The sequence below is a fragment of the Cynocephalus volans genome, chromosome 16 (assembly GCF_027409185.1).
Source record: "Cynocephalus volans isolate mCynVol1 chromosome 16, mCynVol1.pri, whole genome shotgun sequence".
In the NCBI taxonomy this organism is placed as follows: domain Eukaryota; kingdom Metazoa; phylum Chordata; class Mammalia; order Dermoptera; family Cynocephalidae; genus Cynocephalus; species Cynocephalus volans.
The window spans coordinates 41663588-41785483 of NC_084475.1; the positions used below are offsets into that span (position 1 = coordinate 41663588).

Here is a 121896-nt window from a genome sequence, read left to right on the forward strand (position 1 = left end):
GGTTTTTAGTTTAAAGTCTATTTTGTCAGATATAAGAATAGCCACTCCAGCTCGTTTTTCTTTTCTGTTTGCATGGTAAATCTTTTTCCATCCTTTCACTCTTAGTCTGTGTGAATCTTTATGGGTGAGGTGGGTCTCTTGTAGGCAGCATATAGTTGGGTCCTGCTTTTTGATCCAGTCAGCCAGTCTGTGTCTTTTAATTGGGGAATTTAAGCCTTTAACATTAAGAGTTGTTATTGAAAGGTGTTGATTTATTCCTAGCATTTTATTGGTTGTTTGGTTGTCTTAGGTGTCTTTTGTTCCTTGCTTTCTGATTTACTGTTTGGTTTCTTTGTTTGTTGGTTCCTTAGGTTGTAGATAGTGTTTTTGTTAGCTTGTTTTCTCTTCATGAATGCCATTTTTATTGTACTAGCGGGTTTAGATTTTTCTTGGGTTTTTATGGCAGTGGTAGTTATTTTTCAGGAACCAAACCCAGTACTCCCTTGAGGATTTCTTGTAAGGGTGGTCTTGTGGTAGTGAACTCCCGCAGTTTTTGTTTGTCTGAGAAATATACTATTTGCCCCTCATTTCGGAAGGATAGCCTTGCGGGGTAGAGTATTCTTGGCTGGCAATCTTTGTCTTTTAGTATTTTGAAAATATCATCCCATTCCTTTCTAGCTTTTAGGGTTTGTGATGAAAAGTCTGATGTTAACCTGATTGGGGCTCCCTTATAGGTGATTTGACGCTTCTCTCTTGCAGCTTTTAAGATTCTCTCTTTGTCTCTGAGTTTTGCCAATTTGACTATGACATGTCTTGGAGAAGGCCTTTTTGGGTTGAATACATTTGGAGATCGTTGAGCTTCCTGGATCTGAAGATCTGTGATTTTTCCTATACCTGGGAAGTTTTCTGCCACTATTTTGTTGAATATGTTTTCAATGGAATCTCCATTTTCCTCCCCTTCTGGAATACCCATGACTCGGATATTTGAGCGCTTGAGGTTGTCTGATATCTCTCTCAGATTTTCTTCCATGTCCTTGATTCTTTTTTCTTTCTTTTTGTCTGCTTGTGTTATTTCAAACAGCCCATCTTCAAGTTCAGAGGTTCTCTCTTCAACTTCGACAAGCCTGCTGGTTAAACTCTCCGTTGTGTTTTTTATTTCGCTGAATAACTTCTTCAGTTCAGCAAGTTCTGCTACATTTTTTTTCAGGACATTGATTTCCTTGTATATTTCCTCTTTCAGATCCTGTATACTTTTCCTCATTTCATCATGATGTCTAGCTGAGTTTTCTTGTATCTCATTCAGTTTCCTTAGAATTATCACTCGAAATTCCTTGTCAGTTATTTCAAGGGCTTCTTGTTCTATAGGATCTAGAGTATGAGATTTATTAACTTTTGGTGGTGTACTTTCTTGATTTTTTGTATTTCTGGTGTCTTTTTTTTGGTGTTTATTCATTGTGGCAGGGGGTTTCACAGTCCACCGGTTTGAGACTAATGACTAACTAGGATGTTGCTGTGGTTGCCAATTTGGTATGGCTCCCGCCGTGACTGCTCAGTTGGCCTCTAGTGTCTTGTGTGTGTGGTTGCCTCGGGTCTTGGGCTTCTCCGGGGATCCACCTTTCTGGTCAGCTTGTACTCTGCTGGGCTGGTGGATCACGCACCACAGGGTGTGTGATCTCTGTTGAGCTTTCACTTTCTGTACAGGACTTCTCCCCGTTCCGTGTGCTCTGGCCCAGGCTGTTAGATCGTGCAGTGGCGACCCCACCGGGTTTGTGGTTTCTGTCGAGTCTCCGCCTCCCTGGCCGCACGTCTCCCCCCTCTGTGCACACTGTGCTGGGCTGGGGTGTGTCTTCTGCACCCCTCGTCTATCAGCTGGGCCTTCAAGACCCTGCTCAGCACCGCCTCGCCCAGGAAGTCTACCAGGTTTCTGCTAGGCACAGACGACCGGTCTCTCTGGGTGCCTTTGTAGCACTGTGTAGATCTTTCTCGGGTCTTGTTCACCTTTGTATCCCCCCAGTATAAACCGAGTCTAGTGCCCGCCTGCAGCCTGCTCTCCGGCAGGTTCTAGCGGACCTGGGAACTCTCCTACCACACTATTCCCAACCAGAAATTCATTAGGCTTTTTTCCAAACTGGTGGTCGCAAAGATGGTATCTGCCTCCCAGTAACAGGAAGTTTACCCGGCCGGAGTCCAGGGTGTGGTGGAGTGACAGTCGGCCCGCCCGTATTTCCTAGCCCTCCCAACACTGGTCGGGACGCCCCACACCCCCAGCCCTGCCAGAGAACCGCGGAGGGAGTGGGAGAGGAGGCCGGCCCGCAGGGTCCGGAAAGCCCCGCGTCAGGCCAAGCAAATGGGCTCAGTGATGGCCGATCAGGGCGGAGCTGCCCGCACCTGGGAAAATGGAGGCAGCACTGGGGCAGTGAGTGGCCTGGTGGTGCAGGCGGGAGCCGGGTGGGCAGGGATCACTCACAGAGCTGTGCCAGGGATCACTCACAGTGCTGTGCCAGGTCGGGCGCTCGCTCTGTCTCTGGTTTGTTGCCTTCCGTGTTCTCGGCGCTGCCGCCTCGGGCTGTTCAGTCGCGGCGCCGCTCGGGCGCTCCCAGGAATCTTCTTTAATGCCGGCCTGAAACCTCGAATCCTGAATAGGGCAGCTGGCCGCCTTCAGTGCGGCCCCAGCCTCCGGGATCCTGGCTGCATCCACAGCAGCCCTGGCGCCGTGTTCCCTGTTTCAAGACTCGCTTTTGCAGCTAAGAATCAGTTCTTTTCCTGCTCCACACTTCAAAGCTGTTGCCGGTAAATGAGGCAGCCTCTCCTGCCGGGGGCAAAGTGGCGTTGAGCCCCCACGACCGGCCAGCATCAGCAGTCCTCCCTTAAGAGATGGCCAGAGGAAGGTCCACAAGTTTCCCGGCTGCCTGAGGCCCAGCGGCCACCTTTTCCACCTCAGCTACTCCGCGCCAGCCGCCGCAGCCGCCGCCATCTTGAAACCCTCTCGAAATTAAACAACATTCTACTTAATGACATGTGGGTCCAAGAGGAAATTAAACAGGAAATCAAAAAAAATATTGAAACTAATGTAAATAATGATACATAGTACCAAAACCTATGGAATACTGCAAAAGCAGTACTAAGGGGGAAATTTATCACATTAAATGCTTACTTCCAAAGAATGGAAAGATGGCAAGCAAACAACCTAACACTTCACCTTAAAGGACTAGAAAAACAAGAACAATCCAAACCCAAAGATAGCAGATGGAAAGAAATAATTAAGATCAGAGTAGAACTTAATGAAATAGAAGCCCCCAAAATGATACAAAAGATCAATGAATCAAAAAGTTGGTTTTTTGAAAAGATAAATAAAATTGACAAACCATTAATTAGCAAGACTAACTAAAAAAAGAAGAGAGAAGACCCAAATAAAAAAAAATTAGAAATGAAAAAAGTGATATTACAACTGATACCTCAGAAATACAAGAAATCATTAGAGACTACTATAAACAGCTATATGCCAACAAATTTGAAAATCTGGAGGAAATGCATAAATTTCTGGACACATACAAGCTACCAAAACTGAGCCAAGAAGACATAGAAAATCTGAACAGACCAATAACAATAAAAGAGAATGGAACTGTTATTAGAAGTCTCCCAACAAAGAAAAGCCCAGGAATGGATGGATTCACCACAGAATTCTACCAAACTCAAAGAGGAATTGATACCAATTCTCTACAAGCTATTCCAAAACATTGAAGCAGAGGCCATTCTCCCAAACTCATTCTGTGATGCAAACATCACCCTGATACCAAAACCAAACAAAGATACATCAGAAAAAGAAAACTACAGGCCAATATCTTTGATGAATATAGATGCAAAAATCCTCAATAAAATACTAGCTAACAGAATACAGCAACACATACACAAAATTATACACCATGATCAAGTGGGATTCATCCCAGGGATGCAAGGTTGATTCAACATATGCAAATCAATAAATGTGATACACCACATCAATAAAATCAAACTCAAAGACCATATGATTGTCTCTATAGATGCTGAAAAAGCATTTGACAAAATTCAACATTCATTCATGATAAAGACTCTCTACAATTTAGGTATAGACAGAAAGTATCTCAACATAATTAAAGCCATATATGATAAGCCCACTGCCAAGAACAGGAACTAGACAAGGATGCCCACTCTCAACACTCCTATCAACATAGTGGTGGAATTACTAGCCAGAGCAATCAGAGAAGGGAAGGAAATAAAGGGCATCCAGATCAGAAAAGATGAAGTCAAATTGTCCCTGTTTGCAGATGACATGATCCTTATATTGAACTGCCTGATGCCTCTACAAAAAAACTCTTAGAGTTGATAAATGATTTCCACAAAGTTGCAGGATACAAAATCAACCCACAAAAATCTGTAGGATTTCTCTACTCCAACAGTGAACAAGCAGAAAAAGAAATCAAGAAAGCTAGCCCATTTACAATAGCCACCAAAAAAAAAAAATACTTAGGAATAAAGTTAACCAAGGATGTGAAAAATCTCTACAATGAGAACTACAAATCACTGTTGAGAGAAATGAAAGAGGACACAAGATGGAAGGATATCCCATGCTCTTGGATTGGAAGAATTAACATTGTGAAAATGTCTGTGTTACCCAAAGTGATCTACAGATTCAATGCAATCCCCATCAAAATTCCAGTGACATTTTTCTCTGAAATGGAAAAAACTATCCTAACATTTATATGGAGACCACAAATAGCCAAAGCAATTCTGACCAAAAAAAATAAAATAAAGCTGGAGGCATAACACTACCTGACTTTATACTACAAAGCTATAATAACCAAAACAGCATGGTATTGGCATAAAAATAGACACACAGATCAATGGAATAGAATAGAGAACCCAGAAATCAACCCATATGCCTGCAGCCATCTGATCTTTGACAAAGGCACCAAGTCTGCACACTGGGGAAGAGACTGCCTCTTTGGCAAATGTTGCTGGGAAAACTGGATATCCATATGCAGGAGAATGAAAGTAGACCCATACCTCTCACCATATACCAAAATCAACTTAAAATGGATTAAAGAATTAAATATACATCCTGAAACAATAAAACTCCTTAAAGAAAACATAGGGGAAACACTCCAGAAGTAGGACTGGGTACAGACTTCATGAATACGACCCCAAAAGCACAGGCAACCAAAGGAAAAATAAACAAATGGGATTATATCAAACTAAGAAGCTTCCCCACAGCAAAAGAAACAATTAACAGAGTAAAAAGACAACCAACAGAGTGGGAGAAAATATTTGCAAAATATACATCTGACAAAGGATTAATATCCAGAATATACAAGGAACTCAAACAACTTTACAGCAAAAAGCAAGTAACCAATTAAGAAATGGGCAAAGGAGCTGAATAGGCATTTCTCAAAGGAAGATATACAAATGGCCAACAGACACATGAAAAAATGCTCAACATCACTCAGCATTCAGGAAATGCAAATCAAAACCACACTGAGATACCATCTCACCCCAGTTAGGATGGCTAATATCCAAAAGACTGAGAATGATGAATGATGGCGAGGTTGCAGAAAAAAGGGAACTCTCATACACTGTTAGTGAGACTGCAAAATGGTGCAGCCTTTATGGAAAATAGCATGAAGGTTCCTCAAACAATTAGAGATAGATCTACCATATGATCCAGCCATTCTACTGCTGGGAATATACCCAGAGGAATGGAAATCATCATGCCAAAGGGATACCTGTACTCCCATGTTTACTGCAGCACTATTCACAATAGCCAAGAATTGGAACCAGCCCAAATGTCCATCATCAGATGAGCGTATAAGGAAACTGGTACATCTACACAATGGAGTACTACTCTGCTATGAGAAAGAATGAAATATTACTATTCATAGCAACATGGATGGATTTGGAAAAAATAATATTAAGTGAAATAAGTCAGACACAGAAAGAGAAATACCACATGTTCTCACTTATTTGTGGGAGCTAAAAATAAATTATGTGAAAAAAGTTTACCATGTTAAAGAATTCGTGGGGAGACATTTTTGTTTTATTAATAAGACATTTGAAAATAAAATAAATATGTATATATGTTACACACATATATAAATATAAATAGCTATTTTTAAAGGGTAAAAGTGTTTGAATATCATGAATTTCATGTTTGAATATCACCAATTTCATGTTACCCAATAAAACAAAGTTTGGAACAAAGTGTTATAACTGGAGTCAGGGGAAAGGAAATACCGCTGAACAGGAATGCAGCGTCACACAGATGTTGTTTCTAAATTGTTGTGCTGAGTTGCAGAAACTCCTGATTCACAGCCAGATCTCAGGCCTCTGTGGGCAGAAAGCTAAGGAAACTGAGCATCTTCTTCCCTTTGCACAGGTCTCCTGGCAGAGGCAGCCCTCCAGGTGTAACGTGTATGTGTCACCAGAGACCCAGGCTGTGCAGCTTGGGAATCATCAGGGCTGCTGAGGTTCTTCAGCAAGAATGCCATTTTGCAGGGTAAGACTTTAATCCTAGCTATTTAGTTGATTCATTTAGAGTACTGCAGCAATAAATACTTAGGACTGAGACTGGAATTTAAAGATACCAAGCTCTATACTGTGGCAATGTAAAATCAAAGTCTTAAGATGTTCAGAGCCAACTATTCTGTACCATAAATTTTATCCTTAAAAAAATAAGATTGATGTACCAGGATGTTCTCTGTAAATTATTTATACCTTCTCTGCCCCGAAACAAGGGAACTGCCATAGAAAGAAAATAGTTAAATAAATCATAAAACCTATAACACAGTGAAATATTATGCAGCCACCAAAAGTCAAATCTTTGAAGATAAGTGACATGACAAAAAGCCGTGCAGGCAGCCAACATCTTGAGCATCTACTGCTTGTCACATTCTGTGCTAAGTGTTTAGGAGAGAAATCATAGCTCCAACCTGGAGGAACTTTCAGTCTAGCAGAAGAGAGAGAGAAATGAACAGGTGAGCAAAATGTGGTAAATGCTCAGATGGAGGTGTGTACTGGGGGCTCTGGGACCCCCAAAGAGGGACATCTAAGCCAGACAAGGGGTCCCAGAAAGATTGCAAGAGGATGGATACTTGAACTGGGTGGGCATGAGTTGGCACCAGTAGAGGTAGAGGGGCTTTCTAGAAAGAGAACAATACACACAAAGGCAGTGGAAGCTGCAGAGGAGGAGTGGGTGGGGGTGGGGTGTGTGGTGTTTGGTTGACTTCCTATGATTCCTCTGGCTGGAGCTTCAGGTGACAGGTGGGGGAAGGAGGGTGAGGGAGAGATAACCATAGCAGCATCCTTCTCTGCGTGCCCTCGGTGTGCAGGAGTTCTACATCCAGTGTTCCATTTTGTTTCATTTCATGACCATGCTACTTTGTAGAAGTGGCAAAGCAGGATTCTGACCAGAATGTCCCAACCTGCTGCCTGTGCCCTTAGCTCTGCCCTGGTTGGAGCAGTCGGCAGAGGTCAGATCATTGGTGGCCTTGTTTTCCATGTTTATAAAGCAATTTGGATAGGGAGATGGAGACATTCAAAGCATGAGTTATAATAGCCAAAAATAGGAAATAGCCTGCATTTCTCCATAAAAGAGAAGTAAAAAAATTATGTCTATTTAATGGAATATTGTGCGATCATTAAAATGACAGTTATCAACACGGGGAATATGGAAAATTTTTAATGTGATATTTAGAACTTTTTCTATTGTACAGTCATAAATGTTCATTATAGAAACTATGAAAATTTCAGAAAAACAATAATAAAAAAAAGGAATTCTACCATTCAAAACCACTGTTAATATTTTGGTACATTTCTTTTTATCTACATGTGAATGTATGTGTGTGTGTGTATATATATATACAAACAATCAAAAGTTAGGGTCATATGTCATATAGTTTTGTATCTTGTATTTATTATGTAACATTATATTGAAAGCATTTTCCCATGCATGCTATTAAATATTCTCAGTAAACATACATTTAAATGCCTGTATAATATTCCGTGCTACACACAAATAATTATTTAAATAGATAAAAGGACAAGGGTAAAAAATTATATGGACTTTATGAATACAGCTGTGCAGAAGTGGCATATGAAACAGATTAATAATGCTAAGGGTTGGGGTGATTTCTTTTTATTTCCTTTAATGTGGTTATTTTCATAATTTAGACTTTTTAAAGATTTTTCAACCGTTGACATTCATTCCTTCAACAAATAACATTTTCCCCCATCATTTTAAAGTTCACAGAGTCACCAATTAATAATAAAAGTCATGCTTCTGTTTGACATCCCATCCGCGTTTTGGGTTTGGAAAAAATGAACGTTGGGAGAAAAGAAGAGAGGGAGGTGAAGGAATCTTCAACAATGCCTTTCAGTGCCACTGCTTTCGAAAGCACAGTGGAACTATGACAGAGTGTCCACAAAACAGTGGGGAATTGGGAAGAATGTGTGCTCTGTGCTTTCAAGCAGAAAGGCCAGCGTGCTGCCAGGGGATGGCCTTACAGTGTCCGCTTCCATCTGAGAGTTGGAGAATTACTTTGTTAATGTAATAAGTAATGAAAACCAGGAGAGACTTGTTTTATTAGGCTGATATTGTTCTTGTTGATTTATTAACTCTATTGTTTTTCTTCAGAACATAGTCACAAAGAAACCAAGAGGGAAAATTGAGATGCTAATCAGAGACTTTGGCAATCAATGGCTGTAGAAGTGAAATGTCATTTAATTTGTAGCCTGCTCATGTTCGTATGTGGCACCTACAATGTTATGTGAGGGGAGAGATACAGAGTCTAGCCTGCAACAGTGAACATATAATTCGTGAGCTGGGTGAGACGTAGCACAAAAAGTGGAAGGAACACCACTCTGTCAAAGCATCTCCAAAAGTCCCTTGAAAGAGCAACAAACTGGTTGGAAGGTAGGTTTTTTCTATTACAAAAGAAATTCCTTAGTCTACTTTTAAGGAACCATTCTCTCATATCCGTTTATAAATCTCTAAATATCAGAAAATGAGAGATGCTTAAAGGGGACCAAGCTATCTTTGGGGAGTCAGGTTGGATTTAAGATAAAGGATCAACTCTAGTATTAGAAGCTTTTCCCAAAATAATCCTACATGACAATGACAAAACCTGACTTTATACTATCAAAACTGCGTTTGTTTGCGAGTCCCAGCCCCTTTTTCCAGCAGCATCTCTCAGGGCGTCTCAGCCACTCACACCAGCGCAGTCTTCCAGCTCCAGAAATCCAGAATTGCGCCTCCTGAGCATGCCCTGCCATTACAGACCTCAGTGCATTTGCACAGCATCCCTCTCGCGACAAAAAGCCTGGAAAATGTTTCTTCATCCTTCAAAACCCAAGTGAAACATCCCCTTTTCCAGGATGGCTTCCTTATCTCCCTGGCTTATGGCATCTCTGTATTCTCTCTGCAGTCCTTTGCACATCGGGCTGTCGCTATTGAACACCACACTGCCATTCTTCTGTGCATCTGTCCATCCCGAGCCACTGCAGGACAGGGGTCGTGTCTCACTCTCATTTGTGTCCTCACTGCCTGGCACATAGTAGGTACTCAATACAGTTTGTGTTAAAGTAAATGCTTCCATTGCATAAAGCAAGTGACTCTTATTAAAATGTGTTAAGTAGACTTTAGGTCTTAAAACCTGGGCAGGTTCCCATTGGTCTGAATGATGCCTGCACCGACCCTTTTGCTAGAAGGAGAGGCAATAAGTTAAGTGCCTTCTCCAGTTTCTCAGATCCCAAATTAATATTCCCAGATTTTCTATGCTAGAATAGAGTGAAACCTCTCCCTCAATTCTGACCAACCTGGTCAGGGAACAAGAATGTGCAATGTCATTCACTCACAATGAAGACTGCATGGCTGGCAATTTGATTTAATTATTCCTGGAGCTTGTTCAGCCTGTTCTTATCTGCCTAGGAAGAAAAAGGACTCTAGTAAAGTTTTTTGGCCACTTTCGAATAGTCCTATCCCAGAAGAAAGCAAAGAATCTTTTTCCCTCCCCATTTTAAGCCTGGCAATCACCCCTACAGAAGAGTTTTATTTCACAAGAAGAATGTTAAGTCTTGTAGACAAAGTTTTTTGTTTCTTCGTGTTAGTAGAAATTTCTAGTGTTGCCTCAGTCACCCTCAATGATATGCATAATAGCAATAGATTCTTTTTTTACAGGGTTTCTCGACCTCGGCACTATTGGCATTTGGGGCTGGATAATTCTTTGTGTGAGGCTGCCCCATGCATTGTAGGATGTTTAGCAGCATCCCTGGCCTCTACCCTCGGTGCCAGTAGCACCTGTCCACACACACACACACACACTGTGACAATCAAAAATGTCTCTAGACATGGGCAAATATTGTTGGGGGGACGGTGCAAAATAATCCCCAGTCGAGAACCACTGAAACACATGATAATACATGGAAATAAATACCTACAACACACATTGTCACACACTCACCTATATGGCCTTGGCAAATTCTGCTTGGTTTTCGTTTATTATATGAAATCACTGTTTTAGAAGTACTTTTCCAGTTTAGGAGTGTGATGTGGTGCGGTATGGTGCCACGGTGCATGTATGTGTGAAGCCACACCTGAATGAAAAACACAGCCTCCCTGGAAAGGTGACCATGCAGACTTTCCTTTTCAGGGAGGAAGCACCACCAGAGACCAGTCAGGAGCCCCGTAGGTCCCCTGCTCCATAGCTACATGAGCTGGCAGTAAGGGAATGATTCGGTATTTGCTCTTTCCTGTTTCACCTGTTTTGGCTTTGAGCATCCTTTTCCATTACCAAATTTGGGGACACATCAGATGGGAGAGATTGAGCCTCCTGGAATGTGAAGCACTTACATGCTGCCTCATATATAGCTAACATGCTTACCTGGAAGAAACAGAGCTACTGTTTTTGATTGCTCAGTGCATGCCAGACACTATCCTAAACATTTACCCACATCATTCCTTTTGGTCCTTATCCTAATTCTACCATGTAGCTACCATTCCTGTCACAGTTTGACACATGAGGAATGAGGTACAGGACATTGAGCACACACAGTTGTTAGATGGCAGTGTTCACTCTTAACCACTCTGCTGTGTCACCTTCCAAAGAACATGTGAATTTGTTTATCATGACCCACAAATGACTACATTATGAACTATTGATATGACTTTTACATTTTTTATATCCACTGCTGGTTGAAGTCAACAGGGGCTGGAGGAGGCGAGGATGTACTTAAAGTTCTTGTAGAGGCAACCAGAAACACGGTTGGCATGTATGTGACATACGCATGCTTTCTGGCTGTATTTCTGTAGTAATTAAATAGAAGTAATTAGTTTTCTTCTATTTCGAATAACAGATTAGGCCTTAAAATGTTGTGTGCCTGGCTAGATTATTTCTCCCCAAGTTTAAATTTTCAAAGGAGAGAGTGATTCATCCTAAGGCTAAGAGAAGGCTCTGGATCGTTCATGAATTACTCCCCCTACCCCCACCCCCACTGTTGTTGAAGTGTGATCACAGGCCAACTCTGATTAGAAGCTTTGAGAAATGAGACATTTCACAGAGGGTGTGTGGGACATTCTCAGGAAGTCCCAGTGGTTTTCCATTGCTCTTCCCTAAGTGAAAAATGTTCCTGGGTTTCCCACCCACACAGTTTGGTAGCCTGTACCACATGAGAGTGTAGACCCATCCTGTCACCTGTCATTTCTCTTACTTAGTGTGGTTGTTAAGTATTTTTGGCAAAAGGCACAACTCTACTTTTGGGGGTCTGCGAGAGGAGGTTTCTGGAGAGGAGAGGGAGGCTGCCCTTCCAGGATTCTCAGCACACGCCCGAGGCTCTGCACATTTCCCTGGCCTCCTCAGACCCGTGGGCTGCAGCACTGTCCCCTGCTCCGGGGCACAGCTCAGGGGGCAGAGATGCTCGAGGCGGAGAGTGGACAGTGAGGGGAGGGGAGTCCCACACACAGGATGTCCGGGCACCTCGTCCTCATGTTGCTTGAAGAAACCCTGCAGCTCTTGTGACAGGCCTGTGCTCTGGTTGGAATCACCGCATTAGCCAGACTGACATGAGAGGATGGGGTCCAAGCCTGGGGCTCTCAGTGAATGAGGAATGTAGAAAACTCAAAGATTAGGAATTCCAGTATGTGAACACTGTGTATTGGGTGGTGGTGGGGGTGGCAGAAGTTTCCTTGGTGTTTGGACAGCCTTCCACATCCCAGCCCTCCCCTTCAGAGGGCAGTTTTCTCTGTGGGGAGCAGCCTTCTGTGTCTGGCGGATTTGTCTGCTCAGCATTCAGGAGCCCAGGCAGCACTGTCTCTTCTTTGTGGATATGGTTGATCCCTCCTCGGTTCTCTTCAGAATTTAGCAAACACTTTTTGGGTGAATGGATAATTCCATACTAGGATCAATACTTTTTTATTATAACAAATGATCATAGTAAGAAAAATCAGACATTACTGAAGTGCATAAGCCATTCAGTTTTGAGTATTTATCCATCCTTCATTCTTTCGACAGATATCAGTCGCACACCTACTTGGTGCTGGCGATTGTTCCAGCAGCCGAGAATACAGGAGAGAACAGCATGGACAGAGCTTCAGTCCTCACAAACCTGACGTTCAAGTAGGGCAAGGCAGATGTAAACAAACAGCAAAAGTATTGTGAGATAATAATGCACCATGAAGAGATATAAAGCAGGGCAGGAGGGTTGTGCATGATGGGGGGTGGGGTGGGCTATTTGAGCCAGGCTTGGCAGGGAACATCTGAGTAGAGGCCTGAGTGTGGCGGGGGTGCCAGCCATAGAGATGCCTGGGGGAAGTGGGCAAGTGCAAAGGCCCTGGAGTGAGAATGAGCTTGGTGTGTTTGAGAAATGGAAAGGACAGTTTTAGGAAATGAAGCCAGACAGGTAGCCAGGAGCCAAATCATGCGAAGTTTGATTGGCTGTGAAAAAGACTTTGAATTTTATTCTAAGTGAGATGTGAAGCCATTGAGCAGAAAAGTGACATGGTGAGATCTATATTTGTAAGAGTCACTCTCAGAGCATTTTCGTCATCCTTTATTCAACCAGCATTCATCAAGCACCAATTAGTGCTAGGCACTGCCCTAGATACTGATGCATGGCAGATAGAAGGACACAGTACATGCCTTCAAGAACCTTGCAGTCTGGTGTGCAAACCACTAGGCAAATGGAGAACTACAGAGCTCTGGGTTAGTGTCGTGGTGGTCAGCATGGTGGAGGGCTGCCGAGCCAGGATCAAGGGACCCAGGACAAGGGCACAGGAGATTTTCCAGATAAGGCCATTGTTGATGATGTTTCTAATCTGTGTTACAAAATCAGGGGTGTACAGTGCTATGGGAATATGCAACAGAGAGACCTACCTCAGTCTGGGGGAGTTGAGGGAAAGATCTTTGAGGAAAGGATTTTTAGATTTTTAGGCTGAGTTTTGAAGAATGAGCAGTAGCTGGGCAGGCAAAGAGGTGGGGTAGAATTCAAGTGAGGACCCAGCATTGGCATAGGCCTGGGGCAGGGAGCTTGAGAGCCCAGCTGGGAGAGACGGCATGAGAGATGGAGCTGGGTTGGTTGGTAGAGCCTGAGTGTGCAGGCCTTGAGGCCATGGTCAGGGCTTGAGTCATTGCTCTGAGAGCAGTGAAAGTCACCAAAGCATTTGAAACAGAGGAGGGACATGATTAGATTTGCATTTTAGAAAGATCAGTCTGCAGAGTGGAGAATGTTTTGCAAGAGAGCAAAGACAGGGGAGAGAGAACAGTTAGGAGCTCTGCCAAAGCCTAGATAAGAGTGGACTTTGAGGGGATGGGGCAGAGTGGTGGATCTGAGCCATGTGTAGGAGGAGGGAAAAGAAGAGTGGACAAACGATGGGACATGGAGGGTTGGGGAGAAAGATGAACCGTTGACAGCTGCCATGGGGCTGTTTTGGAAATGATGGTGTCAGGGCTGTTGATTGGGATAAGTAATATAAGGTGGAAGAAGAAATGTCATGGCAGTGAAAGTTGATGAGTTCATTTGGGGCCACTTTAAGACAGCTGCGAGGACATGGCCAGCAGGCAGTGGGATATCTGGGTAGGAGACTCCAAGAGAGGTGTGAAGTAGGGACAACCCCTTGGGAGCACTAGTGGGTAGGTAAACAAGGTCATGGGAATGGATGGGATTGCCGGAGACCACCAGTATTTAAGGACCACCTAAGGACTCTGAGCAGCTGCTCTCGTCTGGGCATTGGCTGTGGGTATGCGGAGACTGCTGGAGCAGGGCAGGCACCTGCTGGCAGGAGGGCCTTGGATGGGTGGCCTCCAACATGATAAATGAACTTAGGGCTGTGCCTGACAAGTACTTCCAATCCCCTTTACATGTTAGTTGTTTGGAGGCTTTTGCAGGTGGATAATCAGTATTGTCTTCCGTTTGTTACTTCAGGATTAGAATGAGTATTTGAGAATGTTCTATTCTCTTGCTTTATGCCCATGCTATACGAGGAGCGACAAAAGAAGATGTGCCTTATTTTTCTTTCATACATGAGCTGCAGCTTTTCCACAAATTCACATTAGAAAAATTTCATGTGGCTTTAACAGGCTTACTGTACTCTTACTTAATATAGGTTTATTTTCCCATTTGGGTTGTTTGTACTTTTTGGCTATTATGAATAATGGTATTCTGAGTATTGGCATACAAATATCTGTTGAGTCCCTGCTTTCAATTCTTTTAGGTATATACCTAGAAGTGTAATTGCTGGACCACATGGTGATTCTACGTTTAATTTTTTGAGAACAGCCATCCTGTTTTCCACAGAGGCCGCACCCTTTACATTCCCACCAGCAATGCATGAGGCTTCCAATTTCTCCCCAGCCTTGCCAGCACTTGCTGTTTTCTGGTAGATAATAGCCATCCTAATGGATGTGAAGTGATTTTTCCTACTTGTTTACTTCCAAAAATTCTGGCCCTCTTCTGAGCACATATTGGGTAGTTATCTACTTGTATTTATTTAAAAATTGACAGGTTGAAAGCATGAGGTTCACTTTTGTTCACTGAGGAAGAGCATAAAAGGTCACTTTGTGACCTCCCACCCCAGTAGCAAAAATGATGCCAAGCCCTCCTTATTGAAATGCACATCCATAACCTGTGAAAATGATGGGAAAATAGGCCTTTTTACAAGTCAGAGATGTTGCAATCAAAAGTGAAGGCATACTCTTTGTTTTTAAATATTGTTCTGTGATCACTGTATTAATACTCATATAACTCTTGAAAGGATATTGTCATTTGGTATTAAAGCCATTACTGTTGTCACTGGGTTTCAAAGCATTGCTGCAGAGATTAAATTGCTCGTGTTCTTCCGATGCTCTTCAGATTAACTGCATTCAGGTATGAGTTCCATCATTCATCTGCACGCCTGTGCTGCTGAAACCCAGAGGTGGATGTTAGAAGTACAGAAGTCAGGAGAGAAAGCTATGAAAGGAGCTTCTGGAATTCAGAGTTTGCGGAGTTGCATTTTACATGCACTTTGTGGAGATATTGTCACTGGGTTTAGAATACCACCACCAGAAAACGGTCTCTTGCTGTCAAATGAATGCCACCAAACAATTTATTGAGACTTGACATTGAGGAGAGGCCGCACTGTTTTCAAAGTGGGTAGCTTATGTTTCTTGACATTTTATCCCAGTGACTTTTACTTTAACAAAAGTCAGTGGGTGCTATGGGAATAAATCAGTCTTTGGCAAAGATAAAAACCTCCTATTCTCTCCTACATCTTGGAGAAAGCTCTCCGTCCAAGTGTCAGGAACCACAGGATCCAAAGCAGTTGAGCCAAAAGGGGTTGATTTCTTTAGCGTGATCTGAATCTTGATGGACAGACAAGTGTCTCTAGCAAATTTTTTTTAAAAAAACTTAAAAACCAATTAATCAGTAAATTGGGAATGATGTGAGCCAATATATCCTCTACCAGTATGAGTCAGGTGAGGCAGAAAAGGTTAATATCTGGATTTATGGGTACCCTGATTTGGTAGCTATGCAGCCCCTACACTAATCCATATAGTAACATTTTCTGCTTTTGAATTCAAAGGACTGTTTTTATTTCAGAGAATTGAAAGTAGACCTAAATTGGATCTTGATGAAAATGTGCTAATATGGGGACGTCTTTTAAGTTGTCATTTTAGAAGAGGAGTTTTGATGATATCTTCTTTGCTGGTGTGAATAGAAGAGAAATTTAGTAGCAAAATCTCTTTAATTTCAAAATCTATTTTGTGTGGATGGGGAAAACAGCCATTTTTAACTGAAAAATGACAAGTTGGTTGGGGATATGCATTTTTCTTAAACTTTAAAAAAATTTATTAAGAATGGTTAAACCAAAAATATAAGATTATCTAATTCAGATTTTAAGGATCTTGCCAAATTTAGGCCACATTATGTTTATAGGATAAGATAGACTTGAGACTTGTTTGTGGAAAGGATTCAGTTTACAAATGGACTGGCCCTATGGGCTGCCAAAGCCCAGAGAAAAGCTTAACTGAAGGCTTTTAAGTATAGTGACATGACTTTAAATTCTGTTCAACATTTACAAAACAGTCATTTCCAAAGAGTCAAGCTAAATTTTATAAACCATACCCTTGGAATTGATAGTGATAGTGAATGTTAAAATAATTGCTTTCTATCATGTTCAAGTCTAGTAATACTGTTTTATCAAATTAATTGTTTTTAACTTCATAAATTTTTTAATCAGTATTTTAAAAGAGCATTATATTGTATTTTTAAGTTCAGAAATAAAATTTTCTATTTGGGAAGATCTAGCTAGTTCTCTTTGCAGCAAGCTAAGCACACACAATATGTTGGGGTTTTTTGTAGTCCTTAAATGAATCTTTGAAAGTTTGACTGAAGCACAGATGCAAATAGAATCAATAAAATCTGGGATATTTTGAAAGTGCCAGTAATATTTACACTAGAAGGTATAATTCTCTTGCTGCAAATTAAATCTAATATTTGATTTGGCCTTACAGTAGCAAACTAATTCCTTTTGAATGTACATGGAAAATATCATTAGATCTACTTTGGGAGTACACCAATTCAGACCAGGTGCTGCTTCTTTGGGAAAATAATGAAAAGACTAGTTGAGAAAAATTATCACCTTTTCCCCACCAAAAAACTCTTAGATGTCAAATAGCAGACATGAATATTGTGGTAATCACAGGCACCTTAAAGATCCCTTAGACCCACAAGTGAATGATATATTGTAGGATTGGCAGATCCATCTGTACTCCTAAATCAAATACCGTCAAGACTCCAGTGGACCTCTGGACTCTATAGCAAATGTTCATTGGTTTATATTGAACCTTCTTTGATTATGTAGCATTACTAATTTTGTTCTCCACCTGAGGTTACTGCTTAACTCAGGCCCCGAGCATCCAGGGCACTTTCCTTCCTATATAACAGTGATATCACTTTTAGGATAGTGCTGGAATGTCCCTAAAGCAGTACACTTAAAGTGTGATCCTTACACTCATTCAGTGAGCTGTTTGCTCCTGGTCTGCAATGAGTTAAGGATCTTGCACTATCATATAAACACACTGTTAGGTCATTTTTTTATCACAGCAACTTTCTCGATGAAGGAAGCAAGTGCATTGATTTACATTCTGGGGCAAGCCCCTTATCTCGTTATGCACTGGCACTTCTCTCTTAATGTTCTCTCTCTGACTTGCAAGGATTTTCTCTAAACCTTAGAAAATTATGAGAACATGAGATTTTTGTAGGGTAGTATTTGTAAAGAGCAACCCTATATATCCCATACTTACAGATTCTGTATTATTGTATTTAGTTATTATTCAGTATACTTCCTTTTCATGAAAGATATTTTTCTATTTCTATGTGGCATTGACTTGTACACAAATCTGATTTCTAGGTAAGCAAATTATTAAATTGAGTAATATTGTTGTGCAATGTTTACTAATATTAATTGTTATTGATGAGTGTTTACAGAGGTACTGTGCCAAGTGCTTTACATGTATTAACATACTTTATCTTCACAACAATGCTTTGAGGTAAGAATTTTTATCATCTTCTTTTTGAGATGAGAAAACTGAGGTTAAATAACCTGCCCAGGGTCAAACAGCTAGTCAGCAGTAAAGCAGTGATTTATTTATTTTTTATTAATAGCATTTTATTTTTTTAGTTTATATTAAACTTTTAAAAAAATTATCAGTATACAATGTAATTGATTTTCATGTCCCTTTACCAATTCCTCTTTTTCCTCCCTTCCTACCCCCCCATCAACATCATATCTGTTCACTTGTCTTAACAAATGCAAGGAATTGTGGTGATTGTTGTGTCTTCTCCCCCCCCCCCCATTTATTTGTTTGTGTATTTATTTATTTGTAAAGCAGTGATTTAAATCCAGGTCTCTCTAGCTTCAAGGCCCTTGCTCTTAATCACTCAAAAGCCCATACCAGTCAGGCAAATAAACAGTGAAACAGATTCAGATTCTGGCAACATGGTGGGCACAGCCTATGCAGAGTCTCCTTTAACTACAAATACAAAAATTAGTTAAACTATATTTTCAATAAATGTCATCGTATTTGAGATCAAAAAAAAGAAAAGGAAATCACCAGGTGGAGAAAGGAAGTGGAAGCTCATCAGAAAGCTTAAGAAAGTTAGGAAAGCTGCACTGTGGCTCTGGGAGCTACTGGATCTGGAAAGAGACCCTTGTATTAACTCCCAGGCATGCAGGAAGTAGATGTGGCTGGACCTGCTCAAGTAGGAAGCTAAACCTTAATCCCTATGTGGAGCTGAGCTCTTCAAGGGCCTGTCTCAAGAAGGGGACTTGAAACCCCATCCAACAAACTTTTCATGCACTGATATACTGGTATGGGGTCCAAATCTACCCTAGGGATGCAGACATCTGGGGAGATTCCCTAACAGAAGAGTCCTAAGCCTTTAGATGGATGAAGCACATTGACTTCTGTCAACTCTTTTGGCATTACCAAGAACAAATTCACACCATGATATAACATATGGAAATTTTAGAACAAAGATGAAGAAAGCATTTTAAACATAACCAGAAGGGGGGAAAGTAAACAACCAGAGGAAAGGTGATGTTGCCATCCTCTCCTTTGAAAATCAGCTCAGCTGGCAGCACACTCCTTTTTGGCAACAATGAAGACTAAAAGACATTGGAACAACATCTTCAAAAGATGAGAAAAAAAATCAACCCATAATTTAACCCCTGTTAAACCATCATTTAAGAGTGTTAGTGATATGGAATACACAGTGAGAGAAAAAGAAAAACACTAATAAAAAACAGTAATCTCAGAAACATTATATTGAATGAAAGAAGCCTGATGCAAACAAATATCTACTGTAAGATTCCATTTATGTGAAATTCAAGAAGTAGGCTAAATTAATAGATGGTGATAGGTATCTGAAGAGTGGGAGTGAGGATGAACAGAGAAGGGGCATGAGAGAACCCTCTGATGTGACGGAAGTGTCATAAATCTTAATCTGGGTGGTATTTGCATGGGTGAATACATGTGCAAAATTCATTGAGCCAAACACTTTGGATGCATGCACATTACATACCTCACTATATGTATTTTAAACCCCTTCCCCCAAAAGAATTTTTTTTTAAAAAAGAGGGAAGCTTTAATAAAGATATTTTAAGTTTGCTTTTTATAACTACTCACTAAAGAATTGCTGAAAATGTATTTCCATAAGAATCAGATAGAGCCCAAGGTTTGGAGTGCGTTTTAATAATGAACAGTGAGAAAAGAAAGTGTTAAATAAGTAGTTTCTTTAAACAAACATTTCTTTAAACAAACATTGACTAATAACAATAATAATGATGTTTGGGGATGGGGGTTAAAAGCAAGATAGAATTCAAACCCTAGATAACAATCATGGAAGGTGGTAGGAGGTAATTGGAGTTAAAGCATTTGAAGATCCTTGTTTTATTCTGGATGAGGGTAGACATGTTGATTAATTTTAACTCTGAGTCAATCTTAAAAATTTAAGTTGGTCACAAAAGCACTAGAAACAGATCAACTTTCATATCAATTGATTAGAAAACAAGACTAAGTTATTCAATGTAAAGTAAGCACGAAAGGAGAAAAACAGAAGATAGAAAAGATATGGTAAATAGCAAAAATAATGGAATAGGTCCAATTAAATTATAATTACATTACATTTATATTATGATTATCTATCTGTATTAGTAGATAAATGTTTAACTTCTGTTAGAAGACAGAGATTCCACCATGCTACTTTATTCACTTTTTTTTCCTTTTGGTGGCTGGCCAGTGTGGGTATCCGAACTTGTGACCTTGGTTTTATAAGGCTGCACTCTAACCAACTGGGCTAACCAGCCAGACAAATTCTTTTTTGGAGGGGGGCGGTGTGCGGTGTCGAGGGAGGCAGCTGGTCAGTGCAGGGATCTGAACCTGTGACCTTGGTATTAGAAGTCTGTGCTCTAACCAACTGAGCTAACCAGTTGTAAATACCACCATGGCATTTATAAGAGATTCCCAAAACCAAATTACACAAAGCAAAGGAGTATAAAAGGATAAATGAGGAAGATACTTTAAAAAACAAGAGCTGATATAACTACATTAATATGCAAAATAGACTTTAATGAAAAAACAATTTTTAGAAAAAATTCACCAGGAAGATATAAAAATCCTGAGCCTGAACCCTCAAAATAAATAAAGCAAAAGTTAATAGAATGACAAGGAGAAATAGACAAATCGATAATTACAATGGGAGATTTTAACACATCCCTCAGAAAATGATACCTTAAGCAGACAAAAATGACCAAAGTTGTGGAAAATTTGAACAATGCTATTAATGAACTTGACCTTTGACTATAAAAAGACCCCTGCCCCAACAGTTAGGTAATATACATTTCAACCACAGCAGCACTTACAAAAATTGAATATGTATCAGGCCACAAAAGAAGTATCAGTAAAGGCCAAGCCAGGCAGAGTAAAAGACAACCAGGAGCCTTTATGCTTGAGAAAAACGGGGAAGAATGCACCTTCTTAGGGCAAAACCGAAATAAAACAAAAATGCTCTGCAGCCTACAGCCTCTGGTTTGAAACTTTTGAGTGACCGCCCTATGGAAACCATCCAAGCCAAGCATCTGCTGTGGCCTTTCTATCTCGTTGCCCACTCACTCTCTGGCATTTTGATCACTCACAGAAAGCTATGTTCAAAGAAGGGAAAGGCATTATCAGCAGATATGGCCCCCCATCAGTCATCTTTGGAGGTATAAACATTTGTCATTTGGGGCGACAGGGCAGCAGAGGGCAGGGGCAGAGCAGGAGAAAGAGCCTATTTTCTAAAATTAAGTTTATGGATTCTGTGATGAATTTGGGGTTATTTGTCACACTGGTCCTCGGAAGTTCACCTCTAGGAGAGGGTTATGAGGTCTTTCTCTGAAGAGGTTGAAGAATTGATCAAATAATAGTCTTTCTGGATGCCGTGAAGTCTTTATTTATGTATCGATCACATTTAATAAGTGCCTGTACTTTGTCGTAGCTGAAGGAGCTAATGATCCTGAGAAGACTTGAACATAGATTCTCTTGGTGGAGTTAGGGAAGTGCTGGATTCATCGAGAAGGTTATAGGTATTTTACTTAGACATCAACTTGTCTCACCTTTTTCCATGGTTTATGAGTAATATTGTTCATTATCATGGTTACAATATTCTAGATTTGGTGTATATCCTTCAAACTTGTTAATCTATAGCATTTTTAATCCCTTGTAAATGGTTCATGTTAACCTCTCATTTTGTTAGATTTTAGAGTCTCTTCTGTATCTTTTGCTGACCTAGAAATTCTACAGGCAGCTCCATTTTTAGGCTGATGAAACGCAGCGATCCCTGAAGCGATCTGACAATCTCCCACAGGTAACCTCCTTCAAGCTTGAAATGATTCCATTTATTACCATGAATCCCTGCCCTTGAGAACGTTTTAGCTGAATGCTTGCTAATTTCTTTCTCTGCTCTGCCTTTGCACAGTGGATATCAGTCCACCTCCTAAAATCTTTCTTAACTTTCCAAAGTTAAGGCTTTGATCACCAAATTATGTATCCCAGGGGTTTTTTTTTGTTGTTGACACAAAAGGAATAAAACAACCTGTCACGGTTAATCTTCCAGTATAATTGAACAGCTAAAGCAACTACTGAGGGTGAGCATCATCACTGTCTCTAAGGAATAAATAATTCACAGGTCTGTGTTCTTCTAGAAGTGCTAACTATTGGTCCCTTTACAAAGAGTAATAAACTGCAGCTATACTTGGTCATAAATTCACTCTGGGCATCAGGACTCTTAGCACAGCGAAAGCTGTCTTAGGCTGCACGTGTGTAAACTTTGACAGGCTGTCCACCCACAGACTGGTGTCTGTACCTAGCATCTGTCTGGCTTCCTAATCTGCCCCTAAGACTTCAGTCTTCAGTGTGTGGACTGAACAAGCATGTGAAGGCTGTGGCTTGTTCTTGCTGACCAAAGGAAACTTGGTTTTGTTTCAGATTTAGGTATATTTGAACTGATTGGATATTTCCCACTTAAAGTGGGGAGACATGTCATCATGATAGTGACAGATTTCTCTTTGTTATGTTTGTATAATTGCTGTGCTTTAAGCATTCCTATGAAAGACTTCGTTCATTGCACGTGAGTCCCTAGTTGGAGAATTGGCTAAATGCTTTTCTGATTTAGGCTTAAGTAGCAATTCATATTGAGCTGTAAATATGAAAGTGTTTTTTTTTTCTTTGTTTTTTCTACTTAACTGCTTTCTCATTTTGGGTTCATCAGTTTAGGGCTTAGATTAAAACAGACACCTGAATTGTAAACAAAATTTGACAGATAAATGGATAGAATCCTCTTTACATAACTAGCTTATATAATTCTTATGAATAACACTTAAACTACAATAGATAAATGAGCAGAGGACATGACAATTCCCTAAAGAGAAAATCAGATAGCCAGTATGTCTCTAAAAACCATTCAACTCATTACTAGTCACAGAAATGTTAATTGAAACAACCACAAAGGATTGTTTCTCATCTTTAAAATTCTACTTTAGTAAGTTACTTATTTCTAGAAATTTTAATTTTGATGTATCTTGTTAAATTGATCAATTCTGATATGTATTGCCAAAGTGTTAGCTACATTGTTGTACCAGTTATATTCCCAAGTATGCCAATGTGTAAGAAGGGATGCCTGTCTCTCCGCACCCTTGTCTACATTGAGGTGATCCACTTTTAAATGTTGCCAATGATTGAGCACATTACTGCCCAACTATATGATATAATACTTTCAGGCATTAAGTGTATATTTATGGAGATTTTATATAACACAGAAAAGCTGTTTATGAAAAGGACAAATGACATTTTACATAGCCCCAACTCCACAGCTCACATAGTCAAGACGGGCATAAGGGAGAGTGAAGGGTGTGTGGTATCCAGCACCACCAGGGTGGTAATCCATTCCTTTTATCCCCTCTTCATATGGTCTAAGGAATGTTTAAAATCTGGGTGAAATGGCCCAGTGATATAGCTTGTTTCCTCTGATGAATTGGGAAATAGTTGCACAAATATTATTAAAACGTATTTCCGTGGTTAAATTGTCCACTACTGTTGGGAAGAAATCTGGGCTGTCTCTAAGCAAAATGACTCTCCAGTGGTCAAATGTTCTTGTCTGCAGTGACTCACTTGGTTTTGAATACTTAAGTTATGGGAATGTTGTCTTCTCAGGACACATGCAAGACATCAAAGTCATCTGTTTATATCTGTGATCAATTCTTAAGAAACTGTCTTGTGAAGACAGCTACTCTTTCTGCAGGTAGCCTTAATACTGAATCAAAGTGAATAGAAAAAGCTCTCAAAGAAAGACTTATCTTTGGAGTCTGAGGACATCACTATAAGTGTGTTTTTTAACCTAAAAATATCTGCCATTCTTTGCTATTTTTAAAGTGTGTGCCTTATTTGAGAGGCAGTAGCAAAATCTCACAATCAAAATAATTTTATTTTTAAGGTAGAAAAAAATTAGAAATGATGAAATGTTTTGACTGGTGCAGCACTGGAGCACTGATGAAGGCTGTTATGAGCACATCAGATAAGCCTGTGCTGTATAATATTCAAGCTCCCTGCAAGTGCTGGGCGCTGATGGAAACTTCTGGAGTCTTTCTGTGTGATGATCCTTTTGGAATGGAGATATTAGAGATTTAGAGTCCTCATCATCAAAAACCATGGATTTGATCACGAGTGAGCCAGTTGTACCTCTAGCTTCAAGTATGGAATATAGGGTGCCCAGTAACTGTATAAAGATGTTTTAGTGTAAAGAGAATGGTTGGGCTTTGGAATGTGATGCCCTAGGATCAAGTTTTGACTCTGATACTATGTACATGACCTTAATTTACTTAATGCCCCTGAATCTGTTTCCTCATCTGAAATGTGGGAAGAAAAACACTCATTTGTCAGAGTTATGAGGATTAAAGATAATATTTGTAATATACAGGAATAAACATATGTTAGTTACCATTAATATGTCCATAGCATTTTTATTAACATTGTATAGTATAGGTATTTGAATAAGTTGCCTTTTGAATGACTTTACAATTCATCCAAATTGAATACGATGTACTTTGAATTAAATTTCTAGTCCAGATGAAGAGTTTTTCCAGGTGACACACTCTTTCCACCACCTTTGTGCTCAATAGCATGCACTGGTGAGACAACTCAGGGGGTTCCTGTTGTTTTCTGAGACCTGTGAAGGGAGCCCTTTTCACCAGAAAAACCAACAAACCTACATAGGATTCAGTCCACACTTGTGTATTCATTAGCAGCATGCTAAACCAAATATACTTAATTGGATGCTTAATAATTCTGATTCAGACACTTTATAGGGAGTGAGAAATATATATTCTATTTCTGCCAGGAACTTGCAATATGAAGTATCCAGAACAATCTAAAAAATATCTGTGCTCATAACTTGGTCATTTCTCAGGTCATTTCTTATGCTCATCTAGCCTAGTCTTAAACTCTGTGAAGATCTGTCAAAAACAGTGTCCACACTGTTGGAAACAACCCTAATGTCCATCAGTAAGAGAAAGGATGAATATATGAAAGTATATTCATATGATGCTATAGTACTCAACAATAAAAAATTCTCCATTACCAATAGATGCACCAACATGGGTGAATCTTAAAAACATTATGTTGAGCCAATAAAGCCAGACACAAGAGAATATACTGCAAGATTATATTTTATGTTTTTATGTTCAAGAACAGAGGTAAATCTAATCTATGATGACAGATGTGAGGAACACCAGTTACCTATGGAGGTGAAGGGTGGGTATTGTCTGGGGTGGGGCAAAAATGAATTTTCCAGGGTGATGGAGATGTCATATATCTTACCGATACAAGGTTGTGTATACAAACACACACACACACCTTCATCAAATTGTACACTGAAGATTTGTGCATATGTACTATGTAAGTTATACCTCCATTTAAAAAAAAAAAAAAGGTGTCCAAGAGAGGGCACAATTTTGTTTGCAGAGAATAAGGTGAGGTTAGAAAGAGATTAACTCCTAAAAAATAAATCATTCTAGGATTTACATTTTTATAAGCTCTTTCTATAAAAATGAATTCTGATTTTAAAACTAAATAAAACCTGTCATGCTAGGTCCCAGTACATGAATGAATTGGATCCCAATTTTTTAAAGTAAAATTTTTGCTCTGAAACAGAATAAACAGTATAAACAATACTGACTATAACAGTGAGTTCTAGCCCTGACATGCTAGAAGGTGTATCTGTTCTGAATTTAGAAGTGACATTGATTTTAAATGTGTCTTTGGATGCATCAATATTTCGGTTTCAGAAAAGAATAAGTTGTGCTGTAAATTTATCTTCCCAGCTTGGACTTGTTAAACTCCTCTGTGTGAGACGCAGAAGGATAAATTACTTAGAGCTGAATGTGAGCGTGTGTTTGAACTCAGGTAAATTGATTTTCATGCAGGACATTGTCATTTTATGCTGAAAGAATGAGCCATTAGCTGATTACTCTGTTTGCTCTGTGGTGTGCGTTTTCTAAGACTGGACAGGAAGATCACAGTGAATCAAGCAAGGTAAGGACACATCTAGGTTCAGCCTAAATATAATAACCACCCAACTTGTGAAGATCATCTGGAAGGCAAACACTGACGCTACCATTTCACTTTTTCCTTTAAAAACCTTCATGGTAGTTGAAAAATTTGTAGTTGTTATATCTTCTGCCCCCCCCCCCCCGTTTGTGTGTGTGTGTGTGTGTGTGTGTGTGAATTTATATGTTAATTTTTAGCTCCCTCCAATAAGTGAGAACAAACAACCACAATTATTTGAAGTTGATACGACAAGCAAACAGAAAGGACATTGTTGGGGGGGAGCGGGGGAGGGAGAAGGGAGGGAGGTTTTGGTGATGGGGAGCAATAATCAGCTACAATGTATATCGACAAAATAAAATTAAAAGAAAAAATAAAAAAAATAAATAAATAAATAAAAATTTGTAAACAACCTCTTCTGTTGTAGTCTTCAAAGCCATTCATGATACTTTTTTCTCAGTCTTTCTAGCATATTCTTCACTCTTCTACAGGGGTTCCACCCCCAAGTTTCTATCCACACTGAACTAGGTGATTTTTTTTTTTAAACCGAGCAATTTCATCTTGGTCTCTCAGTACAAGTCACCTTCCCCTCTGACATGTCCCTCCCCATCTTTCTCCTTTAGCCACAAACCCCATGCCTTATGCAGAAGAGGCATTAGGAGTTTACAGAATTAAGGGAAGCAGAGAAAGAGCCTCAACAGGCTGTATAGCGAAGATTAGAAGAAAAAAGGAAATGATTCAGATTTACCATTTCATGGTACACAGGTTCTACGCTAATAAAGATTTCACAGAACCTTTCAACAGTCTTGTTTCTCCCTGCCTTCAAAACTTCATAATACCGAGTAATTAGGATTTTCGTTCCAGCAATAAAAAAGGTCACTCAGACTTCTCTTTGTAACAAAATAATTTAACAGTTGCAGAAAAAATATAGAAGTCAACAGCAAAAGATTGATTCTGAAATTCTATGAGCTAAAATTTAAAAGTAAACACATGATATTTAGTTATTTTATTTTCTAAAATACTGATGTTGAGTTGTGAAGTCCCACATGCTGCTCTGAGCGGCAGTGTGTGGCGGCAGTGACCTCATCCCCGGAAATCTGTCACCAAAGCCCGATATCTGGATGGAGATCCAAAAGGATCTCTAATTACTTTTCCAAACATTATTTTCTGTCATAAAAAATAGATGTTTTTAGTAAGTCAGGATATGTCAACACTTTTTTCTCATAGCTAAAATTTTAATGTTATTTATGATAAGATTTTAAGATATTCATACAATATATGTATTTTATATAGTTATTTATATATTTATACATATAATACCTGTATTATATATATATTTGTGCATATATATGTATACACATTGATAGGGTATACCCACAAATCCCTGAGGTGTCCAATAAATTATTTGCACATGGTAGGGGACAGTATAATGTTCCCCTTTGCTCCTTTGAACTTGCTGTTCACTCTGTCTGGAATGCTTTTCTGCAGAAAACTACGTGCTCATTCTCCCATCTCCTGTATCTTCACCTTTGTTTGTTCCCTTTACGGCCCTTCTCAGAACTCACAGTATGAATTTGATTATTCCTATTGTAAACTCCACAGCATGAGATCCACGAGGGCAAGGACCTTGTCTGTTTTATTCACTTTATATCCCTAGTGCTTATCACAATGCCATGCATATAATAGGAGCTCAACACATGCTTACAAAATGAATGGATGAATGAATGACTTAAAGGTCATTTGATCCAACCCTCTACCATACACATGAATTCTCTTTGTGTCAATCCCAGTAAGAACCTACATTCATGAATTAATTAACAGGCACTTATAAAACAAAATGGAAACAAACCAAATTCAGAAAAGGTAAAAAGTAAAATATAAAATAAAATAAAAAAAGGAATGACTCGGAAAAAGAGGAAAATTTCAGAGAGCATTTAAAAGGAAGAGGGGAAGAAAAAATCAATTTGACCCATGTTTATATTATGGAAAGATGTCTGGTGGATAGAAACTGCATTATTTACTATAGATTTTATTATTTTAATTCCTGAATTCCTGAAAAATTAATATCTGTGTAGCACTTTATGGCTACAAGTACAGTTTGTAACATTATTTAAAAATAAGTAAATGGCTAAACAAGTGAAAGGCTATGTGAGGACAGATGATGAGAGTCTATCATGAACCAAAGATTATGAGGTCCAATATAGAAAGCATGGTATGTATCTCACCTAAGGTAGGCCTCATAGCAACCATGGAAGTTCAGTGGGACAGGTATTATTGTTCCCATTTTTGAGATGTGGAGACTGAGTCTGAGATTTTAAACGATGTGCTCCAAGTTCATACGTCTTATACATACCAGACTACAGATCTGATGCCAGATCTTTCAAATATAAAGCCTGTAATAAATATATCACAGGAAAACTCAGTTCTGATTTTTGCAGCAATCCTGGGAAGTAATTTACAAAAAAGAAATTAGAAAATTGTATCTCCTCTGTCCTGATGTAAGCCTCCTTTTCATGTTGCTATCCACCTCAAAGTATTTTTTTTACTGCAAACTTATTTTAAAAGTTCTCTACTCTCACTTTCTCTTTTTCCGCAGAAATTTTATAACTATTGGTTGAATTGAAGTGAATGTAATTGTTGCAGTTACACTCGTTCACCACGAGAGGTCACTTAGAGGCCGGTGAGGCTGAGACCACCCAGGGGTTTAAGAGAAGTAGAAGAATTCGGGGATTAAAATTTGTAGACCATGTCATGACTCCTGACAGGGTATGAAGAGTTGATGACTTATTGGATCAAGGCGGCAGGAAGTGAAATATCTGTGGGTTCTGAGACAACCGCGGATGAAAGGGTGCAGAAGGCAAGAAGACAGTAAGAGCAGAGGCCTCAGCTGGCTGCGTTAGTCTTAACCGAACACTGTTCTAAGCACCTACAGTGTCCCAGGCTCCGCACTGAGTGTTTGGAGAATGAAAGGAAGGGTGCAGCCCCTCTCCCCACAATCTGCATCTGGCGGGGTGCCTGACAGCCTGCTTCCACTCTTACTCTCTTTCCTTCGCTTGGAGGATGACATTGCAAACTGGGAGCCTGGAGCAGCCTGCAGCTGGGATGTGTTCGGTGTTGGTGCTCATGTCATTCTGTAACTTTATTGCTTTCTCCTTTCCTGGCTTGCTCATTTACATTACCTGCTTGGCCCCCCAGACATTTGAGCTCTGTCCCTGTGATGTCCCCGCATGCTGTCTTTCTCCTGGCCCATCATGAGGACAAGCCCTGTCTATTTCTTGGCTCTTCCTTGGAGAGGTTTGTTCCCACGGCCCTGGGCATTTCAGGGCTTCAGCTGTCCTGCTGTTCAGCAGCTGCCTCTGTCACAGAGGAGGTGTCAGCTACTTCTACTCCACATGAGATCTGAAGTCAAATGACCTTGTTTGCCTCAAAGAGAAAAACCAAGGGCTTCGTGGGGCAGAGGAGAACCAACCAATTAGCAGGATGTTCTCCCTAGAGCATCTCTGGCAAGGCTGGTCCTGAGGGCGCTTATGGCCAAATGTCATTGGTTCCAGGAAGCCTCCAACAGCATACAGCTCTATCCTTTCTCTTCCAGAGGTTCATTTCTTCCCCATCATTTCCTTTTTCTTTCTTACATCTCACCTTCTCCTTTATTTCATCCACTTTCCATGTTTACTCCTTTCTTCCCATGTGATCTTCTCATTGCTTTCTGCTCCCTCTGGTGGCCCTAGCAGAAACTGATGGTGATCCAGGGACTTGATTTGGCCTAGATGGGCCCTGTTTGGCTGGTGCCATGTTTTAATTCAAATCGCATTCAAACATCTTTGGGTATGGCAGGCGCTGTCCAGCTAGCTGATGCCATAGTCCCCACCACATGAATAGTCACATACCTACAGCTGCATTCACTGAATTTACCTACCTGGCCCCAGCTCTGACTCCACCTGACTAACCCAAGGCTAGTTATCTAAATGAAAGAATGCGTGCAATGCTGGTATTATTTTTAAGACGTGGCTCTTCTAATACCTGAGAGCTCAGGTGTCATGACCACCCTACTCCCTTTCACCTTTTAATAGCCTTCACCCCATTAATTTGTCAGAAGCTGTACCTGTGCAGGTAAGGAGACATTGCATTTATCAACTTGCTTAAAAATACGCAGAACATTTCAGAAGAACTTGCAGCCTCAGTCAGTCCACTTGTATAAGTTTCCTTTTGCTGCTGTAACAAAATTACCACAAATTTAGGAACTTAAAACAACAAAAACTTATTATCTTAAGGTTCTGTAGATTAGAAGCTGACACAGGTCTCATGGTTCTAAAATCAAGGTGTCAGCAGGGCTCCATTCCTTTCTGTATGCTCTAGAGGAGGATCTGTTTCTCTCTTCATTCAGGTTTTTTGCAGAAATCAGTTTCTTGAGGTTGTGAGACTAAGTTCTCTATTTCCATGCTGGCTGCCAGCCAAGGGGTGTTCCCAGCTGCTTGCTTTGCTAGCCTTCCCCCATCCTCAAAGTCAGCAATGGGGGAGGGGAGGTCGAGTCCTCCCCATGCTTCAAATCTCTCCTCTTTCATTGGTCTCATGTTTCTAACACAGCTGGAAAAGATTCTCTGCTTTTAAGGACTGTGATTAGTTGGGCCCACCCAGATAATCCAGGATAATCTCCCCATCTCAAAATTCATCTCCTTAATCACATCTACAAAATCCCTTCATAATGTAAGTTAACATCTGCACGAGTTCCAGGGATTAGATCATGGACATCTTTGGGGGCTATTATTCTGCTGACCACACCAGTGAACCCTGCTGTTGGGTTGGTAGGAACCCCACATGCTGGTTGTATTGTAAACCAGACATGGGGAGGTCAGCTGAGTAAAGCCATTGTCTGGGATGGGAAAAGTCACGACCCTGGCCAAGGCTGTGGAGCTTTGTTTCTGTTAGGATATTACCAAGACGTCCAGCTTGAAACTGTCTTAGAAATTGAAAATTAATAAAGTTGGTTAACATTCTAGTAATCAGCATTTTCAATTACTGGTATAAGAAAGAGATCTATTCAGTATCCATTCTTCTCTTCTTAATTTTTAAGAGAATCCAGGTTTTATTTGGGGTAGTGAGGTGTCCAGTCAAAAAGCAACAACAAAATCTCCCTTTCTAAGCTTTCCTTGCAGCTAGGGGTGGTTGGCGTGGCACATTTTTGGTTGAGGAAATGTAAATTGAAAGCACTGGATGGGGATTCTAGAAAAGCTCTTTTAAAGGAGCTGGCTGAACTGGTACACACCCTTCCTTGCATGTGCCGCGCCCGTCCGCCTGCCTGGAGTACAGACATGTGGCGGACACTCAGGCTGCCATCTTGAAAACATGAGTCAAGCCCGAAGGATGACAGATTGGAAAGCTGGAAAGAGCCAAGGTCCTGACAATATTGTGCAATACCAATATCAGCCCGACTGCCCACCTCTGGTCTGCTTTTATTTGAGAAAAATATGCAGGAAGGGCAGAGGGAGGAAGGGTTGCTCCGTTCCTAAGCAGCTGAATTTAATTCCTCTCTGGTCTCTGTGCACTGACAATTGATTCTCACTCTAAGGGCTTTTGCAAGATTCAGAGGTGTCTTCCAGCAGTAGGAAATAAGCTGTGAAAAATAACCTTTCCTTAATAATAAATTTAATCATTATCAAATGATTTCAAAACAGACATAGCTATAAATGTATGCCTATCACTTTGAACACACAGCTTTTTCACTGACTTTATCTCATTTTATCATCAGAGTAATTCCAGGAAGGAGGGTCAGACATCGGCAGCCTTCTTACAGACCCCAGGTCCTTATGTATGTCCTGTGACTCTAAGCCATTTGCTCTCTCCTGCTCCTCTTCTCAAGGCTGTTCCTTAATGTTATACTTTAAAAGAATCACTGATTTATGATGTGTACAAAGTGTAAAAATTTTTTTCTTTTGCTTTACATGTGTATTTAACATGGAAAAACTATAAGATCATTCTTCTCAAGGCTTCCCTCCCTCCAGCAGTGGGCAACTTCCTCGAGCTAATTCTAGTTTAGGAAGAATCGGTCATACCCATAGAGAGACCTCTCAGAAGTGAGGATGGCCAGGCCCTGGAAAGGGATCTGTGACTCTGGAAGCCATTAGGGAGCAGCGTCCTCTGGGTTCTCTGACTCCCTCCAGGTGTCTTGGTCTCCTTCCCTATTTAAAGCATGACAGCCTAGGCAGAGTCCCTAGGTGGGCACAATTGCCAGAGAAATAGAATGTGGATGGGAAAGGCAAACCACAGTGTGTCCCTGGCAGTTATATTACAGCACCAAAGTACACTGACCTCTGAATAACAACTCGCTGTATCAGTCTGTTTCTGTTGTTTATAACAGATTACCTAAAAATGGGTAATTTATAAAGAAATAGAATTTATTTCTTACAGTTTTGGAGGCTAGGAAGTCCAAAGTCCAGGGAACACGTCTGGTGAGGGCCTTCTTTGGTGGTGACTCTCTAGAGTGACACAGGATATCATGTGGCAAGAATGGGTGGAGCAAGAGAGCTAACCTGCTCACTTGCTCTCTTTATAAAGCCATCATAACCACACTCATGACCACCCATTAAACCATCAATGGATTAATCCATTCATGAGAGCACAGTCCTCATGATCTAATCACCTCTTAAGATGCCCCTCCTTTCAAATACCATAATTGGATTTCCTACCCTCTTAATACTGTTACAATGGGTATTAAGTTTGTAACACATGAACTTTTGGGGGACACATTTGACCCATAGCACTTGCTTTACTACTGTTGTGAATGGTCTGGCCAGAAAGTTTTCAGATTTTCTGTCTCATGGATTAACTTGAAGGGCAAAATGCTGATTATGATGATGACAAAAATGGAATCTAAGCCAAAAAGTACAAATGACACCCCCAAATACAAATGACACCCTCATTTTTAGATTGCTTCCTCTGTCTGCAATTGAAGAATTCTCAGTCCAAATTGTGAATGTTTATAAGTAAATTTGTCTTGTATACTTTAAAAATTTATAATTCTTTATAAAATTTATAAACTGGAGAGGAATAAAGAAGAGAATGTTCCCTGTAGCCAAAGCAGAGGTAGCGCTTCAAATGTCCCTTTGTCTTTGAAGAGGTGACTGCCACCTGGGTCTTCCATGACATTTAAAAATGCCTATGTTGAAGGTCATTCATTGGTAAGTTAATTGCTTAAATATCCTGTTTTCAAATTCTCTTTAGCTTAGCATCTAAAATAACTTCACATCTGGGCCAAAATGACAAGATTCAGAACATGGTAAAACCATCATCATGAATGCAAGTTTACAGAGGACTTTCTACATATGTATGTAATAAAAGTCACCCTGAGGTTTACAAATTATAGCAGAGGCTTGGTCTCTGCCATCAGTGTATTTAGAACCCATAGGGAAAGACAGAATACTTGATAAATAATATAACAGAAAGATGCAATGCTTTATGACTATTTGCAGCCATCTTCTGTTAGCAGATGTCTCCCTGCCCAACATGATTCTGTGTTCTTGTTTATATTGGCCAGAATTATTGGTTGCAAGTAACAGAAACCAATTTAAGCCAGCTCAGGGAGGGAAGAAAGTATGGAGAAGATGTATTTAAAGGATATGTAAGTGTCTTATGGATCCTAGGAGACAGAGGTGTGGCCTGGCCAAAGGAGGGAATAGAAAGCTAGCAAGAAACTAGGTAGGTTTGTTTTAGTTTTTGGGTTTTGGGTTTTGGTTTTGGTTTTGGTTTTGGTTTTTTTGCCCCAGTCTCACTCATCTGCTCTTTCTTTCTGTTTCACCTTCTCTATGCCAGTTAGCATGTCTTCTACCAAGTCTGTTTGTCTAATCTGGCTACGTTAAAGGTCCTCAGGTGGCTTTATTCCTCCCTTCTTGAAACCAGCCCAGATGAGAATTGAAATTGCTTAGTCCCATTTCTAAATTTCTGCAAAAAGAACCATGACCTATCATGGGTAAGAGGCCCACCCCCAGTCAGGTGGTCAAGGCCAGGTGGAAAAAACAAGGCTAACAAAGGCCAACTCCTAGGATCAGGTGGATAGTGGGGAAACAGGTCTAGAGAAGGCAGAACTGTGATGAGCTGCAGTGAGACCCCAAAGGTGACTTCTGGTCTCACTGAGGAAGCTCACGTTGGTTTCTAACCTGTAGGCCCAGGCCCTGGGTGGAGAATGGTGGGTGAGAGGGTGGAGACCCATACTTATTGATGGGGTCCTTCCTTGAAGCCACTTACACAGAAAACAAGCAGTCTCTATGGACTGAATAAATAGTATATCCTGAGCATATGGGTGAACATGTTTTCTGAATGTATGCAGATGCTCTTAAAATTTATGCAGTTTAAATCTCTTTCTATTTGTTACTGAATTAATTACATCTTTTAGTCATCATATATTTTTCCATCACTGGACACTGATAGTAAAGCAGTTCTTAGGTGGGAATCCCCATTATGCAGAAGGAAATAAAGACTGCTGTGTATAAGATTAGTTACGGACCGAGAGTCTGTGAGCAGCCGTGAGTGTTGACTAGATGTTCAGCAAGAAATTCTACTCATGAATTTTATCAGGCCCCCTTTTCTCGTATTTCATGAACTTGTCTAAAGACACCTTACTGCATGGAAGTATGTTACATGCATATACGAGGGTGCTTCAAAAAATTCATGGAAAGATTTGTATTATCTTTTAATTCTACTTTTTCATGAACTTTTAGAAGTGTTCTTGTATATAATAAATTGGAAGAAAGCCTGTTCTGAATGATAGAGAGTAAAAGGTCCTTTTCAATGTGCCATAAAGAATACTTAAGCATGACTTGTACTTTGCATGGTGATTGTTGAAATGTGAGCAAATGCTTTGGAAGTATTTTTTAAATATGCCTTAAAGGTACCTTAAATACTGAAAGTACTGTCTGCGCTATTTTATAGACTCTTTTCATAGATATTGCAAAAGGAAAGTCCTATTTTAGCCTAAAAATAAGAATAACAATTAAGTAGTAGTAGTAGAAGCTAGTATTAATGCTCATGTCTTGATACAAGGACTCAATACTTTATAAACATCTTTTATTTTATTCTTGCCTGGATACTATAACCATTCCTGTTTTATCCAGAAGGAAATTGAGTTTGAGAGACCTGCAATTTATGTCACATTATTTGGATCCAAATTAATGTTCATTTACTGTTCGTAAAATACTCCCTTGGATGGAAGCTATGGATGGCAGGGAGATACAATTAACCCATTAGGTTAACTAGGAAAAATTCAGACATTGTTGGCACATTGGAGAGATGCCTAGCTTCATTAAGACCAGGTTCTGGAACAAGTTCAAATCTCAGCCCCACTGCTCACCTGCTTTGTGACCCTGGGAAAGTTACTCAACCTATCTGTTCCTTGGTTTGGTCATCTTTAAATTGAATATGGACAACAACCACTTAATAGAGTTGTTATAAGGATTAATGTTTAAGTTCATCGATCAGTCCTGGAGCATAGGAAATGCTATCCAAGTGCTTTTGTTTGGCTTGACCTTTGCAGTCTGGAGCACTTGGTCTGTTAGCACAGCTGAGGAGCTCCTGCCATTGGCACTTCTTTAAGTATGATGGGTGAGGCAGACTGGAAAGGTAGCAGGGTACAAAATCAGGTCCTTCCTTAACCTGCTAATCCTCCATTTTCAAATGGTTTCCAGACTTCTTTGCTCTGCCCATGAGTGGGGAAGCAACACAGCAATCAGAGCCCCAGGTGTAGTGCAGGCTGTGGAGGACAGGCCAGATGGGGACATCCCAGCACAGCAGTCAGTAGAGGCAGAGGGCCAGCAGCCAGCAGACAGCCGCCCATAGCCCAGGCTCAGAGAACCATCAGGGGTTCCCTCCAGTTAGCCACCACGGCCCCTCCCAGGACTGCCACAGTCTGTTTTAAATCCATCCATCGAGTGCCATTCTTAGAAAATAAGGAACCCTAACTAATTGGGCAGTAAAAGAAGATTTTGGTCTTGAGAGTGTGGTGCATTAAGTGCAGTCTGAAGAGATTTAGACTGCACTCCCGCTCTGCAGCTGGCTGGCTGGGGCCTGCAGAAGCCTCTTACCCTCCGTGTGCTGATTTCTCCTGCAAGGAAAATGAGAACCACTTCGCTTGCCCTCTGTCTCCTCCCCAGTAGTCCTCAGAAGTGTAATTGCTATTTGCAATTCATTCTGATTTGGTTCAAAGAAATACAACTACGGAAATACTAGGGTGAAATATGAGTACTGTCTTCCTGTAATTCAGGAGAAATTATCTGTCTTAAGTACAGTGACCATTTAATTTATCACACAAACTTGGACTCTTTTGAGAATAAAAGAAGGCACTAAACATAATTGAACTTATATGATTTTACTCGGAAGATGTTTTGGCAGTTTCTTAACGAAACTAAAAATACTCTTACCATACACACGATCCAGCAATCACACTCCTTGGTATTTACTCAAGTGAGTTGAAAACTATGTCCACATGAAATGTGCACACAGTGTTTATAGCAGCTTTATTCGTAATTGCCCAAACTTGGAAGCAATCAAGATGTCCTTTAATAGGTGAAAGGGTAAATAAACTGTAGTGCATCCGTACAATGAAATATTATTCAGCGCTAAAAAGAAATGAGCTATCAAGACAAAAAGCCATGGAGGAACTTTAAATGCGTATTACTAAGTGATAAGACGTCAATCTGAAAAGGTTACGTATTGTATGATTCCAACTATATGACACTCTAGAAAAGACAAAACTATTGAGACAGATAAAAAATTAGTGATTGCCAGGGGTTGGGGGGGATGAACAGGAGGAGCACAGGCAGTTTTTAGGGCAGTGAAACTATTCTGTATAACACTGTAATAGGAGACACATGCATTATATGTTTGTCCAAACCCATAGAATATGCACCAAGAGTGAAGAACCCTAATGTGAACTATGGACTTGTTTGACAATGATGTGTCACTGTTGGTTCCTCAGTTGTAACAAATGTACCGCTCTGATGGGAGATGTTAACGGTGGGGGAAGGGAGGGGGTTTTGTGGGAATTCTCTATTTTTCCTTCAGTTTTGCTGTGAACCTGAAACTGCTCTAAACATAGTAATTAATATTTTAAAATTATATAATTTTGGACATATTTGTTTTATTATAATTATATTTTAAAACAATTTTCAAAAATAAAATATTTTTAGGAAAATATATATATATTTTTTAAATGGTATAAGGGATGTATGTCACCTTAGTCCCAAGCAACATACTTTGAATTGAAGCTAAAAAGAATATAAAAGGTAGCATTTTATTAATTCAAGGGGAAATAAATTGCTTTTCTATAGCGTACTTAGCCTTTCTGTTGGGAATATATGCCATACTTTTCTCCCTTTTTTTCCTAGGTTTTTCTGGCTAATTTTTTGAGTAACTCAGTGTACCAATGCTCTGTTAAGTGCTTTACATCCATTAATTTAGTTCTTACTAAATGGAGACTTGTTCACTCATTCACACAAAAGTATTTGTTGACCTACAACTAGATAGCAAGAAAACAAACAAAAAGCAAAAAAATGGGCAAAGGACTTGAATAGACATATCTCCAAAGAAGATATACAAATGGCCAACACATGTATGAAAAGATGCTCGACATCACTAATCATCAGGAAAATGCAAATCAAAACTATGGTGATAGCGCTTCACACCTGTTAGGATGGCCACTATCAGAAGGAAAAAAAAAAAACCCTAAGCAAACAACAACCATAATAACAAGTTCTGGCAAGGATGTACGGTGAGAATGTAAAATGGTGCAGCGGCTATGGAAACAATATGAACATTTTTTAAAATAGCACTACCATATGATCTAGCAGTCTCCCTTCTGAATATTTATCTGAAAGAACTGAAATCAGGATCTTGAAGAAATGTTTGCACTCCCATGTTCACTGCAGCATTATTCACCAGGATGTGGAAACCACCTAAATGCCTGTTGATGGATGAATGGATAAAGTAAGACTGATATACACATAGAATGGAATATTATTCAGCCTTAAGAAGGAAATCCTGCAATTTGTGACAAATGGAAGAAACTTGGGGACATTATGCTAAGTGAAATAAGTTAGTCACAGAAGGACAAATACTACATGATTCCACTTATATGAAGAATTGAAAATAGTCAAATATATATAAGCAGAGAGTAGAATGGTGGTTGCCAGGGGCTAGTGGGAGAGAGGAGATGGGGAGTTAGTCTCTAACAGGTATACAGTTTTCCTAATGGAAGATGAGAAGATTCTAGAGATCTGTTATACAACATTGTGCCTGTAGTTAACAATACTGTATGTACAGTTAAAAATGTTTTAATATCTCATGTCAGGTGTTCTTACCACAGTTAATAAAAATTATTGAGCACTTGTTGGGTATCACACAGTATTCCAGACACTGGGGACCCAGCCATGGTGGGGGAGGGAGACATGCAATAGACAAATACGCGATAGGTCAGATGGAACATGCTACAAGCAGTAATAAAGTAGACAGATAGTGATGGAGACTGCTATTTTAGATAAGTTATTGGAGAGCTTCTCTTATAAGGTAACATTTGTGCAGAGACATGAAGAAATGACAGGGAGAAGGCTGTGACTTATCTGGGGGAAGCTCAGTTTAGGCAGAGAGGACAGGCAGCACGAGGAGGCGTAGTCATTTCCTGGAAGAGCAAGCTGACCAGTGTGGCTCAGCAAACATGGGCCAAGAGGAGCGTAGAAGTGAGGTCAGGGGTCCAAGGGAGAGTGAGATGGGAACTCATTAGAGGAGATGCATGATCTAACTCACACTTCGGCAGGGTCATGGAAGCCTGCAGACAAATTAGGATTCTGTTGAAATGGTCCCATTAAGAGATAGTGGTGGTTGCAGAGGAGGGAATAAGCAGCATTTCACTGCTCAGTTCCTGGAGCAGAAAAGGGAAAGGAGACAGGGGACAAGCGGGGGAAGTTGCTTAACCTGGCTGTGCTGATGTTAAGCTAGCTATGAGGCCGAACAGAAATGACGAGATTTGCTGACAGATATGATAGGGGAGAAAGGATTTCAGGATGATACCAAAGTTTTGCCTGAGCAACTGGAAGAAAGGCAATGAGGAAGAGATGGAAGGAACACGTGTAGAAGGAGAAGCAGAATCTGCTCTTACACCTGATAATTTCAGGTGCCTGTGAGATCTCCATGGTAGGGGTGAAGGAAGCACAGTGTCTAGAGGAGTTCATGAGAGTGGTTTGAGCTGGCACCATACACTTGAGAATTGTCCTTGTATAGATGTTACATCCCATCATGATAACCCATAAGCCTATGTGAGATCACCTGGGGGATAGTGTAGATGGTGAAGAGAAAGGGGAGTCAGCCAATGAGATGGGGAAGGAGCAGCCAGGGAGGGGAAGCTGGAGAAACTAGTGTCCTGGAAGCCAGGAGAGAAGAGTGCTTTCAGAAAAGGGTGTGATCGCCAGCAGCACCACAGGGCCCACCCGGGTCCTGAGGTACAGAGCAGGGACCAGACCCTCATCCCACAACCAGGCATAACACCAGCACCACTGGGCCCACTCGGCATCCTGAGGTACAGAACTTGGGTCCAGACCACCTCCTGCAACCAGGCACAACACCATTGCCACCACCAACTAGGAAAGGAGCATGCCAAAAGCATCACCTCCATATGGGTTGCCCACCACAGCAACCACAATAACCACAGCTGCCGCAAAAGCAGCAAAATGCTACAACCACTACGCAGATGGTCTGCCAGACACTGGAGTGCACTGACACAAGGAGAGTCACCAGCAGAGATAAAGAGAAGAAAAGGATGTCTCTGTCCACAAAGCCCATTCCAGAGTGACAGAAGAAGCATCTTCTCTATGAGAATATTGGGGGACCTGATCACACCTCTCAGCATTGGACAGATCATCTAGGCAACAAATCAACAGAGTAACCATTATTCTTTCAGAAGGAGAGAAGAAATCTGGGATAATTGGTGGGGAGTGACAGGGAGAGATTGGACAAGGGCATAAAGAATAATTATGATTTGTAACAATATATATGCTAGTAATATTGATTTGATCAACATATGTCGATGTTGAACCCCCAAAATATGTATAATCAATTATGATTCAATAAAAAAGGAAAGAAAAGAAAAGGGTGTGATTGGGTGCCTCATGTGCTGCCCATAGTGAAGTACAGTGACTACCAGATTTTGCAATATGGAACTCACTGGTGACCCAGACAAAAGCTGATTTAGTGGAGTGGTAGGGATGAGAGCCCAATTGGGATGGGCTTAAGACAGAACAGAAGGAAGAGGAGAAACCAAGAGACAGTCCAGAAGGATTAATAACTTGCTGCTGAGAATACCTCTAATAAGTGGCAGAGCTAGAATTCTAACTCGAATCTTTCTTACTACAAAGTCTGGGCAGTTTATAGCAGGTTAGAATCCTTTACCATGAATCAGGCAGCTTTGACACTTACTAGCTACGTGACCTTGAGTAAGTCACCACTCAACAAACTTCTTTGAGTTCCTATTATGTGCTATTGTAATACGGGAGCCCCAAATCTGAGAGAGCACTTGTGTAGTGTTTACCTATTCCAAAGAAAATCACCTAAAGGTCCAGCAGGTAGGGACAATGGTTTATTAGACTTATAAGAGGCACTGATGACAGCCAGTAGGTAAGAAGTCCGCACTGCCATGGAGAGCACACAGCAGTTATATAGTTAACAGATCAAAGTAAGAATGTAAATCATTTTCACAAGCAGGCTCACGTGACTCAGGGTGTGCCCAGGATATGATTAGGTAAACAAGTTCGTCTACCAGCTCATCTCCTGGCATCAGAGAGCTTGCTCATGTACTTAGGGTCCTGCTTCTTCCAGCACCCTATTTATCTAGAGGGGATGTGCCTTTCCTTGGGTAACTGCCTTGGCCAGGGGCAGCCCCCCAGAGAGGAGGGAGGGGAACTCTGCTATGCAAGGGAGTGGGGAACAGGGCTATGTCCAGCATCTACCCTATAGCCATGAATAACACAGACCCCTGATTCAGACTAGTGGGTAGGAAAGGAAGTTAGGGGTGGCTCCTGGAGACGTGGCACAGCCATTTCAGTTCCATTCTCCTCATCTCTTATACCACTGGAGGGTTGGGACCAGTAAAGCTCTAAGAGCCTTTCTTATCTGTAAGTTCCATTGATTTGAGATATGAATAAATCCTTTCACTTACAGAGGAGGAAGGGAAAATCAGCACAGATTTCCCACCCCCTCTGGGGTATTTTAAAGATACCAACTTCTAATTAAAATTGTAAATTGGGAGAAATGTGTGCAGGCACTTTAGGAACAATTAGTGCTATAGATTAAAATCATTTTGAAGTGACTTCATTCACTTCCCAACTGTTCAAATTGATTTTATGATTTTCTGCCCCTGTAAGTAGCCAGAAGACATATGGATAACTGGTGAACTGCTAGTAGATTATACTGAGGCTATTTTTGTCAATGAAGAGAAAAAGGTAAGAACTATTATAGTATGTCTTTTTACTGCATTAATTTTTTAAAAGGCTCCAGCCTTTTTCAATGGGCTTTTACAGCATTTTCATGAAACCTGGGGTGCCCAAGGCTCTGTTGTGTTTCATCACAACAAAGCAGTCCTCATCTTTGCTTGAGCGACATTACTAAACAAAACTTTTAAGTTTCTCTGTGGGAAGAAAAACTATAAAGTCTGTCAAAAGGCAAATGATATATTAGGAGAAAATGTTTGCAACAGTGTGACACATAAAAAGTTAATATCCCTAATAATAAAAAAGCTTCCTGCAAGTGCATGAGAAAAAGAAAACTCAATAGCAAATCAGGCAGTTCACAGAAATGGAAATGCAACGGCCAAGAAGCCTGTGAAAAAGAGGCCACCTTCTTAGTTGTCAGGGAAACTCAAGTTAAAATGTCACCTACCACATTGACAAAAGTTAAATATATCGATAACATCTCTTGGGGGAACTCATCCACTTTCCTGCCTCCTCATTCATTGTGGAGTAACACTGCTGGCCTCTCTTCCTGCTCTTAATTCCCTCCTCTCCAGAAAAGGAGGAGTGTTAGTGAATTTGAGAAAGGAAGCTGAGTGTGCTGGATTGGTGCCATCTGGGTCCTCTTTTCTGCTCTGCTTGCCTGCAGCGAGGATGCATTCCCATGTGCTCCTAACCACGCAGGAAGCTCACCCTTGGCTGGCTCTGCACCTGTGAGGCACACCTGTGGTTGACAGATGTCCCAGTGATGAGGTGGGACCATCTGTCTAATGCAGAGTTGAAGTAATGGTAAGACAATTTGACTGCAAATCTAAAAACACATCATCCAGTCCAGTTTTTCAGATGATATTTTTAAATCACCGTTGGTGTGGCTCCTATATGTTTCTATGTTGGTTCAGAACTTGAGAATGGGAGAGAGGAACTTTTATTGTTTCTGGCCCTTTTCCCACTCAGAAGAAAGAAAGAAAGAAAAATATATCCATGGCTACATGCAGAGAAATAGAAATTCTTTGGAGTTAGGAGGGATTTGCTAAGATTTCGAGGAAGACATCTGGCAATACTTATTAAATTTAAATGTGTAGTTCATAGTGGTGATGGTTGCACAACAATGAATGTTCTTAATGCCACTGGATTGTACACTTAAAAATGGTCAAAGTGGTAAATTTTATGTTACATATATCTTACCACAATAAAGAAAAGTGTATTAGTTCATATGAAATTATTATATTTCTGGCCTTTGCTTCAACATAATCCAAGAGGATGGAGCACATGGGAAAGGATATGAATGAATGAAGACTGGTGTTCATCATGGTTTCAGTCCTTTCAATCAAATTAAGAAAATAATTACACTATTCTTTCTAATTTTCCTTATGCTTGAAATTTTCCGTAATAAAAATCTTTTTTTAAATGTGTACTTCTTCAACCAGAAATCTCACTTTTATAAATTTATTTCATAGAAATAACTGTATCTGCCCATAAGGATATGTATCTATGAGGACGTTAATTGAAACACTTCGTATAGAAAATATGTAAATAACCTAATAAGCATTAATGAAGGAATGGTTATGTAAACAATAGTGTATTATGACGTTATTAAACAGAATAAATTAGGGGAAACAGTCTTACCTATACAACATCAAGGAAAACTCACACCACCTACCTAATCCTTTATTCTTAAGTATAAACAGCTAAGAATCACCAAATATGTGGGGAAAAATAGCAACATGAAAAAGAAAGTCCAAGATAAACAGGAAAACTGACCCAGAGGAAGCAAAGACAACCGGGAAGCCTCAACAAACAAGAGCTCTCGGGAGTATGCTCAGAGAGCTCCAAGAACTCATCCTAACCATAAAGAAGTGATATGAAAACAGATCACAGAAAAAGAAAGAGCTCTTAGAGAGTAAACACAGGCTTGCCAAAAATTCAGTAGAAGGGCTTGGGGAAGGAACAAGATGAAGAAATCTAACAGAACACAGAGCAAAAAGAGAAAGAGAAGGAAACAAAGAAAAGAGAAGAGAAGTAGAGAACAAATCCAGAAGCCCTGACATCTGACCGATGGCAGTCTCAAAATAAAACCAGAGAAAATGGAAAGGGCAAGAGGAAGGAGATTATCAAAGAAACAATAGCGCATTCCCCAAAGCTGAAGAAAGACGCAGCTCTACAGACAGAAATGGTCTACCAAGCGCAGAGGACAATAATTAACACTTAGACTCATCCTCCTAAAATTTCCAAACACTGAGAATAAGAAAAAACAGGCTGAAAGATACCAGAGAGAAAAAACTACATGGATGTGAATCAGGCTGGTACCAGACTTCTGGTCAGCACCACTGAATGCTGGCTCTTTATTGCTTTCCAGTATTTCAAGTTAACCTATAGACAGTGTATACAAGATTTGATTGTGGTTGCAGATTATAAAATAAGTGTTATATTGATGCACATAAAAAGTAAAATGGTGGTTGAGAGCAGGTGGGGAGTAGAAGGGAAAAGCTAAAGTAGAAAGACAGGATGATGAGTCATTTACAGAAAAATAAGTCGATATACTAATTATAAAGATGGCATTTTAAATTACAAACGTAACCAATAAAAATATAGTTATTCAACATTGAAAGGCAGAATGAAAAGGAGAGATGAAGTGAGCTGAATTCTCATCTTTCACAGTTGGAAGTCTATAGATATTGCCTAAATTAAGTCAATAAATTGTGACATATTGTGTAGAGTTATGGTGGCAGCCTCTAGAAGAACTAGAATAAGCCCTGGAAGACAAACAGAGAAAAGACGTTATTTTTCTCATGATACTTGTGGCTCTTTTATAAAGCTGAGAACTAATGACTTGTTTCCAGTCCCCACTGAAATGTCCCTGTGCGTTGATTCATTAGAATAACATAAACAAACTCCAAGACTGTATTGGAGTAATACATTAAAAGTTAATTTGCTAACAGTGACAATCAAATGCAGGTCATTTCTGGTCAGTAGGCAGTTTTCCTCCATGTGGCTGATTCAGGGATTCACTTCCTTCTCGTGATTCTGATATCCCTGAGGTCTGAGAGTCTTCTGCATTTAGCCAGTGGATAGGGAAGGAGGGCATGGAAAAGGCAAACTCCCTGCTTAAATGACCTGGCCCAGAAGTGACATCCTCTCTCTCAATCCTTTGAAGAGAACTAGTCGTGGCCCCATCTAGATGTAAGAAGAGCTTGTAAATGTTGTTCCTGGTGACAGTTCTACATTATGGAGAGTGAGAACAAATTTTTGGTGGGCAAGAAACCATTTCTGTCACACTCGGTTTCCAAAATAGCTATATGTAAACAGTATGTACCCCTGGCCCTCTCCTCACAAAGGGCATGTGTATGCTGGACTCATAGCTATTTTTTTACACATAGCTATTTTGGAAACTGAGTGTGACAGAAATGGTATGTAGAAAGGACAGTGGATCAGTAAGATTTGCTTTGTGTTGTTTGCATATTTTTAATTCCTTTCCCTTGCTCTGGTATCATTTAACTAAGCATCTTCTTGTAATTATTCTCTTTTATTTAGTAGATCTCCTATAATTGGATGGCAAGGCCTCTTTGTAAATGCATACACTGATATTATGGTGGAACAGTGGAAGGAGGTATGGGAAGAGACCCTGCAACAAACCCTCTAGTGCTAGCACCGTTAACACATGAATGACTTCGGACAAGCAATGTAACCCCGTGGTTTCCTTATCTGTACAATAAGGGACTTGGCTTTGCCAACTTCTAAATTTCTGTTTCTTTATAGTGATATCCATCAGTAAACTGATAATATTGAGTTTCTGTTGTGCAGATTTGAATGACCACGGCCTGGACTAGAAGTTCCCACCAAGGAACTCTTTGCCTGCAACCAGTCAGCAGAGACATCACTCTTGAACAGTGAGGCTTAAAGAAAAGCAGAGGCTGAGTACCAGCGTGGCAGAAAGAAACCTGACATGTGGTGAGAAATTTCCTTTAGCAACAGAACAGAAAGGTTTTATCAGGCCTACTTCAAAGTCCTCCCTCAACAAGAGTGTAGGATCAGTTTTCCCAGGCACTTTACAGTTTATAAAGCAATAACTATCTTTACAAAGTAGGCAGAACAGGTTATTATTTTCATTATGTATATATGTTTTTTAATGGGTTTATGGTTCAAATATCAAAAAGTACAAAACGGCATAGAGTGAAAAGCCTCTATCCCACCCCCCGTCCCTGAGATCTGACAAGTACTCATTCCTCCCCCCAGAAGAAGTGGCCACTGGTATTAGTTTCTTATTTGTCATTTCAGAGATTTTCCTACATACAAGTATACATTCTTTTCTCTCCTCTCCTACATATATGGCAATATTCCTTAGACAATGTTCTGACCTTGCCTTCATTTAATGAATCAAGGGAGTTCTTTCTATATCTGTCATAAAGATCACCCTCTTTATGTTTTATAGAATTTTATCCATAATTAACATACCATAATTTATTTTACCAATTTCATAATGGTGGATATTTTAGTTGTTTCCAGTCGTTTGTGAACACCAGCTATACTTAATAATTGAAATAGCCTATGTTTAAGTCATTTTGCACACTTATGTGTGAATATATATGTAAATTCCTCTGAATGGTAATTTTGATAAATACTTTCAAATTACTCTTTTTTGACCCATTTTATACATGAGTAAAGGCTGTAGGAATAGTGGTTGCAAATCAAGGGCTGTAAACAGCTTGCCCGTTCAGAGGTATGATTTTCCTGAGTTGGACGTGGATGGGTGTGAGTAACACAAGGTCGAAGAAGTTTGGTTTTGCAAAATGATGCAGGCTGCTGTGAAGTGGGCAATCAGAACAACTCGACAGCTCACTGGAGCACAGCTGAAATAATGAGGCTTGGTTGCAGCGTGCTGGGAAGTCACAGAGGCAGATGTGAATTGAGCACTGCTGATGGATGAGCAGACACTTTGTGAGCCAGAAGCCCTGAGTGTGGGGACCAGCTTGGCAGCAGGCTCCAGAAATAGCATTTACACACGCACATATCACAGAGCATCTTAGAGCCAGGTGGTGGGAAGAGACCCTTGTGTGATCCAGGTACCTGCCACCCACTCCTGAATTCATCGGGTCTTAGAATTGGGACAGTGATAGGACAGTGGCACAGTTGTGGCCAACCCACATGTCACATTAGCTTCAGTGGGGGGGAGTTTTGTTAAAGTGGAGCAGCCTTGCTTGTATAGTTTAAATAATGGGATATACACACACACACACACACATATACATGAGGGTACTTCAAAAAGTTCATGGAAGATAGAATTAAAAGATAATACAACTCTTTCCATGAACTTTTTGAAGTACCCTCATATACCACATACAAACACACAACCTCTCACACTATCAACAGCCCATACCAAGGTGGTACATTTGTTACAGTCAACGAACTACTTAGTTGCTACATCATTATCACCCAGAATCCATAGTTTACATTAGAGTTCACTCTGGGTATTGTACATTCTATGGGTTTTTTTATTCTTGCTTTTAGTGCTACATTAACTCATTTGATCCTCACAGTAACCCTATGAGGCAGGTCTATTATTACCCCCATTTAGAGAAGAGGAAACTGAGGCAGAGTAAGGTTAATTGACTTGCCCAAGGTCAAATAGCTAGTGAACACTGGAACTGAGATTTGAACCTAGGCAGTCTGGCTCAGTGGGCGTTCTTAACCCCTAGGCCCTTGACTTCATTCCCCAGTCCCTGGGGTTCTCTTTCCCCTTCCCACCTCTCCTCCAGGCAAAAGAAAATGCTTCCCTCTCTTCTTACTTCCCCTGGCTTCCCCCGAGTCTCACTGCCTATTTGAGGAATCTTCAAGCACCTTCTCCAGCTGTTTTCTGCAGCAGGGGCCCTGGGTGCTGAAGGGCAGGATCTGTGGGTTAGCTGTGGCCATGCACCTGAGGATTATCTGTGAGGGGCACAGAGAGGAGAGGGAAGTGGAAATGATGGAGATGGGAAAGGAGCAGGTGCAGCCACAGTGGCCTCAGGGGTCCGAAGAGATCTGAGATCACAGGACAGTGGTGAGGATCGGGAGAGGGAGGAATACAGAACCAGCCCCCTTGGGAGGCTGATGACCAGGCAGTTAGGACTTGGTTCAGGGTCACAGGGACAACCACTTTTCATCCACTCATTGTTAGTCATAATCTCCTGTTATTTAGGAGGGAAAATTCTGATGATTGGGGTCTTTTATTTGTTGAACAGGGTGATGGAGGAGGGTGACGGTATACACCTGGGAAAGAGCTAGAAAACAGCTCTTATTCTTGCAGAAATTATTCAGCAAAAGAAAAGGAGAGAGTTTGGGAGGCCCAGAAGGAAGACTAAGAACTGTCCAATATGGTAGCCACTAGGCACATGTGGTTATCAAACACTTGAAATGTGGCTGATTGCAATTGAGATGTGCAATAAGTATAAAATACACATTGGATTTTGATGACTTAGTAGGAAAAAATGAATATAAACTTTCTCAGTAATAATTTTTATATTGATCATATGTTGAAATGATATTTTGGATATATTAGGTATAATAGATTATATTATTAAAATTTATTTTTTTTATCTTTTTAAAATGTGACTACTAAAAAATGTTTAATTACATATGTAGCTTGCATTATATATCTCCTGGACTGTGATGATCCAGACGGAAGGGACATGAACCATGAAGACTCAGGACTGTGTAGGGGAAGGTTCATGAGAGAGGGGGACCTGTGGCTGGTGACTGAGAAGAGAGACCATTGGGAAAAATTTAATCAATGAAGATTTTTTTTGAAGGGTAAGGATGTGATGTGCAATATAATCTCTCACCTTAGTCCTCACTATGAAATCTCCAGTAAAATCTACACTGTTTTTTAATACAGCAAATTTAAAAGAATTTCCTTTGGAAGCTCGTGTCTTCCTTGAGTCAGATGAAAGACTGTAGAGTCCTAAAAACCAAGTTTGAATTTCCCTGGTCTTCCCTTATTTGGGGTCATTTACACTGCAGAGTGTAGTTGCAGATACCCTGCCTCTTTACATTGTAATCAACATGGCCAGTGAACTCTTACATATTTCCAGACAATCCGAGTCAATTTTGAGGGAAAGCAGTTTTTGCCTTCCCCAACATTATGTTTCTTTCCCTGTTAACTTTTTGCTAACATGATTGAACTGAGAGAGTTGATTGTCTTGGGAGGGTTTGAATCAATATGGGATTGCTGGCTCCTCAAACTCAAATTCAAGTTGTCTTCATTGTTGCTACCTAATAGTTGCTTAATGGATTTTGTTCTTTGGGAGTTGTGAAGTTGAACTGTCAGAGCAAACCTTCTGGGATACACCTGTTTTTAATCATTTAGTCGAGCTCTTTCTTGGCAGATTTGAGGCATAACTGAAAAAATGTTTGAGCACTATGGCCAGCATACCCTATGCTGTTTCCTGACCTGTGGGGGGAAAAAAAAAACAAGCTTGGAAACAAGAGTTTAATATGAACCTTCGTAATTAGGATTGTAGCTGACATTCTGGAGTACATTTGGGGAAGGAAGATGCTAGACGAAGCTACAGGAAACTTGAGGGAATAGAGAGTACCAAGTTAACTGACTTTCTAATGAGCCAAAGAATTTGTAAGAGTAACAATAGCAGTAAATTTGAGGTGGTGTGGTCTCAAAGGAAAGACAATATTTTAATAAGTTACCGTTAAATTAGTCCTTAGCCTGATATTCCCCTGTTTCTATCTTCTTTTGCACTATGAATTAATGAGGCTCTGAAACCTAACATAGCTGAACTGATTTTAGAGACTTACTGTCCTTAACACTGTAGTGCTATGTGTGTGTAGCTTTCTGTAAAATAGGAATATCAGGAAAATGGTCCAGACTGATTATAATTGGTGACTTATTACCTCGAACTGAGTGTCATGGAGCAAAAAAGATAATAAATGTAGTGGGGGTTGGAAAGGAGGTTGTTGGGGGGCGTAAAAGAGGGATTGCAACAGAAAAGAAGCACTGAGTTTGTGTAGCCCTCAATAATTTATGGATTATGTAGATATGTTTGATTTTATGCCAGGGGCAAATTCAGATAGATTTTTAATCGGCTTTGATTTCAAGAGAATATCCCTTTTCTATGAAATTTGTGAGATTTCCCCTTGAGTTTCCATGATTGCCTTAAGCTTATTTCATATATTTTATTGGAATCAGAATGATAAATGAATGATTTGATTGTTAAAGTGCCAAAGAGCTAGACAATAAGAAAGTCTGCATAAATTCACAATTTTCTCTTTAATCAAAGGCTGGGTTGTGATCAGAGCTCTGTGGCTGACACTACTGAATTAATCCAAGTGAATGAATTAATTTTCCTGCCTGGTTAGCATTAGCCACAATTATATAGATTTCAAGGTGGGATGAATGTAATGAACCTGATTTTGCAGTCATCACACAAGGATGTATTCATCTAATTGGCCTCTGTCCTTCTGTTTCCTCTTTGAGGATAGAGGATTATGTTAAAGATATGGCTGTTGACCAGAACAATTTTTAAAGCCATGTTTTGTAATTAACTTCAGAGCTTGAACCAGAGTCTTTTTAATAATCTTGGCTGTTCCACATCTTCATCTTTTAAAGATAGATTTGATATTTGGAAAACATTGAAAAGCATTCATAGCCAAATCTTGTAAACAAGGCAGATGATAAATCTGGGATGATGCACTTTGAGGTCAAAAATCAGATATAACTAAATATGACTACAGAATATCGAAAACGATTCGCTGGTAGCTTCAAAGCCCTTAGATTAACTTTGAAATCAATTCTGATACAGGAGTGGCCAAAGCGTTTGGAGTAAAGGCAGTGCCCTTGGATCATGTAAGTATAGAGTCTGCCAAGGTGACTATTCTAAAAGGGATTACATCAATTTAGATGTTTGTTTAAAAAAAAATCAATTGTATCACTTTATGGCTCAGTGTCATGTAATAGGAAGAACATGAACCGTGAGAGCCAGGCAGATCTGCCTCTGCCCCTCAGCTCGCAGTGACCTTGGGCAAGTTGCTTAGGCTGTCTGAGCTTCTGCTTCATAATCAGCAAATGGAGATGATAATTCCCATGGGTACTATGCGAGGGTTAGAAATAAAAGATATAAAGCACCACATGTATAGGCCCGTGCATAGTTCAGCATTTGTGATTATTATTTGATGGATTTATTTTCACCCAGCCTTATTTCAAAAAGGATTAAAAGTAGCTTAACTTCATGGTTTCTACCCCTCTATAGCCTTACTTAGGAAATGGTGATATTAATAAATGTACCATGTGCTCGTCATTTATATTCATGTTATTCATTCTAATTTTTTTTCTTTTTAAAAATTAGGTATTGATCTGTTAAATACTGATTATGATATATGCAGAAAATGCACTAATAAATGTTAACTAGTACTTGAAATGTATCATTACTATGTATCATCTTTACAATAACCCTGTGCTGTAGCTACTCTTATTATCTGTTTTAGGAATGATAAAATTGGAGCATTTCCTGTAAGTTATCCAAAGCCAAAGAGCTAGTATGTGATAAAACCAGGATTAAACTCAGGCATTTTGTCTCCCAAGTCTGTCATTTTAACAACTACAATGCCTCATTAAGTGGGGTGGATGACGGGATGATCCTTTAGGGATAAACTTAATATTTGAAGAATATCAAGCACCATCATGGCCAACTCTTGCAAATAAGGTGATGATAAATCCTTTGAGGGAAAATATCAAATATGACTAAACATTACAGTCGAATATTGAGAACAATTTACTGGTAACTTCAAATCCCATAAATTAATTTTGAAAGCTGTTCCAACAAGGAGCAGCCAAAGTCTTTCAGCAAAGGCAGTGTGCCCTTGAGACATGTAAGTATAAAGTCTACCAAGGCTTACTGAGAGGAACCAGAGCCCACCCACCGAAGTTCGGCCAGCAGGCAGTCCACCATCTCCAGTGGGATGGCAGTCATCATCGAGTGGCCCCCTAGACAAGCCACTGACATTCTTGATCCAGAAAATAGAGTATCAAAGGCGATGAGGCAGCCAGCATTGGAGTTGTCTGTCCACAGGGAAAAAAACCCAAATCACTGGGTGGAAGATCAGGAGCCAGATCGTAACCCTAGCGTGAGGGGCAAACCTAGGACTAAAATTATGATTGGCTGGAAATGGGGAACAGGCTGAGCCTGCAAATTGATGGAGTAGGCAGTGGGAGAGGAGGGATGTAGCAGCTGGAACCCAGGCAGGCAGCCAGCCCTTTTATGCCCATTAAGCTTCCTGCATGGATGTCCTGTGTCTATTCCTTCAGTGTCATGTGTCTCTGGAGAGGTAATTTGCGGTGGAGCCAGGAAGGCACAGCAGAGCCTGGTGCAGGATTTCCCATTAGGATGTCACCTTCACCATTTTTATTATAGTTGTACTATGTATTGTTTTACATTTGTCCTTACATGGACTAGTTATTATTTTTTGTCACCTACCAATATGAGCATCACATCTTTTGTATCACTTAGGGTCCCAGTAGGAAATAGATGGGGCACTCAAATTTAATATGCAGAGAAGCAAAGCGTTTAATAGAGGATCTATTTACAAAAGGTTGCCTCTGTGGGACCCCACCACCCTTACCATATGTAAACCTGAAGAGAAGGGAGAGCCATCATATGAAGTCATCTGGCTGTGCCCTTCGGGTGAGGGATGTTGTCAGCCCCAGATGACCTTGTAGGGAGAGAACTGGAAGAATAAAAAATCCAACTTCAGTTCTCTCCCTCTTTTAGACATCTCACCAGAGCTCCGCATTGACCAAACCCAAACAGAAGCCAGAGGACCAGAGAGCTTTTGATGCAGGTCTAAGAGGCCAGCCTGGCAAGGCACAGAACAGGGGGAGGGGGTACAGAGTGGATCCGAAGGGGAAACTGAGGGTGGGCAAGGTCATCTAAGCTGGACAAAGTCAAGGAGCTAGCCCCGAGGACCAACCACAAGAGATGTCACTCTTATTGATGTCTAGCCGTTCAGCAGCACTCCTTGGGTTCAGGTATTCCACTCTCCCTGAACTCATTAACAGTGCTGTCTGCCAAGCCATGCTTCACAATTTCAGGCACAGGAATATTTCAAGATGTTCTGCATCAGGAGGGTTTTTCTCACCACGTGAGTCCATCTAAACTGGAAATGATTTTAGGAAGGAGAAAATGTGTGTTTTGTATCCATCTTGGCTCCCATTATCATTAAATTTAATTTCCAAATGAATCAAAGGAAATTAAGCTTTAATGAACTCTAGTCTTTTTATATTTCTGTCTTCTATATGTTACTCTGATAAATAGATGCATTATGTTTAAAAGAGCTGATGATTCAAATGGGGTTCTTGATGTCTTTTGGATTCCCTAGTAGCTGTTCCACAACTGATCTAACTCATGGAATGAAAACATTTTTACAGGGTAGGAAGATAGATAAGAATATCTGAGTATTCTTCTCTCATCTTTTTTTTTTTCTTTTTTTTAATGAGAACCATTAATCTCCCAATCTGTGCAGGCTGTGTGTGTGTCTGTGTGTGTGTGCTGCATTCAGGGCATAAATCTGCTTGGCAACCACAACTGTTTATTGCTATCGACATGAATATATTGCCACAGTTTTAGGGTCATAGGCTGCCCCTCCAATGGCCAATGGCTTGGTGGCAGATGTCATATTGACTGGTGCAGTATGTGTGCAGGTGGGTTAGGACAGGCTGCAGTCCCAAGAAATTGGACTTTACTTCCTACTCCAGCAGGGGAAGACGAGCAACACTTATGAAGTCCAGGGGAGGTAATTGTACTTAAATATACACAAAAGTATGAAAACTTTTACATAAATGGAATCCTATTGCTCATTCCACTTTTTTCAGAGGAGAGGATGACTAGTACCTTGTTTTTTCTTTTCCCATTTCTCCTCCCCCATCCGCCTTCCTGTGTTTTCCCTACACCTGCATGACTAACACATTGCTGACACACACACACATACTACCATCTGTGCTAATAACCTGGTATGATTCCTTTTGTTCCATTTTACACTGCATTTTGTCTTCAGTCAGACCCTTCTTCTAAAATTACTTCTGAATGTGTTAAAAGGAATGGTCTATTGGAAATTCTCATCCATGACTATTTAAGGAAAAATCAGCCAAAGGAATTTACAGCCTCCCCCTTATCGATCCCAAATCAACATGAGCCTCAGCTAATATTATAAGATACGTGGACTCAACCATTGAATCATGAAATGTTCTATTTCTACATGTTGGACTGCAGCAGAGTTCTGTCCCTTTGTTCACCTTTTCCAGCCAGGCCGTGGAATATTCCAGAACTAGAGACCAGAAAGCTGCCCTTGCTTCACTGCTGGCAGCCTGGAGGCCCTCACTCTTGCAGCTGGGATGCCATTGCACCCCTTCTTCTTGTTGTGTGGGTGCTCCAGAGGAGGGGGTTGTCTTGCCCACATCTTCCAGGTCATACAGCCTTTTTGTAGAGGAGGGAGGGGGTTCTTCAGCTGTTCTTCCTCCCTTTGTCCCAGACTCCAGAGGCACAGGGGTCAGAATCATGGACATTCATTGGGTGATGACACTTCTCTCCCAGGCCTTAGTTCCCAGGATGCTTACAAGCTCATGAAATCCGGAACCTATAAGAACAGCAGCACTTGACGTGAATCACAAGGTGATGCAGCTGGTGTCATGCTAACTCTAGACTCCTTTTGTATCTTGAAGCTACTTCTACTTTGCACTTATTACCAGGTGTTATAACTATCAAAGCTGTCTGCCCCGAGGGCTGGGATGATGGTTTAGCAATGTTTGCATTTTCTTTGCCCTGGACAGTGCCTGGTACATGTCCAATAAATGCCAATTGGATCAACACACTCAAATGTAGGAGAACGTTGAATCACGAGTGTTCTTTGGGCACTTGAAGCAGAAGAAGGTGAAGGAGGTTGCACAGGTGGATGCAGGTAGCAAACATTCAAGATGGAAAGAAGAAATTAGTTCTTCTCCAAAGGCCAATGGTGCCGATGTCTGGAAGGCCCCGGCTATTGGGAGTGGGGTGGGGTGGTGAAGATTTTTTTCTTTTTTAATCACTAAAAATTCCTTGACTATATATACCCTCTGTGCTTGGCACTGGGGAATCAAAGATAAATGACAAGACCTATTTTCCCAAGGACTTCATATTGATAAAGAGTTGTTCCTCAGAATGACAAGAGCTATAATAAATTACATATATATATAATAGTGGTGTGGATAGCTAGATGGATGGAAAGATAGCACAGCAGAGACAAAAGGAGGGTTAATCCGGCCTCATCAATCCCCTGCTTAACCTGCCCAGGAGTAGCCACTGCACTTGAAATAGAATCCACACCCTTTTCCACGATGTACCAGATCCTGCCTGACTCAGTCCTTCCCATCTCTCCATCCTCGTCTCCCACCACGCTGTCCTTTACTCACCCCACACCTGCCCACGAACATTATTTCTGTCCTTGAACACAGCAAGTCCTTTCTCACCTCAAGGCCCTTGCCCTTTACAAGGCTGCCTCTGTCTTGGTTGGTCATTCAGACCTCAGCTCAAATATCACCTCCTCTGGCCAATATCTCTTTAATGCCCTCTCCTCAGTCACGGTCTATGCCACTACCCTGTTGTATTTTCTTCATAGAAATGTTTCACTATGAAGTTATCTTGTTTGCTTCTTGACATAATTATTGTCTGCTGCCCCCTCCGTTCCCTCCGCCCCTCCCCCACACTCTGCCCAGTGCCTAGAACGTAGCTGGAGGCTGGCACGTTGCAGACATTCATCAAGTGTGACTTTGCTCTGGGGAAGACAAGAAAGACTCGCCAAAGGAAAGCTATAGGTAACTATATCCCAAGAATAGGGAAGGCAGTGAGGGCCAGTGCCAGGACTTGGGCTGTTAGAGCACAGAGGGCAGCAGGAAGTGTGCCGATGAGGCCAGAAGAGGGCAGCAGCCCTTGTTGTCAGGAATGGGACTCAAGAGCCCAGACCCTAGTTCTGGAGAGCAGGAGTCAAACGCCAGTGCCATCCCTTACCAGGTGTGCGACCTGCGGCAATTACCTAACCTCTCTGTGCAAAAGAGCCAGTGATGACAGTGCTCTCTTCCCAGGGTAGTGTTGTGTGGAAAAGGCCTCACAGAGCCTGGAGCATAGTCAGCTAAGCATTTGTTCTATGCACTAGAGGGGAATCACTTGAGTTTGAGGAGCAGGATTATGGGATTCAGGTTTGTATTTTAGAAAGGTCATAGGCTGCTAGTGGAGAGGATGGGTCGGAGGGGTTTGAAATCAGAGTCAAGGAAACAACTGCGTAGGCAAGACAGACCAAGACAAGGTCATGGTGGTGAGGGTGATCCAAGAGTGATTAGGGCCGTGGACTTGGTCCTCCTTGGTCTCCATTGGAGAAGGAGGTGAGGGAAAGAGATGATCCAGTGGGAGGCTGGTGGTGCCATTGGCCTGTACAAAAAGTACAGCTGTGGCCAGTTGAGCTGCAATGCTGTGGGACCTGCAGGTGCAGCTGCCCAGCGAGAAAACCCCTACATCTTTCTGGCTCACAATACGACACTAACATGCTTTGCACTGTACCTACACGTACTTAATAAGTGTTAGTGTTTATAATTTTTGCTTTTGAAGCAAAATACCATGAGAAACAGTTTTTTCAGATCTGAATTTTTCCCTTTACATTTCTATAAATAAAATTACTGGGGCAAAAGTTATGTTACTTTTCGAAGACTAATTTATCTTGCCAAATTGCTTTTCGGAAAGGTTGTACCAATATATATTCTCACAATAACCTGGGATTTTTTAAAAACAGCCTCAACATTTTTTATCAACCCCAAAGTTGCCAGGGCATGGAAAATAGTCCTCTCGTGTGCAAGTGATAGACCTGACCACCAACACCAGCCCCTTCCTTAAAAGTTGCCAGTTGCCTTTGTCCTACGGAAATCCCTTAAATCGATGTCTGCTATTCAATAACACATTGCAATACCACAACCTAAACTGTATTCTTGAAACAATGATGATGAGTGAAATACAAACACTGTATGCATAAATGCTCGCCTGAGGTTTAGACAGGGGGGTATGAGGAGAAAGCACTTAAGTGAACTGAAAGCTCCACTGTACCAAAACTACATTATTTCAACAGTATCTTCCCCCAAAGAACTTTCTTTACCATGCTTTAGTGTATGTACATGCATAGAAATTCCATTTACTTTGAATCAATAAGTGATTTATGAGAGGTCACAATCTACTGGCCAGATCCTATTTTAACCCAGAATAAACTAAAATTTCTTTTTAATACATATGTCAATATATTCTCATCAAATTAAAGCTATTTTCACTGAAGATGTTGTTTTGGTCAGTTCCACAGATGATTGTTATGAATTGTTGACCATTTAGCTGCTTTGTTTCGTTTTTGTTGTTGTGCTTCTAGCTCTCACCACACACAATTGAGACACCTCAGAGTAACAATGTCCAGGGAAGCGTATCGTGTGTTTGCTGTCTCTCTCTGTGAATGCTTGCTTTGCGTTCATAAACACCAATTTGGTGTACATTAACACCAGTGTATCTTTGTGGAAGTTTTTATCTGTCATCTTTTCTAGAGACTCTTTACAAAAGAAACTTGGGTCCACTGTTCTTGCCCAAGTATTTTACAGAACTGAATATCTGTTTTGTATTTTCCGTTATCCACTGTTGGCCCTTGGCTCCAACACTTGCTTCTTCTGTTCTGAGCATTAACCATCCAACAAGGTCTGAAGGGATACAAGTACTTGCTTTCAGAAACTTTCTTATACGTAGTCCAGACACAGTTCTCAGGGGTTAATGAGAGGAGGCCACAATTTTTCAAAAGAGGCTAGGTCTAATTTGTATGAAGTGAGACTGTCGTCAAGTAGGGAAGCAATAATGATTATTCATCTCTAGTAAACTATGACTGTTTTCTTCTAGTCAGTGCCAATCGGGTGCATCTATCAAAGAACGGGGGAAACATACTTCTGCTTGAAGGTGGACTTGGTAGCCACAGTATGGCCTTCTGGACAGACCACTGGGACTGTGATAAGTGCTTGAAGGAAATGCTGTGGTTGTGGTGGGGAGCTGAATAGAATATAATGCATCCCAATATTAGAGTTACTCAGATGTCCCTGGTCCCCCTGGAGCTGTCTGCTATATACATTTAAGAGTTCACTTCCCATCCATTTTGTCCATCTGTAGGAAGGGCTCTCCAAAAGAACACAATGAGAAAAGCTTACACATATTGTTGTACCCGTTTACTGCAGATGTGTTGAAAAAAACAGGCATCCTGCCTGTTTTTTTTGTTCTTTACATTCTTTATGTCTGTTTCTATACACTGTGTCAGATTATGCTATAAAGCTATTTTCTGATAAGAATTGAGAGATTGAAATCAGACCTATCTTCCTAGCTACACGTTTCTCTGGAAATAGGTAAAGAGACCTACCCATATTTTAAAATAATTAGCCATGTTATCCAGTTCCAGTTATAATGGTAATTCATAGAATTTTAGATCCAGGGCATATGGGGGAAGAATTAGAAACCAGCTATCAGTGTTTCTTTAAGTGTATTTATCAGAACACTGCCCTCTAGGGGAAAACCGTTTCCTGGTGAAACAAGTTAGGGAAACACTGTATCCTGTATCTTCCTCCCCTCCAATATTCACAATGAAAAATCAACTGTAACTCAGCATTGCCCAAACATATTTGACTAGGGAGTCGTTTTTACCCTGTATAGTAGCTGTTAACATCCTCCACGTAGGAAATGAGTCCGGTCTCATCGTCGAGGTGCAGGAAATCAAGCCACTCGCCAGGGTAACAGAGCCAGTAATGACAGAGCCAGGGCAAAAACCCATTGATGGTTGACAGTCTCCCTCAGAATGGCTGCACACGTGTACCGACAGCAATGGCTTCAAAAAGATTAAGATTTTTTTCCCTTGAAATTTATTTAAAGAATTGTTCGAAAGTATCTAGGATCCTAATTTAAATTAGAAAGATTTATCCGTTAGCAGATGGAAAATGTGTCAATTGGCCCATTCAATTTAGTCGTACTCTTTAGTCATACGCATCAGAAATGGCACGTGAATGGCATGCGCGGTGGAGAACAAATCGCTCACAAGGCGCTCAGTCGGAGGGGTCGGGAGGGGATAACGCCAGTAAGCAATTGAACAAGTAGATATGTAATTACGAATTACGATGCGTGCTATGAAAAAAACGAACTACGTGTTATCGGATTGACCTTAAGTTTGCAATCATTGTTTAACTGACCCAGAATCAGAAGGGATCGATAGCAGCTGTTCCTACGGTTATCTTGGCACTCGGCTCAGAACTGCAGTTTGAGCTACATAACAGCCTTTCCCCTTGTTTTTCCAGCCCAGTGGCGCAAAATGAGAGCGCAGTGAGCCGGCCCAGCCTCTCCCCCAGCGGTCCCCGACGCCCACCATGAACCACTTGGAGGGGTCCGCGGAGGTGGAGGTGACCGACGAGGCGGCAGGCGGGGAGGTGAACGAGTCGGTGGAGGCCGACCTGGAGCACCCCGAGGTGGAGCAGGAGCAGCAGCGGCAGCCACAGCAGCAGCAGCAGCATGCGGGCGGCCCCCCGCGCGGGCGCGCCGTCGAGGACCTCCGTGCCCAGCTCGGGCAGCAGCAGGAGGAGGAGGAGCGCGGCGAGTGCCTGGCGCGCTCGGCCAGCACGGAGAGCGGCTTCCACAACCACACGGACACGGCCGAGGGCGACGTGATCGCCGCGGCGCGCGACGGCGACGGCGACGACGCGGAGCGCGCGCAGGAGCCAGAGGACGAGAGCGCGTACGCCGTGCAGTACCGGCCCGAGGCCGAGGAGTACACGGAGCAGGCGGAGGCCGAGCACGCCGAGGCCACGCACCGCCGCGCGCTGCCCACCCACCTGCACTTCCACTCGCTGGAGCACGAGGAGGCCATGAACGCGGCCTACTCGGGCTACGTCTACACGCACCGGCTCTTCCACCGCGGCGAGGACGAGCCCTACGCCGAGCCCTATGCCGACTACGGCGGCCTGCAGGAGCACGTGTACGAGGAGATCGGGGACGCGCCCGAGCTGGACGCGCGCGACGGCCTGCGGCTCTACGGGCAGGAGCGCGACGAGGCGGCCGCCTACCGCCAGGAGGCCCTGGGCGCGCGGCTGCACCACTACGACGAGCGCTCCGACGGCGAGTCCGACAGCCCCGAGAAGGAGGCCGAGTTCGCGCCCTACCCGCGTATGGACAGCTACGAGCAGGAGGAGGACATCGACCAGATCGTGGCCGAGGTCAAGCAGAGCATGAGCTCGCACAGCCTCGACAAGGCGGCCGAGGACATGCCCGAGGCCGAGCAGGACCTGGAGCGCGCCCCCAGCCCGGGCGGGGGCCGCCCCGACAGCCCCGGGCTGCAGGCGCTGGGGGGGCAGCAGCGGGCGGCGGAGCCCGCGGGTGGCGGCGAGGCGGGGCAGCGGTACAGCAAGGAGAAGAGGGATGCCATCTCGCTGGCCATCAAGGACATCAAGGAGGCCATCGAGGAAGTGAAAACCAGGACCATCCGTTCGCCTTACACTCCCGACGAGCCCAAAGAGCCCATCTGGGTCATGCGCCAGGACATTAGCCCCACCAGGGACTGTGAGGACCAGAGGCCGGTGGACGGAGATGTAAGTCTGTGCGGGGTCGGGCTTGCTCAGCTCCACTTGCGGCCGGGAGGGCACACGGGCTCTCTGTGGCCTGTGTGTCGTTGGGAAATGACTTTATGGGATAAATGGTCTGTGGGGGCGCGAAGAACCTTTCCACGCTAAGCTTCAGGAAAGAGCTTACACCTAAGTTTCCACTGAGTGAAACACCAGCTGGAGAGAGTTGAGTGTTGAATGCACTTAGACTCTTAGCGGGACCCTGTGAATTGCTGGTTCCCAGACCGTACCTGGAGGACGGCTGAGAAATGGTTCCTGGGCTCACTGTCTGTCCTTCTCTCCCCACCCCCCGCCACCGTTTTCTGGTTCAGAAGGTTCAGAAGGTCTGGGGTGGGGCCCAATAATTTGTATTTCTAACGTCAAAATAAAAACAAGTCCAGATTGATGCAGAGAGTTTATTGAAAACGATTATTACAAAGGAGAAAAGGGTAGTATTCCATCAGGTGGAGGGGGCCTATTGTAGGGAACCTCTGACTGTAAGATCTGCAGGGGTCTCTAGAGTTAAGCACAAAGGTGTTTTCTTTTATAGGGTGGAGTAACCAAGGCTGGAAAGAACAGGGTGTGGAGAAAGGGGTTCAAAAGGGGCCTTGAACGCGTTGTAGATAAGAGAATGTTGTCACCTGAGACTAGCCTGTTTTCAGGAAGGGTTGTGTGCTGGCCAAAGTTCAGGCACCTGGGGAAAGGAGAGATGCTTAACCAGTTTGGTTAACAAGCATTTTGTTCTGATTAATCAGCAGTTAAGCTAATCATTTATGAAGCGAAAAGTGGGATTTTGGAGGGTCTGTATCTGTCCTTGTCATAGGTAAGCAAGCGGGCATCGGTGAGTATTTTCTGAGTCATAGTGGAAGGGTGGCTCTTTGCAGTAAGCCACTTCCAAGAACACAAAAGGATGCAGGGGACTTCTTAACCTTTCCTGTTTTCCAGGATTGCAGGGCTCAGGTAAAGTTCAGTGTTGTCACTAACAAAGTTCCCAGGTGATACGGCTGGTTGTCAGGACCACAGTATGAGAACTGCTTTAAAGCAATCCCTTAAAAATTTGGGACAGGCGGTGTGGCCTCTTTGGGGGAAATCAAGGAAATCCTACTGAGCCCTTTCTTGCCAGGAGTTTCTGCAGTTTTTTTTCACCCACCCTGTGACTCATTGTGGGTTTCAATAAGTGCTTAATTTTACTTCTGGTGGTAGCAGGGCATCCTTCCCACTTCACAAAAGACATGCTTTTGGTTTTAAACCAAATTATGATTCATTTTGAAGAGGTACATGAAGCTATTGTTGCCCATCAACATTTTTTTCCCCATTTTTGAAATACCTACGAAATTTGATAACACGGCAAGATTAGGTGTCACCGTCTATTCAAAATAAATCAAGAGGACTAACCTTTTGTCCAACCTATCTTGCTGTAAAGATTCTCTTTTCTGCTCTGATTCACTTTTCCATTCTTTTGAATAATTTTTAAGCAATTTCATTTGAAAATGGAGCTTGGCGTAAGAGAAGGGTCGAGAGGTTAAATTCAGTTTCATTTAATTCTGGGTTTTATGATTGCACCAGGCTATTTCTCACTCAGCACATATCTTGTGGCGTGAGAAGCCATCATTGTAAGCTGTTTGTTCATTTTACTTATACTTAAAGGGCTGTACAGGTCAGAGAGGTCAGTCACTTCCTCTTTTAGTAACAGTCAACATTTGTTGTTAGCTGATTAAATTGCTAGCAGCTTTATGGAAAGGTTGGAAACCAGCAGGAGGTGCATTCTCCCCAGCAAGGGGGCAGCATTGGGTCAGTAGTTCAGACATGCACTGTATCTCTCCTCTGTTTTCTAGAATTCTGATTCAGTTAAAACAGGTATGCTCACATGTACAATTCTCCTTGACCTCCAGCTGTCTCCAGGTTCCTCCCAGCTAGGAGGACTGCAGTAAGCATTTTGCAAATGAAGTGGAAATAGAATCGGTTTTCAAAAGTAGGGAGCTGGCTTGCGGCCAGGTGCTACATCCTTTAGAAACTTGGAAAGCCATCAGAAAAAGCTGCAGATGCTGGCCTCTTCCTTCAGCTTCCTCTGGTGCACCAGCTCCTTGAAATGACCTGCTTAATCATGTTGCCCCTGCAGCCTCATGACGAGCCCCCAGCACAGCCTACAGTAGGGCCAGGGGCTGGCTTTTATTCACTTTAACTAGGAGGACAGCTTAACCCTCTTGTATGACGTTTTGTCCAAAAGGTAGAATTAATTATGGAATATTGAATGATGCCTTAGGAACCCCACATTGTCAGAAATTCAGCTTGATGCTGTGGGCTTACTGCGTTATCAATAGCTAATATGAAGCAAAACCAAAAACCTGTGCCTTAAAATATTCCACCAGTCATTTTTAAGCTATTTGAATTTGTGGGGTGTATTTCATCTGTCATGCCATATTTACAGGAAAGACTTTATTTGCTACCCTTTGGATGGTATTTTGTGAGGGGGGAATTATATACGAGGGTACTTCAAAAAGTTCATGGAGAGATTCCTGTTATCTTTTAATTCCATTTTTCCCCAAACTTTTTGAAGTACCTTCATATGTGTGCATGCGTAACACACACATATATTTTTTTCTGTTGATTTTCACCTCAGCTTCAAAAAGTATTTACTGAACAGTCATTCTGTGGATGCTGTTGTAGAAAATGGAAAGGTGGTCTGAAGTCTGTCTGGGAGGTACTTATTAAAAATGCAAGTTACTACCCTTTCTTTCCAAAACAGAGTACCTGAGATGGGGCCCAGTGATCTGTTTTGTTTTTTGTCTTGTTTTTTTTTATTGTGTCTTGTAAATTATTCCTGAGATTCTTAAACATGTGAAAGGTTGAGAACCACTGATTTAAACGAAAAATTGTATTATCTGGGCATTTTCCCCATGTAAGGGCTGTGGATTTGAGACTTAACTAAATCTGTTATTAGCACAGATACAGTTTTAACAAAAGGGGTTATCCCACTATAATTATGGTCGGCAGACCTGGGTAAGTGGCCCTGAAATTCCTATTACAAAAGCAGGGTATTCCCCAAATGGCCACATCAGAAAGTACAGGAAGCAAAGAAAAGGAAATTTTAAAAACCTGTATTTCCACTGGCCAGAGATAATTGCTGATAGTTAAATTTGCTTTTTATTCTCTCAGAACTTCAGCATTTTTCACTTGGAGCAAACTGATATTTGTTCGCTGGCGAGTTGTACAGAATGAGGAAATAGGATTGCTAATCTGCAAGAATTTATTGAACACATATTAGACGTGAGTGAGAGCATTGGGTGAAGAGCATTGTTTTCTGAAAATTTGAAAAAACACTTCTGTGTGCTTTGCTTCTAGTGGGGAGGTTCTCTTTTCCAGGTATATGTTTGAGAACTACTTTCCAACCCCCTCCTTGAAAAATATTGATAATGAATGACCAGTTTTGAAAAGTTTTCACAGCCTACTGATCTCTCTTTAGACAACAGAATCATTGTGAGTAGAGAACAGAAGCACAGTCGAATTGGGAAGATTGATGTTAGGAAGCACCCGGTGTAAATTGGAGGGTTTGGGCTACTTTGGTGTGTTGTGCCACTTGAAATGGCATTTATTTCTCCTCTCACCCAGAACTACACTAAAATGGCAGAAAGATAATAAAAAGCACAAAAACTGAGAGAGGAAACAGGAACAGATGAGAACAAAATTTGGAACACCGAAGTGGGGAATTGACTGGCTGTGGTAGAGGTATTAATATGCCCAAGTATTTCCATTTCTCCTTCCCTCCCCAGCCCCAACAAGGCTTGGAGCCTTAAGGTAAAATGGTGGTGTCACAAGATGGTGGTGCTCGTGTCCGCAGGGCCCATGTGACCATGGTGATATCTGTACTGTGAGAGAGGACTCAACCTTTGTCGTCTTAAGCCGCAGGGATTTGGGGGTGCTCTGTTGTCACAGAATAGCCTATTCGAGTCTAATACACTGATGAGGTTTCTGTTTAACAAATGTTTGTGAGGATTTGTGCTGTAGACCCCTCCAGAAAGGCTCAGGCATTTGAGACCCCAGATACCTCAGATGGCAGGAGTATGGGGGGATGGCTGAAAAAGAATAAGAGGATGGTTTGAAAGGCTGTCCCAGGAAATATTAGGCTTCCGGATGCCTTCTCCGCCTCTGGGAAGAAGATAAGAGTCCTCTACAAAGAAAGAGTGAACCAGAGGGGGCTGGGACTGAGAGTGCTAGCCACAGCTGAAAATGGGAACCAGGCACCTTGGGGAGACACGGGACCTGCTAAGACCCTGAGAATGCCTTAAGAGTTCTTGGTTGTCAGGTTTAGAACCCACCCACCCTTGGACCCCAGTCCCAAGAGAAAGTACCTGCAGATACTGATGTTTGGGGGTTTCCCAGCACATCTGAGTCCCTACCTGATCACCCCACAGAGAAGGTTCCTGCCACTTATGAATCTTCGAGTAGGCTTTTTGGGGACCCACACTTAAATATGAATGAATAGCTAAGGACCATCAGACATTCAAAGAATATCTCCAACATGAAAGACAAAGACATGAGAAAATCAAATGGAAAAAGGCACTTGGAGAAATAAAGCCAGTGCTCAGAGGAAGAGAAGACTATAAAACACGTATAATCAATATCTTCAGAAATGTAGGAGAAGGTAAGGGGGCCATTAAATTAGAATAGAATGTTATTTTTAAAAGCATTCTTTAAAAGAAAAAGAACGCAAACTAAAAAATATGAGCAGAAATTTATAATGAAAAGGAGAAAGAACTTCAGTAGAAAAGTTAGAAGACAAGGTTTAGGAAATCTTCAAGGCAATAGAACAGTTATGGTAGAAAGATGGAAATTAGGAACATAGATACAAAATAGACAGGGGAATTATGGAAAAGTATTTCCTGGAGCCAGAGGACATGCCAGTTTCCGGATTAATAAATTCCACTGGGTACCTATCTGGAACAATGAAATCAGTCAAACAAACAAAAATGGAAATTGCAGAACAAAAGTGGGGAAGGAAGGATCCTGCAGGCTTTCAGGGAGGTAAAAACAGGTTACAGATGATCAGGAATCACAATGCTGTTGGACTTCTCATAAGCAACACTGGAAACTGGGAGGCCTGTACCCGGTCTGATTTTCGGTTTAGTACAAGGGTGAAATAAAGATAGGGTCCCCAAAAATTTACCTCCCATGTATCCTTTCTCAGGGGGCTGCTTGAGGACTGCTCTCCCCAAATGGGAGAATCAACCAAGAAAAAGATGCAAGATCCAGGAAACAGAGTCCAACACAGGAATGCAGCAGGGGGGATCTCCAGGTGATAGGAAAGGAGATGCCAGGATGACAATAGCGTAGAAGGCCAATGTAGCAATCAGTCCAGTGTGGACTGGAGCTTGGAGGGCTCCAGTTAGGTCTCTAGAAAGAGTGGAATTGAGAGATTTTTCTGATATGTTTGCACTGCCAGGGGTTTTAGATGGCTTTAGGAGAGTTTGGCATACATTATAGATCAGTACATAGAAAACTAATCAAATGGTAAAACAGTTATTTACCTCACTAAAAACACTTGTTAGGCAAGAAATGCAATAACAGTAATATGCATGTGGCTCAGCAGGAAAGAGCACATGCGTAGTCTTCAGAATGCAAGCCCTGAACATTGATTAACCAAAAACTGTAGTATTGATAAGGGAATATGTAGTATAAAAGAAATAAATCTTAATTGTTTATAGTAGAAGCCAAGAAATAATGTCTAAAATGGAAAAACTGAAGGAGGCAGTGTAAACACATTATTTATGAATATGGAAGTCAATACCAGAAGAAAATGCTAGAAGAGTTCGGAGTGGAACCGTGGAGCAGGGGAGAGTAGGGAAAAGGACTTTGATTTTTGCCATAAGCTGTACAGTATTGTTTGGCTTTAAAAATCCTATTTATGTATTTCTTTGCCTTAAGTTAAAAGTATAAGAGCTGGAATCATTCTTCAGTTTCTCTCACTGTAGGTAATGATCATCTCATTATTAATGTTTTCTTGAAAGAATAGAGGACAAACATTTTTGTATATTATGTGCATGATTTATAGGAAATGACTGCTTTATTATCCATGTTATATGGTAAGATAAGTGCACTCTTCTTCATCGTAATTTCATGTGTGTTTGTGTTAAGCACACACTTTCATTTGGCTTACATTACACAAATAAGACTAAAGAAGTAAAAGTAGGTCAAGGCGGGGGCTGGACCACTTAAGGTGAAGAACGCTAATTAGTAAGTGGATCTGTACCTTGACAATGAAAAACCTGAAGCGTTCGGTAGCTGTGGGCTTGATAGTGTGTTTAGAGTTTGGAAGCCACAGAAGCCTTGTGGGTGGGAAGGATAGTGGGATAGTGGCAAGAATACTAACTGCAGTGGGAATGGCGCTTGCTGAGGTCAAGTGAAGATGCATTGATTTCTCCTCAGTTTCATATACTTCTGCAGGTTAATAGTCTTTACTTTGAAAATGAAATGTTTTTGAGATGACTTCTCTTACCAGAGTGCATTTAATGGCTCATTCTGCAACTTAGGATCCTCAGTAAAGTGTCATATCCCTGCCAATGGGAAGTAGCGCTCTTAAGTGACAGAACTTAGTTGTCAGTAACATCAACAACAAAATGAGCTATTTTGCTATGAACTGTGAGGACCTGATGTGACTGGGGTAGGTTTTTTAAAGATGTAATGATCGTACTGTTACGTCTTCAAAATGAAAAGACTGGACTTTGAAATCCCATTTGAAGAGCAGATGATTCATTTCAATCGTGGAAAAAACAAAAGGAGGTAGGAGAACATTTGCTTTTGCTCTCTGCTCCTGAACTTGAAGTATTATCTCCAATTGTTTTAACTCACCTTTGAGTTTCACCTGTCAGTTCAGCTCCAGGCCAATTCTGTTGGCTGGCCAGTGTCTCCCCACTGACATCAGACCACGTTGGAATCACCAGAGCAAAACTTGTCTAGTGATCCACACACCACAAGGCAAGTTCTCCAATTATTTTGTGCCCCATGGAATAAAAGAAAATGATGGGTAAGATTGATTTTTTTTTTTTCTTAAACCCCCCTGGCTCCAATTATTGCTCTTTGCCTGACCTTACTCGCAAGAGGAATCTTGAAGGATTCTCCAGATAGTATATATGTGAAATTGTGCGAAGAAATGCTGAGACAAGCAACAGGGAAGGAAATGGACAATCTAGCTGGAGAGAATTTTACCACTTTCCATTTTTCTCCTGTGCAACACACAGGGCCACATGTTGGGTGTCTGACATGCTCAACACACAGGGCCACATGTGTGTTTGGGCGTCTGACATGCTCACTTACTGAGTGGGGGCTCTAGAAGCTGCCCAGAAGTCTTTATAAAATTGTGTTCTCTGCCTCAGTATTTTCTCTGATAAGTGGACGAGGGCAGTGTCAGGGAGGAAAGGAAGGTGCAGGGAGAGGAACAGGTGTGTCATAGATAACTGAACTCCATGTGTAACCCAGTTAAATCCTGGAGCCCATGTAGTCTTAGGGAATTATGAAATGTGATTTGTCTATAAACATCATCTTTAAAACGAAAAATGCCAAATCTGCTTCTGCTTCTGCTTCTCCAACTGGCCTCCATTGCACACGTCTTACCACACTGGCTCTCATCTCTGTCCAGATCACATTCCTATTCAATAAAGACAGTGCCTCACTGTTTAAACTGTAGATTCCAGGATTCCAAACTTCTTGATGAGAATCTCTGGAGGTTGGGTTTTGTTGTAGGTATTTCTGAGGCACAGTCAACATTGCTAACCATCACCTTAAACTGTGGACTATAATTTAAGAATTAATTCTTTAGTATCTTATTTTCCACTTTTCTCCTGTGCGTTAGCCTATTGCCTCTGTAATTTACTGTCAGTATAATGCAGGCACAGTCCATGCTTTATCCTACTCTTGTATATCTCACAGAGCAAGTCAGTATGTATTCATTATATGTAAATCTTTGTCTTACAGTTGACTTGCTGCACATACCTTGAGTTGGTCACCTGCTTTCCTTCTTGGCTTCAGGTTCCTCATCAGTAAAATGAGTTATAGGATTTCTTTCCCAGGGTGACTATGAGAGAAAATAGTTTTGCACCTCTTGAGTCCTCTGTGGAAATCTGAAATAAGAATCACAAGTTTGGTGTGCTTATTGCCTGAGGAAGTCAGAGCTGACTTAACATTTAGGGTTGGTCGTTGCAGACTGAATCAAGGGGAGTTGGCATTGAGCACCCCTTGCTCACCTTCTCTGGTCCGGCGTTTCCCCTCTGCTGTCCCCGGCACTCAGATCCCTCGCTGTGTCACCATCTTGGTCAGGCAGTCTGATGACCCTAGTTAGCTCTCAGCCTCCAGCTGAAGCAGCCTGTTTTTCCCAGGACTGGTCTGATTAAGTCAAACTAAACTACTAGTTACTGATAATGGCAATATGCACCTCCCCCATCAGATAACATTTACCTTTTATTGGCATCCTACTCCTGATTCCAGACACCAGTGGAGAAGGTAACTTGAAGCACAAAACCATTTCAGCACTAACACTTCTTAGTCAGAAACCAGACACTCTTGATGAGAGGGAGGCATCACCAAAATCCTGGGAAGTGAGGGCTTGATGTTAACACCTGCCCCAATCTTGTGCACTTCTGTCTGTGCCCACCTTTTTTTTTTTTTTATTATTATAAAAATGATGTAAAGAGGGTAGAGAAGCAGCCTGGCTTCATCTAGGGCCTTGATTTCCTTGCTGTTACCCACTCCCTGCCCTGAATTCAGCATGATGCAGACGGCAGGGATTTTTTTCTCTCTCTCTCTTTTTTTTTTTTTTTTTTTTTTTGACTGTTGCTAGGAGATTATTGACCAAGGTCAAGTGCACATGCTAATTCATTAAGACTTGTTAGCAGCATCTTATCCTGTTGACCTTGCGGTTGTGTTGTGAAGCTCAGAAGGGCAAGTGAAAAGAACCGTCTTGCTGCTGAGGGATTCCATTTTTGTGAAGGATTCCTGTTCAGGTATTCTGAACTAAGAGGTTTCCTCTTGCTGATGCACACCATTTCACAGAGTTCTGGTGAGCCATAATTTTTCCAGGATCTGCATAGCAAGGGATGGAGTTAAAATAGGACCTGAAGTCAAGTAGACAGAATTTAGGATGAATATGTGATCTGTTGGAGCCTGATTTCCCCAAGTGGATCAATTCCTGGCTGGAATGCGATGTATTCTTGAGGAGGGTGTTGCTAGGATAGTTACCTCCATCTGTGGTCTGAAGAGGACTAATCCCCAAGCATCCTTAATGTTTTCCTGATCTGCTATCAAAGAGTATGCATCTCAGTGTTGGCTCTAAGCCAATTTTTTTCTCTTACATGGTTCGGGCTGTTTAGAAAAAGGGGACGGGCAGACCCTCCAGGTCAGCATCGCAGAAGCTTAGCCAAAAGCATAACCTTAGTACCCAAGGATCTGCTGCCAGGACAGCAGTAATAGGCCCCAGTATATTTTCCATACAGACTTCAGAAAAAGCTGTTCCCCTGCTAACACTTTTAGGTTTAATTGAGCACAAGCTGCATACAGGACATTGTATATGAATAAGAAATAGGGCTTGGCCAGAAAGCTACACTATTCTTCATTTTGCCAGAGAACTAGAGAGAGTTGTGACTACTGTCCCTCATCACAAATTGAAAGTCCATCTTACAGTTTATCATCCACTCATTCAAAAGCTATTTTTGAGTTCTTCCTATAGATCAGGAACTGTGCTAAACACCAGGGATACAGCAGCAACAGACAGAGGCTCTGCCTGTGCAAAGTGTGTAGTCTCCTCTAGGCTAGTACTTTGTTGAGCCCTTGACCAGACCTCCAAGCCTCCTCTGCTCTTGAGGCTTTCATCTGAATCCTTATTTGATGTCGTAGTTATCTACAGCAGTGTAACAAATTGCCTCAAAACTTAGTGACATAAAACAACCCACATTGATTATCTCACAGTGTCTTTCCGGGTCTTTCGGAGGCTGTGATCAAAGTGTCGGATGGCCTGTGGTCATCTTAAGGCTGTGTTGGGGAAATATCTGCTCCTAAGCTCGGTGCTCGTTGGCAGGATTCAGCTCCTGACTGTTGGACTGAGGGCCTCAGTTCCCATTGACTGTCGGCCAGGGGCAGCCTTAGTTTTTTCCACGTGGGCCCTCTCCCACCTGGCAGCTTGCTTAAAAAGAAAGGAAGATGAGATGGCCATAGAGTCTGATGGCAAGAGAGAAGTCGTAGTCTTTTGTGACCAAGTTATAGGGAGACATCTCATCACCTTTGCAGTATTCTCTTTCTTTAGAGTAAGTCACTGACTGACACTCCCTCCCCAGGGAGGGATTACCAAGGGTCTGAATACCAGGAGGTGGAGATCACTGGGGGCCATCTGAGAAGTCTGCCCGCCACATTTGCTACCTGTCATTGTCATGTGCCAGCAAAGAGCTGCTGGGCCTGAAGCCTCAGGGCACAGCAGTTGTTGGCCTCATCCTCCCTCTCTGACCTTGTCAGCTATGCCCAGCTCCTAGGTGGCATTTGTTTTGTTGTCTGGGTGAGAGTAGGCAGAACTGCAGATCCTGAAGTGACCACAGAGAATGAAGCCACGGTGATATCAGGCGAAGGCATGTGGGAGCCAGCACAGGGGTGGGGCATGTGGCTGCATCAGATAGAGCTGGGACAAGGGAGCGCTGTGGAAATGGGAAAGAGGAGGTGGTGTCCTGAAGCCTGTCCCTGGTGGATTGTTCATAAGTAGAAGGATTTTAACTTTATTCTCAAGGGACTGCCAATGTCAAAAGCATTTGCCATAAAGATTCCTTCATAAATGAAGGCAGAACTTTTCAGCCAGCATGCACTGATGATCCCCCTGGACTTAGGGGAGGGGTGACCTGGACCACCAGGCACGTTGCCTTCAACCCTGTGCAGCTGCATCTGGGGCTCCAGGTCCTTTCCAGTTGACCCAGTGCGTTGTACAAATATCGTCATTTCTGTGTGTGCAGTGGCGTGAGCAAGGTTGGGGAGCAGAGAGTTTAGGGCGTGGCAGGGAGCCGTGCAGGAGAGAGCAGGCCTCAAGGCTGGCTGTCGCCTCACAGCCCGGGTTTCTCCCGCGGGTGTGGCGTGTGGAGACTGTTCCTTATGCTCCGGTCTCCACCACCTTCTTGCTGCTGGGGAAGCTTTCCATCGCAGATATTATCCATTATTGATGAGGCATGGAGAAGGTGGTGGTGAATAATTAAGTAGGTTTCAGGTGCAGATCGAACATTAAAGGGAAGAAAGAATGAAAACAAAAGAGCCAGGGAAAGAATTCCGAGTTTTATGGCACCAATAGGACACTATGTATAGGTGCTGCCTATAACTTTCCAGAAGGTCTAGCAGTATTCTTTGTAGTCTGTCTGGTGATTTTAAGTCTTGTGTGTGCTGGTCATTCTCTAGCTAGTAACTGACAAAGTTACAAGCTTTCAACAGCAGCAGTGGAGACTCTGAGGGCTTCAGCCGCCCTGTGCTGGGTGGTTGATGAGATCAAACCAAAGCAAGTTTCAAGAGGAATGGTGGAGAGCATGGCTTCAGCCTGAGCTAGAGAGGGTTAAATGGGAGGAGTGTCTAGTCCACACGCTTGAGAATCAACGCCCAAAGATTTTCTCTTTTAAATACTTAATGGAAAGAATGAAAGGTTTTGAGAGATGCCCAGTGCCGTAAAGCAGGAAGGAATACCTCCTGCAGAGCTGACCATTTGGGAAATGGCTTTCTTGCAGGGTGGCTGGCTGCCACAGGAGTTGCGTCAGACTGACCCGGGTAATAGTAGGTGCAGTCTGACTACCAGCAAGACTGGTCAGAAACACAGAGCAGTAGCAGAGATGGGCAGTGCCCGGGGACGCCCTCTCTCTGACCTGTTTCTCACTTTGGCCTGCAGAGCTTGTCCACGGCTCAGGAAACTTTCCACTAGCATGGGCAAATTTTCCAGCTATGGATTGTTCTGGTCCTTTGCATCTCTTCTTTTGGCCCTATCACAGCATATTAACTAAACAGGCAGCCTCTGACAGATCTGTCAGCATGTGTGATAAAGCATTTGGTGAGAAGGTTGACGTCATCCGCTAGGCTGAGTGTCTTTTGTGTTTCCAGGTGCTTCCCACTGCGGTTGGTCTTTAAGAGGTCCCTAGCTCTTGGAGGTCTCTATCTGCCTCTTCTGCCTTCAGAACCACCTTGCCCCCTCTGTTTTGATGAGCTCCCTCCAGTTCAGCCTGTTTGTCTTGACCTTCCTCTGGTCTTCTCTGAACCAGTGGGTACAGTCCAGTTCTTGAACCCAATTTGGGATTATCCGTTGGTTTGGTTCAGACCATGCTGGCTCTGGGGGCAGCTCTTTTCATGTTTGTGTAGCTGTCTTGCCATATCCCCTTACTCAGAGTGCAGCCCGAGGCTGTCAGAGGTGTTCAGTGAACGTGAAGAGGCACAAAGGTCCTCTCCCAGTGTCCTGTGCCCCCGGAGGCCCAGCCCCTGGCTGGCCACCATGCTCTCCAAGCTCTCACCACGTGCCCAGGTGCATTCTGACATGGGTCCTCAGAGAACCTCTTCACCTGTGACTCCCACCCCTTCCTTCCACATAAGCTGGATGCTTTTTCACAGGTTCTATAAACGTAGCAGAGTTTGGAGTGTGTGAAAGTTTCTGATAGCACGTCAGAGCCGAGCTACTTTCCCCAGAAATAGTAGGTGCTGCTGCCAGAAGGGGTAGGCCAGCCCCTTCTCAGAAACATCAGCTGACAAAGCTTCACCAGTGACGCACGGCTGCCCTAGCTGCTCAGGCACCAAGGGGTTAATGCAGAGGGGCCAGACCCCCTGGGAGGTGGGCACTGTCTCCTGTTACCAGTTGCATTATTGACTCAGGCATCCAACACCACTGGAAACAATCCACCAAACAGCACTGAGGTCAGGAGTTAGCCTCAGCTCACAAGTGGACGCATCCGAGTTGGCCCGGCTGCCCAGACAGCACCCAGAAAGATGGAGAATTTTTGGATGTACCAGTTTGAGTGTCAGGAAGGAGAGGTAGGTGGATCCTCAGGCCTCAAAACAATGTTTGCTGCTTTGCTTTGGGTTCCCTTCTCTTGGTCCTGTCAGATGGCTTCCCTCGACAGCAGGAGTGAGTGAGCAAAGCAGGAGTAGAAGGGGAGAGTGGGCACTGACCAGGACAAGGAAACATAACCAGGTTTGCCTGTGGCTTGGAAGTGCAAGATGGCAAAGAGGGAGTAAAGGCATGTGGTCATGCAGAAAGTGTGCTTGGAAGATGTCATGCTTGTTGCTTTCTCTGTCATCATTGCATTCTGATTCTCCATGTTCTAATAAATGAGTTACTTTGAGCACTGTAGCCTCCAATTCCATGCTGGGTATTGTCTCTCTTGCTTCCTTGATGCTAATGGAAATGAATGGAGATTAATGTTTGGCACACGAGGAAAGGCTTTGCTAGTCAATGAGGTGATGGGTATAATGTGCCCTTGTGCAGTGCCTGGTGCATAGTGAGCCCTCTGTCAATGGCAGCTGTTGCTGTTCTTAGCAGGTAATGGGTTATTACAGCAAATCGTGTGCTCTTGGCTGCATCTCTTTAAAGGACTTAAAGGTGACTTTGGTTTTTCCTCTCACTGAGCTCAGGGCTGGTGGCGTGGGAATGATAGCATGGGAAGACCATCGAGGAATGAGTGGACTTAAAAGGGGAAATGAATAAAAGGCTCCCTCATTTGTCCAGGTTGTAGAGTATTTCAAGTAAATACGGTGAGGCTCTTTCAAAGAGCGAAAAGATAAGTTGTTTTACTCTTACACTGATGACTCTGGTTTATGGTTAACTGGTTAATTTTTTTTACCTTTGAGAACATAGCTTTAGAAACCGAGAGCCCTTTTGATGGTGATATAATGAATTGTTTGTGTGGCCTCCTATGATGAAATTAGCCTCTGTTTGAGGAGATTGCTGCTGTGCAAGGCTCTCTGGGGACTGGGTGATCTAGGTCGTCACCCTCCAGCCTTAACATGGGCTGAACAGACTTGGAAGTGGGAGCGAAGTGCTTTGCCTGTGGGAAAGGAGAGAACAGAAATGGTTAGAATATTTTAGCAGACAGTTATCTCAAAATGTCCCCTTGGTATTAATTGAATCCATTACAAATGTATATATAAATACTTCATTAAGCCCAGGCCATTATTATTTTAATGACATAATTATGCCCCTGCAATGCCTATGCTAATTTTCCTATTTTACTACATTAAGGTATTGCAAATGTGCATTGATAATATAGTTTGAATCGAGAGTGAATTATTATGGATTTCTTAACCAGTTTCGATTTTCCGAAGCACAGACATACCTTGGGGCAAAAAAAAAACTAATCATATACTTGAGTTTCTTGGTGTTCTTTTTTTTTTTTTTTTTAATTTTAACGTGGAACAAGGTTAATTTAAAATAGATCAGTGAGGGAAACAATATACATTAATTTGAGAAAAAAGATAAAGCCAGATAAAGTGATAAGCATAAGTGAAAAAGCTATTTGCGGACACTAGAAGGTGAGAAGCCCCACATAGTCACAAAACAGAATTTTACCAGAAGAACTAGAGCATGTGCCATGGCCTGCCCTAGCTAACCACATCTTGAAAATTCCATGTAGAAAAAGGATGTGGAACCAGAATGTTCAGGTTGGACAGGAATTGAATGGCCAAGTGTTCAACTACAGTCTATATGAAATGCCACCTTTGAGAACACTTGTTTCCAATACTGTATCCACCGTACTATGCTAATCGTATAGGGATGCACGATTTTCAAGTGATATCTGCTAAAGAGGGGAGACAGATCTTGATCAAGAACGCTTAGCCGCACGTGGGTACCAGTAACCAACCGCGTGAGCACGAGTGCAGTACTGCATGCATTCAGAACCTACTCTGCATGTAAATCTGTTTTTCATTTCCTTTTTCCTCTGATACAACAAGATAGATGTCTATGCATCCTTTATTTAGTCAGCACACTTATTGAATTTCTGTTGTGTTTTTTTTTGTGGGGGCTCTGTATTTGGCACTTGCAAAGGAAATGTAAATTAATCATATTCTGTCTTTGTGATGTTTATTAAAATAGTGTAATTAGAATATAGCTATTATCCTATAGTATTATTATATATTTATAAAATACACAGGAGAAAGTGGTGCATCATAAAAATGGCATGGATATAACGCATGCAACCAATCTTTATAGGACAGGGATTCCTTTCACTTAAGAGAATTGGGAAGACTGCACAAAAAAGGTATTTGAAGTGGACCTTTGGAGGCTCATGGATGTGTGGAATTTGGACAAAGTCATAAAAAAGGCCATGAGCAGAAACATGCAGGTTATATGCTGGGAATAGAAAGTACTATAGTTCAGTTTGACTTGACGATCGAGAGTAAGAGCTAGAAGGGGAAAAAGCAGTAAAGGAATTAAGGCCAAACCTTGGAGTGCCTTAAGTGCCACAGTAAAGAGCCTAGAAGTTATTCTATAAGCAAAAAGGAACAACTAAATATTTTTGAGTTGAGGAATGACTTGCTCAGAGCTTGTTAAAACTGTGTTTAAAATGAAAGTAAATAGGTACTTTAGTGAGAGGTTTGGGGTTAAGAAGTTTCATGAGCTCTTAGTGCAGCAGTCTCATGTAGTATATTGGCTGCTTGGTCACATAAAAAAAACAACAACACCTTATTCTCAGTTCTATGAGTTGTTTCACATATGTGAAATTACTAATTAACTCTGTCCCAGATGGATTCAGCAAAACTGTATAATTTTTTAAAGAGTTATTTTCTCCTACTTGTTGTTACAGTGAATATTTGTCACTGAGTTTCCTTGGAAGACAGGGACCAACATGTACTGAGATTCCTCAAGGTTGGCTAGTGCTGGCTGGGGTCTTTCACTAAGTGTCCTAATCAGTGGTACATCAAGGTGATGTGTGAGCTGTGCTGTAAATTAACAGTAGAGTCGTGCTTATGCACGTGATTCTTTTTCTATACTGGTCACTGTAATAGCACGACCCTGAACCCTCATATTCCAATGGACATGTCAGAAATTGCACAGATGAAGCATTGCCTGATAAGAGCCCCTCCCCTCCTGCAGAGCTGGTCATTCCCAACCCTGTGTCGCCACTGTACAGATTAATGTCCTAGCCACCTGCCACAGTCCTGCCTTTATATCTCTGCCTTCTCCTATTTACTGGAGACGTCTCCTTCCTCTTTGTTTTCTGGCCCAGAGGTAGGAACACAGGTAGGCACTGAGATGTCTGTTGAAGGGAGAAATGAATACTGACTCGTGTGCTGCTTTTCTCCCCTACCAGCACAGCCTGAAAGTTCCTGAAGCTATTTGTCTGCCTTACCTCTACCACCAGCAGTGCAGTGTTTGCCCTAGGAGATGTTCACTCAGAATCAAAATGAATGAGCACTTTCCCTTGGGATGCTTTTGCCTCCCCGGGCCACCTCTGGCTCCCATGCCATTGGACAAGACAGTATGTTTCTGGTCTTGGAATTGAGGAACCTAAGTCTTGAGGCTAAAAGCTCTGCTTTGTGGAATCCCAGAGCTGTGGTGGTAAAATTTAGATCATAGTTGTGGAGAATCTGCTGGAACACAGTCTGCAGAAGACAAGTTGTTGAGCTTGAGACTTCATGTAATTATGTACAATGGGGAGTTATTAATGAGTGAGTTTTGAACACCACATCCTAGATAGACGTCCTTGTGTGGCACTCACCTTTGTGAATTCCTGACCCCACATTTGCTTCCCACCCTTGGACTCATTTGCTTAAAACTGAGCCAGTAGCCCAGAAGGCATGGGACTCCAGACAGAAGAATGTGTTATAATAATTTTTACTCTTTCTATCATATTTCATTGGCTAAATTTTGCCCCCAATACATTCTTTGAAAGTAAAAAGTATTATCTAATTTCGATTTTTTTCCCTCCACTTTTAAGAGTATATTAAGGTAAAAGCTAGAGGTCAGAGGCAAAGGGCTTTTAAAGCAGACATTTGAGATGAGCTGAGTACTAACCCCTTTGTTTAGGCTTCAGGGGGCTGTGTCTGTTCTGAAGGTGTTTGTCTACCCTTCACTTTGTCAACAGTGGTGTGTGCTGATTTGTAGGCTTCTACCAGATGAGGTCCTCCCTCATTTGGGGACATCTTTCTGTTTCAAAAGAGCTTCACTAAAAAATAATCAAAGGAAGAGGTGTGTGAATCTGTAACATATCTGCTTCCCAAGCAAGTTGGAAAACATTGTAAAGCTAAAAACTACATTGAAATCCTTTATTCAGTAGACATTTACTGAGAGCCTACTGTTTACAAGACCCAGGGCTAGGCACTTGGATGACAAAGTTGAATGAGACAAGATCCCTACTGCCTTAGAGCTCTTAGGGGTGGAGGGACACACACACACACAAAGAGATAATTATGAAACATGGCGGGTGCCTTCTGGGGAGAAGGGTACTGTGAACATAGTCTGAGAAAGCTTCAGTGAGGTGAGTGCTTTCAAATTGAGCATTGAACATAGGAGAAAAGGGAGAACTCTCTAGATGGAGGTCATTAATTGTCCATGCAAATGGAAGGAAACTCCATTGAGCTTGTGCATATGCAGAAGGCTAGAGCATCAGGTGTGTGAGGGTAAGTGGTACCTGATAAGGTTGGTGTGAGTCCCATGAGAGCCTCTGAGGGCAGGGCCCCCAGGGTCATTTGTGCCTCTTCCCCAGGTTCCATGGCAGGCCCCAGCACTAGTCATTTCACTTTACTGTGGGGTCCAAGTTCCCTCTTCCACATTCCTGCCCACCGTCCAGATAACCTGGCTTCTCACATCACCCTAAAATCACCTGGTGCCTGCGAGATGTAAAGAATCCATTTTTAGAAGATTTGGAGCAGAAAATAAGTAGGAGATGTGAGATTCTCTGGAGGATTTTTTTTTCCCTCTTTTTAATGAAGGTGTTACACAGCCCTCGAACCAAGTAATAAAATAAAATCAAGCTACATTAGCTTCCCCAGGGGCTAGACCCTTAAAATCTTTGTGACAGAGAAAATGACTTGGGGAAAAAAATAGAGCCTTAAACATCTACGGAAGCCCTTCCAATTTGAAAAACTGGGCAATTTAAAGGCATTAAATTCTCATGAAGACTTTGCTACATTAATTTTGAGTAGGCCAAACATAGAGCTGTTTCAGCAAGTACCCACCAACTCTCTTGGGTGCTGAATGAAAATTTCCACATGCTTCTTTTTAAAAACATGCAGGGCTACTTTATTGTGGCCAGGGGCTGTGGGGCTTGGGTACTTTATGTCTGCTGTTACCCTGTGCCTGCCCTCTTGGCTTTACCGCAGTGGGTGTGATTTCTGCATGTGAATATTTAAGAGGCTCCTTCGTTAGCCATCACCTCCCTGCCTAGAATCAGGTATATGGGCTTATGGAAAACACATCCAAGCTTCAGCAATAGGCTGGGATCGTACCGCTTCTTACTCTGAATAATAATGAATTTAACTGCGTTATCTTTCTGTTTGTTTGGTGCCCCCCATATTTCCTATAGTTCCAACTTTTTGGAAAAGACTTTTTTTTTTTTTTTTTTTTTTGACTTCACACAGTGCTCACCGAGGTTCCCTCTTTTATATTAAGGTGCTCCCAGCCCCCGGCACTATTGCTTTGTGAAACATTCTCCCTCTCCATGCCGATACTTTACGGATGTCTCTGTGCCTCAGCTTCCCCAAGGGGAACAGTCTTGAGATCAGACTCAGGTTCAAGCAAACACGAGTGTTGTTTTGCTTCCTTTGCCCAGGATTTGCCTCCCCTCACTCGCATCCCCACACTTCTTGAGAGGATACATCCTGGTGTGGTTTCTCCTGTGCTTTATGACCCCTGGTAAATGGACAAACTGGGAAGCGATGCCTCTTTGCTCTCAAAGACCATTGCTGCAGAAGTCTTAAGCCTCCCTGTGGCCTACCTGAAGATGTCGTTCATCTCCCACAATTTCAGGAACACACGGAAATGTGTATCGGCTGGGGAGTGTTCTCGGAGCCTGTTCGAGTCCCCTCCCTGTGCTTGCTTGCTTTATTTGCTCATTCATTCAGCAGATATTTCTGATGCACCTGCCGTGCTGGTGTGCTGACCTGGGAGCTCCGTGTGCAGAGCCTGCGCCCCAACCACTGAGGTGGTACCGCACCCGACGGGGACCACACCCCCAAATCTATTTTCTAAGCCTTATTTTCATTTGACTAAGGATTTTTCAACTGTTCAAAGAGCATCCCAGGTAACGTTTGGATGGGGCAATGCTGAAATTTCTCTGAATTTTCAGTGGCCTGTGGATTACATCAGACAAAATATTCAAACTCTGAGCTGACTAGGAACATACTGACGGTGTGGTTTCCAGTTATCAAAATCCATCCCAGCTGCCTCTTTAAAAATACACGTTTTAGTTTTTACTCTTTCATTCAGATAATCTTAAGCCGGTAATTTTCTAAGACATTTGGTATTCTAAGTGTTTGTGTCCTTCAATAAGAGAAAAAGATTTTAAACATATTTGTGTAATACCTTTAGCTCTATTCATTTAAAATATTCAACTTTTTCTAAATTTTCTTTCAACAGTTGGTCTAAGGGGGAAAAAAAGACCCAGAGCTATAAAAGCTCCTTTGAAAACATGGGCAGGAATAGAAAAGAAAGCTTGGAAACCCCAGGTTTGGTATGTCTGGTTGGCAGTTCCTTTTCAAGGAGGTTTTCTCCCCATGGAAATGTCCATTCGGCTGTGGTCCTCTGCTCCTCTCTGCTGTCCCTTTCCCCCAGGCCGGCTGTCCCCTGAGTTGCTGGGATTCTCACTGCTCTTTATCCTCTTGCTGTGTTCTAGTCTCCATCTCCTGGCAGTTCCTCACCCTTGGGTGCAGAGTCGTCGAGCACACCCCTCCATCCCAGTGACCCCGCGGAAGCCTCCACAAATAAAGAGGTAGGGCGCTGTTTTGTTTCCAAAGCCATCAGCCTACTTTGTTTTATTCTAAGCCTACTCTGTGCTTTCCCCAGCCCCCTGCAGAGCTCCCGACCCAAATTTCCCTGGGGAGAAAAATTTGATTTCTCTCTCCACTGTGTAATTCATCTATTAGAGCCAAGCCGTCCAATTTGGTAGCCACTAGCCACAGGTGTCTGATTAATAAAATGAGACATTTACTTCCTCCGGTACGCCAGCCACATTTCAAGTGCTACGTAGCCACCAGTGACTGGCAGCTACTGACGTGGACAGGACATATTGCAGAACATCTGCATCATTGCAGAAAGTTCTTTTGGACACCAGTGGACATTGGGCGTCAAAAACTCCACGAAGCAGTATCCTTGCTCATGGCGTTCAGGTGTCTTCTGATACCATGGATTTGCAGTTGATGTGTGGTTTGGGAAATGGGTCAGTTTCTTAAATTCCCACATTTCAGGCCCAAGTGAAATATCTTTTATAAAAGCAGAGTGACCACACATCCTGGTTTACCTGGGGTGGTTCCAGCTCACACTTACTGTCCAAGCAGCCCACCTGGGAGCTCCCCTTCTCACTTTCTATAGTGTTGCTCTCCAATAGAACTTTCCCAGATGACGAAAATGTTCTACTCTGGGCTGGCTGCTCAGCTCCGTTGGTTAGAGTGTGGTGCTGATGACACCAAGGTCCAGGGTTCAATCCAAAACAAACAAAACAAAAAGAAACGTTCTACTTCTGTACTGTCTGACAGGGTCGTCCCTAGCCTCACGTGCCTACTGAGCCCTTGAAATATGGCCAGTGGGACTGAGGAACTGAATTTAATTTCATTACAGTTTAATTAACTTAAATAGCCACATGTGGTTAGGGGCTACTGGAAAGCTCTGAAGTGTCCCTTTTGGACAACAAATTATATGGTCACTCCACTTGTGGAGGAGTCACTGAGCTGAATACAGCAGAGTATTGAACTGATGAGACGCTGCTTGCTCCTACTGAGGTTTCTGGGGCTGGAAAAGGGCAGGTATTTTCTCCTGAGGGAAGCCACTGTCCTCCCCAGCACCCGATGTCCTTTTACACCAGCTGTCACCCACACCTATTATGAACCAGCATCAGGTAAATACTGGCCTGCTCCAGAATCCGTGTGTGGGCTCAGCTCACTCTAAATACAGACATTCTCTAATCAATACTGAGGAGGTATTGGTGCGCTAGAGATAAACTGCACGATGAGTGATTGTGTCATTTCTCCTCCTCTTTCTGATGATTTTATGTAAAATGCCGTAGAAGAAAACAATCTCTGTTTTAACCTGACTGGCAAATCACTTCTAAAGGGAGTCTTACGTAAAATTTATCCTTAAAGTATCATCGAATACACCTACATTTGCCATTAAATATTCATGGAGGGGAGAAGTTGTTTTTTTTTTTTTTTTTACTTGATCCATTTATATTAAACCAAACAAACAGTGACCTTCTCTGGAATGATGCCAGCATTAGAATTTAGACTGGAAATATACTTTGTCCTCCTCTGGTCTTGATCCTCAGACCTTAGGCCTCTGGAATAGGAAGGGACAGGGTCACAATTTCTGCTGGTCCCACCATCCCACGGTCTGCTTCATACTTTATTCATAGCACATGGATGGGTGAGAAAAGATAGTAAGAAAAGAGTGACAGCTGCACTGATGACAGCAGTAATGAGCATTATCATTTCTTGAGCCTTTACAGTGTCTCAGGCACCAGGTGGAACAACTCACAGATAGTATCTCATTTAATCCTTAAATTCTGTGAGGCATCATTGTCCTCATTTGTTAGCTGGGAAAGCCGAGAGGTTGAGTAATTCAATGGAGGTCACAGAGCTCACAAGTGGTCAGCCAGGATTTGAATCCAGAGCTCCTGTGGGCTCAAGCTGTAAACTCCAGGATCTGCTGCCCTGGCATGGAATGTGCTTGTGGGTCACAGACTGACGGACAAGGTGGCTTGTATATCATTATTCCAATTGTCTGGCCTCCATGCTCTCCATATGGAGACCCCCAGGAAAAAGCCCAAAGATCTCAACCTTTAGTTTCTTGAATGTGACTTTATTAATTCTTGAATATTAAGGGTCAACTGATGTTCATCTCAGTCCACATGTGAAAAAACAAAGGCCTAATCAGACATCTGCATATTCAACATTAGATTGTGCATCAGATATAATAAGCAAGGCAAATGTGTTGGTTTCTCAGTTCCTACAGGACTTGGCGCATGTTTCTGCATATCTTTAGAAATAATGATGAAAATCCTCTTTGTGTGCAATAATTAGAGATTCTTTAATTTCACAAAACTCTTTTTTAAAAAAAATTTACTACCCCAGAGACTAAAGAAAGCTAGTCATGAGCTCATGAATAGAGAATAAGTGAATGTATTAAATGTCCTCTGTTGTAGCTCTAAAGAAAATGGCGGCTTCTAGAGCTATAGACCCAAGTAATCCTTTTATAGCTTCTGTTAAAATCTGGACTCTGCCTTTGAGATTAACATTCAGTAAAATATCCTAATATCCCAAGAAAATCTGAATTGGCTTCTTGGATGTACCTGGAGGCTAAGCCATTTTGATTAAACAAAGTGAACTCTCATCACCCCAGAGCTCTAGCTTCTGGGGACAAGGGCAGGAAGATGGCTGAGAAATAATGATTTAAAAGTGTTTGGCCCTTATGAAGAAGCTGGTTTCCATCTGCATACCATGAAGTTATGGGGTTTTTTAAAAACCAACCAGAATTAGACAGTCTTGGCTGTTGACACTCAACTGGGCCTGTCTTCTCACTGGGTTAGTGGAAAGTAAAATTAATGCATTGCACTGCTGACATTGGAGTTCTCTCTCCCCTGTCCACATACTCTCGCTTTAACTTGGAGCGCATTTTTCCATAAATGCATTAGCAGCCAGTAACCCTTCATTCCTGGTGCACAAGAAATGCACCTTTATTAGTGTGAAGAGACATTTCATCCCAGTGAGCACAACAGGTTTATGGACAAGTTGCCCTGTGAGGTATATTGTGTGATTACTGTTGAGTTCTTGCCATTGTTCTGAATTGAGTTAGTCTTAAAACCGGATTTCTTTAACTGCCCCCAATTTTTCACAAACTAATCAATACTACTATTTTTAGAATGTTGTGCAAGTATTAACTAAGTAAACATCCCTTTGCCATTCTCATCTTCCAAGTAAAGAGCACTGCATAAGGTGCTAGGATTTCGAGTTGCTTCCCATGACATCCCAACCATGACCCAGAGCCCATCCCTCTTCTAGCCGACCATGCACCCCAGAATATGCCATCTATTCAAGTCAACCAGCTGGGCAGCCGTGCTGTGCTAGATACCCTTTATCTAAAAGGCACGTATTTAAATGATCACCTAGTACCTAGTAGGTTCTCAGCAATGAAGATCTCAGCTATGCAGACCCTGCCTTTTGCCCATTTAGGGACACTTGTCTTTATCATTTGCTCTCGACTCCCTTGCAATGTTCATATCACCCTGCCCCAAACGTATCAGCTACAAATTCTATTCTTAGCTGCAGCAGGAATGAATTTCCTAGTCTTATCTCACTCAGAGTTATGTCTGGGACATTGCTTCTGAAAGGAGCCTATGGTAAGTTTTGCTCCTTGAGAGCTGACATTTAAGCTGCTATCTACTCAGGTTCTAGAAGGTTTCTAGCTCATTGTATCCACTTCCAGCAGTGCTGTGAGAAGACTGACCTGTGCTATGAGGTGTAACTTAATGTGAGAAATTCCAGGGGTTTTAATTTACTCCTTTGTTGTGTTCTTATTTTAAGGTAATGTACAATAATGATTTATAGAATGGAATTTTTCAACTAAAATAAATCAGTAAGACATGAAAGGAAGAGAGCACATATTTTTAGAGCAATGAGAGATCCACACTGCAGCAGAGACCTAAAATAAAATTCTCTAAAGGAATTCTCGATTTCAGCATATAATCATGTTGTTGGTGCTTTTACCGATCAGCAGTTCTTCACATGGAAACACAGATTCTTATGAATACAAATTTTTATTTGTGCCCTTTTTATTGCTATTGCTGATTATAGACTTTGATCTGTGGAATTTTTTTTTTTTTAGCCAACAGATACCTCTCTGATTGTGAAATGTCGGATTTTCAAGTTATCCAAAATATGAATAGACTGTTCTGGGTTTTAGGTAGCCTTTAATAATAAATGCATATGTTTGTCCACACTTCACTTCCTCTAAGCAAAAATGGTCAATAACTGGTTAAGAAACTGCTGCTGGTGATATATTTATTTTTCATGTTGCATGGATGGTTGTGTTAATGCATATTTCATCATGCTTTGCCCTTTTTGAAACCTCTTTGTCTTAATTACAGTCAAGAAAAAGCTTGGCTTCATTCCCAACCTACGTTGAAGGTAAGAGATAAAAAGAAAATATTGAGCACTGAGTCAATCATGAATGTTTTAGCATTCTGGGCATTTGAAGCACAGAGATAAAATGGGAAGAAAGGCCACAATGTCACTTATTCACAGTGTTAACAGTCTTAGGATCTTAGATTAAAAGTACAACAGCTGGACACCTCTCAAAAATCCTCCCCAGCTTTTGCTCATTATGTGGATCGAGGCCCTGAGGCTGGAGGAGGCTGTGGGCCTTACTGTGTCATACAGCTTAGCAATGGCCACCTTGGATCTGAAACCCAAGTCTCCTGACTTCTAGCCCAGTGCATCTCTTACATCCATCAAGGACAATTCAGGCGGGAGTGAACTTGAACTAAGGGAGAAATTTTGGTCCTCTACGAAAGGCCAGGTGCTGTTTGTTCTAAGCACTTTCCACAAAATGACTAATTGAATCCTCACGTCCTTCTTGGAAAGTGGGTTTAATTATTATCCCCATGTAACTCATGAGAGAACTGAGGCATTGAGAGGGTAACTTGCCCAAAGATCACGCAGTTAGCAAAGCAGAGCCAGGCTATGAACCAGTAGGCTGGCTCCACAGTTCTCCTTGGGACTGTGTTCTCTGCAGGGCTGCCACACATGGTTGTGCAGGTTATTCACTGCACAAGGGCAGCCACTCAAGAGGCCTAGTGGGGCCAAAACTCAGACCACGCTATGCAACCCAGCTTGAGGTTGTGCCACCCAAATGGGGTGCCTATTTTTCAATCACACAGAGGCACCTCTGGCCAAAGGTGGCACTGATGCCCTATCAAGGTAGATGGCCACGTCCTTGAAGGAGACTTTTCTGGAGGCCAGAGAATGCCCAGACATCTCTTTGAGGCCCGTCTGGCCTTTTGGATCCTGTGAGTGAACAGTTGGTATGTTCCCCTGCCTGGGAATGAATTACCAGGTTGCATAAACATTCATGAACTCTTGGTCCTGAAGCCCAGGACGAGCTCATAGTTGTGGTTTAGTTACTCAGATTTCTTTCTTCAGTAACTTGTAAATTATTTGCATCAATTTTGTGAGGCTCTGAAATTCCATGAGAGCACCCTGGGAAGTTTTCAGAAGTTTGGAAACTCCCTTCTTCTTCATATTCATCCCTCCAGGACTAGAGATTTTCAGGCTCAGCATCAACCTGAGCGTGAGGACATAGTACATGCTTGTTCGTCCCCTGAGCAACCCAAAAACACGTTCCCTAAGCTCAGAATCAACCCTCAGTTCTTTGGCCTGGGATCACTATACCTTCATTTAAAAAAAAAAAAAAAAACTTTAAAAAAATATACTAGCACTGAGCTTAAAGTAAATTTACGAAAGTAGAGTTTTTTTTTTTTTCTGGGTGTGATACAGTGGCTGGCGATGAAGTTCAGTCATAGCCAATGCCCTTGAAGGATAAACAGCATAAGATCATATCTCAAATTAAAAGTTTGTTTAGGGGCCGAGCCCATGGCGCACTTGGTAGAGTGCTGCGCTGGCAGCGCGGCGACGCTCCCGCCGCGGGTTCGGATCCTATATAGGACTGACCGGTGCACTCACTGGCTGAGGGCCGGTCACGAAAAAACGACAAAAAAAAAAAAAAAAAAAAAGTTTGTTTAGGATCAGTATTTGTGCCTCTTGGCTGCTTGGCATTCATGTGATCATTTAAATATTATCTGGACAGGTTTCAAACATATCTCCGTACCCACACTTATAGTAGTTGAAAGGGACCCTTTTCAATGGCCAGAGCTAAATCAGAGATGAATATATAATCTTGGAAATCACATGGAGCAGATGATTAATTTTTTTCTTTTAACATTTATCATTTTTTTAAAGTAGATGAAAGCTTTTAAAAATTACTATCCCGGATTAGATCTTTTTTCTTAATATCTGGTTAGCAAGAATGATAATGTTTAAGTAACATTGTAAATCTATCATTTAGGAACTTATCATAGAAGACTGACAATCTTTATATAAAGTGTAGTGTGGGTTCAAATCTGTCCATATATTATTTTATATACTTCCCTGCTATACAACTAAAACGTATATTGTAAATAACCTGAATCCTTCTCACATCTATCAAAGTTTCAGGGTGGGACCCATGTGGCTGTTGAGAAGAGAATAAATTACTGGTATGTAGTGGAAGCAGGTTTGGCTTATAGTGTTTGTCCAGGAGTCTTTCTTATTAAGATCAAGAAAAAGACAAATAACAGGCCTCCTTATTTAATTACTTACCCAGATGCTTTGTGAAGACCCTTCCCAAAACACTTTTAATTTCTTTCTACCACCACCTTAGTTTTATAAAAATAAATAGATTATTTTAAGTCTGTACCCTGATAAATAGCTTATCATGGGAAGCAGCTGTATTAGCTTAAGATGAACTTGTTATTTAAGGATAAAAATAAAAACCATTTCAGATTAGCTCCAAGAGGAAGAAGGCAAACTATTTCCATTTCAAGTTATCTAATTTAAGACCCTGAGGTTTTAACAGTGGGTTAAAATGTATATGTTGGTATCCCAAATATAGCATTCAAGTCAAAGAAAATACATATTTTTAAATTGCAGATTGGAATGCCTTTCTTAGTGAACCTGTTATAAAGTTAAATATTATCCAGACATGTTTTAATTTTAGGTAGGGTTTACAGATGATTGTGGTTCGAATTAGGTACCACCATTTAAAATATTTAAAACAGCTTTGATTTAAAAGCTAGTCAATGAGAACAGAAAATTTTGATTTTCCTTGGAATTGATCTATGTGTGGGCCCAGGCTGGGGACATTATGGCCCGTAAGGTAGCAAGATTGGCAGCATGGGACCATGGTTTTGGGGTAATGGTACCTGTCTAGCAGAACTGGGGTCAGAGGCCATTATAGGAAACTAGACAATCTGAAACAAATTTCCTCATGTTTCTGATGTATTAGATTTGTTTCCTCTATTATGGATTAAATGGAGGAAGGAAATATGCATAGGTGGCAAGCAATAGGAATTGCTATAAAATGAGGTTTTCTAATAAGACAGCTTTGCAGTCACCTTTATTTAATCTGGCAAACATCTAGATGATAGCCACTGAGTGATAGACACTCACACAAGAGAGTCAAGGATGAAAATAACATGATCCTTTTCCCCAAAGAGTTCACAGTCTAGCTGGAGAAATGACTTCCTTTGTCACTGAATTTTATGTTTTGTATTTAAGTAAATATTTGCATCACTCTCACAGTAGATGGCTTGGGTGAAGTAAATTACTCTAAGAAACTGTGCCTTCTATTTGAAAATGAGGAGTGGGTGAAGGCAGACACACAGAGATGCCTAGACCAACCAGCAGGTTGACTCACCTGCTTAGGGGTCTCCATACCTGGCCCTCCTGTGCCAGTGGGGATGCATGGGGGATGGAGTGGTGTGCCCTTGGGGGTTTGGAGGGCCCTGCCCCAGGGTGGCTTCACTCACCGCTGAGGCTCTGTGTCTTACAGTTCCTGGACCTTGCGACCCTGAAGACTTGATTGATGGAATCATTTTTGCTGCCAATTATCTTGGCTCCACCCAGCTGCTCTCAGACAAGACTCCCTCCAAAAACGTGCGCATGATGCAGGCCCAGGAAGCAGTGAGCAGGATCAAGGTGAGGGGGACAGTGGGTAGATATGGGCACCTGAGTGGTCCCTAGCTCTGTATCTAGGCCCAGTATCGCAGGCAGTGCTGATACATGTACCTGCTGACAGTTATGAGTGAAAAAGACTTCCACGTGCACTGGAGGCCTTGTATTTACACACTGTCTATTTAGGTTGTTCTAAATGGAGAAAAAGTACACATGACCATAAACTTTGCAAAGGTGATATAACGGGGCAGGTTGTCATCTTGAGCATTATGCCTCAAATGTGAGACGTGCATCCCTGGACTCCACTGACAACCAGAGGTCAGTGAGTTAAACACTCATGTGACAGTTGGTTCAAACTAGGTGCCATTGCTTTTGAACTGACTGATCCTGTTCAAACTGGATTGAACTGGCTTGCTTCAAATAGAGTGAGCCATTTGGAATCTAACCTGGCTAATCTGAATGAGTCAGTGCAAGGCTAACCCAGTTTAAACTAGTTAGAGCTGGTTTAAATCTGTTTTATCAGGACTTAAAAGAAACAATTGATCCAGGAGGAACCACTTTCATCTGGTTTAAATCATTCACAACTAGTTTGAACCAGCCAGAACCAGTTTGATTCCATGGAAATGCAGAGCTCTAGAATCTCCACCATGATGCCAAAACTACCTGGAATCATGGACATACCTGGCTACAGGGACACTTAAAGAGCATTCATGCCGTCTAAATGCCATTGTGCCTCCAGCCCCTGGAGCCACTGGGCAGCCACCCTAGAGCCACGAGGCTGTTTCACCTGGAGCCACAGGGAGAGCATCACTATTGAAACCCAGAACCAGGTATTTCTAGCAAGTTGGAATAGGACTTGCCAGAATTGGTTTTATCCAGTTTCAACTGGTCAAAGTTGATTTTCCCATTAAGGAGCCATTCTCTTTTTCACACTTTCTCACTCACATGTCCCCACATTGCAGCCTGTTGTTTGTGTGGCAGTGTGGAGTAAGAAAGAAGGACAAGTAGAGGACAGTAACCGAGAGTCCCTGGTCTCTCAATCCGAGAAGTGTTCCGCGAGCACCTACATGCAGTTAGGTGTGCGGGCCGTGCAGGGGTGTGGAAGGGAGGAGGAGTGGCAGTAGGTGAAGTGAGCTTTGTAGCCACAAGCTCCACAACATAGATGCAGAAATGACGAGTCAAGCCAGTGAATGTGCGGGGTGCACCAGAGGAGAGAGGTGCCACAGAGTAGAGGTGTGTCAGAGTCTAAGTGCCACAGGAGTGCAGGGGAGGCCGGGAGAGATGGGACACCACCTGAGAGGCAGAGGGAACAGGGACCAACAGTTCAGAGAGGTGCTTGCAGAGGAAAGGTGGGTGATCTGGGCCTCTGGCCTGAGCCGATTCCTGTGAGTCACACGTCCAGGCTCTGCCATGTGCTGGATAGTAAACAGGTCAGATTTCTACTGGTGCCCTCCTGATGATGACTTTGAACCCTCGGCTGCCCAGGATGCTGTGTGCATGTGCCCAGGCCATCTCATTGCTTCCTCATCCAGCTGCCCCTGCCCCCGCTCCTGGGGCCTGCAAGTGCCGCCTGCCGCTCTCTGTGCGTGGAGGCAGCGCTTCTCTCCTGAGCTCAGGCTGCCCTCATCACTACTCATTGAGTAAGCCCATGCTGCAACTCCTGATACTACTACTGACATCCCAGGGGTTAGGACTGATAAGTCGGAGAATAATTTACAACTGCCTCGAGTGGTGACTATCACAACGTTGGTAGGCCAGACCCAGTATCAGGATTACTGATAGGACCTGCTGGTTCCTTCTATGTGTCAGGGACCCACTCAGCCACTTCATCTGGGACACAGAAACTTCATTGGTGCCTCAGAGAGGCACCACCTCACTTCTGGGGTGCTTAGTTTTCTCCTAAAGTCAGCCTCTCCCGGGATGATGGACAATGGGAAGGCCCAATTCTTTAAGGGAAGCCCCACCCCTGCCCACAGGGGTGCATCTTGTCCGTAGTTCCTGCCAGGACTATATATAACTCCATGAAAATCTATCAACCTGACCTTCATACCTGTTGGGAATTTCAGACTAAATAATGCTACGGATACAGCATCAGCAGGTTCCTGTTGAACTGCCTATCCAAGGTTGGCCTAATTCCTTTTCACCATTTCCCCTTACCACAGAGAGGGGACATTAATGTTTGCAAGTCTCTCCACAGTCTTCTCCATCCTAATTTAGTGTCTTTCAAGCACAGCATTCAAAACAACACACAAACCTCTCAGAGAGAACAAGCTACTTTTCAGGCACAGTCCCATCCTATTTTATACAGAGCAGAGAACTTTAAAGTCTATAGGAACATGGTTCTGGCTCCATGTGTCCTGCGGTTACCACACACAGCACTTAGTCTCCCAGGTGAACAGTGCCCTTCGCTCCCCAGGGTCTGTGTGAGCACAAGGACTGGTGTGCCTCACTCAGTGGCTCTCTCACAGATGGGGACCACCTCCACAAGGTGTGTTTGGAAATGGGTGGGGGCACATCTGGTTCTCACAGTGACTGGGGACATTTGCTGGGCCAGAGTCAGGTATGCTTAATACCCTGTAATGTCCAGAACAGAGCCACACAACAAAAATTTGTCTGCACCAAAATGCCAAGCACCCCCATCAAGGAATGCTGCCAGGGCCCATTCAGGTGAATCTTCCAGAACAAAGCAACGGTCTGCCCCCAAAGGAGTACTGAAGACTCCTGAGATAGAAAACTGTGTGTTGCCTTGAGGTTAGTTTTTCCTAGGTTCTACCATCAAGGTTTCAAAAATCTTTAAGGCTCAGGTTTCACTTGAGGTGCCTTGTTATTAGCCTTCTGGCAGCTTTTGACTCCTGCAGGTAGAGCACCTGTGTCTTTCCACTCCCCTTATGACACTTATGTATGCTCAGAAGGCCTTGAAGGGAGGGGGAGGCAGGCACAGGCGCGTCACCTGAACGTGAAGCAGCATCCCTGTACCAGATCCCATCCAGTGTAGTCGTATTATGAATTACATTTTATTTCCACAGTAGAATCCAATAGTGTTGTTTTTCCTTTCTAAAAGTCCAGCTCCCTCATAAGAAATCAGAAATTTTATTTTGAAACTTCCAGGGGGTTGGTATCCAGAAGTTCCACAGTTCCTTTGAACCAAAAATTAGATGGTTCTGTCAATCAGAACAAGCAAGATAGAAGCTGTTTGATTATAAATACATTTTAGACCTGCCTAGAGCAGAGTAGGCATCTGAAAAACATATATTTAGTTTTACAAGCAAATTATTCAAATGTGATGAATTCATTATAGAGTGCTAAAATGAAATAGTTACATTTCATTTATAAGTATCACTTTACAATGTGCTTCTGTGCATTGGAAGGAACTGCTGCATGTCATTAAATATTTTCTGCTTTGTGTTCCTTTTACATCCGTTTATATGCTTGTCAGATTGTTTGACATTACACCCAGCCAGAAGCCTTTTCCCATTGTAAGTGGAGATGGCTGTTTATTTCAGCACCGCTTAGAAAGTGACTGTGTCAGGAGCGTGCAGAGACTTTATCACGTGCACAGGGGAGTATAAGAGCATTTATCCCAATCTGTCTGGGCTGGGCTCAAGTGGAACTTGCACCATGGGGCCCACACATGCCTAGGAGACATTGCTCCCGAGGGAGCTGGGACCACACTGTTTCCTAACGAGAGACTGACATTTCAGGAACCAGTTATTCTAGGCCACACCAGAAGAAAGGACACAGAACATTGCACTATAGATTTTGTAGCGTCCTTCCAGGAAAGAAAAACTCTATGAATTTATTTTTTTTTTTTTAAAGATGACTGGTAAGGGGATCTTAACCCTTGACTTGGTGTTGTCAGCACCACGCTCAACCAGTGAGCAAACCAGCCATCCCTATACGGGATCTGAACCTGCGGCCTCGGTGTTATCAGCACCACACTCTCCCAAGTGAGCCACAGGCCAGCCCTCTATGAATTTATTTTGCAATCCATTTAGCAGTGTTCTTCACCCCAAGATGATCAGCTGATTAGTAATTTCTGACTTGGTATTTTCACCTAAACAAAGGTGGAATAGTTTTCTCCTTTCGTTTTCTGATTCCTTCTTCCTCCCTCCCTCCCCACAGAGATCCTCAATCTGCCCCTCTCTCTTTCCTCTGCCTACATTGTTTGCCCGGATGGGTGGAAGAAATACTGACTGTGCATGCATCCTGCTGTTTGCCGTGCTTTATCTCTGAGCAGACGCTGACCCTGAAGCTTAGGTTTCCATTTCAAAACAGTCTTTAATTTCTGTTCTGTTTGTTGATTGTGGTGTCTGTCACTCACATAGCACCAAGTGTATACTAGAATTGAATATTGCTCACTGGATTTACATGTGGAGTTTTGAGAATTGCTATTTGCTTAATTTAACAAAGAATTTACAGGTTCATTTGCCAAATGGGGAGAGAATTTGGAGCTATGGTTTGGCCAGGCATTTTCTGCTGAATGCAAGAAGAAAACAAATGAATTTGGCTCAAAAAGCAAGCTGTTCCTCTGCAGACTCCTGTGTTAGACACTTTAGGAGTGAAAATTGACCCGTACACACAGTCCTTGACCTTGAGAAACTTGCAGTCTAAAAAGAAGCTGAAAAGAATGTTTAGGTAGCAATAATACAAGGCAAGCTGAGGAATCTGAAATTAGAAGATTTTTCCATTTACCAAAATGTAAGAAATAAAGCATGTCTGAGCACAATAGCCAAATTAGAAGACATCTGCCACTTTGGGGTTTTTTTTGGTTTTTTTTACATCTTTCATCCCTCCCTAATGTGTCCTTTCTGCCTTTCTTATTATTTTTGAGAAGAAATAATATCCTTCCAGGAAGCTCCCATCTACCTTAGGGGGATGTAGTCGAGCAGTGGTTCTCAAAGTGTGATCTCCAGATCAGTAGTATCAGCATTGTCTAGAAACTTGTTAAAATGCAGATTCTCAGGCCTGACCCCAGAATCTGGGGCCCAAGAATCTGTGTTTTAACAATCCCTCCAGGAAGTTCTGATGTGCGCTACAGTTTGGGGACCACTGCCTTTCAAAGAGTGGACCGTCCAGCATTAGGGAGCATCTTTTCTCCGACTGTACTGTGCAGCATTATAGTCAAGACAAGTGCTCGTTTCTGGTAGGGTTCCATTGGCAAATAAGCTTAGGAAACACTACAAAATGGATCTCCTTTTTGGATATTTGCCACATATGTTTTCCTCTTAAAGGCTCTGAGAAGTCCTGTACTAAGGAGATCTCGTTCATTTTGTTTAACCAGCAGCTCCCATAATTATTTGAGCACAGAATACATCATCACTGTGGGATACCTGCTCATGTCTTGTTGCTAGTATCCTCTGGAACATGTTTTGGGAGAAAATTCTGGAGAGAGCTTTGTCCTGTGGAACACACCTCTCCCCCACAGTGTGGAAATCCTGCTTGCTTCTTATCTAACCAAACTTGAAGCCAGTGCAGCAAGCGCCCTGTCTTCTTTCTCTCCACCTCTCCATCCTTACATTCCACCCACATTCCCGCTTCATTCTCTGCTTTTCTATCAGAAGACCAGGTGACCTGCTGAGACACTGTCCATGCTGGGTGCGGTGTCTTTGTCTCTGTTCTTGCCCTATTTATGAAGCTCATATAATTATGTCACATGTGGTGTTTAGGTATGATGTACTTCAAAAAGTTGACAGAAAAATTGAGTTCAAAAATCTTACAAATCTTTCCATAAACTTTTTGAAGTACCATTGTATTTTGTGGTCTGTGCATTTTTTCAAGGGCATTTATTATCAAATATTCTTTATATCACAAAGATCAGATTTTTCCATTCTTTTTTGATTTCCTTTTCAATGTTAAAAATTATGATTTCATTGTATAATTAAAGTTTTTATCATTGTAGCTTTGTCTAAGTCATGCCATTTCCCATCTTGCTTAAAGAAGTCTACAGTCAGTAAAGAGGATACTGACACATCAGGTCCGTCACATACGTTACTTCATTTACTCAAAATAGATAGGGTAGGGAATCCTGTGAGGTAGTATCGGTATTATTGGTATTATTAACCCAATTTTACAGACACACTGAAAAGTTGACAGATGAGAAGCTTGCCCAGGTTGTACAACTAGTAGCTTGGCATGCAGAGTGAGATTGCCTGGGTTTGAATCTATTCTGCCACTTCATAGCTGTGTGATCTTGGGCAAGTTAATTAGCCTCTCTGTGCCTTATTTTCCTTTTCTGAAAACTGGGGATAATATGCCTACCACACAGGGTTTTTGTAAGCTTTTACGTTGATATATGTGAAGTGCTTAGAGGGATACTGGCACATGAAAAGTGCTCAGTAAATGTCAGCTGAGGTGAGAAAGGATAGAACAGTCAAAAGGATCCCTAGCATGACTATTTAGAGTGTCTTAGTAACAGTAAATACTCAGTATACATTGTGGATTGAGTGAGTGACGGATGGTGCCTCAGTTTATCCTTTGCAGCACACCCCTGCTGGGTGGTAAGCCATGGTCGGTCCCATGCAACGTGAGGATTTAAGTGGATGTTGTCATTCCTTGCTTTGAGATGCATGCTGGCCTTATGTTTCTCTAGGACCTCTTTCTACTGCTCCAGTTTCTCATTCTGGTTTCGCCCCCCTCATCTTTTTCAATGTTATTTCTAGATTTTAAATTATAATTTGTCTCAGGGCAGTTGGTTATCATAAGTGAGTTAAAGGTGGTATTCCTCTAAGTGCATAAAATATTTTTAGTTTCATAAGAATTATTTTAGAATACCTTTCCTGAAACTCAGTTTGCCTTTTGGATCCTCTTCATCATCAGATCTAGCAAAAAAAAACCCAGAATTTGGGTATTCCATTGATAGTGGACCTTTGAAAAAGGGTTTTTTCAAAGCACAGTTCCCTAGAGTTGAAAAATTTTGGCCAACAGCTTTTAGGTTTAGTATCAAAATTACTGAAAAATTCCTACATTACTGCCATGTCATTTCAGGGGAGGGGGTAGAAAACGAACATTGAGATCTCACAGCAGTCATTTGTCATGTAGGTTATAACCAAGGCAGGTCAGAACCTTCCTGACAGGACTCAGGGATACCACACAGGAATCTGTGTGGCATGGCATGGCATGGCGTGACATCAGCTCAGGGCCACTCCTTAGATGCAGAAATCTTTCCACTGTGATGCACGGCAGTTAGGATAACACTTGTAGTTGCTGCCTGCCAGTGTTTCCAGAGTAGACTGTTCACCATGAACTTATGACCCCTAGTCAGAGCTGTGGTGTGGCCGTGTGGAATGGCCGGGCCCTGGTTTCCTGGGCATATCAGAGATTAGCTACTAGGTGTTTGGATGGATGGCTCATCCAATTTCTCTACAGTGAGGCAGTACAGGCAACAGATTTTAGTCATTAATGAAATAGAGATGCACTGCTGAGAGCAAAAGAGCTTTTCTACCAGGTGAGTACCAGGGAACATGAGAGAACAGGTCTTCCTCCACCCCACCCATCACCACAACAGCATCCACAGTTTGGCCTTTGATTCATCCATATTTGTGCAAGATCTGTATATACAGCAGGCCTTACCAAAAGCCAGGAAATTGCATCGTGACATAAGTAAATTATAATCATATAGCAAACACAAATGTAGTGCTCATAATGCCCCAGGCACTGTTCGAGAACTTTGCATGTATTCATTTTATCTTCAGACCAGCTCTATGAGGTAAATACTGTTTTACAGATGAAGAAATTGAGGCACAGAAACGTTAAGTGGCTTGCTCAAAGTCACACAAATAGTAGGTGGCAGAGCCAAGATTCAGTTTTAGACAATCCATTCCCACACTCTCTGCTTTTATTAACTGTGCTGTCTTTTAATTATAAGCAAAAGGGGACTATTACATCCATTCTTCATTAGGTATAAACTCTAGTAATACTGTAAAAATTTAAGTTAAGAAGATAAAGAAGAAAAATAAAAGGATCAATTCAACAGGAAGACATAACATCTTAAATGTGTTTGCACTTTATTACATAGCAACAAGATAGATAAAGCAAAGATGGGCAGAACCAGAAGGATACATAGACAAACCCACAGTAACAGATGGAGATTTTATCAGACCTCTCTCAATAAATGGTAGAATAAGCAGACAAGGAAATCAGCAAGTACACAGGATAGTTAACCAATACTCTTAACCAACTTAATTGACCTAATTGACATTGATCAAACACTGTTCCCAGCAACTACAGAATGCATATTTTGAAGTCCACATGATACATTCACCTAGTTAATCATTCAGCTGGGCCATTCAGCTATGATTCAGCAAAAGATTGAAATTGTACAGAATATGTTCTCTGACCACAGTGGAATTAATTCAGAAATCAATAACAAAAAGATTACTAGAAAATCACCAAATGCACTGAAAGTAATAACACAATTCTAAGTAATCTAAGGTTCAAAGAAGAAATCACAGTGGAAATGAGAAGATGTTTTAATGGAATAATAATTAAATTGCAACATACCCAAATTAGTGTGATACAGCCAAAGCAGTGCTTAGAGGGACATTCATAGCTTTAAATACCAGGGTGGGGGAAAAGTTTGAAAAGCCATATTTAAGTTTTTATCTCAAGATGCTCAGAAAAAAATCAGCAAATCCAAAGAAAGTAGAAGGAGATAAAGATCTAGACTGAAGTGAATGAAATAGAAAAACAGGCATACAGTAAAGAAAGTCAATAGAACCAAAAGTTGATTTTTTTTAAAGATAAATTGCAGATAAGTATAAGAGAAGCACCTTAATATGTTTCCTTCATCTCACTGCCCTCACCACTTACTAATTCTGAATTAGGAATTTGTTTTAAAGTGAGATTTTTTTAAGCTAGTCCTCCTCCCACAAAATGCCTTATACCACTAATCAGTGTTAGTTTGTCAATTCCCTTTTCAACTTTGAATCTCTCTGCAAGTTCCTTTCTAACTATTCTCCTGTCTCTGTTTGTTCCATGCTAAGCAGATGGCCCAGAAATTAGCCAAAAGCAGGAAGAAGGTGCAGTACAAACAACTTCAGCAGCTTGGTGTTATGCCTGTTCTTTTGTTTATGTTTTGCCTTTTTATTATTTTGTGTTTTTGTTTTCTGCATCCAGCAAGTTTTTGTTCAGATTTCTTTTTGAACCGCCCCATAAGCCAGCGTCTTTCAAAACTCAGTTGCCTAAAGTGGCCGTTTTCTGTTGCTCATTAGTCATTTCACTTCAGAGGAACGACAGGGAGCAGATTGGAGATGCTAAATGAACCATGTTATAGTGTGAAAGTTCCAACCACTCAGGAGCATTGATGTCAGGGACTTGGGTCTGTTCAACTACAGTTACGATTGATTTGTGGATTTGTCAGATTGCTGGATGCAAAAAAGAAAACTCGCTAATAACCACACGTGTGTGTAATTAATCCCTAAATGAACCAGACTCTGCTTTTTTGGTTGTGGAGCTTCTAGGTGCTTATGAACTACTCCTGGGATGTTGTGGCATTGGGGCTCTTTTTTAATGGGGTGGCAGGAGTTGGCAAGTGCTTCTGTGTTGCTGTGGTGGTGTGTGAACATGAAGACCCTCTTACCAGAACTGCATCCAAGTGGCTTCGTTTGCACCTGCTGTAAATATTGTTCCCCATCAGTCCAAGAAGGGGCAAGCCCTAAGTGACTTCTGCAAGGTCCTTGGGTACAAGTTGGTTGCCTCTGCTCCTTGAGTCTACTGCAGTGAGTTACTGCTTCTCTAATGGAGGAAGCATGGGGGATTCCACATTTTTCCCTGTGGCCTAGAGATGGTGACTCTCGTCCATGTGTCCATCCTCTGTGTGGTACCTGGCTTTGGCAGCTGAATGCTAGAGTCTGCGTTGCCGTTCTGGTGACTGTGTCTTGGTGCCTGTGTGTGAGCTAACCTTGCTCCCGTGCACCTGGGTCACGGTAACATAGTAAAACTTTCTTTCGGTGCATTGTTCTTCTCAGGCTCCTGAAGGTGAATCTCAGCCAATGACCGAAGTGGATCTCTTCATTTCTACCCAGAGAATCAAGGTGTTGAATGCCGACACGCAGGTATCAGCTGGCTCACACCTTTCTTGGGGTGAAGTGTAGTGGCAGTGCAACCCAGGGACTGCCCCTGTCTGTAGAGCAGCTGTCCCCAGATACTGGGTTCCATACAAGCCAGAGGGTTGCATTTGCAGTGCCTGCTGCTGGGAGGTGCTTGGGACTGTCTTCTTAAAGCACAAAGGAAAAGCTAGAACGCGGATGTGTATCATTCTCATAAGTTCTTATCTGTTCATTAACTTGGACGGATTAGCCTTTTGAGATATTCTGTTTAAAAATCACACACACGCGCACACACACACAAGAAACCAGACCATTTAGATATTTTCTTCTTCTTTTTTTTTTTTAACCCATCACTGGTTATAAAACATTTGAAAGTTGTTATTTCTTCTCACCTGCCACAGATCATTTCCTCCTCTTGGTTAGCAAGGGAGGTGCCTTCAGGCCTGGGTTGGTATACATAATCTCCAGCGAGGCCTTTGCAGCTGGTCCCAGAGCCCACCCGCACATGGACCATGCTTGGCTGGGCTGAAGGTGGCAGGCTCCTCGTGGGTCGTTAGATGCTGCTCAGGACTTACCCTTCCTCTCCTCCTGCCTCCAGGAGACAATGATGGACCACCCTCTGAGGACCATTTCCTACATCGCAGACATCGGGAACATCGTGGTGCTCATGGCCCGCCGGCGGATGCCCCGCTCCAACTCGCAGGAAAACGTGGAAGCCTCCCACCCATCCCAGGATGGAAAGCGGCAGTACAAAATGATCTGCCACGTCTTTGAGTCTGAAGACGTAAGGGTGGCTTCCCCGATCTCCTTCTGGGTGACCCGGGCAGCAGTTGGGTGGCCAGATTCTCTTGATTTCTCGGAATCTGAATCAGTCCCATTCATTATACATTAAACATACACTGATCACCTCCTGTATGTCAGGCACTTTTGTAGTGCTAGGGATATGAGATAAGGCTGAATGAAACAGACAAGTTACTCATAAGGGTTGAGGGGAGACAGAAAATAAATACACTTAATATAAAATTAGGTAGTGGGGAGTGCTATATGGAAAAACAGGACTAGGGGATAGAGGGACAGGCTATTTCAGGTGTAGCCATCCACCAGGTCCTTTCTTGGGGAGGTGGCACGTGAGCAGAGGCCTGAGTAAAGTGAGAACGAGGGGAGAGCAGTGCAGGGGCCGAGGGCAGGGCCTGCTGAATTGGTTCGAGGAAGGGAAAGGAGGCCGAGCTGCTGGAGGGTTTGGAATGAGGGGTGGGGGGAAGAATTCAGCCAGCCCTGTGGGGGCCGGTGCTGGGGGAGGGCGGTTCTTTGCTGTGCAGGACTGCCCTGCCCTCCCCACCAGATGCAGGGGCACAGCCCACCCCGCCCTGTCCTTGTGCACAGCAGCAGCTCCTCCTGCACAGAGCCAGGGACCCCTCATCCTCATTTCTTCAGGTGATGAGGTCAACAGAGAACACTAATTTTCCACAGAGACCGTTCTTTCATTTGGCTTTCCAGGATTGTGTCCAGATCTGCCCGTGAGGCCTCCAGGCTGCAAACTGCGTTAGCACCCAAGCTACTCCCAGGCTCTCACCTCCCTCAGCTTCGGCTTCGGCAGGCCTGGGAAGCTCCTTTCCAGGGTGGGCCACAGACCCACAATGGTTTTGAACAGCAGGTCCCCCCGCCCACCTTCCTCAGAGGGCCATGTCAGCACCATTGACTGTGCTAATTTTTCCTCCGGCCACAGAACAATCTCTGTTTCTCGTATGGAGCAGTGAGCCTTTACCTGCTTAAAAGAAAATTGTTGTGGTATAGCCTTCTTAAAAGAGGCTGTTTTTCTCCAGTGCAGTGTTCATCTAGCTGCAGTAAATTGCCTTCCTCCAAGAAGTGAGTCAGAGGCAGTCCTGCTCTTTGGGGAACCAGAGTTGTCGTGGCTGTGGCCACAGAGAGGAGGAGATGCTGACACTTACTGTCACCTTCCTTTACTGGCCTGGTTCTCTAGAAAACAGTCCCAGGACAAGGTTGCCGAGAAGCCAAGGAATCTAAACTCCCTCTTCCTGCCATTCTTCCTGCTCTTTCTTTAAAACTGAGGCCAGACATGCAAACTGGGAGAAAACAGATTTTTATAAGGTCCTTGGAAAGTTCCAAAAGTGAATATTTAGAACCACTCCCATTATTCTAAGAATGGATCAGTCTATCCATGAGGGTACTGTCTTCACAATCCGATCACCTCTCCAAGGCCTTACCTTTCAACTATCACAGTAGATTTTTCCACCCTCTTAACAATGTCATGGTGGGGACCAGGTCTCCAACACACTAAAATTTGAGTGACACAATTCAGTCCATAATAGTGGTGGTTTCTGATGTGACCTGTGGCATGTGAAGTCACCAGATTCTCAGAAAAGTTAAGCATTCCTTTTCCCATGGCCAGCCACACAGAATGTTCTGGGATCACTGCTAATGAGCTGCTTTTCCCAACAAGTAAGGGAGGAGGGAGTGGAAGTTTAGAATTGTGTGTATTTTTAAAACATTGCTCTAGGGATTTTTTGGTTTGGTTTTGTTTTTCTACCCATCAGAATTTCTCAGAGAAGCTGGCTGGTGTGGTGGGCAGGAGGAAGGGCTCTGAATTCAGCCACTTCCCAGGGAGTGGGCAACTTGACCTCTCAGACTTTGTTTTCTGATCTGTCCAATGGGGACAACGATGCAGATCCACAAGTCAAAAATCTCAGAAACTCTGAGAAACAAAAGGGACTTCTGAAGTCACGTGGCTGATAAGCCTGGCTTGGACTGCCATGAGGCAGTGTATAGGGTTTCTCCAACTCACTGTGAATCTTACACATTTTGCTTCAGAAGCATTACTGTGTTCTTTTATAGGGTACTTCCCCAGGGCCTAAAGGGGCTATTGCATAATGTCTAGTATGCACACCCTGTTACTTTTACAAAATTGGAAAATTTCTCAGTTCTGAAGCTCAGCCTGAAGAGTTTCAGAGGAGAAATTGTGGAGCAGACATACTAACATCCATCACAGGATTGATGTGAGGGTTCATGTGATGGTCCTTGTACAGCATTTAATGCAGTGTTGGCACAGAAGTGCTCAGTTGCTGTTGGCTATCTCAGTTCATAATGTTGCTTCATTAATGCAGAGAGAAGTTCTCAAAGCCTAGTGTAGGGAAAGAACAACTGAAGCCAAGTGCCCATCCGTGAGCTGTGTGACCTTGAACAGGTTTCTTTGTGTCTCTGGGCCTCAGTCTCCTCAACTGGAAAATGCAGGGTTGGACCACAGCAGGGTTCTCAACTCTGTTGGACCCAGCACTCCCTTTTTATAACAAATATTTCATAGTGCCCCATCACTATCCTGAAATGAAATTTGTAGATGATATAACCTCTTTTTTTGAAAAAAAAATTTCACAAAATAATCAAATTATGGCCATAAAAGTAATACATAGGGAAAATGAAATTATATTATATGAAACCAAGGAAAGCAAGCTAAAATAAAATTATACTACAATATGTAAATGCTTGGGTCCAACCATTCCAAAAGGCATAATGAAGTAGTCAGATGCTTACACCTACCTGATTAATAAGTTTGGATATAAGAGAACAGTATTCAGTGGCATATTGCAAACACTTTCTATCTGATATTTCAAATTGAAGGCTAAATAAGAATATATATATAAACACAGGCAGAATTAACCACACGCAACAGCGAATGTGCAGGCTGATGGGGGTGTGATTTACTGGCAACTCAGGTAACATGAACAGCACTGATGTTGATGATTCTTCAAAGTCAGGAAGTTTATTCCTGGTAATGTGCTGGGAAAAAAGCAAAATACCTTCTTCTCTTAATTTACACAGTATTATTGCTGAAATGTTTGGTGTGCATTAGAGCCAAATATAGACTAGGTGATTAGGAACAGGTGTTATATGAATGTCCAGAGGGATATCTGAAAATTGCTCAGGATGTAGAATGTCTCGTCATTGTGTGGGGCTTTCCTTTGCATGGTAGGACATCCAGCACCCGTGATTCCTGTCTGCTGAATGCCAGTAGCTCCCTTATGATCATTGTCATAATCAAAAATGTCCCCAGTAATTTTGAAAGTGGCCCCTGGTGGGCACTAGTGTCCACATGTAGAACCACTGGCCCACCTGATGTCTGGGGCTGCTCACACCCCAGGAAAACCATCATCCAGATGGGAAGGTAGCCCAGGCCAGCCACCAGCATCACTGCACTGTTGACCGCCATCCTTCCTCTTTGTCTGCTCTTCTAGGCCCAGCTGATCGCACAGTCCATCGGGCAGGCCTTTAGCGTGGCATACCAGGAATTCCTCAGGGCCAACGGGATCAACCCCGAAGATCTCAGCCAGAAAGAGTATAGTGACCTGCTGAATACCCAGGACATGTACAATGACGACCTGATCCACTTCTCCAAGTCGGAAAACTGTAAAGATGTAGGTACTTTGCTGCAGCTGCCCTTCAGGCCGGGTCAACTGGGCAGGAGCCCAGGAGAACAGGGCAGCCCTGGTGAGGAAGGCAGGCGGGGCAGAGGACAGCATTGGCAGGATGCTGTGAGGCTCATCTCTGGCTCCTCCCTCAGGCGGCCTTGTTGTGAAATGCCATTGTGAATGGGTTCAGACAGGCAGCACATCATCTGCTCCCTGGGATACTGAGCCAAGTTTTGGGTAGGTGCCAGAGGTTGACAGGACCTGAACACTGCCCTTACAAAGCCCACTGTCTAGGTAAGGGCACCAAAAAAGTTAAATGCTGGTGCTGGTACAAGCACTCGTCAAAGCCAACCATGCTTGGCAGAACAGAGCAGGTCACGGGTTTCAGACAGTAGATGCTGTGCCCCTCCAGGATCGGGCCCCGTTTCTTCAGACCCAGCTCTCCAGGAGTGTCTGAAGGAAGATGGGGCCGTCCGAGCTGGTTTGAGGTCTGGGGATTATTTGGAAAGCATAGGGGCAAGCAGAGGGCTGGGCCGAAGTAACAGGAGCCTGAAGGTCAAAAAGCTCCAGGTTTGTCCGGGGAAGCAGGAAGGGGCATCTTGGCTGGAGCAGGTAGGTTCAGGAAAGGAGACGGAGAGTCCAGCATGAGGTCCGGGTCAGAACCAGAGGGCTCGGAAGTCCGGCTGAGGGGTTTGAGCTTTATCCCACAAGTAAAAAGAATCTTTGATGAGAAGGGGATCTTTTGATCCATTGGTGTATGCCAGATGTCTTAGGTCAAGTTCCGCAGGAGCAGGAGCAGGTCCTGGGACAGGGACTCTTATTCAGGAGGATTATTGGGAGCGAGCACTCAGAGCAAAAGGAGAGTGTGGCAGGCAGGGTTGGGGGCGCTAAGTAAGAGCATGGTCTAGCTGGGCATGGGCTTTGTTCTGATCACGGATGGCAGGGCAGACTTGTCCCACCTTGAACAAGGAAGCTGGCACGCCTTGGTACCCCATGCTGGTCATTGGCCAAGGTTGGGTAGGGGGTACATTAGTTTAGGGCTGCTGTAACCAAGTACCACACACTGAGTGGCTTACGCAGCAGAATCTATTGTCTCACTGTTTTAGAGGCCAGAAGTCCTAAATTAAGGTGCGGCCAGCCTTGGTTCCTTCTGAGGGCCCTGAGGGAGGCTCTGTTCCAGGTCTCTGTCTTCAGCTTGTAGATGCTTGACTTCCGCCTGTGTCTTCACATGGTCTTCCCTCTGTACTCAACTGTGTCCAATTTTCCCCTTCTTGTAAGGACACCAGTCATGTTGGATTAGGACCCACCCTAACAATAACATTTCAACTTAATTACCTCTGTGAAAGCCCCATCTCCAAATAAAGGGAGGTATTAGGAATTCAACATATAAATTGGGGGAGAGGACACAATTCAACCTATATTAGGAGTGTGTCCCATTTGGCTTAGGACTATTCTTCGGGGCAGGAGCCAACTGTGAGCTTCAGCAGCTGGGGGAAGGGAGCCACAGCCTGTGAAGGAGATTTTGTCAGGCCCAAGCAGCAGCCTGTACAGAATATGTTAGAGCACGTGTGTATCTATGAATATGAATAAATAAAACACATGTGCGCACTTTGTTGGATGCTTCCAAGCAGTGTCTTATCATTTTGTGGCACCTCTGCAAACCTCCCCAGGCTGCAGGTATCCAACATTGACTAACTCCTGTGTGCTCTGCCTGGCCCTGCCAGTGGAGGTCACACAAAATTATGCATATCCAGAACATGATATTCCTGTGTGCACTTCCAGCCCTTTGGCTGTGATAGCTTCAGCACAACTTTTTTTTTTTTCAACTTTCTCCTTGCAGAGAAGTGTTCCTGTAATGTATGTTTGTTTATTTTTGACTCAGGAATTTTAAATGTTGGAGAGAATTTGTGAAGCACTGTGGGATGGGGAACATGTGCACAGAATCCAAAAACTCCTTCTAGAAATCATAACACACCACCAAATCTCCCACCACCAGAGCTTCTTTCCCCTGCCACTGGGGACTACAAAAATAAAAAAACAAAAACAAAAAACCTTGTGCTCCTCGTGGTTGTGTGCTGAGGCGAGATTGCTTATGTGAAACGAGAGAGTATCACGAAAAATGGTATGGGCCTTTGTGAGATTGTTTCTCACAAACTCCAGTGCCACGGAATGCAGAGAGGACAGGAACTCATCCAGCTGGACAGGGAAATGTCTGTCTTTAGTCAAGACAGGAAGCGGGGAGAGCTTTGATTTCTCCAGTGACCCCAGCTGGTTGCCGATTCAGGCTTGCTAAGTGTTTTTCTCCTTTCAGGTTTTCATAGAGAAGCAGAAAGGAGAAATCCTGGGTGTGGTGATTGTGGAGTCGGGCTGGGGATCCATCCTGCCAACCGTGATCATCGCCAACATGATGCACGGAGGCCCCGCAGAGAAGTCGGGGAAGCTGAATATCGGGGACCAGATTATGTCCATTAATGGCACCAGCCTGGTGGGCCTGCCTCTCTCCACCTGCCAGAGCATTATTAAGGTACCTGGATATGGGGAGAATCAGCGTCTGTCATAGAGCTGAAATGACAGGAAGTGTGACTTCCGTATTTACGGGGTGAGGCCGGGCTCGGGAGGGTCCGCCGGGGTCTGCAGGGCTGGGGGCTCGTTACGACTGTTCTGCCCCCTCACAACGCAGACATGGTGGCCCAGAAGGACCAGCAGAATGATGCGGAGGCGGAATGACTTCCGTATTTATGAACGTATTCAAAGTGTCAGGCACTGAGGTGGGCACAGATACAGAAGGCACGGGCTTGCACTCAGGTGGCTCACCAGCAAGTTCCTACAGCTGGCCCTCCATATCCACGGGTTTCAAATACATGGATTCAACCAACCACAAATCCAGATATTAGAAAAGGAAATGTGTCTGTAGTGAACATGTTCAGACTTTTTTCTTGTCACTATTCCTTAAACAATACAGTGCAACAACTAATCACATAGCATTTACATTGTGTTAGGTATTATAAATCATCCAGAGACAATTTAAAGTATACAGGACGTTGTGTGTAGGTTATACACATATACTGTGCCATTCTGTATCAGGGACTTGAGCATCCTTAGATTTTGTTATTCAGGGCAGGTCTTGGAACCAATCCCACACAGATACCGAGGGACAACTGTATTTAAAAATTCCTCCCTGAAATGCTTTTAGATCAGGGTTAGTATGTTTGGCTCAATAACACCACTCTCTAATATCACATCTGTTGCAGGTATTACTAATCAATCACAGCACTCTCTCCCACCAAGCCCAGACTCAGCCTCCACAGAATTTTTTTCATCATAGTATTCCAGACAGTCACTTATAGTCAGCCAGATGTACTTGAGATGATTGTCATCCTGTGAAAAATCATGGAAATGCTCCAAAACCAAGAACACTTTTTTCTTCGCTGCACGGCTGTGCTGCAGGCGAGTCCGTCCTCCCCCCAGAGCCTGCATCGTGCAATGCACGTGTGCTGGTTGCCAAGACAGGGAGGAAACTCTTACAGCCCATGGACTCCATGACTGCTTCTTGTTCAGCCTGAACTGATGCTATTACACAAGGCTAAGAGCTATGTAAGGGAAAATTAAATGTGAATACTTGAGGGGAAGAAGTTAGATTTTCTCCTTAGAAATGAAGTGTCCATGTGGATGGAGTCTTCCGAGAACATTGGTACTTGCTGATTACATGGCCAGAATGACCAAGAATATTCTTCCTCCACTACAGCATCTGTAGACTCCAGTAGTTCTGCACCAAGCACTGTGGTGCCACAGGCAGACTGAGATCCTAGAACTTTCCTCGGTTCCTCAGGGTTTCCTGGAGCACTGTCAGCTAGAACACAGCTATGTGTGTGTGACGGAGGCAGGGGAAGGGAGAAGGGAGGAAGTGAACTCACACAGAAGTCATTCTGAGCAAAAGCATCAGGAACACCAGCGCTGGCCGAGGGGCTGGGGCTGGTGGGGGAAGGTGAGTGTGCAGGACAAGGATGGGGCCTCTGTTTTTAATGAAACAGAGTCTGTTTTTAATTAGAGTCATCTAATTCCTCATGAGATAATCACACTCAGAAAGTAATGGGCCTCTTTGGCATCCTTTTCTTTCTTTTTGTTACATCTTACAATTAAGTAAACTCTACATCTTGCTTAATATACATCAAAGATAAGAGGAAAGAATCTACTTTGAACATGTATTTTCATCGAAACCTGTTTAATTGGGCCTCTGTGAGGTGCTCAGCTGAATTGTGGGGAAGCTAGGGTGACAGCATGCATGTGGAGGATAATTATGTCATTGAAAGGGTTCGGCAGGTCCTGATAGCAGTATAGAGGTGAACAGCTGTGAGCACTCAGAGGAGGGACCATTTTATAGGTGTAAGTGACTTCGAAGGAGTGAAACCTATGTTGGTAGCAGAAAGGAAAGTGGCCTTTGGAGGTTTATGGTTGAATGGACGGACAGGGGGAGACAAAGTCTGAGCCTGGCCTGGGAAGGCTGATCTGGTTTGCCATGGTAATGTGGAGAGGTGAGGAGTGGCCAGCGCCGGGGAGGCAGGACCCATCCACGCTGGGTCTCCCAACACCAGTGAGCAAGTTACTTATTAAACAGCTCGGGTGCATATGTGAGAACTACCCAGAGATTCAGTAGATGCAATACATGCCCGGGGAGCCTGGTCTCCTTGGGGAGAAGCAAAAGGACTGACGGTTAACAGTGGTCAAGTGCTGTGTGCCTGGCGCCTCTCTGAGAACGTCTGGATTAACTCACTGAACCGTCATGGCAGGTACTATTATTATACTCATTGTACAAGTTAGGAAACTGAGGCACAAAAAGACGATGTAATCAGCCAGGGTCACGGAGCTGGTCATTGGTGGAGCCAGGCCATCTGGCACCCGACATTCTGCATCCAATACAGATGTATTGTCCCCAGGATGGATGTCTGGTCAAATGCTAAATCAGAGGCCAGCCCTGGGGCAGCAGTCCTCAGCCAGGGCTGGTCCCGCATGCCCCAAAATGTCTGGAGACTGTTTTGGTTGTCACCACTGGGGAGAAGATGCTCCCGGCGTGCAGTAGGTAGAGACCAAGGGTGCTATCAAACATCCTACAATACACAGGACAGCCCCACAGCAAAGAAATGTCCAGCCCCAAATGTGCATAGTGCTGAGGTTAAAAAGCCCTGCCTCAGGTGTATAGGAGTTCAGATGTGGGAGAGAGAAATCGAGGAGAGAGGGAGGTTGGTGAGGGAGGATTCGTGGGGAGTTGATCTGAGTCTGGAAAGTGTTGGGGAGGAGGAGCAGAGAGAGTGGTGCTATGGACCGAGTGAGCGTATCCTCCCAAAATTCGTATGTTGAAATGCACATGCTCATCCCAATGCCATGGTGTTAGGAGGTGGGGCCTTTGGGAGGTGATGATCATGAGGGTGGAGCCCTTACAAAAGGGATTTGTGCCCTTATAAAGGAATCCAGCGGGCCCTCTAGCTGTCTTTCTGCTATGTGAGGATACAACGAAAAGTCAGCAGTCTGTAACCCAGAAGAGGGGCCTCACCAGAACCAGCCCGTGCTGGCACCCCGATCTCAGACTTCCAGCCCTCTGGAACTGTGGGACATAAATGTCTTGTTTATAAGCCACCTAGCCTGTGGCACTTTGTCATGGCAGCCCGAATGGACCAAAACAAGGGGATAACTTGATTGAAGGTGGGGATGGGCCCGGCAGGAACAGGCTGGGCTTCCTGAGGACTGAGGTGCCATGTCAGTGCCAGCCCTTCCCACGAGTCACCCCCTTCCTCCTCAGGATGGCCCACGAGGGGGACGGCAAATGCCCGGGTCACAGATAAGTCCTGGCCCTCCTCCCAGCCCTTCCCTGCCACCCTAGGCTGGACCCAGGACACCCAGTGCGGTGTGGGCAGCCAGCTCCCCTGGGCCACACGCAGGCGAGGGGTCGCGGTGCCGAGGTGGCAGCAGCTCACTCAGAGTCCACACAGCTCTGTTGGAGCAGCTTCCTGAGAGGAAAGGTTTGTTGGAGCAGCTGAGCTTTGATGTCTGTAAATGGAGTCTCTGTGGAATCTGAAAATTAAAAGGCCGAGTGGTGAGAAAAGAGATGCAATGATGAAGATGGAGAGTAAGAAACGCAGGGCCTCGGTGACTGCCCGCAGCCAAGCAGTGCTCAGCAGGGCCCTGTGCAGTGGAGAGCGGGCAGCCACCAGCGCCCCCGGCCGGGGGAGGGTCGCACCACTGGTAACAGCTGGAGGTGTCCCCGCCAGCTGCACACGGCCGTTTAGGGGGTTGTGTTCTGATTCTCTAGACAGCACAGCCCTTTGCCCTGGGGCGAGGCTCACACTGCCCCCCTTACTCCCACCTCGGGCCACTGCAGGGGAAGGTTCTGGGCTTCTTCAGGCTGCATGTTCACATTTATTTCAGTGTGTGTAAGTGCTCTTTGCAGTGACTTTAACAAGCAACTCTCATCCTCTTACATCAGTGTTTTTCAAACTGATTTGAATCCCGTGGGGACCTTGTTGATATAACACATTCTGGATTCAGCAGGTCTGGGGTGGGATTCTGCATTTCCAACCAGCTCCTGGTGACATTGCCAGTCTGCAGGCCATGGTTTGAGGGGCAGAACTAGAGAGAGAGATTCTACATCTTGCCACTGTGACCCTTTCCCCCAAGGTTATAGGAAATAGGCGTGTTTCCAGATTAGAGTTATAGATGTTGAATTATCTTAATTACTTTTTTCCTAGCTCTTATTTTTCCTGTCGTGATTAATTCCTACAGCATAATTACTAGTAGACGAAGCATGTTAGCAGTCTGCCTCTTTTCATGCCATTGCCTCCATGGTCCTGCCCTCTGGATTTGTTCTTTTCTCATCTAGAACACAGCTTCCCTCCCCTTCCACGGGCTCATCATGGTCTGCTTTCCTGTTGCTATAGAGACCATTCTGGCTTCTCTCCCCTCCCCTCCTCTTGCCCTTCCCCTCCCACCATATTTCTTAATTTGCTGCACCATTCCACTGTTGTCATGGGGATAAAATGACCATTTATTTAATTGGCACCTCCAATAAAATAGCAGCTCAGAAATAACAGTTAATGGGACCCAACTTGAAACATTGATTAGGAACGACAGAGCAAATGCATGGTCTGCTTATTTCAAATTGCCGTTTCTCTAAGCCTCATCTGGCAGCACATTTTCCCCAATCTAGAAATTCTTTCGCTGAGGGACAGATGCAGTATCTTAAATCAATTCACACAGATGGAAAGAACCCACCAGAGCAATGTGAAATTTTTTTAGGTGACATTGAGAAAGTAGAGTCATTCTCTTGCTTTTCAGTACGTTCCGTAAGTTTTTCTGTATCACATGAGCACACCTAAATAATCCCAGTGGTCAGCAGCTATAAACACGTAAAACAGATGGCTTTGTCTGAAAGGTTGTGATTCTAACAGCACGCTCCTGTCTTCAGCATTTTTAGCTCTTATTTCCCACACGTTCCTGGCTTCCTGGTGTGACTGGAGAGAGAGAGGTGAAGGGACCCGGGGCCCCGCGGGCTGCCCTGCTGTGTGCCCCCCGCAGCCCTGTGCTCAGCACTGACCAGTTTTCTTGTCCAGCCCTCCTCTGGGCGCCAGGAGGCTGGGAGAGGGCCTGCTCCACCAAATCTCCAATGCCTAACACATTTCTGGGCACATAATGAGTGATCAATAAGCATTTATTGATTAAATGAATGAGAAAGAGAAAGCACTCAGAAGAGAGGAATGTGTGCGTGAACCATGTCTCAGCTGTCCTCCCCGACACCCACACCCCACACAGAAGCAGCCTATTTTTAATTTTAGGAATAGGTGTTTTTAAGCATTAACAATTGAGATTTGATGTTGCAGGCAAAGGCACTTAAGAAAAAAATGCATGAAAAGGGGTGAAATGATAGAGACCAGAACCAGAGGAGACTAGTGAGTTTCATCATCTGCTCTGAAGATGAGGGACACAGGGAGGAGCAAAGTAGAGCAAAGTGCGCAAGATCCTGCTGCTCGTGGTGCAGAAACAACTCAAGGCCGGATCTTCTGACCCCAGGTCCTGTCCACCAGGCTGTGCTGCTCCCACTGTTAGAAGCAAAAGGCCAGAGCATCTCCCCTCGTCAACGTGGATGGTGGGCCTGTTGCTGTTAGGAAGGCCCAGATCCTTTGCAGACTATCATTTACTAGGGGAGCCCGCACTTGGCTCATTCCATTGCTCTGCTTTGAAAACATCCTTTCCTTAACCAGAGGAATAGCCCCGAGATGTTCCAAAACCACCAGGAGATGCTGCATGGATATGAACACCAACTCACATGGTGCAGCAAGACTGCAAGCCCAGCGACAGGCATTGGGAGGTCAAGTTCACCAGAAACCAGAGCAATTCAAAATGCTGAAAAAAGAGATGCCAGAAGTGGAGAAATTAAATTGAGGCCCCAAAAGACTCACACATTAAAAAGACAAACTGGAAGCAAAAGGCAGTAGGGGAGCCAGAAAGGAAAATATGAGGATCAGGAACCCTGAAGAACTCTTGCATGTAAGAAAGTGAACTAAAAATATATGTCCGCAATTCAAGGCTGGAATAAAGGATTTGGGGGAACAGGTTTGTTCTTCTGTTGCTGCTTTGGCTTCTGGTTTCTTTGTTGAGCAAGGCTTATTCATGAAAGACACATGCTTTCTGGTTGTATAGATGGGGCATTAATGGTGTAGGAGAAAATACAGTGGGTTTTGAATACAAATAGACCTGGGATTGAATCTGGCAGTGGGTAAACTTGGGTGAGTCGCTTAATATCGCTGAACCTCAGTTTCCTCTTCCATAAAATGGGGATAATTATAGCTGCCAGTTTGTCGGGAAGATTAAATGAGACAGATCTTGTGAATCTCCATTCAGTGCCAACACGGGTCAGTGTTCAGTGACAAGTAGTTACTGTCCTTGTGGCCTGGCTGGCTTCATCATCAGGGTGGGTTTTGGTGGGACAGTGATCTTAAGGGTGTTCACACCTGACTCAGACATGGAGGTAACTGGCCGGGAATCAGGCTGTTGTGACTGGTCTGACCAACTCTCCCACAAGCTGTCAGCCCCACCCAGCCTTTCCAGGACCTCATCTCATGAAGGCACTGGCTGCAGGAATGAGTTGTAAACTGAAATCTTTGTGTCTAATCATACTTTGGGAGAAATTGTCTCCTGGGTGCAGGTGAGGCTACTGTTTACTGTTCTGCAGTGGTAGTCTACACCAGTTCTTAAAATTGAGCGTGCATCAGAATCACCAGGAAGACTTGTTAACGCACAGATTGTTGGGTCCCACCCCTACATTTTCCGATTCAGTAGGCCTGCTGTGGGGCCAAGAATTTGCATTTCTAATGAAATGCCAGGTGCTGCTGCCCTGGGGTCCTCACTTTGAGAACCACTGGCATATACTCATTGACCAAGCTTAGTAAAGCCAGATAACCAGAGGCCCTGTCTGCCCCTCAATCTAAAGCATACCATTGATACTTAGAAACAAAAGGTATGTGTCGCTTCTGCCACTCAGAGAAGCCAGTCGGACTCTTGCCACCAATTCTTTATGCACTGAAGTCATCTAACACCAGTGTTACCTCTCTGCCTGGCCAGGTGCTTGTGAGGGAAGGAAAGTCCTGAGGAGGGCGTCCTTAACCCTAGTTCTGACCCCGCAAAGCCCCTGGACAAAGCAGGTTCCCATCTATAAAATGTGAAATGTTAGGTTTTGACCTCCCACAGAAGGGATTTTGCAGACTGGTCAAGGAGTGACGATCGGCAGCAGCTGTGGAACTTGCAGATTTCTATTAAAGAATAAGTAGCAAACTCTCAGGCTTCATGTGTACCTGTCGTGGATATGTCAGCATGCTCCCCGGGCCTCTCTTTCCACTGTGACTGTAGGGGGCACAGATTGGATCCATTTGTGAATTGATTAGGTGTTGTCTCTAGGAGATACCAAGGACTTGGATAGGATAGAGCCCACCTTTTCCCAGATTCCTTGTCCCTCCTCTGGTGACTGCTTTCTCCTGGAGGAGAAGTTGCTCACCCACCTGCCATACCATCTTTTAAGACCGGTTTCTCTCTATAGCACTACTTTTACCTGCCTGTAATCCTGCCAACTGGGCCAATTGTCAAGCTGGGGCTGGGTCTGGAGCTCCCAGACCCCTCATAAACCCTAAACACTCCAGGCTGGGTCCCCAGACCCCTCACACGCAGATCTATGAGCTAGGTGATGGCCAAAAGGTCCTTGGAGCCATAGGTTCGAGAGCATGGCTGTGTGTGGTGGCAGCCGCCTGAAGCAGTAGATGCCAGCCAAGGCGGCGCCGCGCATACACACTAACTCCACCCACACACAACTTGCTTACAAAGAATGAGCTGTACCACTCCCAACCAGACCCGAGGCGAGGGGCCCTGATTAAACTATTCTATTTTTCCCAACACTTTCTTTCACCTTTGGCCCTTTGGAAGAGAGGGACTGTAGCTGACCTTGAGCTGGCCTTGCTAGGTGTTCAGTCGGGCAGGTGCTTCCTGCTGGAGTTTTGGGATCTCTCCTGCCTGAGTTCTCAAAGCTGGGCCAGGGACAGCAGGGCCTCCAGCCACAACAATGTGGTCTGTTTACCCCAGTGTGCAAACTAGATCATTTTTCTCTCCATGTCATGATTTGAAACAGGTCGGGAAGCACCTGCTGTGGGCGATTCTGTCTGCATTAGCCAGCAAGCAGGACCTCGTGGAGGCAAAGCAGGCTGTCTGGGGGGACCTGGAAGATGGATGTGTACTTGAGGGCTGGGTTACTTTTGCCTGGCACCCTCCTCTCAGGGTGAAGTGACAAGTTGGTGGTCGGACCTGTAGGAGCACACTTCCCACCCCGAGTAAGGGAAGTGTAGCTGTGATGGTTTCTTAAGGAGATGCTTCTGAGCTGACCAGGGCTTCTGTCAGTGCTGTGAGTGTGATCCAAGGACAGAAGCATTCGCCTGAGCTCAGCCTAGACCACAGTGGGGTGGAGGAAGCTCTCTAAGCTCTGAAACCTGTCCCCCTTTATATTCAAAGACCAGCATTGCTCTACGCTGCATTCTGATTCAGAGGGAGGGATATGTTAACAGGGATCATGAAGCCACAGACAGTCTTCAAGTCTAATGCTTCTCCTTCTTTCTCCATCCACACCTGTCCTACAATCCTCTCCATTCTATCAAGGAGGCACACACTGGTTGGAGTCCCCAGTGGCTGTGGGAATGTGAATAAGCTATAAAATCTCTTAACAGGCAGAATGGGGAAGAGGAGCATTGGAGATCAGAGAAATCAAGCCCCAATGAATCAGGCCAGTTGCTGCAAATTAGACATTCTCTGTTAGGAAAGAGAGCATTGCTACAGTTTGCCTTTCAGAGAAAAAGTCCATTTCCCATTTGTCTCTCTCCTTACTGGGAGAGAGAGTGCATCCTTCACCTTTCAAGCCAAAAAGCACGTGACACTTCTCCTCGTAGTTGCACAACGACCACTCTTACCAGATCCCACGAACACAGCCCGTTTCCCAAAATGAAGACAGTGCCCTCAGGAAACCTATCTCTGCGAGGGTTGAAGTGCTTCACCTGAACCATGTGGTTTGCCCCCTGGGTTGACAGCACTTAGCAGTGAGCTGGGCCAGCTTGGGGCTGCAGCCTGTAGTGTACTCACTGGGGCTGCTTTTTCCTTTGCTGCCTTCTGCTTTTATGTATTCTGTCTGCCCAATCATCTCCATATCCACTGTACTTTATTCCGGTTTAAGGGCTTAAAGAATCAATCCCGAGTGAAGCTGAATATTGTGAGATGTCCTCCAGTAACCACCGTGTTAATCCGAAGACCAGATCTTCGCTACCAGCTGGGTTTCAGTGTCCAGAACGGAATTGTAAGTACAACCCCCTCCACACCTTTTTCCAAAATGTAGCACAATGTTTGGTCTTTTGTTGCTGTTGTTGTTTAGAGCCAGTCCATTCCCTGGAAGAATCCATCAAGGAGGGGGATGCGTGAGCGAAGTCAGGCTCGGCTCCCTCTGTGGGCAGATTCCCTATGGGCAGGGAACTCTGTGCCCTTCCAAGTGGGAAGAGAAAGGCTCTGCCAGAGCCAAAGCCCTCAGAGCCCAGTATCTCTGTGACAGTGCAGGGTTGCCCTCTCTGCTGCCAGCCTGAGAGGGTTTGGGACATGCCCACCCAGGGCCTCCTGCCCTCTGGGGACTGCTGAAGCTGGCGGGTGGGGTCTGTGGGGTCCCCCCGGCTCAGCGGGTCTTCAGAGCTCTGGGGTCTGTGTGTAGCCCTGGCTGAGAACCACTGCCCAGCGGCTATTGTGCGTGGATTACCTGTGCTTAGCACACTGGCCTGTTTCACCTGAACTGGCACTTCAGGGATAAGGACTATTTTCTCTCGCTTGGTTGTCTGCCTTGAAATAATACATCCTCATTTTTTCCTCCCCCCCCCCTTTTTTTAGTTGTAGTAAAATATACATAATCTAAAATTCACAATTGTAACCATTCTTAAGTGCACGATTGAACAGCATTACATACATTTGCAGTGCTGAACGACTGTCACCTCTGTTTAGTTTCTTTCTTCATCCCAAATAGAAACAATAAGACTTCCTTTTTATCCTGGTTTTCCTTGTTCTGGGCTCATAGTGGTTCTGGGCTTTGGTGGGAAATCAGTTCTCTCTCTGTAAGCTTGTGGATTTTGTAGGTTTGGGCTGCACTCTCCCTCTCTTTGCATTCATCTTTCCAGCCAGAGACCCCATTCTGTTTAACCCCTTAACATTCAGTTAATAGTTCTAGGTCATTAAAATTTTATTTCAAGTATGTTTGAAGGTTTAGAAAAACCCTTGCAATTCCCAGTTGGAGTTGAGAGTTCAGCCCCGTTTCATTCATCCTTTGTACTGAGTAGCTGAGCTCAGCTGTCAGGAATGCAGCTGTCACTCCCTGCAGTTTTGCTCTGACATCATCTGCCTCTCTATACTTATTTGTTTGCTTTGTTCATATTTGAATAACATTAAAAGTTCAGATATTAACGAAGTTGTTCTGTAACACATGTTGGTCTGTCAAGACCCTTGGTTTTCTCTGAAGTATGTAAAGTACCTAATGTATTGACCCTGAATGTTTTGACCCCAAGTCCCTGAGGGACTGGAGGGCCACTCACCCACAGGAGCACACAGCACATGGCTGCAAGATGTTGCTTGCAGTCTTGTCTGCATCAGCTTTTAAATAAAAATGCACAGTCTGGAAAGAAAAGTCACCTTAGCAAATTCCAGCATGTTCTTTTGGGAGAATTCACAATGGTGTGTGTGTGAGGTGGGGGTGGCTGTATCCCGTAGCCGTGGGGGGCTCATGGGGCCGGTGCCTGCCTGCAGCCTCTGTGCACTGCGGGGCCTGGCTGTGCCATCAGGAAAACCAGGTGCATTGTTGTTTCTGTAAAAATGGAGCCCGAGCAAGGGCCGCTGAGTTGGGAAGGCCAAAAGGAGCAGCTCCCCCCATAGCTGGACACACTTTAGAACACAAAGTGGGGTTCCAGCCCCGCTTTGGCTCATGCAATTGTGACGCTAAAACACGGGCTGCTTGCATTAAACAGTTCCATGTTTGAGCCCCAGTTGTGATTGTGGAAAGTACTTCTAACCTGTGTTACACAGACTGACAGTTTGAAAACACTGGCAGCTCTGTGACAGGCCCAAGCAGCTCTTTACACCCAGACCCAGTGGGGGGATGAAAAGCAGTCAGAATTCAATGTGCATGAAGGCTAACGATGGGCTCCATTCTCTGTGCAGACTGCATGACGAGCTGGCTTGTGGGCCTACAGGACCTATTTCTTGTGAAAACAACCTAAGAGATTTAAATGCCCGAAGCCTAACTATGCCAGCTTCTTTGAGATGAGAGTGTTAGGGACAGGGGGTCCTGGAAAGACAGCCTTCTGTCGCTGCCGATTCTCTGAAAGGCTGTGCTGCCCGGGAGGTGTAACTCGGCCCTTGGCTCTGGTAGATCTGCAGCCTCATGCGAGGGGGAATCGCTGAGAGGGGTGGCGTCCGCGTGGGACATCGCATCATTGAAATCACCGGGCAGAGCGTCGTGGCCACCCCCCACGAGAAGATCGTCCACATTCTCTCCAATGCTGTCGGGGAGGTAGGAGCAAGGGCCGGGGCTGCAGGGGGCTGAGGTGTCATCTGGTGCTGCACAGACCCCCCAGGGAACCTTTCTGAGTGTCCTCTCCAATCCTAAACGCTCATCAGTAACCAGACGGCGTGTCTCTGACCAAATGGTAAACCGATTAACGAGTGGCCGTGTTTGAGAGCCTCTGCGAGACCGAGGCACGTCCCCGTCAGCCTTCTCTTTGGTGCCATCTGCTCACGTCTCTTTCAACACTCAGATTTGTATTTCTTTTCTCTGTGGCTGCCCAAGTTTTCTCCACTTGTCCCAGTTGATCTCACCAAATGTGCTGGGAAGATTTAAGTTTTAGGTTCCAGTCTACTCAACAGAGTGGCCCTCCAGAGGTGTCCCCCTGGCACTGGCTCGCCTCCCGTCATAACTGCCGTCTTAGGGCTGGGGCGTGTCCTTGCTGTACCGGCCGAGATAGGTGGGGGAGGCAGGAGCGGTTAGAAGCCCAGCATCGTTCTCCCATTTTGAGTTCTGTGCTTTTGGAAGGCCTGGTGAGAACAAGTGCATTTGACTGGGAAAACGAGCTTCACCTGGTTTTCATTTTCTGTCTCCCTAACTTGTTAGAAAGCCTGTGGCTGCTATTCTTCCCAGAGGCCGTCCTTGGTGGCGGTGGTGGCGATGGGGGGGGTGGGGTGGATATCTTCAAAGCCCCCTGTGGTGAGAGGCACTGCCCCTCCCTGCGGCCCCCTAAACCCAGCCCCCACTAACGTGTGGTGTCTGCCCTCAGATTCACATGAAGACGATGCCAGCTGCCATGTACAGGCTGCTGACAGCCCAGGAGCAGCCCGTATACATCTGAGCCGTGCACCTTGCAGCGGCCTGCATGGAGGACTGTCCTCGTCGTGGTTGTGTTTCTCGTGCTGCATCCGTGTGTCCGCTGAGACATTCCCTCTCACGCCCAGCATTCGGCTTTACATAGGAAGAGAAGAATCCGCAAGGACCTCTTTGTTCTCTCTCTCCACTTTGCATTTTCTTTTAATACCAGGGAAGTTTTGTGTGCACTCCCTTGAGGTGGGAGAGCAGCCTTGTCCACCTGGTATTTGCCCAGGAGCATCCTGGAGGGCCTTGGGGGGGGTCCCTGAGGAGGGCTGTCACTGTCCAAGGGGATCATCCCATCCCAAGAGGTGCAGACCTCCTAGAAGGAGCTCCCGGGGGCAGCAGAGTCTGCCTCGCAGCGCCTGAGGGCTGGGTGCTGAGCTCTGCTCTCTTTGCTTCAATTATGGGAATGTGGTAGCAACGAGGACCAGCCCAGGGTCAGGGGGACCTGCACTGCCCACCAGGTCGTTGGGGTACCACACGTTATGTCTGCCCAGAATTTCTGAGCCGGCCTTAAACCTCTTCTATAGCTACATTTAGTTTCCATGTTATGTGTTTTCTAATATGGGCCTTCTCACCCAGGATCAAAGGGGCAGTAACTGCCTTGGACAAGGAGACCATCATGTGGCAGAGAGCTCGGCAGTTCATGGGGCATCCAAGGCTTCACCAGCTTATCCCAGGATCACCAACCATTAGATAAGCACAGGCAGGTCCTATCTGCTTTCCTGTCTCTCTCTCTCTCTCTCTCTCTCTCTCTCTCTCTCTCTCTCTCTCTCACACACACACACACACACACACACACACACACACACACACACACACACACACACACACACACACACACACAATCTCATGTGTATATCACCCTTCCCTCCTCCCCACCACCAATGAGGCAAGCTGAAGTTGAGGCACAGAGAGCCCCTGGAAAATCCGCCATGTCTCTCTGGGAGGCCCCTGCCCCTGGCAGGCACACGGGGCTGGTCAGCCTTGTCCTGAGAGAGAGGCCCTCTCTGGGAGGCCTGGCATGCCACTGCGAGCGCCCTCCTGGGCTCAGCGCAGCCTCCTGCTGGACTTTCCTTGTCGTCCACACATGCACCGGGAGTCGGGTAACTGTTCCCCTGGAGGACGAGGATCAGGTGCAATAGTGTCCTGTTTCCTGGCCCGAGGCGAGACCAGCCAGTGCTTCTACTCAGGGCCTTTAGGCCGGATGTGATATTTGAAAGGCCAGAACAGTACATAAGCCACAAGGTGAAGGGGACAATAGTGACCTCAAGTTATGCCCAAATATCCCCAAATGCATTATAGAAACGTCATCCTCTGCCTCGTGGGTCTGAGTTTTCAGCTGGTGTGGAACGGTCTGTGTTTTCATCAGGTGCCTCATATTTATGGATTCCGTCTCAGTAGAGTGCAGATGTTTTAATAATATTATTCTGAGCCAGTTTTCACTTATTCTTAGTCCAAAGAGCATTTTGTTTTCACATGGGGTATGGTTTTGTTTTTTGTTTTGTTTCATTCATGACCTCAGTAGAGACAGGGAAGAGAAACTAATATATTTTGTAATATTAATATAGTCCCTGTTCTCTGCATCTAGAATATTTATGTTATGTCTGTGGAAACAGGAATTCAGTGAGCAAATGTTGGGTAGGATGTATTTATATAGAGATTGGAGGGATTTGGGGAGGGAGAAAAGTGAATGTAAGAAGATGAGGAACAGGAGACTTCAGCCAGAGAGCTGTGTGGTCAGTTCCCTGGGATCTCTGTACCCTCTGCGTTTTCTGCTTAGAATCAGGAAAGCCAGATGTCTCAAGGAGACCAGCAGCTGGGCTCTCAGCTTTACTGTGGTACAAAAAGCCCTAATGAAGAGAGGCTGCGGCTGTCCAAACGTCCTGTCTGGGAAGGGGCTGACGCTTCTCCAGGGAGCCCTGTGGGGCGAGGCCGGGATGGGCGCTGCAGGTCGCTGGGCTTCCATTAAGGATACTCCCTGGTCAGCTTCTGGAAGAAGCCGTCCCACCCTCATGTGAAGAGCAGGGGCCACAGCCCAGTTCTCAGTTTGCCCTTCTTGAAATAACCAAACTGTACATTGTCTGATGATACAATTAAATACTAGAGAGTCAGCAGTTTTTCTTTCCTCTTCCATAAAGGGAGCGTGGGTAGAACAGAGATGAAGTGTTAGTGGTGGTATCCCAGGCATCAGGAGCCTTGGGAAATCATCAGAAGGGCTCGTGCCTGTCTGCTGCCAGGTGGCCACTCAGGCCACCTGCCCAAGAACCTGGACAGCACCACGAAAGCCCACTGCGATTGGCCTGGGGATGGGAACTCCACTAGCACGTCCCTATACAACCCCCAGATAATTACAATTAAGTACCTTCACCCCGATGAGAGAATACACTTCGTATTCCTGTTGCACAAAAACCTTAGAAACCTTGAGAGGTGCTGAAAAGCCAATTTTGTAAGCTCTCCTAGAGGACTGACATATTTTAGCATGAGTAAGTTGATTCACCACATTCTTTTGCATTAATGAAAGTGGTTCTTCACACCCAGAGAGTGCAAGTTGCTGGCACTTGGTGCGGGCCCACCCGGCTGACCTGTGTTCTCTTTCCCTGCTGCCATTAGGTGCAGGGAGTTAGTCCTTTGTGGCTAACCCTGGGGTCTTAAATGTTAGCACTGAGTTTTTGAAAGTCCCAGGACAAGTGGTGGCCTCCTTCCCTTCTGACGTCCCAATATATATATAGTTATATATGTAAATATCTAAATGCCCCGGATAGTGGGGACAACTGTGTACAGAGCAGCCTTCTCAAACATTGCCAGGGCACAGAGCCACTCTGGCCGCTTGGCTAGGACGTGCTGGTGACTCAGTTTTGGGGACAGACTCCCAGATTCGCCTCCCCCTCTTGGGCCAGCCAGGAGGCACCAGAACCCACCCTGCCTCTGCCTTCTCCAGCGTGAGCATTTCAGGGAGCCGCCGTCAGCCTTGGGTTCACGAGAGGAAGAAACCCCCAGAGACCAACGCCTGGAGCCCACTCCTCATGTGACAACTCCCCCCTCACCAGAGCAGGCTCCATGGGGGACAGCACATCACAGGGACTCTGCGTCCCTGCAGACGGGTTTGCTTTCTGAATACGACCCTTCAACACGGCCTTCAGGGAGTCCCAGAGTAACCTACTACCTCCCCCATCGCTCCTCCCAGCCCCACAGCCCCTGTCACACCCAGCACTCCCTGTCGCACACTGAACAAAACCATCCACAGCCCTTCTCGGGTCTCTCGACCCAGTGGTGTAGCCGTTACCGATGTTTACAACCAAGGGCCACCTCTTCGATGTACTCACTCTCATGTTCACAAGGCCACTTGCTTAGAGTTCCCCGTGTCTCTGCGCCTTCCCTGGCTCAGGTCACCTTGAGCACTGATGTTCATTCCCTCCATCAAGGCAGTGCGTGAGGACCGCGTGGGGATGAAATTTCTTGTACATATTTAGCAGAGCACCTAGAGTCCGAACTTGTACTATTGTTCTGTAAAGAGGATGAAATAGAGCTTATTGTAAAGCGTCAGGAGAAGTAGAGTATTGTATTTGTAACAATATTGTTCTTTGTATACACAAAACTCAATGATCTCTATACAGAAATATAAATAAATATATAAAATATATCTACACGTGAGCCTGGAATGTTGACACCGCACACCCACTGAATGTATCTCCTGTGGCACTCTGGTCACCGGGCCCGGCCCTCCCTTCCCTTCTCTGTCCCGTGGCCGCAGTCGTCTGGTTTGGGGTTGTGATGTATTTAATGTGCTATCTTCCTTTATTTAACTGAACGCTAATGTCTGTATAAGAGTTGCTGCAACAATAAACAAGAACTTCACCTCTTGGCCCTGGCTGAGTGTCTTACTGTTTCGGGGGCAGAACGGGACCCCTGTGTCCAGGGAAGATCTTGTCTTTTCCCTAACAGGCCAACTGCCCACCCTACAGGGGCTGCATATTGCCCGGAACCCCAGCATTTTCTAAGTGGGCTTCTATCCTGTAAAACCGACCTGGTTTTAACCACACAAGTCTGTTAGAGCTGACACTGTACGGTCTTGTCAGCCTCTGATCACACTGAACGGGGAAAAGAACTCTCTGGGTTTCATACTTTGCATCCTCATTTAGGAATCTCCAATGAGGTAAGGTGGCCTTAGTTAAGGGACTGAGACTCAAGAGGATAGTGGAAAACAGTGCCCTCCAGGGACCCACCTGAAGGTTCTGTGAGAAAGTTGTGGAAGGTTTTCTCCTGGTGCTCTTTGCAATCCCACTTTTTGAAGTTTGCTGGGCATGACCTCC

General features: G+C 43.4%; 1 protein-coding gene across 1 annotated transcript; it reads left to right on the forward strand.

Moving 5' to 3' along the window:
• The first annotated feature begins 59024 nt into the window (after window positions 1-59024).
• APBA1 (amyloid beta precursor protein binding family A member 1) lies at window positions 59025-117566 on the forward strand. The gene is made up of 12 exons (XM_063081153.1): window positions 59025-60239; window positions 80069-80164; window positions 84530-84569; window positions 88030-88175; window positions 97136-97168; window positions 98117-98203; window positions 98796-98981; window positions 102445-102624; window positions 104930-105142; window positions 114371-114490; window positions 116594-116734; window positions 117495-117566. The coding sequence occupies exons 1-12, from the start codon at window positions 59025-59027 to the stop codon at window positions 117564-117566; spliced, it is 2529 nt and encodes an 842-aa protein (XP_062937223.1).
• Window positions 117567-121896: the final 4330 nt, after the last annotated feature.

Bases quoted from the DNA above. Each gene is read 5' to 3' on its own strand.
- APBA1 (XM_063081153.1), top strand. From the start codon at position 59,025: ATGAACCACTTGGAGGGGTCCGCGGAGGTGGAGGTGACCGACGAGGCG. The intron at 88,176-97,135 runs GTGAGGGGGACA...CATGCTAAGCAG, and splicing joins AAGCAGTGAGCAGGATCAAG to ATGGCCCAGAAATTAGCCAA. The intron at 105,143-114,370 runs GTACCTGGATAT...TTCCGGTTTAAG, and splicing joins CCTGCCAGAGCATTATTAAG to GGCTTAAAGAATCAATCCCG.